This window comes from Falco peregrinus, chromosome Z (genome assembly GCF_023634155.1).
Source record: "Falco peregrinus isolate bFalPer1 chromosome Z, bFalPer1.pri, whole genome shotgun sequence".
Taxonomy (NCBI): domain Eukaryota; kingdom Metazoa; phylum Chordata; class Aves; order Falconiformes; family Falconidae; genus Falco; species Falco peregrinus.
In genome coordinates, this window is record NC_073739.1 from 56,970,246 (window position 1) to 57,092,141 (window position 121,896).

At 41.7% G+C, this 121,896-nt stretch overlaps 1 protein-coding gene across 3 annotated transcripts; it reads left to right on the forward strand.

Moving 5' to 3' along the window:
- Positions 1-43,863: 43,863 nt before the first annotated feature.
- On the forward strand, positions 43,864-118,529 carry MAP1B (microtubule associated protein 1B). Of its 3 annotated transcripts, XM_055791441.1 has the most exons (7): positions 43,864-44,319; positions 49,030-49,131; positions 95,595-95,677; positions 99,679-99,819; positions 104,100-110,652; positions 112,821-113,059; positions 113,784-118,529. In XM_055791441.1, exons 1-7 carry the CDS (start codon positions 43,938-43,940, stop codon positions 113,937-113,939), a joined length of 7,656 nt encoding a protein of 2,551 aa, XP_055647416.1. In that variant the 5' UTR covers positions 43,864-43,937; the 3' UTR covers positions 113,940-118,529. The 3 variants fall into 3 exon arrangements, with proteins under 3 accessions (XP_055647416.1, XP_027652462.2, XP_027652464.2); XM_027796661.2 differs by lacking the exons at positions 43,864-44,319; positions 49,030-49,131 and adding an exon at positions 92,929-93,075; XM_027796663.2 differs by lacking the exons at positions 43,864-44,319; positions 49,030-49,131 and adding an exon at positions 94,980-95,293.
- Positions 118,530-121,896: the final 3,367 nt, after the last annotated feature.

Sequence of the window (121,896 nt, forward strand, 5' to 3'; positions counted from 1 at the left end):
TGGACTGGGAACAGACTCCTTTAGCCCACCAGAAATGCCTCCATTTATCTTCTGTCCTTGTAACTTTGAGATCTAGCAACAGGCAGACATCGGAATATGGGGCTGCCAAGCTGATACACAAAGGTATCTTCTGGCCAAGTTTCTACTGGTGGGTAGGGTTTATCCAGTGTCTGACTAAAAACTGGACTGAAAACTCTGCTGAAGTACTGCTTGGTAGAGATCCAGGATCTCTGTACTTCATAGGTCATTCCAGTCCTCAGACTAAGGCCAGTCCCCTGTGGCTGATTAACAGTAATTTCCCAGGAGTTAAACTATGAAGAATGTTATGAGGGCATACTTAAAAGAAAAACAAACAAATAAACAAAAGTGTTGTGGTTTTTTTTTAAAAAGAAACCAAAACCAGAGAAATACCCACCCCTCAAAAGAGCCCTGCCAGGTTTGGTAGCAGCAGAGTGAGAGCTCCTCTAAGGAGGAGATGAACGTAGGAATACAGGCTTGCTAGGCTTGCATTCTCTGTGCAGCCCAGCTGTTGCCAGCTGCGTGGGGAGGGTTGGTTGGTCTGGTCTGGTCTGAACTCCTTGCCCAGCTCCTGGGACTGCTGCCACCCATCTAGCTGGGGCCAGGAGGGGCAGTTGGTTTTGCCCCCTCTGCCCTCCAGCCCCACAACGTGGGCGTGAAGTGCCCAGCCTGGCCCCAGGCTTCTCCCTTTGCCTGCTGCTTTCTGCACCGGGCGCAGAGGGTGCAGAGGGCTGCCTGCAACTTTTGTTGGAAGTAAAGGCTTGGTAGTGCTGGCAAAGCACTCAAGGCTAGCCTTGAGGCGAGAGGGGCAGCTGGCTCACTGGAAAGTTTCAAGATAGAGAGAGGCTGGGAAAGATGGTGAGAGTACCATCTAAGGATGGGCAAGGATGCTTGAGCCTGTGTGATGGAACAGGAGGGCATGGGGCTGAGAGAGCAGGCTGGGGTGGAGGAAGAGGTTCTTTTGAGCTGGAGGCTGTGCTGAAGGAGTGGAAAACATCCAGAGCATCACATAAAATAATACCACACCTCTGAATATGTAATGCTTGTATTCATGCAAATTCCCAAGAAACACTTGATAGAAAAAGACATTCACTGCAGGAAAAGAGGGAGACTAGGCAGCACGTACTTCAGCCAAAAGTCCTCCATCCTTTCAGTGAGGAGAAATAAAAAATACCCTAGACCTAGTTACTGAGAGTTAAGCATTTGAAGAAAGGGGAAGTTCAATGAGTCTATGCTATCGAATGATTTATATCTTCTCCACTTTGTTGTGGTGAAGATAATAAAATAGAAATAGGTCACTATGGTTTGAAAGTGAATGTCTGCTGGAATATTACATGTGCGGTGTTTTTCTTAATGTATTTACTGAGAACTTGACTAATTAGGTTAGTTTTGCACATATCAGTGCTTTTTGTGAGTTCTTGCCTTTTATTTGAAAGCTCAGTTATCTATAAAGTCAATGCAAACAGCCAAGGCTTTTTCCTCTGTAGATATTTAATTTTGAATTACTGGTTATCAGATTGGGACCTGCTAAACTTTTGTGCATGTGTCTCTTCACCCCTCTTTCTTCTCAATGAGCTGTGGATTGACTGTTTAAATACAGCTATTTCTGTCTTCTTTTTTTTCTTTTTTAACACCTATTCTGCAATCTGAGTTCTTCCACAGTGCTAAGAACTCATGTTGCCGCTAAATGAATCAAACAGTCCAATATGATTGTTCATTTATCACATGTGGAAATGAATTTCCAAATAAAGCCTTGTATATTGTCCTCCATTTAATGGTGAAAAAGCAAAAATTAAGAAATAAGAATAATTTTTAAAACCCCCAAAACTACACAAAACCCCACACAACAAAGCCCAGCTATTTACTGTGGAGTGTTTCCTAAAGGCAGCAAAAAAATACAAATGTCTCACTAAAAAGATACTCCATATTTCAGAGGCAGCATAAAGAACCATTTGATATGGCAGTTTCTATAGTGACTATTTGCTTTCCTTTGGAAGCTTGCTAAGCAGTCAGACAAAACCAGAGTGGCTGGCTGAGGTGTTAGTTATTATTTCCCCCTGCCTCCTCAAAAAAATACTAAATACAGAGATTTTCCACCCTTGAATTGGAAATGCCCCTCCCTGCGAAAGAGCCTTTGTTGCATGATAGAAAGGAGGGGGAGGCTTCAGAAACAGCTCAGCAGTGATATGGAGAGCTGAAAATTAGTTGACTAGCTGAACTGGTTTCTGGCTTCTGATCTGGCATTTGGCTGACTCCAGCAAGACCCTCGGTGGGACCACTGCCCACCAGGCATGCTGTCCCTGTCACTGAGGTATCTTGGCTGTCTCGGCCTTTCTGTCATTGGAAGCAAATAACCAAGCAGAAGAATGTAAAGGACATTAACAGAAGCACAGCATTACACTTGGGCTTCCCAAGAAATCTCTGGCTGGGCTGTGAGGTGACACAGAGCACAGTTACAGACCTTTGGAAAGAGATACATGCTGCTAGTTTCAAGGAAAAAGAAAAGAAAAGCTGCTCTTTTTTTTTTTCCTTTCTTTTTTCTTCTTCCTTGAAGCCCTTTGTTCTCTTCCAGCATCTTTGCCCTACTTTTATTTGATAGGGGTTTAACAGCAACACTTTTTTTTGCTTTGTGGTATGAGCACTTTATGGTAGAGCACTGAGTGAAATCATGTGCTTAATTCCTCCTCTAAGGTTTCAGCTGATCTATATGAATGCCTCGTCGAGCACTAATTCCTAGAGAACAGAGAATCAGAGACAGGCTCAGCAGAAGTTTAAGTTGTTTTTTTACCTCATGGCTGCTCCTACTATATTAGTACCGTCCCCCTTGATGTTGACACTCATCACTGCACGAGCTGCCAGACAATCCCCCCCAGCTGACTGACAAGAAGTGGACATAAAGAATTTTGTTATGGGGAAAAAGACAAAAACCACTCAGTGTCCAAAAAAACATAACTCACCTGACTTGCAGTAACATTGAGTTTAACCTCACCTCTGAAGTAATACTGCTCCAGATATGTCCTGGCTAGTTCTGAGTAAATAATTCAGTGACGCATGATTTATTTGATTTGTACCAGCTCTCCTTCTGCTTACAGAAGGGTGGTAAGACAATCCTGATTTCCTATCCTTGAGTTTCTCAGTAAAATTTCCCCCTTCTTCCTGAACTCTGTATTTATGGCAAACATTTTGCTAAGAGAATTCAGTGCTTAAGACTGGAGGCACATTGACTAGAGCATTAATCACATGGCATTGCTCCATTGTGTTTTGGGTTTCATGGCTTTTCTGGATGGATATAGCTTTGATCAAAAGCTTGGGAGATACTTCTGTTTGGAGAGGGGTGTTTGGGGTATCAAACCTCTGAATTTAAAATTTGCTTTCTCCAGGTAACATAGGAATAAATTGAAATTGCACCAATAATATTGGGAAATGAGCACAAAAGAAGAGTGCATTTCAAGGAATAGTCAGAGAAAGACACACGCATACCTTTGCTAGCAGTACTTTAAAAGATAAGTTGGCACACTGACCATGAACTGTTCTTGTGGTAATTAGTTGTACTGTTGCTGAATGATGGCCTGGTGCTAAAGCTGACTACAATTATGCTGTACCTTTAGAAGGACAACACTGGGTTTGATGTATTAATATTCTAATATAGAGTAAGCCTAAAGCTTTGAAAAGAAAAAAAGGATGATGCAGGGTGGGTTTTTGGCAAGAGAAGCATCATCAAAATTGTTGCTGCTCTTAACATACAATGCACTTATATAAAGATTTAATGTAAAATAGTAGTGTGCTATAAAAGTAGATCTTAACTGCCTTTCAGTTGAAGAGATTGAGTTGTGGGTGAGGTTATGATCTCAGTAACTCATCTCAGTCTGATACACTGTTTTACTCCTGCATCTGTGACAAATCGGGCTGTTCTAGACACACTTCATAAAGAAGCACTATAAATTAACATGGTGTCCACACATAAATACTGAAGAAAAGGTGACAAGCTGTAAAAATGGTGGTTGCAGCAGTGTTCTAGAAATTAGAAAAGCTGATTTTGATATCATATAGGATATATAATAGAATGAGAAAGACTTTCTCTGAGACCTTGAACAGACCCTTGAAGTCTGGTTAACAGGAAGCAATCTGTGGTGCATGATCTGAGCTGCAAAACTCTCACTGATGTAGCAGTCCATAGGGTAGGGCCCAAAGTTAGTCTGGCATATAAGGTGCTTAATACTGGAATGGCTTACTGCCTTCTCAGAGGGGAATATACTTCATGGGTGTGAACAGTCGTGTTCATGGCTGGGATTCTCAGTATTAGAGTTGACCTCATTTTCTCCTGTGAGACCAGAATCAAGGTAATGCAAGCTGGCTTTGAAAATGTAGCTCTACAATGCCATTTTAACATTACTGCTAGCTTCCACTGGTGTGTTTGCAATAGCAACAGAAAATGCCATCCACATAACTTCTGTGACTTCTGTATCGTCATTGTGAATGTGTTTGAAGAATATAAATAAGTAATGTCATACCAAAGTTTGTTGGTTTACTACCTGCCAGGGTTTATTTACAGATTGTAAATAGATACATTGAAAAAGAAGTCAGCCTGTGATTTATTGAAACATTTATCACCTCAGTTGATTTTACTTGAACGCAGATGTTTTTGTGAGATTTACACACAGGCTGGACAGGAGCTTGGAGAGACTTCTTTTTTTTTCAAGATGCACAGGCAGGGCTTTGTGTGAAACAGCATGTTCGTTTCAGAAATCACCTTCCTGATACACATCCAAGCTTCTCAGGAGACAAGAGCAGCAATGGACCTTGCTGCTGTGACTCGTTTGGCTGCTCTGTAACACCATGCTCCCTGTTACACGGGAGCAAGCTGCTGCTTCATCATTTTCTGTGCCTGTAAGGAGCTGGGTTCCTGGCTTGTTTCTTCTCTGGTCTTAGCCCAAGTCCCGCTCACACAGCATAGTGTTCTTCATCCACTGGTGCCTGGGCAAGCAGTGGACCAAGCCAGTTTTCCTCTTGCTGTTTGAGCCTGGCTGTGCTGATGACAAATTCCTCTACACATTTCTGACGCTAGAAGAGAAGTGTCAGTAATTTTAAACCCAAGCATGTACCTAGGCCTAGGGTCTGCTGCATTCCACCGCAGGTAATGCCTCACCCATTATGTTTTCACATCCTTCATGCTTCAGTTTGCATGTACAACTGCTCACTTTCGGTGAAAGCTCACTTGTTTCCATGTTGTCAAACTGAGTTTTGAATTGCTAGCAAGATTTTGTCGTCCACTGAAATTGGAAGAGATAAAAACGGTAACAAGATTTTTCACATTACTAAATGTACCTTTGCAGGTTGCCCTGTGCAAACACATGCTTTCACAAGGAGTAATAATGTTGTAGTGACCTTACAGGCAGGTCAGGTGGGATGCAAAACAGGCAGCGCTTGCTTCAGGCAAGGGCAGGAGAAGGTTGTATATATAATCTTGACTGATGTATATCTGATGGGGGTGGGAGGGAGGAGGGCTCATTAAAAGAGCACTTTCCTGAGCCGCAGGTGAGAGGTGGGGCCCCTCTGAAGTAATTGCTCTGCCATGCTGTACATCAGGAGCAGGAGCATGGAGCCAGAGGGTCACCAAATGATGAAATAAGAGGCAGGAGGCACATTCACTGCTGTGAAATCTCCAACCTCAGTGAAATCCAACTTGTTACAGAGAACAGCCTGAACCAAAATCTGAGATGTGAGTAGTTATGAGTGCAGAGAAAATACGGAACCAAAGGTTGCAACTAGCCCATCAGTGGTAGTGTAGGAAGCAGCATACAGGACCAGCCTGCAGGTACAGATAGCCCAAGATGTCATGCCCCAAAGCTTTCTTTCCTGAAGTATTACAAGAAACTCTGATATTTCCGGTATTAAAGAAATACACAGTATTATAAGAAACACTGTTTGCAATGGCATTTGCATCATTGAAGTGGTTAAAATGCCCTGTCCACAAACCCAGTTAATTTTTAGTGTCAGAAAACTGTTCTGTTCCAAAAAAAGAAAGCAGAATTATTTGTCTTGGATTAGATAAAAAGATGCAGTAGCTGGAAATACCCTGGTATCAAAAGAGGGAGTTCTCAAATTGTTAATGAGACATCATTTGTCTCAGCCCATAACGCTTTCAAAAATTGTTTACACACTGAATTAGTAAGGAAGTTCTATAGCTAACTTTGGCTTTCTGTAGATACTTTTTCTTTCTTAAGAATGAAACAATATTTTTCTGTTTATTATATATTCTGTTAATTATTATAATAAAAATATAATTTAAATAACTTTAAAAATATGAAAGTTACATCTCAGCCCTGGACTTTAAGTAACATTTTAGGCTGAAATGTCAGACTGGACATGCTCCAGGGTGAGCTGCTGCCCCTGAGCCTGCTGGGGCTGAGGGTGGGACTAGAGGATCTCCAGAAGTGCCAGCCAGTCCCCACAATTTTGTAATTCTTTTTTCCCTAATGCCAAAGCTGTTGTTGATTCCACCCACCCTCCCCCCTGAAACAGATAAATTTGATAGGTGCATCAGTCATTTGGGTTTAGTGAGCAATTATCAATTAAACAGAAAATGTAAAGAGGGATAAATAGGATTTTAAACGTAAAAATATAGACGCTAGAATGAAAACCAAGGCTGAACAGCCCACAATGGGCCCAGGTTGGTAAACTGAGGTCAGAACTTCTGTTTAAAAAAAGGCAATGCTCCTGTGTAGAGAGAGGGTGTCCCACTGAGCCCCAGTGGGTTGCTGCAAGCTATCTTTTTTGTTTGTCTCCATCCCGAGCTTTAAGATAGCGATCCAAATGTCCAGTTTGTTCCTTTTCATCAGCTTGCCAGGCACATATGAGGGAAAGCCCTGCCGACAGGTCCAGGCTGGAGGTCCAAGCCAGGTTGACTTTACTGGATGCAGAGGTCCTTCAGCCAGTAAAGGTGCCAGTGGGATGGCTGGGGAAAGAGAAGAGGAGTCTCACCAGGCCATCAGTTATCATTAGTTAATTGTGTCACTGCTCAGCTGCTGCTAATGCTCGCTTAGCACTTGTTGGGACTGCACTATGCCAGACCTTATCCCAGGTAATAAAGGCAAGCAAAAGTGAAATCAGACATTGCTGCTAATTCATCGTTTTCAGTTGTCAAAATAAATGTTCTATTCTTTGTGGGTAGGTGCTGATTACAGGTCTTACAAAGGAATAAATGAAGTAAGATTTCTAAGCAATTATCCTGATTTTTAGAGAGGTGAACGCTCACAGAGCCACTTCTGAAGTCAGTGGGACCAAAAGAACAGGAGTTAAATATGTAACTCTTTTTGTCAATGGCACTGGTAGAATATGAGATCGGTTATTTTCCTTGGGTTAAGACTAAAAGACAAGCAGCTTTGACAGTTTTGGTTAAAATCCTACCCTGAAGCAAAAAAGTAGGGTTCAGACACTTGAATTGCTAAATTCACCCTGACCAATCTCTCTGTAAGGCCACCAGTTCTTTTATAATTTCTCAGTTATCCAGGATACTTTGCCATGTGAGAAATGTCTTTGTATGAATCCTCTGCATAGTGAAAAGCTGCTGAACTATAGTAGCTGCAGTAACTGAAGTGAAACTTCATCTCCACTTGTTGGAAATAGGTCCATGCCCTGGAATAAACACTGTTAGGGATGAAATATCTGTGACCAGCTGTCCCTGGAAAAACAGGCAGCAACAAGTCTAATGCAGCGAAGTGTCTTGCAATGAGATTTTATTGTGACCAGATGTCCATAGTATTGATGCTATAATGAAAAATATGCAAAAAAAATCAAAATGGCACTCTGTTGTTCTTGATGTCTGAAGGATGCTTGCATGAAAAAATATCCTTTGTGGAAATTAAATTAGAAAACACTGACATGCATAATTACATTTTAACACTCAATCCTAATAAAAAAGGGAATGCTACAGGAGATTGGGCAAGTGATTGATGTAGGCCTGACACACCTCAGTTCTGTTAAGACAGTGAGATGACTGGTAAGCATGAAATGCTCTGTCAATGCTATTTGAATTAACTTGCCAACTCCAGCCCTTCTCTTGCTCCTGCAGCTGTGCCAAGTCCAGCAGCCAGTGTGGATGCTGCTGCCATGGGAAGAAGCAACACTCGTGTGTGCTGTGGGGACCTGGTTCGTGACCATTCCTCCTGCACGGCAAGGTGTCCTGCTATCCAGTGAAGTAAAGGGGTGGGGGTGGGGGGAGATGGGACAAGACAGGACCCTTCTTCCATTCCAATAGCAAGGTTTATTGATTCTTGAGAATATTGCATTTTACAGTGATCTGCCTTTTTCAGTTAATGCAACTTGAATCTGAACCTGGAAAATTTATGATGGCTTTCTAGATCAATACAAGCCTGCCCAGAAGCACATTGTTTATGCAGTGACCAAAAAAAGGAGAGAAGACAAGGTCAGGTATTTCAGCTGCAGAGCAAGGAACAATAAATATGCTTTGGAGATGAAGCCTAATTTTACTATGAGGTAATCCAGCTGTTCAAGACTCCAGGAAGAGATCACAAAATATGCCACAAGCTACAAGTAACCTTGCTTAATTGCAAATAAAATTTTTGAGTGAGGACAGCATTGAAATAACACCCTTCAAATAAAACAACCAAACCAAAACAGCAAGTATTTCATCTCTTTTCATGCAGTGCCAGGAACAACCTGCACAGTTTTCTAAGAGAAGACAAGCATTAGCCCTAAGAGCACAGCTGAGTTCTGAGGATGAATTTTCCACATAAACATGCAGTTTACACATTTTAGAAATACTGTCTGCTACTCAGATCTCAATCCTTCTTTGCCAATGGACCAGTCTAAGTGACTTGTCTATATCTCTACCACACTTCCCTTCATCCTTGAGGCTGCATCTCAGGATCTGAGATGTAAGAAGACTACATGTCGCTTTAATGCAAGTTACATCATAATTGTCTATTATACTTTGGGGTGGATTGCTTGGGTTTTGTGTTGTGGTGTTTTGGGTGGGTGGGTGTGGTTTAGATCAGACCGTTGCCACAGATAGCCTGCTGAGACAAATGAGAACGCACATGAACAGCAAGAAGAGCCCCGAGTTCTCCATACATTTTTTTAGTTCAGTAATTTCGTTTCAACAGGTTGCCATATTTCAGCTATAAAAATAAATGCACTGCAATGGGAAATATTGCAGTATAGGAACAGTGACTACATACATGGTATCTCCTACCAGATGGAGTTACCTCAACAACGGTTTGTGATCAGCAAATGGTTGAGCAGTGTTGTCTCTTAATTTTGTTTTTTCATCTTCTTCCTTTCATAGCCATAATGATGGACATCCAAATTTTGAGTATCTCTTATCAAGGGTGTAGAATCACATGACACCCTTTCCCCACTCTTCCCTCTCCCCAACCCAGCTTAACCTTGGTGAATTGGTGTTGCTCTGAGCCTCCAATAACCTCCGGTAAGCATAAATTGCACATATTACTGGGATGCAAATTTAACTGTCAGTTGCACACTTATGTGCCACTGTCAACTTCTTCACTTTGGTTCTTAGGTTTGGTTTGGTTTTTTTTCTCCAGAAACATATCCCAAACATACCTAGCACAAAATCTCAAAGCCCTCCAACTCCAAACCTTCAGGTTCAGTAAGGATGATGTTGTTCTGACCGTTGCCAAGGTCATTAGAATTTGTATGAGTTGTCCATATTTGGCGTATATCTAGCAGGAGAGCCTAAGCACCAGCTCAGTAGCCAGGTAAATATGAGAACCCATGTACCACCATCCTCATTCCCCTTTTTTTCATGTTTTAGCCCTTTGCCACTCTGAAGGCTGTGCCCATTTAGGGGAAGCCATGGTGAGGTTTCTGTTATGCTGCACCCAGAGAAATGAAGATATCCATCTGTGGGCTGTGACTGGGGGCAACTGCAGATGGCCTGGCTGGTACACACTTCCAAAACATTACCAGTGGAGTGGGGGACAGCAAGCAGAAGACTGGCTTAGCCTGTTGTTGCCCTCCACCATTTACTTAATCTCGTGTTGGCTTCTACCTAACCCTGGGAAACTGTGCAGTCCCCTAAATAGTGCTCTCAGGCAGAACTTCCTTAGCGTCAAGTCTGAGTGTAAAGAGATTTTTGTTAAGGGAATATCTGCAGAAACAGCATACCGACACAAGCAGTCTCATACCCATCCCATCCTCTTCCTGGCAAACAAGCTAAGCCCTTCCCTGTGTCCGGGGCACTGGTGCAGAGCTCGCCCTGCTCCACTCTGAACACAAGACACATGCATTTCTTAAACTGAGAGCATCCTTCAGGTTGCTGGGAAAAAATACAGATGTAATATCCTGAGTGGCTGGGGTTTAATGAACTGATGAAATAAAAGCAAAATGGCTTTTTGCCTCTCTTTTGTAACATGCGATGTCCTGGTGCCATGGTCTGGTCCCTGCTGCCAAACACTGCTTAATTCTCGAACTCACTTCGTCCCCGTTCAGCTTCTGAAACGCTTCATGGAAGCACCTAGGACACACTGAGGAGGACTGTGAGTTCCATGAGCAGTAAAGATATGAAGAAAAGAAGAGAAATTCTTTCAAATACTGAAAAGTCAACAAAGAAAGGTGTTAGGGAAGCATCAAGATGTCCATTCCCAACAGGCCTGTTTTTATTTCTGTGAGTATTTGAAATGTGCTTGGCTTTCCAAAGAAAGTGAGGGTCCTCCAGAATAAACTTCTAATCTTGGGCATTTTATGGTTTTCCATCACTGCTTTCCTGATACAGCTGCAGTGGATTGCAAAGCATTTCACAGACACCCAGCCCCTGTGATTTGACCCTTTCTCCTGACAATCTGCAGACAAATGCATTTGTTTTCAGTAAAGGTCAGAAGTTAAAGGGAAGCAGGAGAGCTATAAAATGAAAACTTATGCTATCTGAAGCACTGTGACAGAAACAATATAGAGCAGATATTGGTAATGCAATGTAAACATTGGATGCGAGCCCAGTAGCAAAGCTAGAAAAGCAGCATTTCAGCTAGCAAAACCCTGGAAGAAGAACTGGAATTATGAGAAAGAGTTTTAAGCTCGTCAGTTTTGCCCCAATGGTTTGAAATTGCAGCAGCAGGCATTCTTGTTTAGAAAGGACATCTTTCATCTCTGTGCTGCCACAGACAGTGAAAGGCGTCACACTCTTATTTTTCCATGGCCACTTAGAACAGTGAGGCAAATCAGAAAGGAACATGTAGCAAGGACCTTTGTGAAAGTGAGAGTGGAATGAGATGCGATAATAGGTATTGAGCTGGAAATCAGCTTTCAAGACAACATTTAGAATTTATTTAATGTTTGATCTAGAGCTTATTTGCTCTTCCCTAAAGGTTAGACATTATGTTGTGACTATTTAGACTCAGGTGCAAAAATTTAGTCTAGAACTATTAATTGTCCTTGGTTTATAAAAAAATGTTGGTAAATTTTATCTCTTCTAATGAATGGTAATTATGTCTGCTGTGGTTCAGCTGAGATTAGTAACACTTTGTGCTTTCAGCCAAAATAAATCTGAAATACCTTTACTGTCTTGGTGCTTAAATAACTGCCCAATTTCAGTAGTGTAACTTATTGCTTATATTCTGGATGAAAACAGAGCCTCTCACTCTTCTTATTTTTGCACATTCATGCCTCTGAACAGGAGCTAGTGCGTGGTAAGGGTCAAAATGCCATCAAGATTCAAACTGGTATCTGAGCATTTCTGTATGTGTGCAAAGGCCAGCTAGGAAGTATATAACAATGAACATATGAATTCAAATAAATAAATACCTGCTTGCACACAAAAATACATGCCTATATGTTTCACAGACAGTTTTAGAACCAGGACTTTAAAAACTAGTACTGAAAATAGAACCTTTAAGTAGCCAGAAGTGACAAGAGGCTGGAGACAACTTGATGTGATGACTATAAAGACCTGCAGAGCTGTCATGAAAAAACCTCTATGGTACCAAAATTGACTTGCCTAAGGGTGAGCAATAGCAAAATTACTATGGGTGGTTCAATGGGTAATGAATTTCAAGTTTTTAGTGCTGTGTCAGTTATGGAATACACTATTACATGGCCAAAGGGGGTTGATATGAATAGTGATTAAAACTTATGTCCCTTTAACCAAATTCAGTAGTAGAGATGTAAAGTGCCAAATCTGTCACTGAGTGTTATGCTAATCCCCCATTGACTTTTGTGGCAGTTGCCCTTTCAGGGTGATGGCAAATGGCCAAGGGCTCTGAGGCTGGTGGTGGTGCTCCCAAAAAATAAGAAAATGTCGTTATCAAGACACTTTAGGCATGTTCAGATTCATATTCTGCTGCTATCTGTTAATGGGTCTTTGTGAGGGATACTCTAGTCTAGGAAGTACTTAATCTTCTTTAAGACTCCCCAGCTATGGAAAGTGAGCAAACCTGAGAGATCTCAAAGATTCTGATAGATGACACTAGATATATGGATAGAAAAAGAGCCCAGAACATCAAAAGTTAAGTACAATGCTTTTGAAATGATGCGGAGAGTATCTGAGAAAACTTCAGAGGGCAGGGCAGGCAATAGGACTCAGCTTCTTGTCACTGCATCCAGGCAGCGCGTGAGATCTGCCTGGGCAATGTCCTCTCTGAAGCCCTATGGTATGAATGCCTTTACCTTGGAAAAGGCTGCAGTTACAGTCTGAAGATCCTCTCTTTTCATTAATTTGTTTTTGCAGCTTTCTGTGATGCTGTTTATCTGTTAATTTTGTTTCCTGCAAGTAGGCCCTCCATTGACCTGATTAGCTGATTTTGTAGAGCTCATGTGCTCTTCTCAATGTGGCACACTAGGGTGGAAGGTATCATTTCATTACAGATCCACCATGACTTGCAGTTTCCTGTTATTTTGCATTGCTCCTGAGGGCTGTGTTGCTGATTATTTACATGCCCTCTTATTAGCAAACATCCTCTCATGTTGAGCAAGCAGACATCAGCTTTATTAAACAAACTTTCCCCTAAAAATTTTAGCAATTAGCAAGTCATTAGAAAGCATAGACAGCAAACAGTAAGTTAAGAAGCTCATTTAGCTTTTTTAATAGGAATATTAAAATAATCATTAAGAAATGAGAAGAAATTTGATCAATTTTGAAAGTCCCTGATTCATCACAAATGTTTTTGTGCTCACATTCTCCCTATAATAAGCATGCAAAGAAATAGAATGTGGTTAGACATGACAGTGTAGACAGTATCTAAGGCTGTTAAAAAAAATGCATCTTCAAGTGTTTAGTTAAGAAAGAGAAAAAGGGGAAGAGAGGAAAGTGACATTGAGAGGATATGAAAGACGTATTGAAAAGTAAAAACCAAGCACAGCAAGACAGATGAAAGCAGCAGAAATGGAGAAGGTGGCATTTACAAAACCCAAATCCAAGGCTTTTTCCACGGGCAGATGCCATTTAGGAAGCTGCTACAGCACAGGAGGGCATCCCTACTCTGTCCCAGAGCTGATCTAAGTATTTATACGGAAGCAATGGACTCTGGTCCTCCCTTAAGTGATGGGCAAGGGGACCAGCTCCAAACACTCCCCCGTATCCACAACAGGCCTGTGCAGGTATTGCATCCCACATAGTCTTTCTTGGATCTTGGTATTTTTATCCACCCTCACTTTTAAAGGAGTTTTTTGGGGCATGGAGGATTGCCTTGGGGAAGGAATAGTGTCAGGGGCAGGACATCCTTGATTGTTTGTAGCTGAGAGAAACTGCAAACAGTATGACTGCGTCCTTATGCTTTGTGGGACCCCTATGAAACCAAAAGGGTTCTGTGGAACAGTCAAAAATATAACGGGGCCATTTCTGAATTGTAATAATAAACATATGGGGCCTGAATTACTCAGCTCTATGTTTTTTCCTTCAAAACTCATAGAAAAGCATCGTGTTTGCTCACAAAAATCTTAAAGCTCCGAGAGTGTGAATGGAAAGCTGGGATATCATGTACTCTTGAAGTCAATCCACTTTCATTGCTGATCGGTCCATGCAATTGGAAGCACACTAGGCCTGCCGAGTTGGGTATCTGCAGGGCTAGGAGACCCTAATATGCCTATGAGCCTTCCTGCTCATCCATGTTTCAGAACTTAGAGGATGCTTCTCTGTGCTTGGAAAAGAACAACCTTTATAACAGCTCTGCAGGGGTGATTGAGACGTGTGGGTGGGAGCGGGGGAGCTGGCTCTTCAGGGTAGAAAAAGCCCTTTCCTCTGGAAGAAGCCATGGGTTCAGCTCCTCCAGGGAGAGCACTTTGAGTCCAGGTCCAAAGGTCACAAACAGAAGCTGTATCCGTAAGAGTGAAAATTACATCATCCATTACATTTTTAGCCACTGCCTTATTTTAAGGAGTTACTTGTAAATGAAATTTTAAGAGGGATTAGTCAATATGTTTGTTTCCTTCTGATACAAAGCTGAATAAGCAACTCATACATGAAATACATCAAGACTTGTTAACTTTCCATACATGAAAAATTACACGAAAAGGGAATTTTCCCTACAGACAAGATGTTTAATTATAATAACTAATGTGCCGAAACCTGAATTTGGATTTCTGTTGCTGCTTTTCTCCCATGAATGTCCAGGTATACACTTTGAATATAACTTTGAAAGACTGTTCATCCTGCAGAACTCTAACGTGTACATGCATGTATATAGATAAATGTGTTTGTGTGAGTGTGTGTATTTGTGCATGTGTGCAGAGATAGCACATGCTTGTAGATACACATACTAGTTTCTGTACATAGCATACAGTTACACATGTATTTAAAAAACCACACTGCAAGTGTACAGTGTGTATTTTTAGCATGGCTGAAATGCAGCCATCAAGGTGGGGAGGAAGGAGGGCCGTTAACAAAAAGCACTGTACAGGAAACAGCCGTTTCAGCCAAACACATCAGGCAAATTCTCACTCCTTTGTGAAATCCAATGCTATCTTGAAAATGCAGGTTAGGAGGAGGCAGGTGGTGAGTTAAACTGCACAGCTAACCTACGTGAACACATGCTGAGGTTATCCCTGCTTTATCCTCCTCCTCATGCATCTTTTTCTTTGGGTCATCTAATTGCTTAATTCTGTTACTGGTGGAAAAATATTGGCCTTGAATACTGCATCGTTGATGCTTTTATAGGAGGAGTGATATATTTTTATATAGGACTGAGTCAGAGAAGGACATTTTTGTCAGTCTGAAGTAGTCACTTGTTTCCTGTCAGGTTTCTGCAGCACCCAGCATCAAACTGATCACCCTGGATTTGGACTAGCAGGTAATGGTGTAACAGAAATGAATAATGATAGTAACAATAAAGTATTCCTAAGTGTAGATCACGCAAAACTGAATGATTCAGGGAAAAAAAACAAAAACCAAAAAAGACGGCACAAAACCAAAAAAGATTTTCCAAGGAAAACATACACTTCTAGCCAGGTGGAGAATAAGGGCTTAGGACCTCTGTATGAGTCTGTCTTTGCTCTACATAGCACAATGTGCGTGTTTCTTACATGAAGAAACTGTATCTTCTTTATCCTGGCAGACTTCCTTGAAGACTGAGAAATTAAGATGTTTATGACTTCAGTGTGGCTATGAAAGTGGGGTGAACTTCACTAGGAATTGTTATTGCCAGCTCCTTTGCAGTGTTCTGGGGAATGGATTCTTTGCTGCATCTGAGCATTCCCAGGACATTGGGTAGGCAGCATCCCCAGACACATACACACTAGGCTGGAGGCTGGGCAGGGCCCAGCCTTGTGCCCGCAAAAAAACCAGGAAAGCACTGCCTAGATCCATTACTCAGACTTCAAAACTCATGCTGGCTCCCCAGGTGCACTTCCAGGGAGCCCACAATACACCATGCATCAGGCATCACTTGATACCCAGGCCTGATACTCTATTGTTGCCACTGGTGGAGCTTCAGCAGGAATCATGTGGAAGAGGAAAGGCTATTGTCCAGCCTTGCTGCAGCTGCGGGATTAATGCAAGAGGGATGGGCAGGGGTCTGTACAGCCACTGGGGTATCCCATGCTCCTGGACATGTTTGGGGCCAGTGCGCATGGGTGTGTGGTAACACAGAGCATGTTTCTATACCTCTCCCTCCTCATCCTGTAGAACAAAGGATGAAGCTGACTTCAGGCACATAGCCACTCAGGGTAGGGGAAAAGGGATATCCTTGGAAGGCTGTGGAATAAAATGTAATACAGGAGATCAATATGCAGTGGGAAAAAATGCATATAGGACTGCTATTTTCCTTTAGAACTACACTGCAACTATTACAAGTCAGTATATTACATACAAGAACCAGGCAAATGAGCTCAGTTCTGATTTTTATATATGTACCTTTTTTGTAAATGAGATGGTTCCTGTGCTAGAGAAGCCACTTCGAAGTTAAACTGTATATACAAAGCTGACACGCATTTCATTTTAATATATTATCCATTTCTATATTTACAGTAGCTTCATATTACAGCAGGCAAGATGCTGATCTCATTTCTGCCAGGACAAACCCAGGATAAGTTCCTGTCTTTGATGTCAACACATGGCAATGAGAATCTGTCCTGGCTTCAGCTGGGAGAGAGTTAATTTTCTTCTTAGTAGCTGGTGCAGCGCTGTGTTTTGGATTTGGTGTGAGGACAATGCTGACAGCACACTGATGGTTTCAGTTGTTACTGGGTGATGTTTATACTAAATCAAAACTTTTCAGTTTCATGGGCCCTGCCAGCCAGAGGGCTGGAGGGGCATGGGGAATTTGGAAGGGGCACAGCCAGGACAGGTGACCTGAGCTAGCCACAGAGGTATTCCATATCACATGATGCCGTACTGAGTATATATGCTGGGAGAAGAAGAATGAAGGTGGGGAAATCTGGCATTATGGTGTTTGTCTTCCCAAGTAACCGTTACGTGTGATGGAGCCCGGCTTTCCTGGGGATGGCCGAACACCTGCCTGCCCATGGGAAGTGGTGAGTGAATTCCTTCTTTTGATTTGCTTGTGTGTGTGGCTTTTGCTTTACATATTCTACCTATATTAAAAAATACGTGTTTACTTATTACCTTTTAATAAAATAAGTTTAACTATTAAACTGTCTTATCTCAACCCACGAGTTTTCTCACTTTTACTCTTCTAATCCTCTCCCCCATCCCACTGCGGAGAGAGTGAGTGGCTGCGTGCGATTTGGTTGATGGCCAGGGTTCAACCACAACCAAATCTAACAGTGCAGTGTGCTCATTTATTTCCTAGCTGTCACCTATTGATTGTTGGTTGCATGTTCCTAAAATATTGCTTAACCTTAAGAGCAGCAGGGCCATCCTAGTCAGTCTTACGGCTTTGGGCCCAAGTTTTGCACATGTGTGATGTTGTGTACATACAGCAGTACCTCTGATGGGACACCTGTGTCTATGCAGAGCCACTGTATTGGGTCTGGTTGAGCCCCACAGCAGTGCTGTGCTTTGTATTGGTAGCTAGAAAAGTGGTGATGACACACCAGTGTTTTGGCTGCTGTTGAGCAGTGCTCACACAGCATCAAGGCTGTATCTCCAACCTTCCTCACTAGGAGGCTGGAGGTGGGCAAGATCTTGGGAAGGGACATAGCCCCAGAACAGCTGACCCAAAATGACCAAAGGGATATTCCATACCATACAGCATCTTCTCAGATACAAAAGCTAAGAGAAAGGAGGAAGAAGAGGGACATCCATTTTTTATGATGTTTGTCTTCCATGGCAACTCCATATGCATACCGAAGCCCTGCTTCCTGGGAAGCGGTCAAACATTGCCTGCTGGTGGGAAGTAGAGAACACCTTTCATTTGCCTTTGCTTTCATGCATGCAAATTTTTCTATTACTTTCATTAAACTGCCTTTATCTTGACTGACAAGTTTTTTTCTCTTATTTTCTCCCCACCCTGTTCTGCTGAGGAGGGGAGTGATAGAGCATCTTGGTCGTCACCTGGTGTCCAGCCAAGGTCAACCATCACAACAACCCTGTGAGCTTCTCAGAGGGAGCTGGTTCTGGGTAGCATGTCAGGCTGAGCTGCTCTACACGCACCAGGCTTATTGGCCCTGCTTGCTTCGGGCGATGCAACTAACATCAGAGCAAAAGTTAGGCACTTGCTGTAGGGTAACCCTCAAACTGTAGGGTTGGTGGGTTTTTTTGAGTGGGTGTGAATGAAGATGAGATGGCATGGCATAGAAAAGCCTCCTTAGCAAAGAAGAATAGATTACAGCACAGCAGACAGCTAAATGCAAGTTATCTGGCCTGATGGTTCAAAAGGCCATTCTTGTCTGAAGATCTTAAATTTTGAAAAGCAGGGATCAGTCAGCTCTTCAGAAATCTCTAAGTCACTCCAGAGCCCTTGAGACCCCCTTTTTAAAAATCTTGGCAGATGGGTTTTCTCTGCCCTGATCCTAAACTTTGCTGAACCACTTCTGGCAGCTCACTGTAGCCTCAGCATAGCATCACAAAGTGGAAACTCTGCACTGTTTCTTATTTCATGAATAAGAATTTGACAAGTGATATAAATATTAGGATAAACTCCAGCCCCATCATGATTCCTTCATGAATTTACTGACACAACTGCTACTAAACTTTGACTGTGTGTGCAATTAAATAATGCCTGCTTAAAGGATGGGATTAATAAATTAGTATAGATCAGTGCGATGTCTTTTGAAAGCAGTGCCCAGTCTCACACTGATGTGATGGGCTCTGGACAATAAGACAGTGACAATGTTTTCTCTGACAGAAGAAAGACTGCTCTGTAATTCTGCTCCTGGTGTTTCATATTCTGCTCCTGGCCTTTCATTCTGGTGCATATAAATGCCTGCCAGCCTCCTCCTGCATCTGCTGAAAAGCAAGGATTTTTTAAAATAAATGAATAAATAAAAGATCTGGGCAATATTTTGGAACCCAAACATTTCATTTATCTTCTGTTAGTTCTGCATGGCACAGAAGCTGTAGCTGCTGTGAATCACTGAGTCACTTCTGTGATGTGAAGAATATTTGTCTGTGCTTTGAAAGAAAGTGCCACTCTTTGTAGGTTTTTTTTTCTTTTGCCAGTTGTGGCATTAAAAAAACCTTAGTTTTTTTATCCCCCATGCTTTAAATATGAAAAGTAAACACCATTTATTGGTATAACACAGTATGATTTTCCTTTTTGAATGCCAAAGGATATCTCTTATTTATAGGAAGAACTCTGTATGCATATAATTTTTTCATTATTGCATTCCCAGCATTGCCAGCTGAGGCAGGAATGGAACCCCAGTGAAATGAAGATGTCTGGGTTTTGGCAAATCAGGTGAAAGACTTTGCTACACTGGTACTGAGTAAGGAATCATACCATTGAAGAGTCTGTGTTAATAGGCTACTTTTGAGTGAAGTAAAGTGAAGTCCATAAAATAATGGTTAAAGAAATAAGGAAAAAAGCACAAATAATAAGATCTCATTGTGGTTCAAATTTATCATCAAAAATTAACAAATAGTGAGTCTTCACATGTCTGTGAGCTATTTGTTTTGTGAACTGACAAGCACTACATACACTGATTCCAGTACATATATGCAAGAAAGTAATAAATGGCATGCAAAAATGAAAGTAAAATGACAATGCAAAGGTTGTGATTCTGTCTTAAAAGGAAAGAAAAAAAGGGACCTACAAGGGAAGGAGTACAGAAGTGTTTCTTTCCAGAACCTTAGATAATAAGCTCATGACTGCAGGGTACAAACATGAAAATTGCAAGGAGTGACAACCTGTCATAGTTTAACCCCAGTCGGCAACCAAGCACCATGTTGCTGCTCGCTCAGTCCCACTCACCCAGAGGCGATGGGGAAGAGAATCGAAAAGAATGTAAAACTCAAAGGTTGAGATAAGAACAGTAAGTAAAGCAAAAGCTGCGCACGCAAGCAAAGCAAAACAAGGAATTCACTCACCACTTCCCATGGGCAGGCAGGTGCTCAGCCATCCCCAGGAAAGCCGGGCTCCATCACATGTAACGGTTACTTGGAAAGACAAATGCCACAATGCCAAATTTCCCCACCTTCCTTCTTCCCTCAGTTTATATACTCAGCATGGTGTCATATGGTATGGAATAGCTCCTGGGCTAGCTCAGGTCACCTGTCCTGGCTGTGTCCCCTCCCAGTTTCCCGTGCCCCTCCAGCCCTCTGGCTGGCAGGGCCCAAGAAACCAAAAAATCCTTGACTGAGTATAAACATCACCCAGCAATAACTGAAACCATCAGTGTGCTGTCAACATAGTTCTCATGTCATAACCAAAACACCACACCACGCCAGCTACTAAGATGAAAATTAACTCTATCCCAGCTGAAACCAGGACACATACCACAACCATAAGAAATTCCATCATTAGACTCTTGGGATACTATTAAACCGGTTGAGGACAAGATCAAGATGATCTGGATAGTCATCTTCAAAGTTATTCTGATGACATCCATCCAACAGATCCACCATCACCCAGGCTGCAAATTAAAAGGGAATTGCTGAAAAAAATCTCATGAAATCTTGGACTGTTGGTTTATTTTTTTTTGTTAAAAGCCTATGCTTATACAAATAAATTTTATGTCACTTTATTTTTTTCAAATCTTGAATGCTGTTGTACACACATATCAAGCATACAGACAGCCTTAAAGCATAGTTTAGCTCAGCCATCACCAGCATATCACATTTATTTCTTCATTTCAGTAGAAGAGAGGAAATAATGAATATGATGGGTTTAAGTGAAGGCAAAATGATATCCATGGCATATGCCTCTTGTTTGCTAAATGCAGTCTTGGCAAAATAAGGAATGGAATATTTCTTCTATATTTATATTGCTAATGTAATACAAATTCTATATTCTATTCTGTAAATACATTAGCAACAAAAGGAGGGCCAATGAGAATCTCCATCCTTTATTGGATGTGGGGGGAAACATAGTGACAAAGGAGGAGGCAAAGGCTGAGGTAGTTAATGCTGACTTTGCCTCAGCCTTTAATAGTAAGACCAGTTGATTGTCCTTTGGGGTACTCAGCCCCCTGAGCCAGAAGGCAGGGACAGGGAGCAGAATGAAGCCCCCATAATCCAAGGTAGAATGGTCACTGACCTGCTACAACACTTAAACACACAGAATTCTATGGGGCCAGTGGGATCCACCCAAGGGTACTGAGGGAGCTGGCAGAAGAGCTCATCAAGTCACTCTCCATCATTTATCAACTGTCCTGACTAACCAGGGTGATCCTAGAAGACTGGAGGTTAGCCAGTGTGACACCCATCTAAAAGAAGGGCAGGAAGGAGGATCTGGGGAACTAAAGGCCTGTCAGCCTGACCTTGGTGCTGGAGAAGGTTATGGAGCAGACCATCCCAAGTGCCATGTGTGGGACAACCTGGGGATCAGGCCCAGCCAGCATGGGTTTAGGAAAGCCATGTCCTGTTTGATGAACATGACCTCCTTCTATAACAAGATGACCTGCCTAGCGCATGAGGGAAAGGCTGTGGATGTTGTCTGCCTGGACTTTAGTAAAGCCTTTGACACCATCTCCCACAGCATTCTCCTGGAGAAACTGGCTGCTTGGGGCTTGGATGGGCACATTCTTTGCTGGGTTAAAAGTTGGCTGGCTGGATGAACCCAAAGAGTGGTGGTGAATGGAGTTACATCCAGCTGGTGGTGGGTCACAAGTGGTGTTCCCCAGGGTTCAGGATTAGGCCCAGTTCAGTTTAATATCTTTATCAACGATCTGGATGAAGGCATTGAGAGCACCCTCAGCAACTTTGCAGACGACACCAAACTGGGCAGCAGCGCTGATCTGCGGGAGGGCAGGAGGCTCTGCAGAGGGGTCTGGACATGCCGGACCGATGGGCCGAGGCCAGCTGGATGAGGTTCAAGAAGGCTCCGTGCCGGGTCCTGCACCTGGGTCACACCAGCCCCACACAGCGCTACAGGCTGGGGCAGAGCGGCTGGAAAGGGCCTGGTGGGAAAGGGCCTGGGGGTGCTGGTCGGCAGCCGGCTGGGCATGAGCCAGCAGGGTGCCCAGGTGGCCAAGGAGGCCAGCAGCACCCTGGCTTGTGTCAGGAGCAGTGTGGCCAGCAGGGCAAGGGAAGGGACTGTCCCCCTGCACTGGGCACTGGTGAGGCTGCACCTCGAACCCTGTGTTCAGGTTTGGGCCCCTCACTGCAGGAGGGACGTAGAGGGGCTGCAGCGTGTCCAGGGAAGGGCCACGGGGCTGGGGAAGGGTCTGGAGCACAGGGCTTGCGAGGAGCAGCTGAGGGAACTGGGGCTGTTTTGTCTGGAGAAAAGGAGGCTCAGGGGAAATCTTTCTCTCCACAACTACCTGAAAGGGGGCTGTAGGCAGGTGGGCGTTGGTGTCTTCTCCCAAGTAAGAAGTGATAGGACAAGAGGAGACAGCCTCAAGTTGTGCAAGGGGACGTTTTAATTTGGATATTAGGAAAACTTCCTTCACTAAAAGGATGATCAAGCATTGGAAGAGACTGTCCAGGGAAGTGGTTGGTTCACCATCCCTGGCGATATTTAAAAGACATGTAGATGGGGTGCTTAGGGACATGGTTTAGCGATGGACTTGGCAGTGTTAGGTTAACAGTTGGACTTTATGATCTTAAAGGGCTTTTCCAATCTAAACAATTCTATGATCCTAAGAAGATTCCCAAATAAAATGCAGAGAATTATAAATTTCCAACTCCTTATACAATTTGATGCAACTGAAGTGGAGCAAATTTTGAATCTTCCCAAGTCCAACACTTTGTTAGTCACACATTCAACCCAAGCACTGGAGCATCTTTGCAGTTGTCCTCCATTTGGTATACAAACTCTCTGATGCTTAATCCATAATATAAAAATATATGAAAGTACTTAGTTGCTGAAAAAAAACTGGTCTTCTAACATATTCTCTGTGTCCTTAACTGCCTGCATGGTCAGTGAAGCTCAAGAAGGAAAACCTAACATGCAGTATAGGCAGTCACTGACATACTTCTGCACAACTTATGCCCATGAAGGGACCATCAGTGAACAAGAAGGGAATAGGTTCATGTCAGTGGGGTTTGTGCACCTGCAGTGTTTTGTGAATCTGACTCAACCATGTTCAAGATATGAATAAGAACTTCACACTCCAATAAAAATGTTAAAAGTAAACTTTTTCCCACTGATTCTAAACTTTCATATACTTTTCTTTTATAGTTTTCTATTTCTAAGCATATGTAAAATGTATGAAAAAGACACACTTCATCACCCTCAGTCTTCAGAGAACACTCTACGAAAGCTGGAAAATTTTTAAAATTTGTAACTTAAAAACAGCTCACATCCAAGAAAAATATTGTTTCCAAATATGAAATTAAATCAAACTTCAATTTATAAAATATTGTTTCTATCTTTAGTGCCAAAATTGCCAACATTTTTGTTCATTATTACATCTATATACAGTATTTGGTAACCATAAGCATTATGCTAGTGTTTTATGTATAACATTTACTGACTTGTTTTCCCACCAACTCACTAAACATTCCTTTTTTCAAAAAAGAAACACATTGTCTGAGAAACAAGGTCACTACTTGCTGTAAAATTTCCTCCTCATATGATCAGCCTCTTGAATGTGGACTGTTCTACTTGTATCGCAGCGCATGGGGTAGCAGGTTTCAGCTCAAGGAAGTAAATGGGCAAATAGATTGTGGATGTGTTGCCATGCTCAGAGCATTAGGTAAAGATCTTGTGTGTGAAGTTAAAATGAACGTATTTACTGCACTAGAAATACATTCTGTCCTCTCATGCTAGATCAAGAGATTTTTCAAAATGAGATTTTAAAAGAGAAACTTCTAAATTCATTGGCTTTGTTAGTTTTATGGTTTTTCTTTTTTTAATTTACCTTTTGAATACTCATAGGTCTTGTTCCTAAGCTTTTCTCAAAAAGCATGTAAGCTAGAAATGATTGTTAAATGAAAGCAGAGTCTTAGGTTCACAGGACTGTAGGAGCAGGCACTTGCCTTTACAAGATGCTAAATATTCTAAGAAGGATCATTCCAGCCCCTGCTGGCATGTTTTCCCTCCTTTATTTCAATCCTGCTAAAATGAGCCTGGCTTTCCCTCACTATGTTTTCTGTGCCACCTGAGTACGCCTACTGACTCTAGCCAAGTGTTACACATACAGCTGAACAGGATACAGCCATGGGCTAACCACTTATTACTGCCAAACCATATAATAATCACATTTTACTGTCTTTCTCTGAAACAGGGGCATTATTTTTTTTCTTTCTACCCTGCCACTAATGCTCATAATATGTGCACTAACTTAATTGTATTTGTGACATCATCCATGCTTTCAAACTTGGTTAAAACCTGTCCAGAAGCCTAGAAGTCACAGGGAGGAGGAAGGAGGGAAGCCAACAGACAGACAGTGATCATGCCAGTCACATACGCTTTGAAACCTAGCTGGAAACACAGCTCAAATTCCACAGTTCTCTGCAATTCACTGTAATGCAGAAGGGAATTCATAAGCTGCAATGGTAATTTCAGTCGCCTGGCCGAGCAACAGACCCATTTAGGGTCTTCCACTTGCCTTGGTCAGGTGGATTATAGCAGAGGCACTAGCTGGGGGCAGAAGATAGCATTTGATTCCTTACCTGTGACCATGTAGTCTGTTGCTTTGCTTGTATTGTACTTGGTGTAGCACTTAGTAAAATAACAACCTAGGGGCAAAAAAAGAAGAAAGAAATCAGTCTAACTGTGATCAATAATTAGGCTGCAGTAAGAACAGGTGAGGGCCGCAGGCAGAGAGTTGTGAGCCCATACAGAGGCTGGGGGAGTACAGTGTTGACCTGCCATTTAAACCAATCTTTTGAAAGAAAAAAAATCCAAGAAGAGCTGACATTCAGCTTTGGGAAATAAGGAACCTGCAAAATTTCTGTGTAATGATTAATAAGGAGAGCATCTGAACGTATATTTACATGTCATATAAACCCTCCATCTTAGAGAAATCTTTTGGCAGACTTCATTCATGCAAGTTGCTGACTGCAGTGAAAGGGCGAGTGACACAGGGCATCGTCTCTATAGTAACAACATCACCAGAGGCTTGCAAACTGTGTTTCCAAGAGCAAAGCTGCACAACATAAGTGGAGAAATCACAGCTCTCCTTTTACCAGCTTTGGCTCTGCCCTGAATAGCTATGCTGCCTCTTGCTTCACTGGCAGCTTAGAAGAAACGTAGCCTGTGACTATGCTGCCAGCCCAATGTGGCTTTTCCTTCTTGTTATCAAAATGTTTGGCACAGTGTGTAACACTGGAGAGCACAAACACAGCAAAGCCACTGCTCTAAGTTTTAGTTTGCTATTGTAAGCCCAAGGGAAAGTGCTATCCATGAAGTCTTTCATAAAGCATACATGGGGAATGGAGGGGAAAAAAAAGACAAGGGAAGATTTCCCCACTGTGGTACTTTCCTTGGGGGTGTGATGGGCTCAAAAGCTGGTTTAAAACCGGAGCTCTGCAAGTGGCTGCAGAAGACAAGCACAGTCTTTACAACCAGGCTCTGAAGAAATTTCCAGTTTGATTGCTCAGAAGAAAGTTGCCCTGAAAGGTGCTATACCATCAACAACTGCTGCCAAATGTGCTCCTTCTCTGGAAGTTTCAGGCTTTTAGCTCTAGGACCCCATCCAACTGGAAGGTCAGCAGTGATGATAAAGCAAAGCTCACCATCAGCTAAGCTAGACTGAGAGTAGTCTCTCTGATGTAGGCAATGAAGATTGCTTGTCTCAAACAGTAACACTTCAGATTTCCTTTGTATTGTTCATTTTTATTGCATTTTATCTGGGCCATCGAAATGTGGGATCTTGAGGCTTCTCATGCTTACCTTGCTATGAAAAAAGGTTAGTATTGCATTGCAGCATCAGTCTTGTACAAAACAAGGGGCTATATATTACAATTTTTCCATCCTTTGACTCCTAAAACATGTCAATATTTTCACGTCTTTCTTCTGTAGTGTTTTCAGTCCTCACCCTTTATTAGTCCTAATTCCTATCTGAAGGCAATGCCAGAGGATGGCTGAACTCCCTCGCACAGCACAGGGACTCGTGCCAGAACAGATTGCAAAGAGAGTGATGCAGCACAACTCACCTCCCTCCTTCTCTCCTCAAGATAGAAACTGTGCTTTGGAAAGAACAAGCCTCCTCACTAGGCATGCTCAGAGGCCACCCACCATCTGCTGATTACTGTCAGCATCCCTTTATGGCCTCAAAGGTGAAAAAAGTCAAACTTCACCCTTTTTCTGAGGTGCAATAGAGTGAACCACTGTTTCTGTAGTCTTGAAAAATAGAAATCATTGATGAACTACAGGTTACCGTTGTCTTCCATTCCCTTTTCCTACACTATACTTATCACATGAGGACCAACCTAAAATCCATCTCCATACAAAGATCACACACATACTCTTGTGAAATGAGCTGTAAAGGTGCATTTAGGTAAACCCTAGATTATAATTGAATTCCCAATATCCTGTACTTGTAATGAAAAAAAAACCTGCTGTTACTTACAGATTTTTCTCCTGCAAGAGCCAATTTCTTCAGCCCTTTCTCTTGGATTTTTCAAAAGTAATCATTTTCAATGCTGTTAGTTTAATTCACCATTGGTAAAAAACCCCGAGAAGTGCTACAACAGGGGTAAATTTTATCACCTCCACCAGAGTGTTGAGGGGATCTGAGATTGGACAAGTAGCCCCCAGTTACTCCTGAACATAGTAGAGTGTCAAGCTGACAAAATAAAGTCAAGGGTAAGGCCACCAGTAAATGTGAGAACAGAAATATCACAATCAGAGCAATGCAGAAATCTTGAAAGCCAATTAATTAGCTGAAATTCTGAGGAAAGACTAAAGATTATCAAATTAGAAAAAAAACCCCACCTTTAACATTCTTTTTCTTTCCAGTTTTTTTAACTCAGTGTAGTTTTCTAAAGCAGAGCTTGGCTAAAGGGCTTTTCAAGAAGGCTTATTCAAGGAGCTTATACCTCCCTCATAGTCACTAGCAGACAGAAATATTGCCTGTTTATTTCAACACATCAGAAAAATCAAAGCAATCCTGACATCAGGGTCACCATAAAAAGAGGTTCATCTGGTAATTCAAACTATGTGGGTTTTGACAAAGAACTTTCACAGAGCCTAGTAGTAAAGTTTGTTCCTTGTTTTCTCTATAGCTAGAATAATTCTCGTGGTTTATTGCATGACTTCACTGAAAACAGTTTACCCTCTGATTTTCAGCAATCCCCAGTTGCATTAGAAAACCCAGCCCAACATTGTTGTTATTCCATGAAACCCATTATTAAGGACCTTCACAGCTCGCACATAGTCTGAACGGCTTTCTTTAGATTATTGCAGCAAGCACAGAAAGAATCATTATAACATCTCCTTGATGAAGCACTCAGCTAGTACAATGCACATGACAATATCATCACTCTTGGACTACCTCACATGGAACATCCCCAAGGTGGGATGTGAACCTCACTCTATACCTAAAGAGGCACCAAACAGCTTTGACATTGCATGGCTTCATATGCTGCTAAACAACAATAAAGAATATTCCAGCTGAAGTCACGGATTACCTGCACCCCCCGAAGTGGCTAAGAAGTCTCAACTCTATACACCCCCAAAATAAATAAGTACCTAAAATGCTGAACCCCTTCACTTAGGAATATCTGATCTGTTTGGAGCCTGGTAATCTCCGGTAATGCTCCTGTAGCCTCTTGAATTTTATAGATAACCAAGGGCCAAATTCTGTCAAAATGAACAGGGGAGTGAGAACAGACATAAAGTAAGAAACATACAGCCTTTTTCTTTGTACTGTCCTGGACAATTTCATCCCCCCAAAAGAATGGGTGGTATCTTTAACTCTGATCTCTCATCCTGGATTGTTTCAGTTACAAGGTCTTATTTTTTCCTAATCAAAGCACAGCAACCCCTTTGATGTATCAGCTTTTGGCTAAGAATCAACTTCAGACAAATAACAGCTTTGAGTTTCTGAAACAGTTCTTGCAGGTTTGGGTAAGTACAACGATAGACAAGGATTAGAGTTATCGCCAGGTTTGCTAGTGAAAATAAGGGCAATGCCATGGTGATCAATGGAATTACTTTGCTTCAGATGAAAATAGTTTGGCAGGGACATTGCAAAGGCATATTAACCGAAAATTTTTATCAGATGAATGACCGGAATGATTTCTGTATTGTTTCAAATGCATGTTGCTTCACTTCTATTTTCCAGTGTGACACCCAATATATACCTTTATAATCACTTGCCCAAGCACAGTGTTTGGTAATCAGGACAAATGATAGCCAGAATAGTGATTCAGTAGTCCACCTCTCACTGGAGGCACCTGAAATTGGAAAATACATAGAATGACAGAGTGATAGAATCATAGATTGTTTAGGTTGGAAAAGCCCTTTAAGATCATCAAGTCCAACTGTTAACCTAGCACTGCCAAGGACCACTAAACCATGTCCCTAAGCACCACATCTACATGTCTTTTGAATACCTCCAGGGATGGTGACTCAGCCACTTCACTGGGCAGTCTCTTCTGCGGGTCCAGATATTGAGCCCTGGGGAACACCACTTGTGACCAGCTGACAAGTAGATTGATCTCCATTCACTGCCACTCTTTGGTCCCGGCCATCCAGGCAGTTTTTTCGCACAGCAAAGGGTACCCACATTCAAGCCATGAGCTGCCAATTTCTCCAGGAGAATGCTGTTGGGAATGTATTCAAGTGATTTGATATACATTCTTTCATGGATCTATGGCATACCCATCACTGATCAATTACTTAGTCTGTGTTCTTTAAACCTGAATAACAGATTTACAAGACTCCAAAGACAAAGAAGATTAGAGTATAAAGCAGGGAGACAACAGTGTCGGCAGTGGGTTATGTTAGATGCGTGGTCTTCCCTGCTTTCAGTGTCTGTAACTGAAATACATGTTGGCTTATGAGCAGCAAGGATTATTTTTTTTTTTTAATAGGTGTCTCCACTGAGATTTCTTTGCCTATTGTAAGCCAGTGGGGGAACTCCACTTAAAAATTAGATTATGCTTTAAATACAGATATGAGTCTCTAGCTTCAGGAGCACATCTTTCAAAATCTCTGTTCTCATGCTCCCAGACTTAGACACAGGGCTGACTTGCATCAGTTTATAGTAATATTTTCAGAAAACATGGTCCTTTTTACACTTACATGAAAGCAGAGAAAATCTTCTTGGCATACACGTCTATAGGTGTCCACAGACACACTTGCATGTGCAGACGGTTCACCATTTTCCCCTCCCTGTCCCCGAGGCTCAGAGCATGGGAGCAGGTGTCAAGCTGAGGCTGTAGCCAAGTGGCATCTCTTCACAAAGCTGCCAGCTCCTGCCTCACTGAGGAGTGTGTGCACAGCCCCACAGGATAACAGGATGATCAGCGAGGTTGGACCCATCTGTCACAGGGGTGCCAGGGCTGTAGAGAGCTGGGGACACTGTGCCTGGAACCCAAAACCTTACATAAAGCAGGTGACATATTCCTGGAAAATATATTTGCACTGCTTGGGTGTTTGTGACTATGTCTGAATACAGCCTTATTAGCCTGAGGCTGGATAGGAATTAAACTTTGTATATACAGTCTGAAATTTATTAATGTTGTATTGTGATCTTGGAATATGTAACTATATTAGGGCTAGGCAGCAGGACTCCTAGAATGGAAATAATGGAGAAAAATGATGCAATAAGGATGAAAGACTTTCCTGCAAACTCTTGGGAATTTGTTCACAGAAGAGTTGGTGAACAGCTGATCCAATGGGCTTGGCTTGACCTCCTGCAAAGTTCAGGAAATGGGTAGTGAACTGCAGGGTAAGGAGCAGAAAACTGCCAAGACAAAACTTTGCTATGTAAAGAGGGATTAATTTGCAAGAGTTTTTTGGAAGCTCATTCAGGAATTAGGCAGGTTGTTTAGAGGCTTTCCTCTTCTTTTATATCTTGCTCTGTTCCTATCATCAGGTTGATCGATACATTGCTTTAAGGAAGCTAATATTCAACACTGGACCCAGTCAGGCCTCCTGGGTAAGGATGATCACTGCTTTCATTTAGCACTTAGCATAAAAATGGGAAAAGAACATGATGGGTTTTACGAAGGGATAACATTGTAGGGAGGAGAAGAAGCTGAGTTGCAGCCATTTGCCTAACCATGAACACTGTTAATTTATAAAACACTTCCATTCCAATTCTAGTTACAAATACTTTTAAGGAAAATAAACCCCATTTGTAACTGGTGCATAGAATTTTGTTTTAATGCGTTTACTGAATTTGCATTCTGAAGTGTAGAAAAAGTAGTACAAAGTGATGTTCCAGCAGCACCATTCAAGGCAAAATTGCTTAAAGACTCCTGACTTATTAAGCACAGAAAATCAGTTTCACCTCTAACACCTGATTGGACAGTACCTATAAGTATCCAGATAATGGCATTATTAGGATTTTGTGCTGTGACTCATTGGTTCATTGTACAGATCTGGAGAGAGCTGAAAGCTTAGTAAGGTCCTATCATGCTTTTTTTTTTCATTGGGAAAGTAAAAATGCATGGCACAATCTCCTTCTGTTCTGGAAATGGGCTAACTTTGCTTTTCATGCTCCGAGACAAGGATTTTTAGAAACCCAGCATAATTTACATGCTGCTCAGACATTCACTGTAGGCATTTATATCAGAGACCACAGTTAGAAGGCTTGTCTTTCTCACTTTCTAGTATAGTCAACGTAGTGGAGGGCAGGAGAGCTCTTGCACAGTTCTTTTCAACTCCCTGACCTCCCCAAGTACAAATAAGACTTAAGTAATCTGTCTTGCTACTCTGGTTGTCCTGTGCACCGTAATGATGACAGAGGGGTGGTGCAGATCCCACCTTGAAAGCAGGAAGAACTAAACTGCAGCATACTCAGGTATGCCTGAGGAAAAGATTTTTTATTTAAGATATAAATGCAGTGAGTAATAATTCAGTCATTGTTTGCACATTTGAGTTACCTTCCATTATTTCATTAAATCTCAGTTTCAATACCAGCGAAACTTATTTGATAGAAAACAAACCTTTTATAGAATTAGCTGTATTACAAAATAGCTGCGACCTGTGTGTGCTGCTAGAGAACCAGGTGATATTTGGTGAGAAAAAACCCAAATCAATATTATAGGATGAGTTTACAGGTCAGCATCTACCAATATGACATGGGATGCAGTTGAAAAAAGGCAAAATAAATAAGCTTTCTTTCATGTGAAGTATACATCAGCGTTTCTTCCCTCAGGGCATCCTGGCAGCCAATGAATATTTCAAGAAGCAAAATCAGAGGTTCATCACCAGTCATTTAATTATCATTTTATTTAGATGGTTATGTTCAGATGAAATTCAGCAATGAGACCACTGACCAAGTCACAGTGTTCATTCACTTCAGCTGGGCTTCCTTAACACAGCAATGGTGGACATTCAGTACCTTCTAAGAACCAATGAGTTGTCATCAGCTCATCAGCTCACCGGAAGCTACTTTAGTCTTCATTCAAAATTAGTAACTTAGTCACTTTCTATATACAATACAAATTTTTAACATTACGAGCTTAAATTACCGCAGTTAATTTTTAGGTATTTAATCTAGTGTTCTGAATTAAAAGGTTCAGCATCGTCAGGTTGCACTACAAGGAGCAGAGGAAAAGGGGTGCTCCTGCTGAATGCTGCTCACAGCACCCGTCAGGCTCCTGCTCTGCACTCCATCTTGTCCTCCCCTGACGATACTGGGAGCAGAGATTTCCTTCCTAACCTAGAAACCCAAGTCTGGTATCTTTCTCACATAGCACGATCGTTCCCAATATTCACGGTGCAGTTTTCAAACTTAACTTGTCATGGCTGTTGTTGCAAAATCTTGATGTGATCATTACTCAATGCACATGTGTGCAGAACAGGTAGTAATATACAAGGACAGACCATTATGTTATTAAAGCTGCAGTGAAGACATGAGATCTAGTTATTGTGGTCTGAATTAGAGAAATGCTACAAATATTAACCTGCTTTTATCCTGAAGCTGTAAAATAACCGGGCCTCAATTCTCATCCCATTGTAACAACTGAGATTTTTGCAGCAAATTCATCATGCCCCAGATTAGATCCAGTGTGAGCTAAGGCTTGGAAAGGTGCACAAACAAACTTGAAAATCAGGCAATAATTGATTAAACTGGACATCAGAGGATGAAGTGTCCATATTGAGGATGTCCCATTTTCTGGAAAAGTAACCTTTTAGGACTGGTTAAGACAGTTGAATGCAAAAATCTTTAGTATTTCAAAAAAGAAGACTAGAAGCTATTTAGGTCAATTTACATGTTGTTACAGCCCCTATGAAATGTCAGGCATACATTTAAAAATTGTGGCTTCTGCAAACCTTGTTCTTTACGCATACCCTTTGCTTACCTGAAGATGGTACTTTTTTCTGTCCCTTCCTCCTGAAACACTTGCAGTCAGTCTCATCTTATAATAACACCCACAGCTGTGTTTTGGGGCTCTGCCTGGGGACTAAGGGCCTATTGTTATGCCTTCAGCCATGTGTTTATCCCCACCAGCCTTTAAACCAGCAGCTATATTCACCCCTGATCATTACCACTTAAGTCAACATTGGTCTAGTTTACTAAGCATATGAGCTTTTACCAGGGTGATTAGGATGTGATAACTGCATAACTGCAAATCAGATCATTCCCTGCCACTATCCATGATATGTATAAAAATAACTCTCCCAGGTAATTCAAAGCAGTTGGCTGTGAGCCTAACAACTCACCTAGGCATTCTGGGATTGCATAATAAAATACTACTTGTCATGTATTATTGCTTAATTATTGTTATCAGCTTCCAGAATTTCAGTAAACTGGGCGTACTGCATAATGAGGTGATACTAAGCCAGGAGCACTGTATCACAAGTACAAAGAGCTTCACTACTGTATTGTACTGGGTATATTATTACCCCAACACAGTAAACTTTTCCCTTGCATATTTTTTTCTAGAGGAAAAAACCCCAACAGTTTACAGCAGACTTTTCTTCAGTGTATCTAGATCTGAAATTTTCTGAGAATGATAAACTCTCTGATACAATAAACTCCCTTTGTTAAGATTATCACAGCATACTTAAAATGTATCTGGAAAGTACATTCAGAGACCTCTTAGGTTAGGAGACAGCAAACGGGAAAGCAAATGAGAATGATCATCCCTTCATGTTACCATATCTCACCTTTGCTCATTTGCATAGTGACATCTCCCTGCTTTTTGAATCAATGACATCAAGAACATTAAACGCTTAAGGTAACAAAAAAACCCAAAAAACCCCCCAAAACCCCCCCAACCCAGTAACACTAGCAGAACATCCCTTAAAAGCAAAATATACATGTAAGAAATTGAGCAGAAGAAAAGGAATGTAAAAAAAAAATCCAGAGAAGAAATGCCTCTGGTTTTGCTGTTCTCTAAGAACATACATCTACCATTTCAACTGTGTATTTCAAACATCTTTTCAAAACCAAGGAAATTTGAAGTTTGTAAATGAGAAAACAGCATAATGGTGAAAGGCAAATACAATATTTAATATAAATACATCTATATGACAAACATAAAATACATTGTTTCCCTTGGCAGGTGGGGTCCTCTCAGTCTTTCAGAATTACTGTAACTTACCATCCTCGCTAAAAAAAGATTTTATTAATTTTTACTGCCATCAGCAGTAGAGAACAAATTCAGCTCTTGGAAGATGAGCTGATTTTTGTTGTGGTTTACTTATCATCAAAAGAACTGATAATTAAATTCTTAGTGCAAAACATCACTGTAGATGCATCAACCCAAAATAACCCAACTTGGCTTTCAGTGTTTATTAGATTCTGGTGTATGTTCTCCTTCTCATGCTCAGAAAAAGAATAGCAAAACAAAACCCTAAAAAAAACCCCTTTTAAATGGCATTTTTTTCAGAAGCCACTGGAAAACAACTCTCATGGAATGAGAATTTTAGTGGCTACCCCTGGTTAGACAGCAAGGCAACAAGTTGGAGATAGTTTAGAAGCGCCTGATTAATCCTTGTGCACTTGCTGCTGGTGCAATAGTGGATGGACAGGCCAAGCCACCAGTGGCACAATGCAGAGACAGAGAGGGGCAGGGGTCTGCAAGCAACCTTGAGAAATTTCTCCCTGGTGATGTGGAGTCCAGAGAGATCACAGTGCACTTAGTATGGAAAATGCTTACTCATGAGAGCATCCCATTAGCTTTTGGACTTGGAGCCACAGTATGTTGGCACAGCTTGAAAAGAATTTGAAGAGGAGCATGCTGTATAGCAATCCTGCAACGTGATGCTGTGCCCCTGCTTTGGACAAAAAGACCTGTTGATTACAGCAGGGGTTTTGGTGTGGTCTGTAGGTGCATAGGAATCTTCAGGTGCCTTCCCAGGAACTGTAGAAGGCAGCTCAGAAAATCTAGTATGCTGTCAATGGGTTTAATTTCACATTGTGGTAATCTGCATGTGGTAATCCGTGGGACAGTCCATACATTTGATAAAGGCTGAAACAGGATTAAAATCATAAAGACTTGTTTCACCAGTCTTAAACTCCTGGACGTGGTTGGTGAGTGCAGTCAGTATTGGTCACCTTTCATAAGTGTCCAGAGGAGAAAATGAGAGCTGTTGCCAGGATCCTGAGAGTCAGGAGATGCCAGAGGTATTGACTGCAGGGCCAGTGCTCTGCTCGGTGGGGAATGCAGATGACCGTTGCCACAAGAAATCATTGTTTGTCTGAGGGGCTGAAGTGACTCTTTTGGCCAGTGCTCACCTTGACTTACCCTTTGTGCAATGCCTTGGATTTTGTAGGGTTGAGGCTGAAGGGGAATTGTGTCAGAATCAACCCTCTACCCTTTTTTTCCCCAAATGATGAATTCCCATCCCACATCTGGGACACCGATTCTGCCAATGAGAGTGCATGGGAAGAGAAGGGATCATGTTTAATGTTTGTTTCAATTCCTACTGCATGTGTCTAAACTTCTTCCTACAGCTGCCCATCCTTTACTTATGTAATTACTTTCCAAATTCAAATGACAATGCCACAGCCCTCTTGCTAGTCACCTCTTCCCTCTTCTACCTCCACCCCACCGGCCACAGCCTGAAAGCAGTACTAATAGGTATTATCACAGAAAGTTTTACAGTGTCTGGGGCATCTTTTTCAGACAAAATAAACAAGACTCTTTCTTGATTTCACGTTGTTCTTAGCCAGAAATTTTTCCTTTTAAAAATATTTCATGGTCCTTGATGTTTGCCCCTTTTCTGTGCTGGATGATTAGAGAACATGGGCTTTGCCAATCAGCAATGTCCTTCAGAGTCAGACTGGCATGCTAGCCATCCAACTCAGCTTCCTGAACAGACAATGGCAAAAAATCTTATCACCAATCCTGATCATGCTTAGAGTATAAAAGCAAAATCTACACTTCAGAGAATACTACTGAGAGAGAAAATAGCTCTGTGTCCATTTTGTTATAACTTCACTAATGCCCTTTGTACTTTGTCTCCCAAGCTTTTCTTCTATTCATGACTCATCTCAGTACTTTGCTTTGTAAGGTGGTTTTAGCAGTTTTCTTCTAGATATAGTCTTACTTATCCTTCTACCATGGTCTTTATTTAGTTTTATATCAAAGTGGCCATGGACAGCTGCTTCATACTCCCCACTGAGTTTGTTAATATCAAATGAGATTGAGACACTAATTGAACCCAAGGAAAATGCTGTGGTCAAACTGGAAGCCTGAGCCTACAGCTTTGAGATGTTGAAAAATGAAAAGGTAATCAGGGACTCCTCTGGAGATAAGCATTTCATTGAATGAATCATCGACAATTATTTTAATGATGTTAAAAATACAGTGTGTGAATGCAGGAATATCAATGAACATTTTTATGACCCATAGATCATAAGGAATTGTTTGGGTGCTTTTTCTCAGTGACGACCAAAGCCACTATGACCGAATTTACCCAGCACAAATACTCCAAAGAAAACATACAGTGCTTGTGGTAAGGATGTCCAGGTAAATAACACTGTTACCTCAATCTATTAGTAAACCTATTTCCTACTACAGAGTTGACACATTATGGTTTGCAGAACTCGGATTTTCTCAGTGAAATGTGAAAAACAGCTCTGAACACATGTTGCTAAACTCCAGAGCCTTTGCATAATGCCAAAATGGAGATTATATTCTATCTGTGTAATGTAATCCCATGGCTTTGCTTGGAAAGGATATATTTGTACAAGTCTTTTCACAAAACTGAGTGCTACTTCAGCATACTGTGTGTTATCCCAGAAACAGCAGCATTTCAGTGCTGGAAAAAAATATTCCTGTATGTAAAAAGTTGTAGTTGCAGAATTACTGGGGGGAAAAAGAGGCTTTACATATTATGTATTTGATATATACAAATACATACTATTTTGTCACATATTGACAATGTGCTAGCTGCTATCTCAAAAATGTGTATGCAGGGTGGCCACAGTAAAATATGTCAGATCTGGCTAATACAGATCTTGCCTTCCTTGAGTTTTGAAGACGAAACCATGACCTTTAACATTTGGAATTTGAAAAGTTGTTGGAACTAGCAAAAAAAGAAGTTGGGAAAAAAATACAACCAAAGAAGTTCAAGCTATCTTGGGTGAAACTGCACGGAATATTTGGAAAAGAACATTAAAAATAATACTCTGTTCCTGTATTTTGAAGTTTGCTTGGTCATGGATCTATATTTTTGCATTGGAAATTATACTTTCCAGTAACAGCTCAGCATTGTTGCTCTACTGCCTTTGCAAGCAATGAAGAACAATACTTCTTCATATGTCAGAAATAGGATCATGGCACTCCAGCACCACCCAAAGAAGTTATCACGCAACATGTGGCAAACAGGATACCTGGCAAAAATCAGGACAACTCCTAGAGAGAAATCAGGGTAGACCCTTGTCTGTCCCATGGCATGGTTCCAGCTCCACAAGGACTCTTGGGCACTGCTACGGTGGGACGAGTAGAGACTACCATGAGCACAAGGCAAACGCTGACCCAGATCGCCTGTATATCAGAATGCACAGCAGTGATGGTCTCCTCTCACTCCCAGAACAGAAGCCCTTTAGCAAAATGTGCACCTTGATGCCCTCTCAGGGCAGCCCTGCTGCACACTCTCCACTCAGGCCATTCACTGAATTCTACAGTGTGACCCTTACTCAGCACATCCCATCAACCTACTGCAAAATACTGATGACTAGGAATGATTTATTAAATTAAAGAGCAGATAAAGTAGAAAGAAAGAAAAGATCAGACGAAAACATCCTTAAATCATCTTTGTGTCAGCCTGTTGGAGTGCATGGAGGAGACTGATAAACAGTAGACAGGAATGAAAAGGAAGCCAAACAATAAAAGCCAAAATGAGGTTGCAAAATTGCAGCAATAGTAATGTTGCTATTAAGCCACAATAGAAAGTGCAAGAAGGTGGAAATGAAGCAGATGATCAGTCTTGTAGGTGGTCTGAATGAACAACTCTGGAATTTGTTTTCAGAGATGTAAAATGACATACAACTAAACCTCATACTTTTTGCATAGAACTTGATACTTTTACAGAATAAACAGTAGGAATGGTTTATTCTGTAAGAGTATCAAGTTCTATGCAAAAAGTATGAGGTTTTGTTGTAGATGAAATGGTTAAAAGAACTGGATTACTGTGGCAGTAAGACTAAAGGGTATGAATGACTAAAACCTCTTTAGGCAATATCAGAGTTATAAATTATTCTCATAGAAATAGGCCACATTTCATTGTACCTTACTACACATACTTAGGTGAAATCCAGAATCTCTGAAAGATAACTAGAATGAAAGGCCCCATCAAGACCCGTGCAGGAATGTAGTTTGCATGCATAAAACCTGGGCAAGGGTGCAAAATGATGCACTAGCCTAGCTGCAGCTATGAAATATGTGAAAATGCTGTGGCCTTGAAGATCTGGGGTGTTCGCAGTGCAGTAGGCAGTTCCAGCAGTTTCCCAGTTTTGATGTTCAGAAGCCTGTCAGTGCACTCTACAAAACAATGCTTGCCTGGATTTCTTGCTTCCTATTCTTTGTACAGTAGCAATAAGCCATTTCTGTTGTAATATGCTCAAGAGAACATGAGAATGGACCCTTGGAAAATAATAGTAATCGGTTTTAAATCCTACAGAACTAGCAGAGCTAGGCAACCTCTGCAAAGTATTTTAAGGCCCGTCGTAAAGCTAGATGAGAATATCACATAAAATACCTACTTGTTGTTGGGTTCCCAGAGGCAGCTTTAGATGATTCAGCCCGCAGGGAAAACCAAACCACCCTTTGCTCTAGAGCATCTCCATGTGATTTTGCCACCAGGTAGCTAGGATGGAGCAGCGTGTGACTGAGAGCCTGCTGGTATTTTTCTCCTCTGTGCTTGCAGTGAGTTATGAGACTAACACCTGGCATACAAGACAGCTGATGGTCTTCCAGTGGGGCTGTGGACAGGGTGTGCTGCCAGGGCAGACGTGCTTCAGGCAGCCTGCAACCAGGCTGGGCATAGGTGCCACAGCAGCCACCATCACCTTGCAGAAACTCTCAGCTTCCAGCTGGCCCCCAAATTAAGCAGATGATAGTGCACACATAGTCATCCCAAACCCATGGCTTTATTCACTCCGCTCCTAGTCAACAGGGAGCTCTAAAACTGGCTTAAAAGGAAGCATATGTTGAGCCTCTGGACTGCAGCATTCCTCAGGTTAGTGTGATAGAAGTTAATTTTATCTTACCCCTAAAAGCCAAATATAATTCTGTAACTTGAAGTCCTTCCACAAGAATTAAAAACATGCAGAACCTGCCTCCTGAAACCCAAATTATATCCCTGATCAACAGACTGTTCTTCTCTGTCTTGTTCAGAAGGGTTCAAAATAGCTCCAAAGAAGCTCAAAGCTACTGCCTGATGCCCATTTGCATCGTCTTACCATTGTCTGTGCTGCTGCTGCTGTTTTAATTATATATCCAGCTTTGCAGTACAATAGGTATCATTGCTTTCAACGTTTTTATTATCATTTATTGCTGAATTTTAAGTGTCATCCTATTTAGTAAACAGGATCTAATTACTTAAAACTGCTCTATTTGGTCTCCAACAGTGGAGAAGCAGTATTTTTATTTTCATGCAAAACTATGTGGTTTTTTCATTGCAAATATTGGGGTAAGTTTATTAAAAATCATTAATTTCTAATTTGTCTTTTTTTAATAGTGAAGAAGAAATATTTTACATCAAGTTAAATAAAGTATTTTTCTTTTTTTACTTTAGTTCTTTTTCCACTGAACAAAAAGAGGGAAATTACTCTGATTAAAAAAAAATTTAAAAATTAACTTTTTCCATTGGGAACTAAAGCAAAATGTTACTTGGTGTTATTTTTCTCTCACTTCAAAAGAGAAAGTTGAAAGTGAGAGAAAATGTTATTTTTAGAAGCAATAGTGTTGTTTTCCCGACTTTTTTTTTTTTAGTATTTAACTCCCCCTTTTCTGTAGAGAAAGTGGGAGGAGTAGAAAACAGCTGAAATACCGACCAAAATGGATACTTCACCACAAGCAAATAAAAACTGTCTTTCTTTTGCTGTTTAAAAAGTAATCATTAAAGTTGAAGTAACTGAATTTAGAATACTTGATATTAACATCAGACTAGTAATTTTTATTTTGCATGTAGTTAAGCATAAAGCTTGCCATCTAAAAAAGTAAAGTACTTCCCCTCTTAAACAGTCTCTCCTGGGGTTCAAGTCCTGAGTGTTCACTCAGGTACAGCTCTCCCTGGTGCCCCGACCTTTGCCATAGCATTGCTGCAGGAGAAGCTCCTGCAGCAGTACCAGCCTGAGGACGTAAGGGGTAGGAATGCCACCCTGCCTAAAAAAATGGAGGAAGGCAAGAGGAGTTGTCCTTATGGTCCACACGGCTAGGTTCTTGTAGGGACGTGCAGGGTTCCTGACTAATCATGGCCAGTGACTGTAGGATGGTCCATCTGCTCATCTGGGGTCAAGGCGATGTGCTAACTGTCCCTCTGTGCCTGTGCTGCATCTGTGTGCTCTGCTGAGCTGCCCTAAAGCAGCAATGCATGGAGGAGATGCTGGGAGGTAAAGGCTGGACCATGTGGGGATGGTGGAGCTGCCAACTATGGGAAAATCGGGAGTCTGGGATCACACAGAGGGGAGTGGGTGTACTCAGAGTGACAGTAGGTCACATCAGGAAGGCATCAGGTAAGGTACAAGATGTTATGGGTATTATCTGCTGTAATATTGGTGCCATATTCTTGACTTCATCATGCATCAGGAGACACTTTTTCACTGTGAGGGTGACAGAGCACTGGCACAGCTTGCCCAGAGAGGTGGTGGAGATCCATGGAGATGCTCAAACCCGACAACACAGCTCTCAGCAACCTACTGTAGGTGGCCCTGCTTGAGCAGGGAGATTAGACAAGGTGACCTCCAGAGGTCCCTTCCAACTTCAGCTGTTTGTGATTCTGCCACCTCTGGCATAGGCTGGCAAAGTTTCATCTCTGAAATACATTAGGCCCTACTACCTCTCTTTATGGAAACCCACCCACTTCAGGAACCTGCTTCATAACACGTTGTGCAGTCCTCAGACTGACATTTCTCTCAGTGAAGGCAGCTTTCTGAACCACTTCACTTTCAGTAAAGTTCTTAAATTGGTCTGAAGTAATACACAAGGGTATGTATTTCTTTTATGCTAGGGGTGACATTTGCCTTGGACAAAGAGACAGCCTAAGGGTTTGTGCATCACTGAAACCTCATTTAAAACTTGAAGATAGGACTTGAACGAAACCTAAATATTAGTGAGTAATAAATGGCACACACTACAAGAAGTATGTTCTAGTTTTAGACTTGAAGCACTTTATTTAAAACTGGCTGGTTACTTTAAAAAATACCAGATCTGCAAGAAAAACACAGCTTTACATGTAATGTTTGACTATACTCAATTGGGGGACACCAGTCTGGTACTGAACACACTGAAGGAAAAAAACAAACCACAACAAACAAAAGCCAGACAGCAGCAGGTATCAATCACTGTCTTTTTAAAATAGCAAGACATACTCCATAGTCCACATGAGGTTTGCAGTTTCTTCTGATGAAGTGTCATATCTATGTGATTTAGCTGCAGCTAGGAAGCTGGTATTGCTTTCAAACAGCGACGGTCATATGACACTGAGTCAGCTCTACACAGCACATCTCCACATTTCACCCAGCAGCAGATATGTTGATATGCTCCATATTGCAGAATATAAATGGGTTTCCAGGTAGGGAAAGATGATGACAAACAAAACTACCTGAGTCAGATACCGACAGAGCAAGTCACAGTGTGAACCCCTACCATGCAACGGGGAACCTGCAGTTTCCTCAGAGACACATCCAGGAGGTTAAAGCATCTTTTCTTGTCTAACTTTCATCTCAGATGAAGTGGCACATGCTTGTGAATAGATGAGGGCAGAGGTCTGCACCCCTTGAAGAGTTTAGCACAAGACCATTTTCTCCCAAAGGCACCCTCTTGTCCTTAGGGTTTTAATGTGTGACCCATCTCCCATCACAAGATAGTTTGACTGTAACAGTTCACCTCTTATCATACTGTGTTGTAGTTGCATATTATTCTACAGCACAATATAAAATAGAGGACTACCTCAGCAGGCTATTTCAAATGTATCTGTACTACCTATCTGGTTTTAAGCATTTTCTTCTCTGATACAATACATTCTTTTAACTTCTTACTTTTCAAATTCACAGGCATTCTTCCAGCTATGTATGTCTTCATTTTTTCTCAAAATAAGGAAGTGCTAAAAAGCACATACAATGCATTTTGTGTACTGGTGTGCATTTCTCAGACTAGTGCATTTAACCTGCTGCGCTTGTGAGGCAAGTAATTGTTTGATGTCCAGGGACCACTACCAGTCTGTTCTGCAACCAGTTAGCCCTTTCCATGTTCCAGAAACCAGCTGCTCTTTTTGGCGATTGACATAAAGGCACACCCCAAAGCTATGGACTGCAGTGGTAGAAGCTAGAAGCTGGCTTTCTCCAGTAAGCACCATGTGGCAAGACTTGAGGGTATCTATAATTAGAATAGATTATTAGGGTGGGGGTGATATAGGACATGGCCACAGGGGAGTGGATGTTATTTCTAGGTAGGCATCTATCTTACCCCATGCAAACTGCCAGGATCAGCAAGGAAATGTCAAAGTCACAGCTGGGCTTAGATGAATCGGGCTACCCAAACAGCAACACTCTGTACCTATGAATACCTCACAAACTTTAGAAGAACTGCTGCTAGTTCTTCTGCGCCTATGCCATTGCATTTGGTCTATCAGCAGTGTGAGATCTAGTGAAGTATGAGCACTGTTGCTCTTCACCACTGCGTCATCTCAGTCGCCTGACATGGCTGCAAAAATGCTTGTCTGTACTCTACAACCTTCAGGCTAATGGCAGCTCAGGAAAATAGTCTACTTTGAATGCAACACCCAAATGTATCCCACCATATCAGCCAAGGCTCTCAGCGCTGAATTTATGCAGAGGAACTAGTCACACTAAAACCACTAGGTGCTACACGCAGATACAACCCTATGGACCAGCACCTACAACAGTGTTTCCATCTTTGTGGGTTTGTCTCGGCAAGTAAGACAACTCAGTGACCACCTGAAATACATGTCAACTAGACTGAGTCCAGTGTGCCCTTGAACAAAGTACATATTCTGAGAAAACAGGACTGATGTATCGTTCGTCCAGGCAAGTACACTGTGTTTCTGAGCAGCAGGCAGTGCATTTGAGCAGTCGATACTGGAAGGACCTGCACACAGAGAAGGGTCTTCTCAGTCAGGGTCCAGAGGTTATCTTAAAAACCAGGCTATAAAAGTTCATATTATCTCCTAGGTCACAGTGAGATTTCTCTTACATCACTTGAGCCATATAAACATTTACACTATAGCCATACACAAGCTTAGTGTAAACCAGTGCTTTGCTTCTATCAGTAAAGTGAGAAGAACATCTCAGAGAGGCTGATTTATCTGATTGCTTTATCCTACTTTAGGAGAGGGTAAGACACTTAGAAGGTGACTGAGTTTGTCTCTTGAGTAGGTGTCAGTGAATATCAGGAAGCAGATGTCTAACTTTTAGGTGGAGAGGAATGAAACCTTTGCTTTTGTATCTGTAGGTGTTTTCTGACACCACTGTTCCCTGGGATTGCTTAAGCCTGGTCAAAATTAGTTACTCAAAGCCCTTTGAACTTCTGGAGCCTTAAGAGTATGGATTTCAGCAGCTTGTCCAAACCCAGTGCTTTTTGTATGTTAAGTCATATAACCATGGGCCTTGAATGCACGCAGAAAGGCTATTTCATGGAGTGAACTGCTTTCAAACGAAAAAAGGTAGCAAGACTACTTAGATTGCTCGTTGTGTGCATGTGGGAAGTATGACTCAAATTTTGCTGCAGTGCTACAGCAAGATGCAGGAGATGGGACCCATGCCTTGGACCTGGAACTGCTTTTTCATCTGGTAGTGTCAGGGGTGTAGCTGGAGCCCCGACGCCAGCTTCCCCAGGTGAGCTCCCCAGGTCTGCCGGGGGGCGGCGGGGCATCACCTGCGGCTCCTCACTGCCGTGCTTCAAGGCTGGGACCCCCGGGGGGCCCTGGGGAGCCGAGGCAGCAGGGCCAGGGCCAGAGCCGCGCAGCCCCGGCGGGGTGGCGCCCCGGAAGGCGCACGGGGCGCGGGATGCCCGGGGTGCGCGGGATGCACCGGGGGCGCGGGCTGGGGGGCAGGGCGGCCCGGGGGTTCGAGCCGGGCCCGGGGCGCACCCCTGGGCGTCCCCTCGGGGCGTTGTTCGCCCCCCCGCGTCCTTCCTGCTTCCGGGGGCCGCCGCGGGGAGGATTTGCCGCAGATGACATCAGCTGTGGATGCTGGAAACGCGGCGGCGGCGGCGCGGGGATGCGCCGGCTCCCCCCCTTCCCCCTCCTCCTTGCCAGGACCCTGCCCTGCACCGTCTCCGTATAAAAGCGCCGCCGCCGCCCGCCCGCCGTCACTCCCTGCCCGCCGCCTGCAGAGACAGTGCCGAGTGGCCCTTTCTCCTGCCAGCGCCCCGGAGCCGCGGGGCGGAGGCGATGGCCACCGTCGTGGTGGAAGTGGACTCGGAGCCCTCCTGCAGCATCCCCAACCCCACCTCCCCCTCGCCCAGCCTCTCGCACCGCTTCCTGGACAGCAAGTTTTACCTCCTGGTGGTCATCGGCGAGCTGGTGACCGAGGAGCACCTGCGGCGGGCCATCGCCAACATCGAGCGAGGTGAGGCGGCGGGGAGCGGGCACGCCGCGGGCACCCCCGCCGGCGCCTTCCCCCTCCTCGGACGCGGCGGCGCTCGGCCCCCCACGCCCCCTCCCCGCGGACACACGCCCCGCGCAGGGCACGGGCACACGAGTCGCCAGGTCGCGGTCTCCGGCTCGTTACCCGCCAGGGTCCCGCCGCAGCCCCCCGCCCCATCCTTCCCCGGGAGGGCGCGGGCGCTGCGGAGCGACGGCCGCGGGGCCGGGCCGCGCTGCCGCCGGCGCAGGGAGCCGCAGCGTGCTGGTCACCCGCGGATCCGCCCGGCTGCGAGACCCACGCCCGCCATCGCCGGGGCGGGGGCCGCGGTGGGAGCCCGCCGTGCCGCCCCGCCGCGCCGTCAGCCCGGAGACACCGGCGGGTGGGCGTGGCGCAGTCCGCACTGCGGTCTCTATGGCAGCCCGGAGCGGACAAAGGGCGGCCGCGGCGCCGGCGGCAGGCGGGGATGGGGATGGGCTGGGGCTGCGGGGCGGCTGCTCCCGCAACCCCCGGCCCCCCCGCCAGGCCGAACCGGCGGGGCTCGGGGCGTGTTCCTCCGCGGCGCGGAGCGCAGCCCGCCTTTGTGTCCAACTTCGGGCGGTGAGACTTCTCTCTCGGCTGCAGAGCGGTGCGGGACCCAACCCTTTTGCGCGCATATACGTGTATTTCAATAAAGAAAAACCGCATGGGTAGCACGGCTCGTACCTGCGTGCTCGCTCGCCCTCATCATTGTCCCGCTGCGGGCTGCTTTGGTTCGCTGTTTATTTGTCCTTTTCTTAAAGCGGCGATACGGGCAGGTATCACAAGTGAAATGACAGCGTCGTAAGTTCTCGATGTGTTTTCTGGTACAATAGACCGCAGTGTACGTGCAGAGGAGAGAAAAAGCCCCGTTGCAGTAATAGTGGTGTGAAGCACAAAGAAAATTGTTGCCGGACCATATAGTTTGTTAAACTCAATTGATACCTGTTTTTGTAACATATATTTTTGATCTGGGCTGGTGAAAGCAGAGATTTCAGAAACCTGCCATTGTTAGAGGGGAAGAGACCCTGGAATGGGGAATCGGCAGCAGCCTTGTCATGTAGGTGTGGTTCAGCGGTCCAGCTAGGACTTCGTTTGTCTCTATTGTTGCTTTCTTAGGCATTGTTGCCCTAGTTGGCTGTTTCTCTTGGTTCTTTTTCTTGCCTGTTTGTGGCAAAGGGCAGCCTTATCACAGCTAACCAGCTTCGCCATGACCTGTTCATCTTTATTGCTACCATTGTCTCCTAGGGAGAACTACTGAGGCAGATGCTTTGTCATTCAGAGCCTCTTCAGCATTGCATGTCCCTAATTCTATCTAGGTTTTGGTTGTGTCAGAAGTGAATTGGCTGCATTTTAATTATCTTATTAAAAATTATAAAGCAAATGGATAAAACTTCTGCCTTCAAGACAGCTGATGTCATCCTTCATCTGAAGAAATGCTCCTCAGTCTCTTCTTGAAGCTTCTATTGTACAGTTGCTGCTGCATAGCTCAGTTGCTGCTACCTCCTGCCACTAAGTACAACACCCACTTATAGTTTTGCATATTCAGAGGGATCGCTTTGGCCTTTCTGTTTGTTTTGGATTAGAAGTCACCTTGCTGCTCCTGGTGTCAGATGATCTGCTTGAGATTTTGCCTGCTAGGAAAAAAAAACTTGATCAAATTTTTGAAGTACACAGTTCTGGATAAGTACACTGGGAGTCTGAAGCTCTATTTGCATGAGGCTAATAGGGGCTTCACCAAAGCACTCTCTCTTTTTGCAAAAGGTGTGCTGTAGTCTGGAAAAACCTGCTGCTTTCAACATTTATTCTCAACAGAGCCTTAAATGCATTTTGGGTTCTTGATAACTGCCTCAGTGTCTTTCTGGTACATCTGGTACATCTCCTGAGTAACGTCACTGAAAAGTGTGGATTCATGCGCCAAACTGCAGAGCAACGTGTCAAAGAAAACATCTGCTGATAACACATCAGTGGCGTGATGCTACGCAACCTGGTGGAATGCAGAGTCATTTCTTAATATATCATGAAGAGGGAATGGCGTGGAGAGGTGCATTTTCATTAATTACGTTTGGGATGTGACTTTGCTACAGAGGCAATCCTGCAACCCACTATCCACCAAGAAAGAAGAGGGGATGAAGAAAAAGCTTCAAGATTTTTCCACTGATTCAGCAGATGCTACTGGGTGTGCCCTGCCTGCTGTCTGATTAGTTCTGTGTTACTGGCATTTCACTCTTAAGACTGCATAAAGAAGGAATAGCTCCAGTTCAGCCACGCTGCCAGGAGTTACATCCATGCTGTTAATGATCTACGTCATTGGATTGACCTTGGATTTTAGTTCCAGATTTACCTGTGTTCTACCCAAACCTGATTTGGCTATTTAATGTATTTAATACGTTACGCTACTTCATAATGTACATGCATAATTTTTGCATCCAGACTGCTGAATCATGTAGCTGCAGATTTGCAATATTCTATCCAAATTCCAGCTTCACAGCTTTAGCAGCTTCTGGGGCAGCTGTGTGTATGGGAAGTCTGGGCTTTTTTTTTTTTTTTCTTCTCGGACATTGCCAGGCTCAGGAGTCTTGACTACACATAGTCAGAATCTTAACCCCACAACAAATTTGGATTAATGACAAAACCAGCTAGGGATAATGGACAGACCTGATCACCAGCATTGCTGAATCATAGTCCCTATTGCTTAACTGACCTCCAGAAAGCTTTGGAGTCTCCCCACACAAGTTTTCTGCCAGAGGCCAGCAAACTGTTTATCTTCCAGCTTCTTGAAGTTCAGTGCTCATTCATTCAATGTACTTCATCTTTGTGATCAATGTCAGTTTACTAGTCATAGTTTTCATATGTTCTGTACATATGTCTTATTTTATCATCTTTACTTTCTTGCTCTCAAATATTCCAACACCTGGAAAACATTAAAGCCTGCTGAGCTGTATTTGTCTGCCAAAACTACGCCCCAAAAATGCACCATATGGCCAAGAGATTTTTGGGAAATGAAAATGAGTCTTGTGGAAGAGCCTCTCTGCTGATGCCTCTGAACAACGATGCATCAGTCAGGAAGTGGAGGTGGTGGGTTATAGCTCAGTTATCTTTCTCTTGAGTGGTTATGAAACACACAGAGAATACTGTGTTTCCAAATTTATTTAGAATTTCAAGTGGCAACTACTTAATAGCTGGTAGCATATCCCAATATTAAGCATGCTCCTACTTGGATTGAGATGCTGACAAGGCAAAGCCCTGAATTGTGACTGAAGAGGCTTCAAGCTTTTGAAATGCTTATGTTCATATTTGCATGGAGAACCTACCCAGAGCTGCAATGGGGAGTGGCACTGTGGATCTGGCTTCTTTGCTCTTCCTGCTCTTTTTTCTCCTCATCCTTCACCCCTACAATATGGCTTCTGCCAGCACAAGTCCTGACATTTCTTTTGCCTTGAAAGAGAATGTGGCATGGGAGGTAGCATTGACACTAATGTTCACAGCCTGAAACCCTGATGGAGTTACCAACAGGAGTGTTGATGCTAGTCTCACGGTGAGAGGTTGGCCACACACCTCTTGAGGCATCTCCTCACCAAACCCCAAAGTGATTTAACTGAACAATTTCATGCAGAGGGATGGTCAGGCCCATAGGGAGGGCCGCCAGACACTTCCTCACCTGTAGTCCCTTCTGTGTTTGCCAGCTAACTTGTTTAATGATGCCCCTTTAGGAAGAAAAATCTCTGTGATGTTGGTGTTCAAAATTGCAGCAGTACCTGGACTTACCTGTAGTGCAACTGCCTGCTCATTATTTTCCAAAATTAGAAGATTTTCCAGAACAATCTCAAAATAAGAAAATCATAGAAAAATGTTAAGCATGTTCTCCCATTATTTATTTTTTTCTTTAGCCATCAAAATCTTATGGAAAGAAACTATACATTTGTCTTTTGGCTGCAATGACATTTTTTTTCCTGGTCAGATTTCAATCCTTAAGAATGTATTTTGGAATAATACTACTTTTTTATCGTATGTGTCAAGTCTCGCACTTTCTAAGTAGCTGGGGAAAAACAGTAGGGAGTAGAGATGTGCCGTTTAGTTTTAAAAAGAGAAAAGATCAAGCATAGCATTTTTAAATCTCAAAACTAGAATTTTGATACTTCATAAATAAAAGATCACTTAAATTTTAATTTTAAATATGTGATGCTTCAAAGCTTTTGAATGAAGAAGTCAGCCATTTAATACTTTGAATTCAAATATTAATTTGCAACATGCTAGGTGATGCTGTCTTTTTTTCCTCAGGACAAGTAGGGTCCGGCAATGTGATTAGAGTGTCCTTGACATGACTCACTCTTTAGGTTTTGTAAACCAGTGAATTGCTATTCTAAAGTCAATTCAGGGATATCAGTAGCTTCTTCTAATGTGGCTACTGGGACATGGGACCAGCAGTCCTAAAGCTGGGGCCCTAAAGGATGATCACTTTTTGGAAAGGCAAATTTCCTCTTGCTTGTAACTGATTCCTGTCTAGAGTGCTCCTTTTGAACGCTCAGCACTTAATGGCTGTGTGCCTTGAAGGGAAGAGAGGCTGGATTTGGAATTTAGAAATGTATGCAAATAGCTTGTATGCAAATGGGGAAATAGTTAAAACTTTCAGTGCTCATGTATCAAGCTAGATGTGTTTCATATTTTGAATTTTAGGAATCCGATCATGGGACACAAACCTGATTGAATGCAACTTGGATCAAGAACTGAAACTTTTTGTCTCTCGCCATTCAGCTAGATTCTCTCCTGAAGTTCGAGGTGAGTTTTTTGGAAGTGTTTGACAAAGTTTGAGGGTTTTTTTTTTCTTTTGTTTAAGAGCAGAATTAATAAACATACTCAGGGACTATATGGCCTGCTTTCATTTGTGATTCTTGACAATGAATATTTTTTTCCTTTATTTAAAATATGACTTGAAAAATTACAATTTGTTTTAACTTTCTCACAACTTTAAAATAATCAGCCTTTTAAGTTAGCTTCATATATATCACCATGATTACTTTTGTAGAAGGTGCTAGTTTTAGGGCCACATTAAAGTTAAGTAAAGCTCACTTTTTGACTGAACAGTTCACGTTACGTAGCACCTATGTGGTAGTCCCAGAGACTAAAGCTTATTGTGGTAGGGAGAGCACATACAAAACAAATAACCTGAATGGTTAACTCTGCAGTTCGATAGAGCCGGGAATGGTGTCACGGCTGTTGTGCAAGTGTGGCTTAATCCCTATACTTCTTCCCAGAGGGCTTGGACTTTATTCTTTCTTGGTATGAAAAGTTGAGGGTTGGAGGGTCTACCTTGACTCACAGGAACTGTGTTTGGCTTGTATGAGTAAATTAAAAGTTTGCAGGTCTTGTAAGACTAAACCTCTTGGGCTGCCTTCTCTTCAAGCCTGTCCTTCCTTTGGAGGATTCGTACAATAAAGCAAAACAAAACAAAAGGTCCTATTTTGTGAAGTGTAAAATTTCATTTTCTTCTGGTTGCATGGGAATCAAGTGTTTGGTAAGTTTTCTAACATCTTATTACTGTGCCAAATGCTGAGTAAGCATGGGTGCAATTAATCACCATTTCCATGTGAAAATATATAACATTCTGAAAGGAGTGGAGGTTGCTTTCATTGGTGAGATCATTGTGGCCATGTGCATGTTGACTAGTACAACCTAGGACTGACAAGGGTTATAAATTCCAGCTTCAGGAGCATCTCTTAAGTGTGGTGAAAAAGGGCTATGAAATTTGTGTCATGCTACTAGATCACATTCCTGGGATCAGTTGCTATGCACTGTTGACAAAGACCACCTGATGTCTTGTTAGCATGACAGCATTGACCTGATGGTTTCAAATGATGTACCAAAATGTCTTGTGTAACTAATTATTCTGTAGGTAGGTTATAGCAGTTCTTACTATACTTCCCTGTATCTATAGAGACTAAAACATTGCCAGAATTAAGGAAGAAAAAAAAATATCTATGATTCTTTCACTGGTTTGAAAACCAGCCAAACCAGTACAACAATATTCAGAGTGAAGATTTAGAGTCAAGGCATATAGTTCCAAATTTACATGGAAGCAAACTGAGACCTAGAATACATCTCTTTCATTTCAGTTTAAATGCATGACACCAATTCATTTTCTCAGTGATCCTGGTTGCTTTGGTTTACAGAGAGGGTGTTCTCATAAGTGAAATCAGCAGAATTTATCTTTAAGGGAATGCAAGATGCAGTGCATCCCATTTATAACATGGATGTGTTTACTTTAAAACTTCAGTGAGAAAAAAGATCCTGCACTACTTTAACAAAAATGTTCCAGCATGTCTAATATTTTTTGCTGTTTCATTTAGATGATGCGTCATGATACCATTGCATGAATAAAGCAAATACTCTGCTTTCATATGATAAATAAAATAAGGTTATGCACCCCTTTTCTCAACAGAAGGATTATAGAATCCTCCAAGAATTTTTCTCTAGGAATTGTATTTTTAGTTGATTTTTTTTTCTTGTCTAGACTTGCCTATTTAGTCTGTCGTTTTGTTGAATTACAGCTTAATTGCATGTGACTGGAATTCATCAGCATCTCTATGACAAGCAGTAATGAATGAGTTTTTCACCACTGCTCAAACTTTAAACAATAAACTGCGAAAATCTATGTTGAAAGAGCATTAAGGGAGCTTGAAACTTGAATAAAGGGAACATCCAGGAATAAAGTGAGTCCTCTTGACCAGTTTCTTGTCTAAAATTTTGTGGGGAAGCCCATTGGCACCTCCAGAATCCCACTGCATGGATCAGAGGATCATTAATTTTAGTTTCTCTGGTTCTCTGATGTTGAATCTGCATGAGGCTTCTTAGTATACTCTACTGTTTGGTAGGGAGAAGGGGTTTTTGTTGCCATTTGTTGATAAAATTTTAGAATGTTTGATTTCTGTTACAACACCCAAATGCTGAATTTTGAGTGTTTAACTAGTGAAATGGTCAACGTTCATACTGAAGAGTTGATTGTAAGTACATAGTCCCTTATGATTGCAAACTCAGAAATTTTGTGGAATGTGGGTAACTAGGTGACCTTTTGTCCAAGGAAGGTATTCATCCAGGGTGATGGGGTAGTCTGTGGGCTGTAGTTAAACAGCCTGGTTTTCAGTCCTTTGAGACTGAGCTCTCTGTGTGACTCGCACATAGGGACAGTTTACTCTTGAGGAAGGGTAGAGTCATCTGCACAGCTCCTAGTGTAGCCAGGTCTGACTACTGACTGAAGCCTGTTTGACTATAATGTTTAATTATGGTAATTGCAATGCCAGCTCAGTACATGCTTGTATGCTTCTCAAAGCAGCTTGAGGATATGCACAGCAGCAATGTGAAAGGTAGGACTCTTTCTCAAAAGGAAGCTTGGAGGAAATGGGGCCAGCTCTGTCCCCACGCCATATGCCTGCAATCTCAAAGGAGAGACATGCGAGAGAATATGTCTGTCAAAGCATTCATGTGTTTTCACTTGAGGAATTTGACGTCTAATCCTTCTCCCTGTGTAGTGAATAGCAGTGTACATATTGATACTGCAGGGAGCATGACCAGATCCAACGCTCTTTTTGTGCTCTTTTCAAGGGAATGGATTGTCACAGTGGTATTTGTGCGTGGTATGTTCAGCTGCTGGGCAATTTATGGATGATTTATGATTCCTGAAAAATAGAATTCAGATTGGAAATGCCAGCAGATCTTTTCTGATGCTTGTAAAGAATCTGAGTTAGCAGACTCCCTAATAATACCAATCTCGCAGAGATGTTGTCAGGTGCTGGTGAAAAATGAGTAACAGAGCTTATTGAGTGGTTGCCAAGACAACAGGCAACATGACTTAAAATAGGTGCTCCAGTGGTTGCCTTTGTTTTCTCTGTCATATACTGACAACTTCCATTGTAAGTTAACATCACAAGGACAAAAAAATCAAATAATAAATTGTTAACATGTACATGCTGAAAAAGGAACTGTGTATCTGGTAGTGAGGCAGAGCAAGTGGAAAGTCTTGGAAAGTGCTCTGTGGAAATTGCTGTACCTACCAATCTTCACTTAAGTATAAAAAAAAAGTTGCAGCTTCACAAAAGGGCAATTAATGGGATTTGGGGTGTGGGAGAGTGAAGCCATTGAAGGCCCTTCTGCAAGTGTTTCACTGGGGACATTTGACTGTCCCATTGGTGTGTATTTAAACCCTTGTCTAAATGAAGTCTGTTTTATTGAAATGGCTCTTCAGCAGCTAGTCACTCCTAACCTTCCAAGAAACGCTGCTCAAGCAACACACTGTGGCTACTTTGTCCTGTTAAGAAGAATGTGTACCTGTGGAAGACATGTTCCCTATCTGAGGAGTGCCGGGAGGTCTCCTGTTGCTCCTAAGTCAGCAGACACTTCCTTATCTGTGTCCCAGACTATTTTTGCAAGCCTGCCTGTGGCCACCTCAGCAAAGTGCAAGACATGTTCAGTGTCCCCTTGGCAGCCACCTGCATCAGCAGTTTGCTTGCCTCCTTCAGGCTTACTAAAGGTCATTGTTCTCCAAAACTGTCATTACCCCAAAAAGCCTTAAGAGCTTCCATCTGAAAGCTACCATTTCAAAAGTTACTGTTTGGGACTAGTATCCTGTGGAGAATTTTTAATCTGGAAATTTTAGTCATCAGTGCCCACAGCTCTATGCTTCACCAAAGTGGTCTGTAGTCCCATTGCCTTTGTTAAAGCAGATCTAAACCCAGTTAATATCACACCTAGTAGCTTGCAGTATGAACTCATGGAGTTGCTGATAAAATCCTGAAGAGCATGGGTTTAGTGCTGTTTTACTGAAAACTGCAGTTCATCACAATTTGTCAAGTAAGAGGACACAGGCACTTGAGCAAAACCTATCAATTAAAATGAAAGAAAAAGAGCCAAGAAGTCAAGACCAGATTTCTCAACTCAGAGCAGCATCACTAAGTGCTGAAGAATTAATTTTGCTTAGAATCTTGAGTACCCTGGTATGCACATTTAGGGACTTCCTATAAATATGATTCTTCAGCTATTAGAGACCGTAGTAGCTGGAACAGCTATTGCGTGGAGTCATTTTAGCTTATTATATGTTTGGTGAGGTTAATTTTAGTTGGCTACCAGACTTGTTTTGTGTCTCAAAGTATTTGTGCCTCGGAAGAAAGAAAATGGAGGCAAAATAGGGCTTGAATAGGGAATTGAGCTGACTAGCACGGCTGCAGCTGTGAAGCGTGTCCCTGCAGGGCATTGCTGCCAATGGTCCAGGGCTGCAGTCATGGGGCTGCCCAGCAGTACAAGCAGATCAGCGGTGGGCCTCTCGTCTGCTCATGAGCTTTTCTTTGGGGGAGGTTGCTAGGATTTTGGTGGCTCGGGAGAGGATTACAGTGTAACAGCCTATGTGTTTAGGTACATGAATTGTCGAAGCCTTCCTTTGTTAGTACTGATCAAAATTCCAGAGATGGGCTAATAAGTAACTTTTTTTTTTCCAGTGAATAAATTGTTGCAATTGTGTCAATCATTCTGGCACTAACTTCCATTTCTGCTTTTTTAGGAATGATCTCAAGGAAAATTAGCATAAATTTAAATTGCTGCCAAAACACCAGTACCTGCTGATGCTAAGCTGTTAGCATGAATCAGCAAAATGACAAAGAGGTTATTTTTAAATGCCTTGTATCACAAGTACATACAATGAGTTCAGAGTAGCCCATATTTTATGGGAACAGGCTTTCACCTGTGTGAGGCAGCTAACAGAGTCATGGAATTAAATTAGTTGTGAATAATGACAGAATTTTAACTCCATAATGAAATTTGGATCCCTGTTTCTCTTTATTAGAATTATTATCCAGCATACCTAATGGTATTTTCACAAAGCTTGTTTTCTTAAAGGTTATTTAATAAAAGCTTACAAAATTATGCATGTTCATTTGTCCCTTATGAGACTTCTTAATCTTTCTTTCCTAACATTTTGTCTACATGGGATATCTGAAACTGAAGGTAATATTTTATTTTTGACCCTTGCTCAGTATCATTTACAGATGACCTGTCTCTCATCTCTTCCATCATGGCTTTTTAATAAATGTGTAACTAGAACATCACTGCCACTTTTCATCTAGTTACTGGTTGTCACTAGCAACATTTTTGTCAGATGCCTATTTTTCTTAATTTTGTGAAGACATTTGTTTTTAATTGACTAGATTTTCTATTACTTCCTGGTACAGTGTAGTGGTCACTTGAGAGAGGTATTAAATGTTTGTAATTGTAATCTGAAGGAGAAAAGACTTGATCCAAAGGCCACTGAAATAATTGGATTGGATTTTGGATTAGAGGAATTATTATCTAGTATTTTTAAGGTTGAACAAGAACCAAATTTTCCCATAATGGGGGAGAAAGCGAAGATTTTAAATTCTTTCTTGCCAGATAAAAATGGTGTTTTATTTGCAGTGATCTGCCTACCACTGTACTCAGTAACAGGACTAGACTCAGAGAAGAGGTGAGACACACAGTCCTTGTCTAAACGGAGTGGCACAGGGAGCATGTGCTCATCCCTATTGCTAACTGTAAAATCACAGTTGCCACTGTGGCTGCTGCTGTCAGCCTTGCAACAGTAGGAGGAGGTCCAGCTGTCCTCTACCTTGTAGAGACAAATGCAAACAATGCATTAGTACTGACCACAGATCCAGGTGCTCCTGTCTGTAGACTGCCGGGAGTATCCCATAGTACTTCACAGTCCCTGTGAGCAGGTAGGGAAGATACACACTTTAGTCAGCAATAGTCACAAATAGAAAGCCAGATAGTTCTGTAACAGAGGCCCATGCTTTTGCATCAAACCCCCAGACAATCCCACCAAAAAGACATGATGGTTACTTTTGGCTTGTAGTCACCGATGGTAATCTGTTCCTAAAGTTGAGAAGAAAACCCAGTGCTCCTGATGGCCTGGGTTTGCATGCTGTCTGTGTGTGCAGCATAGACTCACAAATGTAAGGACATGATTCTTCTGGTTCCTGACTTTTCTATACGTTGGAGTTAGTCTGTTTATGATTCAAACTAGTTGCTGATATAAAAAAAAAGTTTTTAAAATTTTGTATTAAAATAACTAATTCAGAAACAAATTTGTATGAATTTCAGTATTACTTTGGTGTTGCAACTTTATGTGTTTTGGTACTTGAGAGCTTGTCTATAGTGGAAGATGAGTCACTGTCCTGTGTCCTTATTTCCCCATCTTCTGCATAGCTGTATGGGGAGATTCTGCCCATCAGAACTCTGGGAAGCTTAGGGATTATTTAAAACAAACAAACCAAAACCCGGGGTTGGGAAAACCACAACAAACCCCTCTTCCATGATAAACCATGTTTTTGGCTTTGTAATCTCTGAGTGATTCTAATGAGCTATTGAAACTTTTACCTGGAAGTTAACTTCCCCCCTGCCAAAAGGCAGCCTTTGGAAGTTGTCCCAGTTTTATGGCAGTTCTGTAGCTCTTCTGGAGAAAAGACTGATCCCAGCTTCAGCTGCCATGTCCTGAGACACAAATCAGCTTTTCTAGGTCCTCTAAGCACTTTACAGTGGATTAAGTTCCCACCCTGTCCCTAAGAGACTAGAAAGAGCAAATGCAAAAAAACTCCTAAGGCAAGGTAAAGATGATTTACTAGATGAAGGAAAGAAGAAAAAAACAACAAGCAGAGTGAAGGAAATTGCTCACCGTCTCACACAGGCAGTCTGAGTGTACTGAGAGAGCTGGCAGAAGAGCTCGCCAAGCCACTCTCCATCATTTATCAACAGTCCTGGCAAACCAGGGAGGTCCCCCTTGACTGGAGGTTAGCCAGTGCAACACCCATCTACAAGAAGACTTGGAAGGTTTAAATATTTTTCAATACTACTTGTTTTTAGTAGATTTAACATTTTCTGGCAACTTCATCAATTTTAATCTTTCTGTCCACTTTTTCAATAATTGCATTACAAATGCCTTCCTTTTTAGATTTCAATCAACTATATATAAAAAAGTTTGAAATGGTCTTTTGTTTCTTTTTTATTGTGTCCTGCAACATACTGGATCAAATTAAAAACATACCACCTTTCAACATAACACATGGAAGACATGGATGTCACTAAAAAAAAAATCTAGATGGAGATGGCGTAATATTTAAGTGGCTCTTTAAAAGTAAGGATGGGTTCCTTTGATCATAGCACTGTCTTAACTGCATAAATAGTTTGGCTGCAGCAACTGTATTCCTGAAGAGTCCCTAGTGGGATTAGTTGCTTTGCACCTAACAACCCTCTATACCTATTAAAGCCTGTAATTACAAGAATAATTACAATTTGTCTTCAGCTTTGGTGGGATGTTGTTGTTGTATGTCAAGTAGGGGATTATTAAGTGGAAGAAGACCTTGCTGACATTCTCATTTTGTGTTGAACAGGAGGACCTCATAGTATTAATCTGTTGGGAGGAGCTGCTGAGTGGGTGAAACCCATTTACTGGGCTCTGCTAATGTGTGTGGGTCCTCCACAACCATTTGTAGACAGTAATCACAGGAAAGAGCAGGTGCAAAGCATTCAGATTTCTTTAAACATACAAACTTACTATTCAGTCCATCAAATAGCGTAATACAATTGTGTTAGAGCTGTACCTACCTAAAAGGGTACAGTTTTAACTTCTGAATTGTTTCATGGCCCGCATGCTCCCTTTGTAATTAAATTGGTTTAAACTGAAAGCAAAATCCAGGCCAAGGATCAGTTTCTTGCAGAGAATCTGGAAGAAATTAGATATTTACTTTATTTTACAGGTCTCTGCTTTTTTTTGTTTCACACACCATGTTATGTATTTGTAGTGTTGATGCTCCCCTAACTTTCAGTTCATTCCTAACCTGAGCCTTTTTCCCTGCTGGTGTAAACAGCTGGGCACCTATGAAATGACCTGTGTTCTCCCATGCTTTTCAGGCCTTCTTAGAGTGCTATGAGAGTCAAATGAGTTTTTAACACAGTGCCTGCTGTTTTCCGGTGGGGGTAGTAGTTAAGTGTGGTGAGTTCAGCACAGGACAATATTCTGGTCCTTGCATGGTAAGGCTTTCTCCCTTCTTGTCTTGACTTGTAGTCACAAAAAAGCAGGGATGCTTTTAAAAAGAATGGGCCACTCTAAAAGATTTCTTTTGCTATTGGAAGTGAAAGTGGTACTGCAAGACAGCCCTGTGTAGAGCTACTCTACCAGCTCCAGATGAGCTGGCACCTCTACCTGGAACAGTGCAGCCCCATGCAGGTGCAGCCGCAGACTTCAGTCCCTAGGAGCAGAATGATCTCAGCAGTGATGGACCTCTCAGAAGACCATTGTGAGGGTCTCGTCACATCAGTATTTAGCTTTGCCACAGTTGGCAGGGCTCTGTCACTGTAACAGCTTTGGTCTTTCTGCAAGGGCAGCTATTGCATGGACAAAGCATAGATTAAAAGCTTTATTGTGTGACACTGATATCCGAAGCTATTTTTCCCAGTTTACCTGATGTATTTTTTTATTTCTTCAGCTTATTTTAAACATTGTATCCTATTCTCTTCTGCTTTCCTAAAATGAGTGAAATGCTGAGTTTTATTATTAGCAGAGGTTTTCAAGACTAGGGAGAAGCTTGTCTTCATTTTACAAGGCAGTCCTGAAGGGCCAAGGGGTCCAGGAAGGCTGGACATTCTTCAAGACAGAAATCTGAAAGGTGCAGGAGCAGACTGTCCTCATGTGCTGGAAGACAAGCAGGTGGGGAAGAAGCTGGTGGGAAGAGAGCTTTGGCTGGCACTCGGGGGGAAAAGGAGAGTTTGCCACCCTTGGAAGATGAGGCAGGCAACTCAGGAGAACTACAATGATGTCGTGAGGTTATGCAGGAAGAAGATTAGAAAGGTGAAATCCCAGCTACAGCTCAGGATGGCCACTGCCATAAAAGATAGCAAAAAAATGTTTTTAGAAATACATTAGAATAAAAAGGAGGGACAAGAGTAATCTTCATCCTTTATTGGATGTGACAAGGAACGCTGCCACAAAGGATGAGGTAAAGGCTGAGATGCTTAATGCTGCCTTTGCCTCAGTCTTTAATAGTGAAACCAGTTACCCTCAGGGTGCTCAGGCCCCTGCTCTGGAGGACAGGGATGAGGAGGAACAGAATGCAGTGCCCACAGCCCAGGAGGAAACAGTTACGGACCTGCTGCTCCACTTGGGCATGCACAAGTCTATGAGGACAGATGGGACCCACCTAAGGGTACTGAGGGAGCTGGCAGAAGAGGTCACCAAGCCACTCTCCATCATTTATCAACTGTCCTGACTTAACCAGGTAGGTCCTAGAAGACTGGAGGTTAGCCAACATGATGCCCATCTACAAGAACAGAAGGAAGGAGGATCTGGGGAACTAAAGGCCTGTCAGCCTGACCTTGGTGATGGGGAAGGTTACAGAGCAGATCATCCCAAGTGCCATCACACAGCGTGTGTGGGACAACCTGGGGATCAGGCCCAGCCAGCATGGGTTTATGAAAGGCAGGTCCTACTTGATGAACCGATCTCTTTTTATGACAAGACGACCTGCCTAGTGGACAAGGGAAAGGCTGTGGATGTTGTCTGCCTGGACTTTAGTAAAGCCTTTGACACCATCTCCCACAGCATTCTCCTGGAGAAACTGGCAGCTTGGGGCTTGGATGGGCACACTCTACACTGGGTTAAAAGCTGGCTGGATGGCTGAGCCCAAATAAAAAATGGAGTTACATCCAGCTGGTGGCTGGTCACAAGTGGTGTTCCCCAGGGTTCAGGCCTGGGCCCAGTTCAGTTTAATATCTTTATCAACGATCTGGATGAAGGCATTGAGAGCACCCTCAGCAACTTTGCAGACGACACCAAGCTGGGCAGCAGCGTTGCTCTGCGGGAGGGCAGGAGGCTCTGCAGAGGGATCTGGACATGCCGGACCGATGGGCCGAGGCCAGCTGGATGAGGTTCAAGAAGGCTCCGTGCCAGGTCCTGCACCTGGGTCACAGCAGCCCCACACAGCGCTACAGGCTGGGGCAGAGCGGCTGGAAAGGGCCTGGTGGGAAAGGGCCTGGGGGTGCTGGTCGGCAGCCGGCTGGGCATGAGCCAGCAGTGTGCCCAGGTGGCCAAGGAGGCCAGCAGCACCCTGGCTTGTGTCAGGAGCAGTGTGGCCAGCAGGGCAAGGGAAGGGACTGTCCCCCTGCACTGGGCACTGGTGAGGCTGCACCTCGAACCCTGTGTTCAGGTTTGGGCCCCTCACTGCAGGAGGGACGTAGAGGGGCTGCAGCGTGTCCAGGGAAGGGCAGCGGGGCTGGGGAAGGGTCTGGAGCACAAGGCTTGCGAGGAGCAGCTGAGGGAACTGGGGCTGTTTTGTCTGGAGAAAAGGAGGCTCAGGGGAAATCTTTCTCTCCACAGCTACCTGAAAGGGGGCTGTAGGCAGGTGGGCGTTGGTGTCTTCTCCCAAGTAAGAAGTGATAGGACAAGAGTAAATGGCCTCAAGTTGTGCCAGGGGAGGTTTTAATTTGGATATTAGGAAAACTTTCTTCACCAAAAGGGTTATCAAGCATTGGAACAGGCTGCCTAGGCAGGTAGTAGAATCACCATCCCTGGCGATACTTAAAAAAATGTGTAGATGTGGTGCTTAGGGTCATGGTTTAGTGGTGGACTTGGCAGTTCTGGGTTAATGGTTGGACGATGATCTTAAAGGTCTTTTCCAGCCTAAATGATTCTATGATCCTGTGATTCATCCTAGATGGCACTTTTTCTTCCCTTCCCCATAATGTTGTTTTTCCTGCAGTCTTCCTGTATGTCACAGTAAGTCACATTAGTGGTAAAATGTGAATGGCATTGTGTCAGTACTGGCACTTCCATGCTTGCTGACTTTCCTGGAGCCTCACTACAGCTATCAGCCAAAGAATGTTTAATTTTTGAAGAGATGAGTTTAGAAAAATCTGTCATCAGGGACGTCTCTGCTCACAAATTGTGTTTTGTAAATTTTCCTTCTTCTGGCTTCCCTTTGCTATTAAATATGTTGGAGGCCACTTGTGACACTTCCAACTTTTTTCTTGGTCTCCCTTTTGAGCAGATTGCTGTCTCTTTGTCAGGGATTATTACCTTAGTCTACACAAAGGTCAAATTTGCTGTAGACCAAAGTCCTTGGTTGAAGCACACCAAATACTACTCCCTGTACTATTCCATGTCTGTGACTTACTTGCAAAGATGGGACACTGTCAGAGAATATTAGGTCAGTACTAGACCAACTGTTTTTCATTCGATAGTCTATATAACCTGTTCGTTGGCTTGATATGACCTGGACACAAGAAAAAAATCTTAACAATAATCATTAGGGAAAAGAAAAAGATAAGATATTTTCAAACCAACAGAGATGTCACTTACGTGGTACTTGCCATAGTTCTACAACAAGAGTTACTGCTTTGTAAGTGGAGTTCACAGGACAGGTATTCTACCCCAAGTTGACTGTTTGCAATTAAATCACAAATCAGCCACCTAAAGCTTGGAATGACAGTTGCTGTAGCTAACAGCATTACAAGAAACAGTGTCACTGCTGAGTTTGATCTTTTTTCAGATTTTAGTGTCAAAGGTTTAGACTCTGAATATTCTTACCAAATATCTAAAGAACTCTTGAGAATAATTTTTGAGATCCTGTGAAGTAAGAAAAAGCATAGGAAAGTATGAGCAATCTCAGCTTTGCAGCTTTATTAGTATTTTCTTATTATCTCTGATGTCTTTTAAATTGTTACTCTTTTCAAACATTACCCTTTTCCTGTACAGAATTAAGTTATAAGGTTCAGCACTTACTCCACCAAAGTTTCTATGTAAAATTCAGCATCATATCATGCAGTTGCAACCACTGGATTTAAAAAAAATTGAAATGAGCAGCTGAAAAAAACAAAAGCCAAACAAACTTAATGACCTACATCATGTTTTCTTAACCTTTCCCTTTTTTGGAAATTGCCTGCCATGGAATTACACTCCCTCGTGCTTTTTTGCCAGTAGATGGCATTCTCAATGGCCATACTCATTGCCGTGCAGTAAATGAGCACATACTGAAGTCAGTATGACTGGTTGTAGGTTTTAGGTTGTAGTACTTAATGTGAGATATATATTTCTGTTTTGCTCAGAGATCTTGCTTGGAGTTTAAATTTCAGACAGTTCGGCTCTGTTGGTTGTGAAGGACTAATCCCTCAATGTGAAATGAGCTCAGCAAACTTCGAGTATCTCATAGTCAACAGAGGAAGAGCTGAGTATAGCTCATGCAGGCTGAGAGCTCTCTCAGTTTGAAGACCACTGATAATCATAATCTGTGAAAATGCTTAACATTGCATTAACTCTGCAGAGCCAGTAGGTAGAAAAGCAAGAATGTTTTACATATTTGTGTAAAAATTAACACATGCTATAGATAGAGCTGATTGAATTAGCCTTACAGATCATGTATTCTCTGTATTTTCAGGATGCCTTTAACAGACCTGAGCTTCCCCTGTTTCAAAGCTGCAGTATATAGCAAGTAGTGCTGCCTCTCTCATGCTGAATTTAGAGCACAGCATGAAATAAAAGACCTGAGACATAAGCAAGTAGACTGACTCACTTGTCAAGTTTAGTATATCTCAGGTTTTTTCCCCTGTCTCAGCCTGTGCAATGACTGTCTGTTAGGAATATAGGAATACAGTACCATGAAGTTTGACAAAGCATTTCAGTATTTTCTGTCTAAAACTACTTGTTCATACAAGTTAAATCCCAGTGTGGCCTTTTGTGTTTCTTAGGGACAGAAAATCATGGCTTTCTAAGTAACCGGAGAACACACGATATATCCTAAATCAAGAGAGTTGAAGTATAGTCCTTAACATTGCCCCTCAACTCCATACAGACTGACTATGGCTGTCACACTCAGATGCTGTGGACAGTCCTTCATCTGGATTATTTAGTTGCAGGGACGTAATGACATTTAATTCTTTTTGTCTTGCTTCATCTTCCCATCGAGGATTGCTCTGCCAAGTGTGCCAGTAGGGAATCTAACATCAGTAGTTTACGCAGTGATCTTCATTAGAATTCAAAATGAGGACACCAACTCTCTTCAAATAAGATACCAGACAGATGTTAGAAAGTAATGTCTAAAAGGACCACTCAACTTGATTTGAAAATAGCCCTAAAGATGAAAAGCTGAGATTAGCCATTTGCCGATTTGTGTAGCTCTTCTAAGATTTCTGAGTTGTATTGAAAGAAGACATGTGAGGACCATTTTATGAAACTAGGGACATCATGCATACATCAGCATGGGCAAAACCTTTTGATGTATGCAAATACAGCTAAATGGACATTCATATACTTTTCAGTGGATTTAATTGCAGGCAAAGTAGCAGGGCTCTGGATGCTCACTGAGAGCAGCTGTCTGTTACCACTTACTAAAATAAACCAACCCAAACAACAAACAAAAATCCAAACCCACCCAAAAACACAGCCAGTGGTTTATCTTAAATTATTACTGCATCACTTTCACAAAGTCTGCTTTTAACAAGTGTAAAGTATGAGTGATTTTACTGAAAACAGAAAGTTCCCTCCAGATCTACCTCATTACATGTTAGGGCAGCACTGGAGTGCTGTTGAAGAATTAAAATTTGTAGATCCTGTCTATAGACAGTTTGAGGGAAATGGTTGTGAGGAGCTGTTGTATGCTTTCTAACAGGGTTCCACACAAAATGAAATACAGCACTGCTGGGTTCCTGTGGCACCTCTTGAACTAAATCCCAGCAATTCTCTTCTACGGTTTCTGTGTGAGTCTGGGCGGTGCTGGAGTTGGCAATGAATCGACTGACTTCCATTAGAGCAGGTGAAATAGTATGCCATCTCTAACGGAGCTCCATGTCAAGTGGGAGTGAAATGCTTTTAAGCACTGCTGTGTGTCTGTGAAATATGTGCTTTCTGATCACTAAAACATTTTTGCCGGTCCTAAATCTAGGAATGATTACAGGGTAAAAGTTAAAATACTATGGGGAGATGAAGTAAATGACATTTTGATTGCCCCCTCGGAGTTTGGCTTAGTGACTGACACAACCTTCAAATCCCCGGGGAAGAGAACTGGCAAGGAGTAGTCTGTTGCCTTTTGTCACCTCTGCTGTACCATCCCCACCTCTGCAGGGCTGCTTATCTCATGGCTGAGGGTTAATTAGAAGACTTTGAGGCTGAAGTTGTGGAAGGGAATTTAAATTGCATTTGTATGGATTACAGTCTGGTGGAGTTCATTAGTATGCAGGCAGAGTTGGTGGGCCTCTCTGCTTCTTTTCCCAGAGCTTGCAATTTCCAGGCATTTCCACACTCTGGCAGATCTGTTGTGCCTTATGGGCTTGGCCTGCATTTTCATATTAGCACAGTTTAATTAGGCAAGAAGAGATTGCTGTGTCTCCAGAATGATCTACAGATATGATTGATCAATATTTATTGCAAAGATTTTTACAAATATATGCTCTGTAGACAGGTTTGCTCATTCAGAGGCCCTAGAGCCATTTAAGAAACAATTAAATCCTCTCTGGTGTGAAGCAGAATATTAAAAAGGATTAACACTGACAGACGTGTATTATCTCTAGTTTCGGCTGCATTCCTATGCCTTGCTATTCTCATCTGATAAATAGGTTTGATAGAGGGAGTTGGGTTCAGGGACTGTTGCCCATCCTTAGCAGCAGTGTAGAGCATAAGGGAGGATATAAAATGGGTCAAGGCATTGGCTAAAAATGATCAAGCCCAAACAAAAATATGTCACTGTAGAGGAATATAAAACCTCTAAAAATGCTGGGAAGAACTTTTGATAGCTTAATTCCATAAAAAAATTATTATGGTTATCCGAATTTGATGTGAAAGGCAACTATGAAGTGGTCCAGTCTCTAAACACTCTTCTGAGTAGTCAGTTTTACAGTGACCATCCAGTAAATGCCACATGAGGAGACCTGGCATGATCAAGTCATTGTTGATCTTTTTTTCCTGGATTTTCTTTTTGTTTTCTAGTTAATCTTAGTATTCTGTGCAAGGAAAGCAGTTTTGCCTTCAGGGAGCATGTTGGAACAATATGCAAAATCTGCTCACTTGTGAGCATTCACAAAGGACCTGAAACAAGCCATAAATCAAAACTTTTCAACAGAAAAAGTCAAGGTGAAAGACTTTGTGATATCAGCTAGTAAGAAGAAACTATATATTTTGTTCAAAACCTAATCATTTCCCTTTCTAAGTTTTGTGCATTTTGATTTATTTACATGGTTGAGTTTGCTACTCATGTTATTGTGCTTATATATGACTTTATTTAATGTATGCTTATAATACTATATATTATAAATACTGCTATTTTAAAATTTGCATTTTCAGCTTAGTGTCTTATGAACTACACAGTAATAACTTTGTAGAAGTGTAACCATCTCAAAAAAAATGCAGTAAGGACCACAATCACCAAGTTAAAAATTATGTTTAAACTGGCAAATACAGCTGATTTGACTAGTTCAGCATAAATGTACTTCCTTTTTCTTTGCTGGAGTCATCAAATATAAACTGAATTTGCACCAAGAAAGGTCTTGTATCCAAAATTCCCCGTTTTGGAAATTATTCAGAATTTTGCTCTTGATCCCAGTGTAGACAGGATCAACCCCAACATTATTTATTATTCCTGTTCTCCATAGGTAAGTACTTTTTTCCTAAGAAAAAATATTTGTGCATTTGCACAACTTACAGGTATCATCAGGCATACGTCAATTGATGAACATCTAGTAAGAGTTCTCCTTTTAGTGTAACTCCCTTGGAAAATTAAGTGTGCCAGATGTAAAATGTATCATGGTTTATAAGGAAAAAAGGAAAATAATGCAACTCTTCCTATCATGTAAGACAATGGAAGCTTCCAATGGAAATTTAATGGCAATTTTTACATTTCTTTGTCAAAAGATTAAAACTCATAGGATTTCTCTTCCAAATAAAGAGAAAATAAATTAAACACTGAGTTGTTTTAATCTTTGGGGGGGGAAATGCAACTATATTGGTATCATGTTCCTTAAGCATCTCCCTGCATTGTTCTTTTCAAGTGATGATGAATCCTAAAAGTGTACTTGAGTTGTGTTCATTTAATACTGGGTGTGTTAAAAGTCTCACCAATGCCGACACTTCGTCATTCTAATGAACTACAATTCATGAGTGTCTAACTACACAGCCTGTGTGCACTCAGCAAGATTTCTAACTGGAGTGCATCACATCTAAATTGACATTTTCTTCATTGAATAGTCTAATTTCACCTGATATTTTGCAAGCCAGGGCACAAACTTTCTGCAGGAAGCATTATCTCTGGTCTCCTTTAGACAAAAGAAGGTGGAAATTTTAAGTTAGTATAAACCTGCTTCTAATTATTTTAATGAAATACTACATCATTTAGCTTTACCTGCTGTAGATCTGAGACACTTCTTTTACTGTTTTAGTAATTTTCTCTATTTGTTATACATGAAAAATGCTTTTGATAACCCATGTTGTTCATACTTGCTAATGAACCAATGCCTACAATGATTGCACTTAAGAACACATCTTCAGAACATACAATGTTAGAGGGTTGCTAATAAGCACAACAGTGGCTGAAGGCATGGATTAATTTAATCAGGGTTGTTTTGCCTGTGCCAAAGTATAGGAGGATGAATGCTGCCACTGGAAGATGCTGGAGCATTTAACCTGTAGCTATGTATTTAGGGAAAAATCAGTTTGGCCACCCTGTTTCAGAAATGTTGGGAATGCAAAATGTTTTCTTCATTATAAAGGCAGTAAGTATTTACTGCTTTGTTCAGATCAGTGTATTATGAAGCAGCATGACACTTTGTACTGTGAATCTTTATATTGCCCAGAGGCATTCACATGAAAATGGCTCATTTAATTTTCACTGGTTTACTTTTCTCATTTAAACAACAATAACAATGTAAAGTTAAGCGTGGAGCTCCAATAGCTTGCAAGGGTCCTTTCCCAATATTCTCAACCTGATTTTGAAAGGTTACTCTTTTAAAATGCAGTCTCAGATTTCAAAGTTCAGTTTTTGTATTTTTTTTTTCTTTATGTAGAAGGCTGAATATTTGTTACTAGTTCTCTTAGTTCAGCCAAAGCAGTGTGCTTGTCACTAAAGGATACAGGCCATTTTTAAAGGCAAAACTTCTGTCAACCCAGCTGTTTGAAAGAAAACGGTAATAAACACAGCTTGCACTACTTCAGTGATTTCCATTGTCAAGAAGAGGGGCCCAGCACAACACTTACATCTGTGTGGTTGGAAACCAGACATGTAAAAGACCTACTTTGTTATTGAGATGGATGTTGCTAATGGAATTGCCTGTGAGAGTGTTGTCTGCCAGATGATGAATAGATCAGCGCTAGCACAGCCTCTCACAGGCTGCAGATACCATCCTCTAAGGCAGAGAGAAGTGATGTGTTAGTGACAGCAGCTCTCAGGGGGGGGGGAGGAATGATAGGGCCTGAGGAATATATCAAGGGGAAGATCAGTGGTAAACAGACAGACTGGATGGCTTGTATTCACCTTCTATGAAATCTCTGGGTGTCCCCCATGGCTATAAAAGAATAAAATGGCAGATATTTACTGTCGTTGTATCATTCACCAATACATGGGCTGAAATAATGTCTTTCAGTTCCTTTAGATTGACTTATGTCCAGTTTTCCTATATTTTCATGTCAAAACTCCATGAAGATTTTTTTTTTTGTGGCAGCTGCTACCAGAAGTCGTGAAGAGAGAGAGGCATTTTTTCTTCCTTTTCTGCCTTTTTGCATGCTTTTTTCAGCAAAATGCCCCCAGTCACCTCCCCATGGGGCAGGGGCTGTGGTCTGCCCAGACCTCTTGTTCTTAGCTCTTCACATGTCTTCTGACAGGCTCAAGCATTTAATGAGAATGGCCACCTACCTAAGATGGGGTTGGCCAAAGACCTCTGTCAGTTTTCACAGCTACCAGCTGCTTTCTTGTTCTCTTAGTGATAAGTACAGATCACAGAAGCCCAAGCTGATGCAGGCATTACAATAAGAGCCAAGTTTGCCCACTGATTTTCTGCATTTTTCTAGTTGAACATTGTTCAGGTAAGGCTGCAAGAAAAGAGATCCAGAATTACTCTGGGTATCATAGAAAAGGTTTTGGATTTGTTTCTTGTCAGCTTTGTTTTGAGATAGGTTTTAAAACAAGACCACCCCAAAGTGCTAGGTTTGGTATGTCCATCCACCCTGCAGCCATCCCTAGAAGAGAACTGGGCTAATGGTGACCAAGAAGAGGAGAAGCAGGTGATGACAGAAACCAGAGGTAAATTTCTTTCCTGAGTATTAAATGAGTGGGCTTTATTCCTTACCAGGCAAACTATTGTGTTGGTTATCTGAAACTGAACATAACTAGTGTTTTCTTCATTTTACCATTATTTGAAAAAGGTATTTAAAAAAAATATGCTGAATCTAGACCTTTCAAAAAACTGTTATTTCCCTTTTATCAGCCCAAGGGAAATACTGCTATTTCCAAAGTAATATAACTTTTTCCTTAGATGCAATACTTATTAACAGCCTATACTGAAATTCAAACCTAGAAATTGGTTTTGTGTTTCTATGAAAAAAAAAATCAGTGCAGTACATACTCTATGTTACATGTGCTCTTCAAATGTCATTTTCAGGTTAATCAGCACTAAAGGAGAATTCTTATAAAGCGTAAGATTTTACTAGGCGAGTAGCTCTTCACCTGTAAGACAACCTGTTCAGACCAGTCATCAGTGTAATAATATTTAAAGGCAGAGGTAATTCACTGCTGTGTTTCTTTACAGTTGGGCACTTTTTTGTTATCCCATTCCTTTGCAAATGAAGAAGACCTGTATTTGTTAACAAAGTAACAAAATGCAGAAATAGGGAGTAAGTCCCCAAGTGGGAGACCATACATGCTACTACTAATCTTGCACAGGGATGCTTACTCTACATAAATAACGAGCAGTTTATATGTGTAAGTATAATTTGCATAAACTTTGTAAAAGCCAAAGTTGACACAAGACACTCTGAAAAATGTTTTTATTATTAGTTTTTCTTTCCTTCCACTTTAATGGAACATTAGAGATGGGAAGCCAAGTCTTCCCTTTGTGCCTCATTTAAACAGATTTCTGTTCTGAATTTCTGTAGAAAGCAAGCTGAGGAAATTGTCATTTGTATCAGAGTAGCTCAGTATAGTCCACATATGATCAAATATGACTGGCCAGTGCTGCTACAAATGGTTCTATCTACAGGTAACTGCTGATGTCACATCAGTTATATGGCCCTTATGGTTGTGTGGACCACAGTCTCGTGCCATGTTAACAGAAATGAAGGCATACAGGGGAGCTCATCCCCCCTGTGGAGCATCCAGGTGTGCCCTTGTTCTGGATGAAGGAGTCAGGGACCCCAAGGGCCTATGGTGTGTGCTTGTCCTGTTGGAAACTCTTGGTACTCCCAGACTGTGTGATCCTTCTGGCAGCTGCCAACCCAGTTCCTCTTCTGTGGAGAAGGATCTCCAGTCTGCAGTGCCCTCTGCCTGTGTTACCCTTCCTCAACATTTCCTTGGACTCCACTTCCTTTGCGGGTTTCCCATCTAGTTAGATTCTAAGCCTGTCAGCATAGGAAATACATAATTTTCATAGAAGAAAAGATGATTGGATTATTATAAAGGCCAGAACTAGATGATTCACAGGAAAATTTTAAGCTGAGGGAGATAATTTTAAATGACAGGTGGGGGTTTTTTTTCTTTATTTGTAGAAGAAACAAAACCAATTTGGGCACTAGAAATGTAACTAAACACCAATCTTTTTGTGACCTTTCATTACTCATTTAAAACCAGTAAAACAGACTTTTATCTTCCCAGGCTTTTTCCTAAGTGGAGCAAATTGCATTAGTTAAAAGTGTAAACCACTCGAAACCAGTAGCTTATGAAAGAAACACTGAAAATTTATTTATTTGTATCTATACTCCTCGACCATACCTCTGATGAGGTTACAACCTTGCTTTAACAGGTATACTACAAAGGGTCTTATACTGTTAGATGAATTCTGAGTAGAAATATATTCAGTCCCAGAAGGAAATGCGTGAAAACAGTTTTTTCTCAGGAAATTACATTATGGTTGTATCTCATTTTGTCAATTTCCTTTGCTAGACCACTTCACATATATTGCCATAGACCAGGTATTGTCTTACACTTCTTCCTACTTCACAAGAAAGTAGAGATGGCAGCTCATGATAGGTCTACATGCAAGTCTTACTAAAATTATTTGACCTATTATTATAAAAGGTGTGGTGATGCAGGTCGAGGCGGACTGAAAAAACAGTATGTCTGCATGGCTGGGTTCAGACAAAATGGCGTTTATTGTTTATACAAGTTATTTATATATCTTAGACAGAACATATGTCAGACCCTGATAGGTTTTTGTGTTCTTCTTCTTGCTTGCTATTTGCTGTTGCTGTAGGTGCCCGTATGCTGCGGTTCTAAGTTCCGGTTCTTCACATCTTGTTTAGATACCTGACAATTTGTGGCTGTCTTAAAGGTACACAACTAAGTCCTTGAAGTCAACTAACTTGTCTGCAGACCTGCTGCAGACCCCAGTAAAAAGGTAGCAAGGATTTTTTAGAAGAATGATGCAGTAATATGATATACATTGAACACAAGATAACACTGCAAGAAAATCAAGCCTTGTTCCAAGAGAACACAGTAAATTCCTGTTATCTTTCCTTGACTAGGGAAGTGCTGAAGCATAAGCCTTAGTTTAAAGCCTTAAGCTGTAATGTTCAAAACCACAAAGGTATGCAAGAAGATCTATTTTCCACACATCTACATGTCTTTTAAATACTGCCAGGGATGGTGATTCTACTACCTGCCTAGGCAGCCTGTTCCAATGCTTGATAACCCTTTTGGTGAAGAAAGTTTTCCTAATATCCAAATTAAAACCTCCCCTGGCACAACTTGAGGCCATTTACTCTTGTCCTATCACTTCTTACTTGGGAGAAGACACCAACGCCCACCTGCCTACAGCCCCCTTTCAGGTAGTTGTGGAGAGAAAGATTTCCCCTGAGCCTCCTTTTCTCCAGACAAAACAGCCCCAGTTCCCTCAGCTGCTCCTCGCAAGCCCTGTGCTCCAGACCCTTCCCCAGCCCCGCTGCCCTTCCCTGGACACGCTGCAGCCCCTCTACGTCCCTCCTGCAGTGAGGGGCCCAAACCTGAACACAGGGTTCGAGGTGCAGCCTCACCAGTGCCCAGTGCAGGGGGACAGTCCCTTCCCTTGCCCTGCTGGCCACACTGCTTCTGACACAAGCCAGGGTGCTGCTGGCCTCCTTGGCCACCTGGGCACCCTGCTGGCTCCTGCCCAGCCGGCTGCCGACCAGCACCCCCAGGCCCTTTCCCACCAGGCCCTTTCCAGCCGCTCTGCCCCAGCCTGTAGCGCTGTGTGGGGCTGGTGTGACCCAGGTGCAGGACCCGGCACGGAGCCTTCTTGAACCTCATCCAGCTGGCCTCGGCCCATCGGTCCGGCATGTCCAGACCCCTCTGCAGAGCCTCCTGCCCTCCCGCAGAGCAACGCTGCTGCCCAGCTTGGTGTCGTCTGCAAAGTTGCTGAGGGTGCTCTCAATGCCTTCATCCAGATCGCTGATAAAGATATTAAACTGAACTGGGCCCAGGCCTGAACCCTGGGGAACACCACTTGTGACCAGCCACCAGCTGGATGTAACTCCATTTTTTATTTTTATTTGGGCTCAGCCATCCAGCCAGCTTTTAACCCAGTGTAGAGTGTGCCCATCCAAGCCCCAAGCAGCCAGTTTCTCCAGGAGAATGCTGTGGGAGATGGTGTCAAAGGCTTTACTAAAGTCCAGGCAGACAACATCCACAGCCTTTCCCTTGTCCACTAGGCAGGTCGTCTTGTCATAAAAAGAGATCGGTTCATCAAGTAGGACCTGCCTTTCATAAACCCATGCTGGCTGGGCCTGATCCCCAGGTTGTCCCACACACGCTGTGTGATGGCACTTGGGATGATCTGCTCTGTAACCTTCCCCATCACCAAGGTCAGGCTGACAGGCCTTTAGTTCCCCAGATCCTCCTTCCTTCTGTTCTTGTAGATGGGCATCATGTTGGCTAACCTCCAGTCTTCTAGGACCTACCTGGTTAAGTCAGGACAGTTGATAAATGATGGAGAGTGGCTTGGTGACCTCTTCTGCCACCTCCCTCAGTACTCTCAGGTGGATCCCACCCAGCCCCATAGAATTGTGTGTGTCTAAGTGCTGCAGCAGGTCACTGACCATTTCCCCTTGGATTAGGGGGTTTCATTCTGCTCACTGTGCATGTCTTCCAGCTCAGGGGGCTGGGCACCCAGACAACAATTGTCTTACTACTAAAGGCTGAGGCAAAGTCAGCATTAAGTACCTCAGCCTTTGCCTCCTCCTTTGTCACTATGTTTCCCCGCACATCCAATAAAGGATAGAGATTCTCTTTAACCCTCCTTTTGTTTGTAATGTATTTGTAGAAACATTTTTTATTGTCTTTAACTGCAGTAGCCAGGTTAAGTTCTAGCTGGGTTTCAGCCCGTCTGATTTTCTCCATGCATAACCTTGCAACATTGCTGCAGTATTCCTGAGTTGCCTGCTCCTTCTTCCAAGGAGCTTCCAAGGTCAAAAACCTTCTGCTTTTTGCCTGAGTTCCATCCAAAGCTCACTGTTCAGCCAGATTGGTCTTCTTCGCCACCAACTTGTCTTCCAGCACAAGGGGACAGCCCGCTCCTGTGCCTTTAAGATCTCCAACTTGAATGTCCAGCCTTCCTGGACCCCTTGGCCCTTCCAAACTGCTTCAGAACAGGGTCTCTGTTGATCTGGCTCCGAAAGAGACCAAAGTCTGCCCTGCAGAAGTCCATGGTAGCTCTTCTGCTGACATCCTTTTTACTTCCCCAAGAAACCAAAATTATTATCTTTTTATGATTGCTGTTCCCAAGACGTCCTCCAACCACCACATCCCCCACCAGCGCTTCCCTGTGTGCAAACAGCAGGCCCAGCGGGACATCTCCCCTGGCTGGCTCACTGACAGCTGTGTCAGCCAGGCATCTGCCGCACACTCAGGAGCCTCCTGGTCTGTGTCCTATCCGCTGTGCTGTATTTCCAGCAGACATCGGTAGGTTGAAGTCCCACACAAGAACAAGGGCTAGTGATCGGGAGACTTCTCCCAGCTGCTTGCAGAATGTTTCAGCTGCCTCTGTCCTGGCTGGGTGGTCTATAACAGACTCTCACCATGATGTCCACCCTGTTGGCCCTTCTGCTGGTCCTTACCCGCAAACAGGCAATCCTACTGTCCCCATCGTTCAGCTTTAGGCACTCAAAACCCTCCCTGACATAGAGAGATACCCCTCTCCTTCCTTGCCTGTCCCTTCTGAGGAGTTTGTAGCCATCCCTTGCAGCACTCTCGTTGTGCAAGTTCATTTTAAAGTAGCTCTGTGTAGGAACTGTTGCCTTTTTTATCTATTGACACTCAAGACATCTGAGAACTGGACTAACTACTATTTGCTAGTAGTGCTTGAGGCAGTGCTGCAAGAAGTTGAGAGATGTCAGAAGACAGCAGTATTTGTCTGTGGGGATGAGGGTGGAAGACTGACCAGACAGTTTGTTTATATTTAGCAAAACCCCTTCTCTGCTCTTGTAAAATATTTATTATGCAGGGGGGGTTGTGTGTCATTTGATAAACTGTATGCTGTACAACAAAAGACAGACATGAATAAAATCAGACATGCTAAGGAGGGTAGGAGAGGAAAGTGAAATAACTTTTCATCTTTCACTTGTCCTGAAGTTGTCACTGGATAAGTATCTGATATGATAAACTACAAGGTACTGTTTCTTTGTGGACTGAAGAAGGGTGGCAATCTGGATGGCGATTTGCACATATACTCAGAGAAATAAGCACCTGTGAGAGTTAAAAGGCAGTGATTTAAAATAGTTAGCACCTTCCCAAGTATATTTCTTAAAGATATGTTTTAAACTTTAAGACACAATAAAAAGCTAATACATGGCATGAATAGATATCAAAGCAAGAGATTGTTTTCTGAAATTTTTAGAACATCTTTAGCATCCCAACAGCTATACTAATGCATGGTTGGATCTACTTCTGAACTTCTTGCTCTAGTGACTCATTCAGTGGACTTACAGATTGGCTGGTTCCTGTCCTTCAAAGACTGAAGCATTTGCTTATATTTTTAGCATAATAATTTTACAGAGATTTTTAAAAATAGCACTTTGAAGTGTGTAGTTTTTTAAACTTTCCCTTTGTCTTCTGATTTGTCTCCTTAGTCTGATCTTGTTGAGAAAAGCTTGAATGAGATGATAAAAAAGGACACACATATCTGCAGATGCTTGGACCTAAAGTAGTAAAATTAGACCAATGCCTTTAATTTAAGTTGTTTTTAAGCAATATACTGAAATACTGACTTTTCTTTATACTGTTTACTTACAGCTCTTAATTCATCTGGTAGATGAACAAGAGCATTTATGCTGCGACCACTGCTGCATGTGTATGTTACGAAATTCTGTTCACAGAAGCTGTTTGGTTATTAAAGACATTCTTGAGTGGAATTTCTTAGGCCTATTGCTAAGTGCATGCTAAACACAGGATAACTGTGAATTCACTGTTGCTATGCCAATTTACATTAGGTGGAATCTGAGCCGGGGGTAATTTCCATGTAACTTGCAGATGGGATATAGAACTGTAAGAAAGAGGATGAATAATGTATGCCTGTGTTCACAGTATTAGACCAAGAACCAGAATTAACTTATTCTTGAAGCCGTGGGAAAATTCACATTGTGGTGCATGGTGAATGTATTAAATCTCTGAAAATCTGTCAGCGTTCGTTTCCTCGGTATTGCTAATTAGCAAGTTTAAATGGTTTTGGCAGTGTGAAAAATATTGTATTTTTATCTTGTAATACGTATTTTCTAGACTGTTTTTTTTTAATTAGTGAGTTTGTCCAGCTCCTACTGAAGTCAGTGGAAAAAGTTATGTTGCCTGAAGACCAGAAGGATCAGCCCTTGATGTTTCTTCTGTTTGCAGCATCTGATAGATGGTGCATGAGAAATATACACAGCTGAATAATCTCTGTACAGAAGAACAGTATCTCATATTTGGTAGTACTTCTATTATGTTTTTTTTACAAATCATGCACAATAGCCATAACTGGAACAAAGCCATTGTGCACAGCAGGTTATAAAATACAAGTACTTCCAAAACGATCATTAAACAACTTTACAAACAGAAATACAAACAGTAAACAGATGTTGCCTTATTTGAAATGAAGCTGTGAAGCAAAATGGGTGATGACTTCATTAACAGCACCCAGAAAATTAATCACAAAAACTAGCAAATATGTTATCCAGGGAGATACTAAGCAGGTAGAAAACAAACTACTGGGTACAAATTCATTTGTGAGACACAAACTATCATGCCAGATGCCAAGAGGTGCTTTGTGGACGGGGCCTTGGTTTTGTATCTAGCTGAGTTACCACAGCCATAGTGGATCCTGATATCAGTGAAGAGATGAGTCCCTGAAGGATCTAGCTATCCTTTGAACATTTCCCATCACGGACTGAAAGGCAGTCTAGTAACCTGGATTCTGCGACTGTTTTGCAAAGATGATTTGTCTAGGCCTACCTCAACTCTTGAAGAGTTAAAAAAAAAGGGAAAGAGAGTCTAGGGAAGGACTAATGCCTAACTGTTCACACTGAGGGTGCACTGAGAAACCCAGAGGTCCATTAAGGAAAAAAGCACTCTTGCTATTAGTGTCCCAGCCATCAGCTTAAGAGGTTGGGTGTCATAGCCACAAGCTCAGTATGGTAATTTCAAATCCTGGTGCTCCCCCACTGTCCCACTCCCCAGGGAATAGGGTTCTTTTTGCCAGAAATGTTCTTTGGTATTTGGAGGCAATGATGTATATCATTTGGAGGTACAGCAGGGCATGGATGACAGTGCCGTTCGAAAGCAGTGGGGAACAAAAGGGGTTAAGTGACACTCAAGACTGTTATGAGGAGTAGGACCAAATGCTGCCTTTACAGCAAGAGTGGCTGGAGTGGTTAGTTTTGGTAAGGATGGGAGAGTATCTTCATTCTGCTCCCTGCAGAAGATGTGCCCACTTGTAGACATGCTAGCACAGTAGGAACACCTTGCGGAAGTGCTGCCATGCCACAATGAAGCATATAAACTGGGGCTGAGTTTAATCATCGTTACAGTCAACATTCATGAAGTTTGCACAATGATGTCACAGCTTCTCTCTGACTCTGCTGCCTTTTTTATTCCCTTCAAGAATCTTGATTTATAACACTGCCTGCAGTTGCTCTGTTGTATCTGACACTAGCATTCAAAGTTCCAAAGTAAGTTTCCAATTATGGATCAGTGTATGTGAGAAATAGCCTAAAGGACATGGGTATAGGGCTGAGCTAGGTATGAATCTGTGAATTACAAATCAAACTTCCAACTAGGAAATGCAGACTTTATAGCATGTGAAACACTGGGGGAAGAAAAAGAGATATTAAGCTTCAATTTCTTTTCTGTTGCACTGTTTTTGGAATCATATTTAATGTGTTTAAGCTGGGCAACAAAAGCGATTACCTATTGAAAACCAGGTTATGACGCGCTGTACAAAAAGTTTCCTTTTTAAATTACAGTTTTTGACACATAAATACTGTTGATCTCACCTGAAGTGGTACTTGGCATTAGGGACTGTGCAATTTTGCCAAGTTTTCCATGTTTCAGTACTTCAGCAGCTGAGTCAGATTAATAAAAGTAATTTGTTCTCTATGCAGAACTTCAATTCATTTTGTAGTTCATTGCTTCCATTGATTCTGTTTGAAATGCAAATAATGGCAGAAATGGTAGGCTAACACTGCAGCTGTGAAATGTGGCACTCCTTCCAAATATAAATGCGGCACACGGGGCCTAACGCCCTCACCCTGCCCCGTCCCCGTGGCCTGGAGGGGTTTTGTCAAGAATAAAGCAAGCAAGTGCTCCCAGGAACTAGAGGAGTAAGCTGGGAGGAGCGCTGGAAGGCAACGCAAAAGTAGAGTTTTGACCTGTGTCACTAAAAATTAAGATTGCAAAGCTGGTCAAAGTTTTTAGCTAAGTATATCTTAATTGAAGATACCCTTTAAATAAAATCCACATTCTGCTAAAATTTCTTTATTTTTCCTTAGATGAATGATTTTTCAGATATAAGCAAAATGTGACAAATCTTATTTTCCTTTTGCTGCCCCTATTGAACATGGTGTAAAAATTCAGTTCCATTTCAAAAATATTACCAGAAAAGTATTGTTTTCCATACCGTGTAAGACTGACATTATCAGGGACATTTGTACCAAGGCTTCCTTTCTCCCAGTCTGTTCAGGGAGTGGGACGAAGGAGGAAGGTCTGCACAGCTGAGGCATGGGCATTTACTCAGGTCATAAAGTAGTAGGAACAGCTGTGGCCTGATCTGCTAATACTGCCCACGCCTACTCCCCTGGGGGACCTGCAGCCAGAGGATGTCCTGGACATCTACATGGCCTCAACGCACCTAATACGTGCTAGGCTTATGGCCAGCATGTGCTGCTCTGGTGTTACTTGTTTATATTGCACATTTGTGTCAGCTCACATACTTCTCACAAGGGTTTTTGCCCCTGGAAATTACAATTAAGACAGAAAGGAGACAAAGGACAAGTGGAGAAAGGTTGAAAGTTTTGTAATTTACTAGCACAAATGTGTTCAATGTTTTGCACTGCTGGTGGTGCAAAGGAAAGGAAATTCCGGGGCGGGGGGGGGGGGGGGGGGTGTGTGGGGTGGGCACCTCAGCCTCATTGTAAGATAAGAGAGCCATACCTTCCCAGGGGATCTGGTTTCTTACCACTTCCCTGTTTGCTTCCAAGTCACCAGGAGCTGCAGGTGCCCAGCACTGCGTTTGGGCAGTGATCCTTGCAAACCACCAGGCTGTATCTGAATGGTGGCAATTCCTCTGACTAGGGAGGTTCAGACCTTGGGTTTGCAAACAGGTAAGAGGCAAATGCTGGAATCAATTTTTTTAGAGCCAGAAGATCTTTCATGATTCAGAAAGGTCTAGTATTTACTGCCATACAAAGTGTGAAGATGTACTGCAATCCATAATTGAAATGAACCTGTCCTTTAATATATCATCTGATGCCAAGATGGGCAGTGATTTTTCTTGGAGATTACAATGACAGAAGGGGTGGTGCTACAGGAACTGTGAATATGTACATGGATGCAGAATAGGATATATGGTAAGTCTGCCAGTGGTGGGGTGATAAGTGCTTACATATTTGGAGTGGATGGGGAAAATGTAGGCACAGATCAACTTTCAGACAAATGAGAATGAAGCACCATCTCATAGGTATGTTAATATATAGGAATGTTAATACATAAAAGTCAAATGGAGGAAAACAACTTCTGATATAGGATGGACCAAACTGTATCAATGTAATTAAAACTTGAAGTCAGACCTACTGATTGTTTTTGTGATCATGAACATGTCCTTCCCCCAAACATCGTCTGCATACAAAACTCATGTGGCTTGAAAACTGTCACATACTCTGAAGATATAAATGAGCCCTTAACACTTTTAAGAACTGTCTGGTCTGCCCTATTTGAATGTTAAAAAGCATTTCTGAGAGTTTCATGCATTAAATGAAATATTACAATGCCAGCTGAATTCTCAGCATCCCAAAGCTGATCATGAAGGTGATTTACAGCATTCAAAGAACAGTGGCATGGGACATTTTATACATAGGTGGAAATAACAGCAACATGCTGTAGCTTGATGATATATCTATAAAGTATAAGTCCACATGTTTTGACCTGTGGTTAAAAGCAGATATGTGCTTATAGTTGCATATCAAGATCTAATATTCAATAACAGCAAGTAGATTAAATCTATACACAATGAAATCTGTGCCAAAGAACTTGTGGTTTTGTTTAATAGGAACCAAGCCAAGGACAGTCTGTAAATAAATGTGCCAGTTTTATTGGGATTCTTTCATTTTGTTGTTGTTGTTGTTGTATTTTGGCACATGACAGAGAAAATATTTCCCTTGGTTGTAACTATCATTATGAGGGTTTTATTGATGAACATATGAAATATTAGTGTCAGGGCCTAATATTCATAGTAGACAATATCTGTGCTTAGAATTTGATTGTACTCTAGCCCATGCTTCTTTGTCTTCTGAATTAAAAAACAAAAGCATATGTACTGTCTCACAATATTTGGGGAAAACAGGGCAAGGAAGACCTGTTAGAAATCTGGGAATTTGCTGAGACCTTCAGGCTTGGAAGTAGGGGGTGCTAGGGAGGAGGCCAGAAGCACTGTTTAGAAATCTAAACCTAACTTATTCCCACGCTGTTGGTGATTACTTAAAGCACTGGAAAGTGTGGCTCTGACCCGACAGGGAAGCAAATTTACCTACCTCAGGAGATCTTTCTCATCACAGCCAAGCCCAGTGCCTATCATCACAGAGGATGGGTCCTGAAACTGGGATGCAATCTCCCAGTGGATTCCTGGTGTGAACTGTCCTGAGGCTGTGACAGGGCCCTCTAACATCTGGGTGCTACATGCTCTCCTTGAGGGTGACCTTGGTTTGTTTCTAAAATCCCCACACCTTGCAGATCAGTAAATGGGTCTTCTGGTTCTCTCCTTTAACTGGGTGTATACAAGCAACTTTAGGATAAGTGCTGAATGTTCCCAGCAGTGCAGTCTCCATGTAAGGGTTTTTCTTTTTGTCTTTCTTAGCTATATGCAAAGAATAAATAACCTCTGTATAAAGATACAATCACATCACTTTGCCTATGACTACTAGCAGTCACAGGCAGTTTTTCCTTAAGCATTCACAGAAAATGAACGAAATTTTGTCCAGTGAGGTATTAAAAATTGAGTAGCAGCATATGGGATTTCACTCACACTGCTAAACTTATGTGGAGAAAGCCACTGTAACTAGCAGCCCTTTTATATTCACTGGGTTTTGGGTTTTTTCCCCAGGTGCTTAAAAATCAGCTATTTCAGTGTTGTGTTATGTCAGTTCTGTTTCAAATGAGGAAGGTACACGCTTGTCAGGACTGGGTGAGGTGTTCCTTGGTCTAGGTAGGACTGTGTAGTAACGGGGGATGTGGGATACGGAGAACATCCTGCAGCACCATGTGGGCTACAAGTTGAATAAGAGAGCCATTTTATGTATCAGCTAAAAACTTAAAACAAAAAAAAACCCAAAAAAACCAAACCTGTGCACTGACTGTTCTTCGAAGAGGAGGTCTCCAGAAACTACTTTTAAGTTAAGCAATGCAGGCAATATAGAATATTCTTTTTCTTAGGAGAACACAGTGAAATCTTGCCCATTGTGCAAAGGTGATGCTGCCTTGCTTTCTGTCATATGTGCAGACCTAGTGCAAACTGTTCACCGTAAGACAGATGTGGCTTGAGGCACATTCAGTCTGAATTTTTAAAGCACTTGACTGTCCTAAAGCTACTTTTGGACTGGACTCTCTTCATTTACACTGTACACATCTGTTCTTAGACAACATACAACATAACACCATCATACCCAAATCAGGAAAATGTTTTTCTCTTTATTTTTCAGAGGTCTTCAAAATACCTTGGAATGGGCCTCCTCTTGTGCATGCCTGTCCAAGGGCACGGTATTAAAACTTATGAATATCCTCAGGGAGGCTTGACTAATGCTATAAAATTCCCACTTTAGCTGCTCTAGATTCTGCAGAATTTTGGGGGGAAAACCCTACAGGAATTTTTGAGACAAGCTAGATCAAAATGAAGGTGTTAGTTATTGATAAATAACTTATACGTATAAAATGCCAACAATGCCATCCTCTATCTACCGCGTTTACCACACTCCCTCATTCTCATCTACGTGAGAGCTGAGATATTTTTCCCCTGTTAGCTGGATTTTCGGTGTATCATCTTCTTTTAAGTCACTACCAAGACCTGTTTTATTTCTGGCTTTTGTGCTCCCCAGCTGTTTTATCTGGGTAAACACAGCATGAAGACAATTTCAACCCTGTGATCCTTGGGGCTACAGGGAAGAGCTTCCAGGCTTGAGGACTCCTGGAACATGTTTCCAGGGCAATCAGTGCACAGAGATAAAAGCAAAGCCTGGAGCCTGCTGGGAAGAGGGGCCAGAGACTTGGAGCCCGAGACTTGGAGCCCATCTTTATAAATGAGAAAGTGGGATGACTCTTTAAATATCTGAACTGTTTTAGAACCCCTGATTTAAACAGAACCTTTACATCTCTAGGATCCACCCAGTATTGCTCAAGAGCTACCACTTCAATAAATTATCAATCATTATGAAATCCACAAATGGTATATGGATACAACACATCTTTAAAATACATGAAATAAAACAATGTACATTTCTTTCCTCAGTGTTTCCATTTTAATTGCAGCCCTCATTTCTCTATGTCCATATCAACACATCAGCTCTATCAATAATATTCTGCCAGCACACCTCTAGATTTCAGTTTTGACACATTTGTAAGTGCATCTTCTCTAACTGAGAAAAGTGTCATCTTGGCAATCCATTGCTGGAGCTACTTGGTGTCAATTGCCAGAAGTAATTAGAAAGATGAAATTTGTTTAAAAAGTTGATGATTACCATTCTTCCTGCTTGTACCCTAAAGCATCACAACTGGATGCAAGCCAGAGGAATTAATTCTAATGCCAAGCCTAGTGTGAATGAGTCTTTTTTTTTAGTTTGATTTTTGTAAATTTCTAGATTTCAGATACAGAAACAGGGGTTGCCAGTGGTAATTTTTTTTTTTTAACAGCATGATGAAACCAGCTTTAATTATTCGGTTGGTGCCTGCAAACAGTTGCTTAGTGTGCCTGCAAACAGTTGCTTAGTGATTGGTGGCCTTTCTGTTCAAATCTGCAGTAAAACTGATTTGTGGGCTAGGTCACTGGCTGTTTTAAGTCAGCATGACTCTGCTGATTTAACTGGTATGCACTAAGTCAATCCAGATAAAAATACCTCTGTATATTTAAGAATAGTATGGATAGCTTCTATATTCAAGACTGCTGACCATTAAAAGAGACATCTCATAGGGTTTTCAGTGTACTAATTTCTCTTTTACAGATGTCTTTATTTTCTCTGATTGCTGTCTTGTGGGGTACTTAAAAACAGCCCTGCAGAGATTTTAGTTTTGGCAAGTACTAGGTGGTCGATCGTATGCTAGCTCAAGAAGACAAGCCTGTGTGAAGTTTGCACTGAAAAGCATCACAGTATATTAATTCCTAACTAAACACCTTTGTATCTGAATCTGTGAATCTTAAAAAAAAAAATATTTAAGGATTTGTGTAGTTAAAAATTAATGAAAAATGCTCTATTGTTTAGTTACATATAATCAAACTGAAAATAAAACCACATGTTGTTCTCAGTGGGGGAGAAAGTGTCAGGAGAATAGATTCGTAACAGCTTACAGATTAATCTCCTAAGAAGAGACTGGTCTGTGCATGTGTTGTGGAAACAGCTTTCTAGTTACAGGGCGCCAGGTGGTCACCTATGGTTAACTGAAGAAGCAAACACTGCCATAAATGCTATTAGTAGCGTGTAATGAGATCAACTCCCCGTAGTACTTGCAGTATCCTTAAGGTTTTTCCCTAAAGCAGCACAGGGCTGATCACCACCTCTTAAACAATGAAGAGTTTAATCTTTCCTTGTTGTATGCACACAACTCATATTGGCATTAATAGTGATTAAGTATGCACCTAAAGGGAGAAATAGACGTAAAAGTTTAAGTAATTGTGGTATGCTAAAGGTTTCCAACTATTTCACAAAGGACCAGGCCAAAATTGTATGACTTCCCACTGGGTGACGTTAAGTATTTTCAGAGACTTGTATTGTTGAGGCCTAAAGCCTGATTAGAGGTTCCAAAACAACCATGGAGATTTAGGAAAAGGTAAGAAGACTTAGATGCAAGATACAGAACCTGAGACAGAAGTCTTACTTAATCGCTTTCCTTTCTATGACAGAGGGAGCTTTTGCTTTCTTTCATTTTAAAGTAACTAGCTGTGATGTTTGCTGAGCACTGCAGTAGACCTCCTGGGAGTCTGGTGGATGTTTATCTAGAGATGGCACAGTTCTCCGCAGCAGTTCTCGCGTATGCAGGAGGAAGCTGTTTCGCTAGGTGCAGACTCTGTGCCCTCCTGTAAAAGCTTGCTGTAGCTGTGTAAGCAGAAAGGATCCTCCCATTATGGTCAGGAACAGAAGTCCTCTGTGTCTCAGCTTAGAGGCCACCTGAACTATTTCTAGGGGCACCTGCTTCTTCCTATGAAGAAGACTGGGAGTACAAAAGGGTATCAGAAATGGTAACTCAAAGACTTGAAGATTAAAACAGGTGTTTTCAGAACTAGATCTGTTCCTCACTTATTTTTCCGTACAGAAGTTGCTGCAGGGACTGTGTACAGGACCAGTAAGGAAAAAACCAATAATCCCAGCTAGACTCTTGACTGGCCTCTGGAGCCTGCCCACTTCGTCCTTTAGAGGGCCAGCTTTTGGTTTCACACTTGCTGGGTCACTGATTTCCGATTTCTAAGACCTTTGCCTTCTTTTAGTGGGTATTTTTCACTTGTATCCTATCGGTGGATATGAGCTATCACTATTTGTTGTTCATACATTGCTTTTTGATATTTCTGTTTACACCACTGGTTAGGGTAATAGCTTTGTTAAATTTTAGAGTTTAGGTGTTAGAAGACCTTGACTTTTCAAGATAGTATGTGGAATATGGTTTTCTGTTTCCTGAAGATACTTCTTGGCTTTTTCCTCCCTCCCTGTTTTTGATGTTCTAATTACAGGATAGCATTGATTTTTTCATTCTTAGAATGTAGTCCAATTGGTTGTACTTAAGCACACCATCAGAAAAGTTAAGACCGAACACTGGAGGGACTACCTTATGGCTTGTTTTAATTCCAGAAATGAAAGCTAGAAGAACGTTCCCTTTGTGCTGAAATACTAGTTGGCAGGCGTGCCTTCTCATTTTCTTCTTTGTAAAACCTCGAATTAGTTAATAGTACTTGCCTGTATACCTGAGATTAGTTAATAGCACTTGCCTGTATGGTACACAGAGGCAATAAATTTCATATTACGTTTGCTATTTGTATAAAACCATCACAGTGGAGAACTGGACCCACCCAGTAGAGAACTGGAGGATGGAACTGTTTTGAGGCTTTCAAGTGACTCTCTCTCTCTTGGCAGAGCAAGACCTCTGCCTTTGGGTAGAACAGTTGCCCTGCTTTTTCAGACCAGGAAAGCCGTTGCTGCTAGAATAAAGCAGTGAATTCACATCCAGAAGTTGATCAGCAACACTGCTTATCATCATGGCTTTTTTCACTGACTATACATAAAGCAAAATAAAAGCTTTGGGCAAATAGTCCTGTGGAGCTGGGAAGCCAGATGGTTGCCAGGGAAAAAGCTTAAACCTGGTTCTCATTAAGGTCTCACAAACAGAGCATCTTGTTAGTAGTTACAAAGGCTTGAGGTTATTCCACAGCTGGTAGATTAGTTGATAGTAACTTTTTTTTATTTGTCATTTAAAATCATTTAACAGAAGGACAAGTTTCTAAAGTACACAAAAGTAAACGCAAGTATTAAAAAATATAACTTTTCCACTGTAATACAGTTATTATGATTGTGTGATTCTTCAGGAAACAGCAATAAAGCTGTGATGTTAATTGTGGAAGAAGAACTTCACAGTTCTTCAAAGAGCATCACTAGGTGAATTATGTTTAAGGAGGTATTTTGGCAAACAACCTCAGATTTTTCTTGTACATAATAAACATTGCAGTACAAGTATCAAGGGCAGGTTATAAACTGTGGGTTTCTTCCCAAGAAAATTTACGATTGCCAGATTGTAGCAAGACTCAACCGTAAATAATTTTCTATACTGCTACTGTTAACAAAGTTAAGTGTCTAATCTGGAGTGCAAGGCTCCCTGCAACAGCCCTTAATACTTGCAAACAGATCTGTCATTCATTATTCATGGACTGCCAAGGCAATGAAATCCTTCTTTGATTTGAACTAAGAGGAAGGACAGAAATTATATTTAAGCTGAGAAACTTTAATAAACACATGTCAAAGAAAATGTGCTTGAGGGAAAGAATGGATTCCCCATGTGTGAAATCCCTATAGGTTGTATTGACTTGTCTGACAGATATGGCAGACGAACTTAAAACTAAGTTGCATATGCAGTAATGACCCCAAGACCAGAAATACCACTCAGAGGATTTTGACTGGAGCTTTGGGTTTGACTTCAGCTGCCATAGTGATGAAAACCCACTAGTAAGTAGGCTGTGGCAATTTGGAAACATTAACAGAGACCTTCTGAAATGATCAAAATTCAGGGACTTCTCCCTGAAAAGAGGGAGTAAAAGACTAAAACTGTATTCACGTAGAGATGTCTACAAAGAGGAATGGCAGACTTCTGAAATTATTTTTTTCTGAAATATTCATTTCAGTATTTATCCCTTTGCTGCACATTTTGCATTGTCATCAGCTTTTCCCTGATGCTGCTGTGCTCCATTTTCCATATCAAGGTGGGAGTTACAGTGAAGTAAAAGAAAGCGTCTGCACAGTGTACTGCAGAGAAAAGGAAAAAACTGAGCAAACTTCCCTTCCCGACCAGTAAGGATGGTGAGGGCAAAATGGTACAGCCAGGCACTGCAGCACAGGAAGGTAACACAGAAGGATGTAAAAAGGAGGTTATAGCAACAGCAACATCTGAAAGGAAGTAAAGTACATTTACAGAGTTTTTTTGGGTTTTTCAAATACAGGAAGGATCTTGGCTACTGGCTTAAAATCCATGAAGGAGAAACACAGTGCTGATGTTCCCTATCTTATTTTCAACAGCAGACATTTATAATCAGAGAACCTTTACTATTCCTCATTGGCTCTGTAGCAATTTTCCTGTGGCGTGCACTTGGCTTTGAGTTAGACACTGTGTTATTTAATGCAGATTGGCACAATCATATTTTGTATAATCTGATGTTTGTTTTCCATAAAAAGCAGCCCATGGAAAAAGTCCCAAGTACTTTTCCTTTGATACACACATTTGCTTAGCATGTTTAACAGCCTAGTAAATGGTTTTGTTTGCAACGTGAATATACTGGGCAGTTCATATAACAAAAGAACACTTAAGCCTCTGACCAGTCCTGTGAATTATGATACATGTGCTGTTCAATAAACAGTGGAGTGTGAGGTAGTGAGCCACAGAGGTATTAAGAAAGAAGTAGTATTTTTTCCAAATAAGATTTTGTTTGGCTATTTGACGGTTAACACCAAGCTGCGATGTGAAGGAGAGACTCCTTTTCTGAATAAATGAGCAAAGTTAAAAGTTTAACATTGTGAAAGTATCACATTGTAAAAGTATCACATTGTGGGGACTACTGCAAATAAATTATAGTGGGAAGTGGTCTGCTCTGCTCAGGATTATTTTAGTTTCTGGGTTCAAAATGTTTTCCAGTGCTAATAGAAGAAATTTCCTTCATTGTAGACAGAGAATGTTGTTTCTGGAAGTGGTCTGATGTTCTGCAGTTCTCGTTCTCTTCCCTGGTTAGTAATACTCCAAGATGCAGGCTCAGATGAGGACTTTCATTGACCTTCAGGACTGATGAGTCAGCTCTGCATCATCACTGCAGTCTCCCAGTCGTGGTGCATGCTGGCTGCCAGTTTCTACACAGAATGGGGGCAATGTGCTATGCAGCTGAAAACTAAAGCTCCAGATCCATGGATAGTTCTGCAGTGTATCGTAGAGCTGCCCTTGCCATTATCTATACATTTAAGATTTAAGTGTAGGAGACATTAATGTGAGACAATGAAGTGATTACAGCCTAAAAATATATGGGACTGACCATACTATACATGCCATTAATTTACTAACTTGCTGTTAACAGCTTTTTAAGATTATTACTTGTAATGAAGATGTGTAACTCAAGACAACTGCTGACAGAAAAGCTCACATTTGCCTACCTGCTTGCCTCAAGTTTATAAAATACAGAAATTGAGAGAGGAAAAGATGAAACTGTTTTGCTTTTGCCTAGATAGTCCTGCATAAATTTTTCATGAATTGCAGTGGGTGTTTTCTGTTGCCATTTGTAGCTAGTTTCAAGGCCTACAGTGATAACATTATTTTTTTAAATAATATAGATATCTTAATAATCAGGCAAGTGGTTTATGGAAGAGTTTCAGCTCTGGGAAGTAGTTAGAAGTGACTTAGGGGTTCATCTAAAAAGCCAGTTGATTATGCATAGCTTTTTAGGTGTTCAGTATTTTCTGATGCACAACACAGTGATGTACCTTGGAGAACCAAAAGGATTTTGTAGCTGCAGCATTCTGGTTGACTTCAGGTTTTTGTTTCTGTATGACCTTGGAAATTGTTTCCTTATCTCTACTTTATGGGGTTAAAATCCTCTCAGATGTGTTCTAAAGATAAAATTCATTGTGAAAATAGTTCAGAGATCACAGTGTCTCTAGAGTTTTAATCTACAAAACCACTATGTGGAAATATTCCTAAAGAACATTAAAATAGGCATTGCAGGAAGCCACTTGAACTGTGAATATTTTGGAGGAAAGAGCCTAAGTTTTGTTTATATGGAGCATTAATAAGTGCTGCATATTGCCTTAAATAATGGAAAAGACTAAAACATTTATCTTAAAAGTCTTTAAGGGCAAAACAAAGAATAAGAAAAAGGTGCATAAGAAGATGTCCGTGTTGATGGGTGCAGTAGTCTTCCAGCTGAAACCTCTCCTTTCAAGGTTGGAGGGGTGATTTCTGACGGAGGTGGTGAATTCAGGTGAACAAATTGTTGGTAAAAACCCGTGTCAGACACCTGGGATGGGATGAGCTTCTCAAAGCCACACTGACTACAGCCATGACATTGAACAAGGCAGTTCTTATGACTAGGGACATTGCATGCCCCCCTGGTAAAAAGCCCTCACTCTTCCATCTTTCTGCCGAGATGTTAAACTGCTCTGCTTTCTAAACACTTTTTTTTTTTTTCTTTCCATAATTACAGATCTTTTCTTGGAGTAGGGTCATCAAGCTGCACTCACCTGTCTGCAAAGCATAATTCCAGCTGTGCCAGTTCAGATTTCTGTCATTCACTTGCCATCCTCTCAGTGAAATTGCAGTGCTGCCAAATAGTGGTGGACAAGGCTTCTGGGATTTGAGCTTTATTCACCATGTGGCTTGTCAATGACACAGGTCAACAAAAGAACAGAAATGGCAGAGTTCAGAGACAGTCAGTGCCTGACCACAGCAACAATTAGGCATCAAATGAGATAGTAAAGACTGCTGTCAGGGGCCCACTATCTTTGCAACTGGTTCAAGATATTGGGTAGTTCTCCCACAAATAGGAAATCTTAGGTATTGGGAATGATTCGTTATCACAGGATGGTTAAGGAATGTTTGGATTCCTAGTCAAAGAAGTATTCCATTCATTAAAGACAGTAACACACTTCAAGAGGCTTAGCTTTTTCCTGTCGGTAGCGAATTTTTATGCTCGATAGCAATAACTTGCAACTGAACATACTGAACAGATTGGTGCTGCTGACTGACTGCTGGATTTATTTTTTCTTAAGCAAAGTCAGGGGTGAACCCATTTATCAGGAGCATTGTATTCCACTACTGTTGCAACTTCAGTATATAAACAGCAGGTGTATTCTTGTCTTTGACTCTGATTTTATTGAGGTCTTCAGCAATCTTAAATTTCACTCCTGTCCACAGTCTTGGTGAAATCGATAATGAAATCCCTGGGGTATTTGGTTCATTTTTTTGTGGCATATCCCCTTTTGGGGAGATAAACCTATTTTAATAGGCATTAAAAATGCAAGATATAAACTTTTATTGTTATTATTCTTTAGACCAATTTGCTTCAACTTTTTCTTCAGACTACTTTTTGTAGTACTACTTTGTTCAGAAGAGATTTTTAATGCTTTAGCAGTCCTTCATAGAGCCCTGAAATTGCAAAACATCAAAACTTATATGAAAAATACTGTTTCTGAAGGTGAAGAATGACACTTGAGGATAATAATTTCCCCCTGACAGTAACAGATGGGAACACAAGGCCAGCAGTTTGGTTCCACTTGAGAAAGGGCTGTATTTTGAGAGCAAATCAGATGTTACATGAAGTTGGCAAACAGTGTAAGAAATCAGTATTTAGTGTGAGAAGTTGATGCAATTAGCCTGTTGATCAACAGGGTGTGTGGAAACATGATTTAATGTCTTGAATTTACTTTAGGAGATTTCAGTGGGAATGGGTCACACAGCAGTGAAGTCCCCTGCAACCTCTGGTAGTTCTTGCAGCAGCTCCTAGCACAGCTCAGTTTACAAGTCTGCAAGTATTAGAGATTCAAGTTTGAGGCAGAAAGTATGAATCCAGCTACAAATATTAGCACAAAGAGGTTGGCTTTCTTTCCCTCACTGCTGTTCAAGAGTCCTGAGCAAGGATTGGTGGACTGGTTTTGTGTACAGTAACTGGAGGCTAAATCTTGCAGTTACTGTTCAGGCTGCATCATCATCTTCGTCTAGCCTTCCACTTTCAAGGCTCTATTATTACCTGGAAGTATAAACCCAAATGAGATCTGACAGATAAGGACTTACCCAAGAACTAAAGTGAAATTATATGCAACTAGCTTTATTCATTAAATAAACGTGAGCTAAAAAATCCTAAAATACAATACACTGCACAACATTGCTTCTCAGGACTTGTAATTAATGAATTGTTGCAAGTCAGGTACAAGTAGGAAAAATGTTTAACTATCACCAGGCTGCAGCTGAACCATATGAAACTTGCATATGAATTCCATTTATGCAGGGAGAGAGAGAGAGGATAAAATGAGATTTGTGCTTCCTTTGGAGTCACAATAGTTTTGTATTCCAGCAGATCAGATGCAAGAAAGATTAACCTAACTTTGTGGAGACAACACATAATCTGCTTTAAAAAGCATGTAACATTAGATATGGATATGAATATGAACTATCCATTGCAGTCAGAGCAGGCAGGTTTACATAATTACAAGGAAAACAGTCACAATCTGTCATCACTGTCACTCTTCCAAAATTTTGTCATCATCAGAGGTCTCAGTAGTGTTAGTAGAGCTGACTTTTTGTTCACAGTTGTCGCACCAACTCGGCATCCTAGCAGGTATGTGGAATTTATTTTCACCTAGAAATGTGTAAAGTACTCCAATATTCATACATATGTAAGAGTTCTTGCTAGAAAAAGTTTCTATAGATTCCTCGTACCCAGCTTAAATTTAAGAAGTCAGCAGAGTTGGTGAATTTATCTTCTGTGACGTAAATGGAGTTGTGCCTATGTTATGCACTCCCCATCAGGTCAGCTAGTTACAAGAGTGACTGATAAGCCTCTGCATCCCCTGGCATCACCTGTAGGGCTTTCAGAGCGTGCCTGGAAGGGGCTTTCTGAAGTCAGCTCTCACAATCTGATACTTAGACATTACACAGACATTTCTCCATCAAGTCTGCAAATCATTTTCTTCTTACTTACAGATACCAGAACTCCAGATTTTTACAACATCAGAGTTTGCTTTGGCAACTTAATGCTGTAGACTTACCTATTTCTCAGCTTGCAGTTTACGTCAGCAGAAAACTTAATGTGCTCTGGTGGCCCAGTCTCAACAGACAAAGTAAAAGGCATGAAGTGCTCCATACCATTATGCAAGATTTCTTCAGATAATTGATAATCTGCTGTAAAAGGAGATCTTGATCCTTTCTCCTTGGTCTGGAATCAGATACTGGTTGCAATGTAGTGCCTCCAGGTTGACAGCAGGGAGGTTTGGGGGCTGGCCACAATTACAGCATTAATTGACACTTTATACCCATTGATTGCTGTGCTGAAAACAAGAAAAAAAACCAGATTTATTCAATTAGTGTAAGGAATAGCAACTGTCAGATGATGAGAACTCTGAATACTCTGTTGATAACATAGAACAGCCATGCTGAACACAAAGTTAACATATCATTTTTGGAGGACAAATTTGAAGGTCCCCACTAGAAAAAGAAGATGAAACAATGAGCCATTTGAAGTTATTTTAAAAGTATGGGTTACTGTTGTCTAGGCAAAAAGTTAATTTTTTTCCAAAGGAATTTATTGCTTTAAATATGTCATGTGCAAAGGATATGATAACCTTCCAATAACCTTCATCAGACATGGCAAATCTGAAACAGATGTAATTGGGATGATTCTTGAACATGAGTAACTGCTGTCCAGCATAGTAACCGACAAGCCCCAGTACTGTCTTTCAGAGTCTTAGCAGCTCAAAGACCATGCTTTGTCGGACCTCTTGTTCAGTGGTGAACACCTTCGTTGTGTTCCTCAGGTTATTTATTACTTCTGGTTTTGCTAAAGGCATATTTTCTTATACCAAATTACTTAAATGTAAAAGAGTGTCTGATGTGCCCATGCATTGACCTTTAGTGCTTGGATGCATAGCAATGGAGTGTAAACCCCCTCCTCTCCTCCCCCACCTGGCCTCCACGCCCCCATATACTCACATATATGAAATACTTGTTAGCAATATTTTTCAGTCAACTAGCTCTTGCTTATATGGGTGTAAAGGCAACAAGGACTTAAAGCTATTAAGATGTTACCCTGTGTGGATATCAATAAACGGGGTGTTGTCCTGAGTAAAAGCTAAAATACACCAAGCCTTTCCTGCCACCTAGTCCCAGAAATGTCAAGGAAAAAAGGTTGCATGTTGCTGCTCCTCAAACACAGTGTTGTCCTGTTGGGAAAATGCCTTTTCTTCAGTGATCGTATTTGTCTGTTAAAGACATTTTCTTAGAGCTGAAGAATGAAATCTAGGAATGGACATTCTATGGTTCATTTTGGAGGATTTTTCTCCCCTCACTGTCCATTTCCTCCGGAAGACAGGGCCAACTGGGGGGTCATGGGCATTGGCTGGCAAGTGCAGAGCAGTGAATGTTTCCAGCTGCAGAGAGTTCACTGTCTAGTCATAGCTTGTGGGAAATTTTGTTAGCAAGCCTTGAAACCTGTGCCATCGCTAATGCCACCCAGCACAGTGACTAGCGTAACACAGCAGTCATGTCTTCTGACAGTGAAATGATAATTTAAAGTTCTGTACAATGAAAAAAACCCACATGTTCTAAGTAGCCAAAGAGCTGTGTTTGAATGCCAGCTCAGGTGTCAAACATCATCTTCAGGGAAACCATATTCTCCCTTTACCCTTTCTGCCAAGAATCATCACAGGAAAAGATTTGCTTGCTTCTGCTGTGTTTATTTTCTGCAGGAATGGCATTGACGGGGAGCAAGTGAGCAATGGTGTCCATCTGGGGTGGTGGGGAGGGCTGATGGGAACCCCTCTTTTGAGTACCATGTTGCCTACAGCATGCACACTCACGGGGGTGGTGCTGCACAGGCATGCCAAGTGAGAAGTGTATCGGTAGTGATCCCTGGTTAAACAACACTTGAAGAAGGGCTTCCTGGCTTCCTTCCTTTCCCATGCCCTTCATATACATTTTGTGTTTGCACAAATTTAATGTAATGACTGTTAAAAGTGGGCCTTATGATCGAGCTGCTTGATTGGTCTGAAGAGGTGAACTGTGTAAATTAGGAAATCTGTTCAGTCACTTCTAGGAAATGTTATTGACACCATCTCCATCTCATCAATCGTACTATAAATGCCATTGGTATTTGGCTGTGTAAGGGAGCAATGGGATCCTATGGCAATAGGAACTGGGATGCTGCATGTGGAAATTGCCCTTTAAGCAAATGTCGCATGCTGTTGACTTCTCCTTTCTGTTCTGGTTCTGAATCAAACTGCTGCCAAGACTCTATTTGTGTCTGGTTTTAATTTGAAGCTTTACTTAATGAAATCAAGGATGAGTCAATAAATTAAAAAAAAAATATATTTATTCCAAACACAATGAATATTTATTTTTTAAAGCCTTTAGATAGGACTTCAACTTGCTTTCCAGAAACTATAAGCAGGTAAAATCTATCCACTCAACCACTTCTGTGCAACCTGGAAGTTTCTTCCTTTCTTCCTCTGACACATCACAGAAATGTTCTGTCAAATGTGTAGAGTAGGGCTGCAAATATCCAGTAGAGTTAATTTAAAGCAGCCTGAGATCTTCTCCGATTCAGTGAGTCTCAGGTTCTCCCACTTCATCAGTAGCTTAGTAAGTGGCAGTCTCTCGCTGGTTTGTGAAACGCTGTTGCTGCTTTCTGTTCCCACACTGTGTTAATTCATTTCTGTTTGATAAAACTGTTCCTGTGGGAGACTTTCCTTCACTCTAGCTGAGCATCTCAAGGTATCAATCTGGCCAATAAGCCTGTGTTTCTCTTACAAAACTGTAAATAGCTTTTTAAAGGACATAATTTTTTATTTTTCAAGCAGTGTTACAGGACCTTCTTACTGATATCAGCAAGCAGACACAAACTTCCCACATTTTACAGTGGGATGGGAGCCCTGGTGGTGACTCACACCCTGCCAGTGCTGGGTCCCCACCCTGTATGATAAGCAGTAACACATGTTGATGCTGAGGAGTTGGAAGGATGAGGCAGTCACGCATGCAGCTCTGAACAGGCACCATGGTGTACATGGTGCAGACCTCTACGCTTGCCTCTGGAAATCAGTCTCAAGCTGCATGACACCATGCAACCACTGGGACCTGTGGTGTCTGGCCCATGGGAGCGCAGGATGTAAGTAACCACCGTTGTCACTGCTGGTCATAGGAGCTGTGACTCCTCATGCCAAATCCCTCCCAGCTACACAGATGCTTGACTCGGAGTAGCTTCAGTTAAGTCCAGAGTGGGTGTTTTGACTCAGGTGGACACTATGCATCATTGTCTAACTTTGCATGTGGCTAAATGCATTTCTTTTCTACCTGTGTTTAAATATGTTAATGCCTAATCATTTGTAAGGCTTATAAATACTTATAAATTCTGGCCTGAACAAAGTGTGTGCTCTGTATCACCAACTATTAAGTGACAAATTTCTGTGGCAACTAAAGGGTGGCAGTTTGTTTACTTAACAACAGTAAAGACAAGATTCAATAAACTGTGCCTAATCTTTAATTTGAAGGAACTCTGCAGAATAACTTAAGTATCAGATCACTGAGCACCTTCTGAAGGTGTCTGTAGTAACACAGCCATCTGGACGTTGAATTGAATATAGCTTTATATATGCATTCCTGTTAGGCAAGTAGAGCTATAAAAATAAATTGAATTACAAAGCATAATACCAGAACGATGCTGCAGAGAGAGTTGCCCTCCTCTCTTTTCGTAATACACAGTCTGTCTCCTCCTTTCAAGGAAACATAGCAAAAAAAGATGTATGTTAAGAAAACTAGGTTTCTTCAAACAAACCAGACCAGTATCCACAAGTCTCTAGGCACTGTCATGCACAGAGAGTAAACTACACCCCCGTCTCACATTTTACATGAGAACACTGAAGTTTTTTCCTTCTTCACTATGTCATTTGATTGTAAGCTCTCAGGCTTATAAATGCAGAGCTTCCCCCGAGCAACAGCGGAGGACAGCAGGTTGGAAGCTCGGTGGGCGAGGAGCAGGCGGGCAGAGGCGGCCAGGCAGGGCGAGGACGAGCAGGAGCAGGAGCAGGGCGGCACCGCTGGCGCAGGCGGGGCGGAGGGGGAAGCTGCCCGCCCCTCCCCCAGGCTGCCCATCCCCCCCCCCCCCGCACGGCTGCCCATCCCCCCAGAAAGCTGCCCACCCTCCCCCCAGGCTGCCCACCCCCCAAGGCTGGCCGCCCTCCCAGGCTGCCCGCCGCAGCCGGGCTCCCTTCGGCGTGTCCCAGCTCGGTTTTTTGCTTCTCTTTACAGGGTAGTTTTTCTGAGCAGGCAAATAGGTGACTTGTCCTGAATCCCTTGTACACCCTTTTAAGCGCAATTAATTATTTTAATGGATTAATATTACACAGAGCGGTTTGCTTGGAAGGGACTGGTCTTCTGGTTTGGTTGGTGGTTTTTTTGGAACTAATTACCAGACTGGATTTCTGAATGACAGTACGGCTGCTAATTAAGCTCACTGCAAGTTCTTACAGAAAGAGACCTTGATAAGAACTTGCTAATTAACATAACAAAAAAAATATGTCAAGAGTCCTGTTGTGTTTCCCTGGCATCCACTCCCAGTCAGATGAAAATCACTATTGAATACAGGTACTGACTCACTAAGCGTGAAGGCCAGTGGTCTGCAAGGCTGCTCCAGACTTGCCCAGACGTTCTTTCAGGATCTGGCTGGTATTTGTATGCCCATTCACTCTGGTTGCCCAACGTTGCTCGCCATGGCTTTTGTAAGCAGGAGGAAGATGAAGCAGGGCAGTGCACGTGGGCGTGTGTCCGACCATCCCCATAGGGAGTTTCTCATAGTGTCATCTGTGACATTAATCAATATTAGCAGAAGGCTGAAAGGGGAGTTTTGGCAGGGTGGGTCCCAGCTTTCGCTCGATTCATCTGGTGGGGCCGGAGACCTGGCTGGTTTGTCTGGTGCTGCCAGGGACTCAGTGTGTGCATGGCGTGCAGCCCAGCGTGGAGCACTCCCATGGTACATGACGTGCCATACGTGGTGGGACAGTGCTGGTGGTGGTAGGCCAGAGGGACACCCCTGAGCTCCTTTGCTTGTCTCACCAATCATGCTTACTAGCCACCAGCATACAGCGCAAGTATTCACTTTTTTCTTGCAGGGAAAGTTTGCAGCCTGTGTTGACTTTCCTGCTGCTGCAGCTAAGCTGCTAATAGTTCTTGGAAGAGGAACTATTAATTTAAAACTACCTGGGCATGTTATAGAAGTGCGTAATCTCAGCTGTATCTGGTGTAGATACATCCATGAAAATACAGGCCCAGATGTTCAGCTGGTGATCGTTAATCCAGTCCCTGATTCACACCAGCTCTGTGAGACCAAGGTGAGTTACATGGACTCCTCTGGCAAAGGGGAAGGAACAGGACCTGGTGCTGTTACCTGTTTGTTTCATTACCTTGAATTTTCCAGAGCAGTGTTTCTGGCCCGCAGGACCACATGCTATGGGTGCTTCTGAAGAGATGAGCAGCATAGCAGTTGCTGTGGCAGATGTGCACTGTGCTGGGTGACCACAGAGCTGTTGCATGGTAGGACGTGCAACAAGCTCATGGAAAGTGTGGTTTTAAACCATACTGATCTAATTTAATTTCTTTCTTTTTTTTTTCTTTTTCTCTCTGTGCTTGCAGGTCAGAAGATTCTCCACCACAGAAGTGATGTCTTGGAAACTGTGGTCCTGATCAATCCCTCAGATGAAGCAGTTAGTACTGAGGTAAATCAGCAACGAATGTGTCATAAAAGCTTCATTAAGCGGAGAGGATGAGAGCAGTGAAGCAGATGTGGTTGAGGTGATAGCTGAACATCAGTTACTGCCTTTGAGCTTAGTGATTGACAAACGCCAACACTGTCTTTCGCAGTCTTGGCAGACTAAAAGCAGGTCCTAACTAAGGGTGAAAAGACATGTTAGGAGCAAATATTGTTAAAAACATCAGGCATACCTTGATTTTCTCCCGGGTTTCCCAGAACCCTAGTAAAACATCAGAGGCATGGGACAGAAACACACCTCTGACGCCAGCACTCCTTTCCTCATAGTGCTCCAGGTTCCTTCTTGATGAAATGGAGGCAATCGTGCTTAAACTGCATCTGCTTTTCTTCTGCTCCACCATTGTTTGGTAGCTCTGGATGCCTATTTTACACATGAAGAAAGTGCCTGAAGGTGCCCTGAGACAAATTTATCTCTTTGAGAGGAATTGTCAGCTTGTGGTGGTGACTCTAGGTTGATCTATCTGGCCTTCAAAAGGCATGTGACATGATCAATGGGCTCTGGAGAGTGTCCCAGCAGAGGACTACCGATTCCTCATGGACTTGCTGGAGCAGCGTCACAGAACTGAGCAAGTAGCTCAAACACAAAATTGCCAAATTTAGCTAGTAAGACTGAAGGTTTAAAAAATAGGGATAATTGCATTACTAGCCTGTGCTGAGAAGCACTGACATAGTACCATTTCTGGTACTATGGGAAGTGAAGTGTATTTTATTATATTCTGAATATATAGTCTGAATAATATATTCAGAATAAATATTCTGGTACTGGGAAGTGAAGTGGCTGTGCTTGCAGTACATAGTGAAACATCTGTTTTGTTGCCAGCCTTGAATGACATTAAACACAAACAGGAGGAAGGACTCTGAAACAAATGACATTTCTGAAGTTGTAGCAGTTTAAGTAAGTCAGTCACTTTAGTTAACAACAGCTCATTCACTAAAAAAAATGTGTGAAAATCTCTTACAAGGCCTTGGAGTTACTTGGTAAGGAAAAGGGACAGCTGGGTAACAGCTCTTAATACGCTCAGGCATTCAGAGCAAAAAGCTGTAATGTGTGTGAGTGTGGAGGGGAGGAAGAGCTGAAGGAACTGCCAAGAGTGTGGAAATGCTGTTTCTGTCGCTGTTGCTTGCCATACCTTTGGTGGATGACCTCATGGAAGAACACGGTCTGGGGCCCGTCGATGACTTCTGAACCCTGGCTTTACTCCTTTGGCTCCGGAAGATGTTTGGCTAGGTTATTGTTAATTTCCTCTTGCTGGATGTGGGACACAATCTTTTCTTCGCTTTCGTCTTGCCAAGCTGGTCACAGCCAGAGGTTACAAGCTGAGATTTACCTTGGCTGGCTAAGCAAGACTGACTGAACAGAAGCCAGAAAAAGACAGTAAGAATGAGGCTGGAGAATTAAACTGGAGGTTGGAATATATGTGATTTACCCATTATGGCAAATAGAATGCTTCTCTTCATGTATCAGGAGATCTTCACGTTGCATCTGGGGAGACCATGACATATATACCATGGAGCTCTGACTTCACCAGTAGAGAAACTTGAATCTCTCTGTTCAGGAAAAACAAAGAAAAATGATGCTTTAAGAAATTCCTGGTAATGCGGCTGGTAGTAGCCACAGAGCAGCATGGTTCTGCCCAAAGCTCCTGTCTTGTTCTGTCAAATGCCAAAACACCTCCCAAAAGAGAGAGGCCTAAAGGGAGTGAGACTGTAGTTTCCCAAAGAAAACAAGTTTCTGAAACCCCCATGAACAGTTACTGCCTTCTTAAGAAGACCGACTCTGTTGCTCCCATCTCCTGCAGCTGTACTTTAAGTCTGAGAAACTGCTGATCGGCTGATGCTTCTGTCTCCATTCACATTCCATCTTTTCTCTGTTTTGACTGAGGCTGCATTTTGCTGTTCACTTCCTTCAGACAGTTTGGAACATCAGACAAGGGTAAACTGGAACACAATCACCACCTTGCAGTATTTCTTCTGAAGTGGTGTGGTCTTGAAGTCAGGAGACAAATTTCTGGTCGTCCTTCAGGAAGCCTTTGTTATACCCAGACACAGAATTTATGTGTCTCTTGGTCTTCTGTGTATAGCATAAATTACATGCTGTAGTCTGCAAGTGTTTGTTTACTTTTTTGCCTGCCATAGTTTGCTAGCTCTGCAGAACATATTTCATCATCAATTAATAGTCACGTATCAGTGATTCACAAGTCAGGGAATAATTCTGCTGTTGGAAGACCTGGTGAGTTTACACATAATTTGGCAGACTGTCCAGCACTGCTGCCAGCAACAAGAAAAAAATATACATGAGGAAGCCAGTTCTTTTATGGTTTTAATACAGCTAGAACAGACAAGATTTGAACACCACACATCAGGACAGTCAGCTGCATTTATCTGTATTTTTGTCTGAAGCAGAAATAGATACACTTGATCCAGCAAGGACATTGCTGAATTTAGAATTATTTAGTGCAATTAGTGACCAGCGAGCATTAGTCCTGTGTTTAATTAAAGGAACTTTTGGCTGCTTAGTATCAGGGTCACTTATTTAATAAAATAACAATGAAAATGTAGAGTTGGGATCTTCTTTCAGGTACATACTTTTCAATGCCTCTTTTCTACTTGTACTGAAAATGCGAGTTATTCACTAGAGATTCAGGTCAAGTCTTCCTGCTCAGCCTCCCTGATGTGTGTGGGAATTACTTAGAGTGACTGATTGCTTAACAATCAATATAAAAATTTGAAAGAATAGCTTGCTAGGAGAGCTGATTATGTCATCTCCATGGAGATGGAGCTTGGATGCAATATCATGTGGAGCTGTTCCAGATGGACTCTGCTCAGTTAGTTTGATACGTGGATAGCCTTGTTCTGGAATCACTATTCTGGTTTAACTGAATTCCTCCTTAAACAGAGGAATTAGTGCACTTGAAATTCATACCTTACCATAGGCTGATGAATTGATTTTTCAGTGTTGGACAAGACTTTTGAAGTATTTGCGAAAAATTTACTCAACTGTACAGAATCTTACACAGGTTTTGTTTAGTTTTGTTCTTAAGTTTAATTCAGCCAACAGGATTATACTGAATACATGGATTTTTCTTAGTATGCAAATAAATCTTCCCCTAGGCGGGGAAACAGGAATTATTAGTAATGTAGTAAGGGTCAAGTAAAGTAAGGAGCATCTACTTGAAAATAGTTAAGAGTTATTTAAAAATGCAGGTTATTTTTCCGTAGCAAGCTCATTTCTGCCATTAGGCATCCACTTAATTTACTACTGTATATTGAAATAGGTCTTGCATTGGCACATTTTAAAAACTTAATGTCCATAGTGACATAATGAGATATCAATAGTGTGTGTGACTGTACCTGAGTGCTTGAAGCTCAAGTTTATCATTATGGTGAAGCAGAATTTTCCCTTGACTTTCTAGATGATTCAGGTTACAGCAGAATGACAGACTAAATATGACACTTCTATGTGTGATTTGTGGCTGTTACTTTTCAATGACTTTTCTCAACTGTACCCTGGGAAAAGAAAAGCAGCCTCCCAAAACCTGAGTCTAACACATGCAGTTGTCCTTCATTTATGTGGGACACAGTCTACCAAGGCTGCCCTAATACAATGCTATTAAAATTCACCAAGGGAATATATTTGTTCATTGAAAATACTATTTTTTCATTCAGATTTTGTTCTGTTCTGCTCCTTGCTCTTTTTTAACGTGTTATTAGCTTAGTTTATTCATCAGACGTTCTCACTAATTGCTTCTTGTCCCTTCTTTTTTCTCTTTTGCACCTTTCTCATTGTCTTTTGTAAACAGCACTGTAATTTGGTAATTTTTCAACAGCCCTGGGAGACTCTGGTGCAAAATATGTTTTAAATTAGGAGACATAAATTGCACATTCTCAGTGGAATATAGAAACACATGGTAACTCCCATTATTGATGTATTTCTCTCCTTCACTCTAGGTGCGCTTAATGATCACAGACGCTGCAAGACACAAGCTCCTTGTACTAACTGGACAGTGCTTTGAAAACACAGGAGAACTCATTCTTCAGTCAGGGTCCTTCTCCTTCCAGAACTTCATTGAGATCTTCACAGATCAAGAGGTATGTTCAGAAAAGTGTCTTCCATATATTGTCATGTGATGGCAGAGGTTTCTAGAAGACTAAGAGTGGCCCAATGTGTTGTCAGAGTTAGCATCGACAGCCTAATGCTGATGCTCTTTACTCTTCATTATAGTCTTTCTTTCAAAACATTTCTCTAATATACTTCAGATTTGATGTAAATTGCTTAATAACAGAATTAATTTTAAATGTGGGGAATTAAACTGTAATTTCCAGAAACAGAAAAATCAAGGAACCTTTTGACAATGGAAGGAGATAGTGCTGTGTTTAAAAGATACATGTTTATCTAAGGTGCACATACAAAGCGGTCAAACTGAACTTGACACCAGATTCTTGGCCGGTGGCACCAAAGTAATAGGTGACATTAAATAAAACAGAGGCTGTCCGTTGGAATAACTGTAGTTTTTTGCACCACTTGCCTGTTTGGCTTCTTTGTAGTAATGTTTAAAATTTGGCCAGTGAAATCTGTAAATCTTGTGATTTTTACATACCAGTAAGATAAGTATGAAGTATACCAGTATTTAATGCCATTTTGTTTCATGACTTGTTATTTTGCTTTCTTGCTTAATGTACTGTGTCTGAAAGTTCCCATAGGGCAGGAACCCATAGTAAACAAGCTGTCATAATTAATTTGGCTGCTGTGTAAAGTATATATTTAAATAAACTGTATGGCTGCATCCCTAGGAATTTAGTTTCCAAAATTAATTAGGAGCATGTCAGTGGAGTGAGATTTGAAAGTTCAGTGCTGAAAAAGCAAAGTTTGCCAGAGCTCCAGTGCTATCTTATTGTATCCATTTGATCCTATTCTCAAAGCCTCTTTGTTCAGCATATGGTTGTAGGTTGGGGAAAGAGCTGGATTCCTGCTCTCTGAAACACGCATAACACCTAAAACTCACTGGCAGTTTGCAGAGTTACTTTTCTATGAAATTGCAAACCCAAGCTCCTTGCGTCTGTGGCCAATTAGTGACACATAATTACTTTATGACTACATACAAAACTAAGGGCAAATCCTGCCATTACTGTTAGGAAGTGAAATCGTTGGCTGGAAAGCAGAAGGCTGTTGGTTGGCCATAGGTTACAGCTGTGGAGGGTTTGCCGCAGTGGAGGGTGCAGGGCATACTGCCGTGGGCTGAGTAAGGCTCACTTGGCTCACCTTTGCAGCTGGCAGCAGGCTCACCGGCCAGCCGGCATGGCTCATAGAAGGTGTTGGCTTCCAGCTTATTATTTCTGAAGCTGTGGACTCTCATGGCTTCTACAAGATTTCACAGAAACAAGGAACGATTGCATTTGCCTGCCATACTGCAGTCTGCATATGCAACATCATTTTTTAAAGGGTCCCATTACCAGGAAATTTTTAGGTGGTCTGCAAAATGTTAGGAGAAAGGGCTAGAAAAATGTGGTTAGTCATTTTCTAAGTAGAGATCAGAAGAATTTCTGTGCTGTCCTGACCCTGGTGGTCTTGGCAGTGTTAGGTTTACAGTTGGACTCAATGATCTTAAGGGTCTTTTCCAACCTAAATGAATCTACGATTCTATAAGCATGTAAGGTTTGATGAGCGCTGTGTAGAGTTGGTGTTTCTGGCCTCTGCCCATTTATACTTCACTGGACCAAACCTCAAATGAGGTCAAGGATTATGCTTACAAATAAGTAAATACCCTTTGGGGGATGGTCTTATGAAGTCTGATTCAGAAATCCATCTCTGGCATGCAGAACCTCGTGCAGGCAATGCCTAGAAGTGGTGTTCTCTACTCCTCCCATGTCAGAAGAATGAAGATGTCCCATTCCACTGCCTCTGCAACAGCAGCTAGCATAGAAAAACCTTTCTTTTTACTTTTGCGGTCCAGGGTAGGAAACAGTCTTGTGTTTTCTCTGAGCAGCCAATTTGCTGTTGACCTTCATGAGCTGCGACACCTTTAAAACGAGGATTCCTCAACAGATGTCTCTCTGTGCTTGAAAAGACGATCAGGCTCACAGATACATGTCTTTGCTCCCAGACTGACTTTGAATCCAGGGAAAAGAAGGAGTGGTTACATCTCTTGCCTTATCAAAGAGCATAAGCAGTAGACCCGTTGATACCCTTGGTGTCATCATTTGAAAAGCAAATCTGTTGAGACCTTTTCTGGGGCATTCCTGAACTTGCTACTCCTAATAGATATGATCTGTGTCTGGTATAATTTTTCTCCAACTTTTCATTGGCCTGCATTACCAGTGGCTTAAACTGTCTGCATTGTGTGTGCCCACTTTTAGGGGAAAAGAATGTTAGAACTTAGGAATACGAAGCAGAAATCCAAATAGTTGCAATATAAACTGGAGAGGACTAACCCCAAACCTTGACCCGGTATATTCACTAGCCCAGTGTATTACCATATGATGTTTTTTATCTAGCCAGAAAATTGGCCCTACATTAGAAACAGTCTGTACTCAAGTTATCTCCTTACGTGTGCAACAGACTTGGATTTATTCATCCAGAGGAAGTAATCTTTTACAATTTTTGTCTGTCCCTAATAAAGCGTTTTCAACCCTGATCAGAGACATAGCATAAGGAGTCCTAAATTCATTTCAGAGCTGTGGTCTCTGCTGCCCTCTTTTCTTATTTCTGCAATAAACAGCAGGAACATTTCTCCTGTTCTCGTCTTTCATTCTTTTCATCCTTTTCTCCTTTTGTTTTGTCTTGCTTTGTTTTTTCCTTTGCTCCTTTTCAAACAAAGCCATGTCTGACAAATGGGTGAGATTTATTTATAGTCCTGTCAAATGGTTTGGATTCGAAGTAAGGCTGACAAAGGAAGATAGAAAGTATTTATTTTCTGCTTTATTTAGGTATTGCTTGGATTATTTTTCTTTGGATAACAGCCACTGCATCTTTGTTGAGTTTTATTTTTGGTAAATGCTGAAAATAAATTAACACCAAGAAAGGAAGTTAGACATACACACATGGAGGCCCAAAGGGATCTAATATGATCAAACATAATTAATTTTTTTATATACTAATTTCTTCTGCTGATTCATCTTGTAGTCCAAGACTTCCCAATTATTCAGCTGTAGCATAATCTGTATCATCTTTATGGAAACTATTCTTACATCTTGAACTGACAATTGAGTCTTTGCAAGGAAAGTTGTGGTATTTTGCACGATGATGAGCTGGCATATTTTGCACTGGTGTTTTATGTCTTAATTACTTCTTCAAGGAAGTAGTTTACATAATTTCGTGGTCTTGTTGTTAAGAACAAATAGAACAGGAAGGGAGTACATTAAACCTAATTGTCAGTAAAACAAAATGTCAAAGTATCTATGGAACTGCCCAAGTTTTAAAATATGTCATAACTTTTCATGTTTGTTTTTCTACTGATCTGGGACCATCAAATACTGTTTTTCAGTTCAGACTGGAACAGAGCAACAGCTCTTCATATGATGGCATAGAACTTATTTTCTGAGCCTTTATTTTAGCAGTTGGTTTTGGTACAAGCATGTTATAAAATACTGTTAAAATTAATGGAGTTGTTCTAGATTTCAACTTCTGTGGTCCATGAGTTTAAAGTCAAAATAATGACAAGATCATTTTTAACCCTAACACTTTTTTTCTGGTTCTTTCTTCAGCCCATAATCTCAGAAATACAAAACTTGTCGCTGTTTGCATTTCTAAAACAATAACTCATTTCTTAGTGTTCTGGAAAACTCTCCTGCAGTCAGTCGTGCTGATGAGGGAGCACTGCTGGCTTTTCAGGAGCCAGCCTTCAGGAAGGACTGCAGTAATAATGGTGTGGTGGAATACATCCCGTGAGAGGAGGGGTGAGGAAGGTGGCTGCCCGTGAGAGGGTGCTGGCCTCCTTTGAGTTGCAGTTACTCTCTGCCTGTTAGGAGGATGTGCTTTGTCCCTTAGATATTTGACTGGCTCTTCTGGATGGACTGTGGCAGCAGGGAGACTCATGAGCCAATGGTAGAGATAGTGGCAGCATTAGCTTCATAGTCCTCATACCCTCTAATTATAAAAGCTTGTACCATCCATCTAGAAAGGGTGGAAGAGAGAAGAGGGAACCTCTGGGTACTGTCGCAATAGAACCAGGAAAATATCCTTCTTTTAAAAAAATACAGTAGTAAACTGATTGTGGTAACAGATTCCTGTAGCTTCTAGGACAGGCAGTCACCAGTGCAGAAGCAAATGAAAATGTTTTATCTGTAATCAGTAAATATTATGGTCTGACCTAAATCATCATTAAAAAATGAATTTACATGCATCTTCTTGTGTTTTTGTTTTACAACCCTAGATTGGTGAATTATTGAGCACCACACACCCTGCCAACAAAGCCAGCCTAACCCTCTTCTGTCCGGAGGAAGGGGACTGGAAAAATTCCAACCTTGACAGACACAACCTTCAAGACTTTATTAACATTAAACTTAACTCAGCTTCCATATTGCCTGAAATGGAAGGACTCTCTGAATTCACAGAGTATCTGTCAGAATCAGTGGAAGTGCCATCACCTTTTGACATTTTGGAACCTCCAATCTCAGGAGGCTTCTTGAAGCTCTCCAAACCCTGCTGTTACATTTTCCCAGGGGGAAGAGGGGACTCTGCATTGTTTGCCGTGAATGGATTCAACATGCTTATTAATGGAGGATCGGAAAGAAAATCCTGCTTTTGGAAGCTTATCCGGCACTTGGACAGGGTAGATTCCATTCTGCTCACTCACATTGGAGATGACAACCTGCCAGGAGTCAATAGCATGCTTCAGCGAAAGATAGCTGAACTAGAAGAGGAACAGTCTCAAGGGTCTACCACCAACAGTGACTGGATGAAGAATCTGATCTCACCTGATTTGGGAGTTGTATTCCTTAATGTACCTGAGAACCTGAAGAACCTGGATCCTAACTTTAGAGTGAAAAGGAGTGTAGAAGAAGCTTGTTTAACTCTCCAGTATTTAAATAAATTGTCTATGAAACCAGAACCTCTTTTCAGAAATGTGGGAAATACCATTGACCCCATTGTTTTATTTGAGAAAATGGGTGTTGGCAAACTTGAGATGTATGTGCTTAATCCTGTCAAAAGCAGCAAAGAGATGCAATATTTTATGCAGCAGTGGAGTGGTACTAACAAAGATAAAGCTGAATTCCTGCTACCAAATGGCCAAGAACTAGACATTCCATTATCCTACTTCACCTCTGTCTCATGCCTGATTGTGTGGCATCCAGCTAATCCTGCAGAAAAAATAATCCGAGTTCTGTTTCCTGGAAACAGCACCCAATATAATATTCTAGAAGGACTAGAAAAACTCAAACACTTAGACTTCCTTAAACAGCCGATGGTTACACAAAAAGACCTAACCGGCAACATCGCTAGTCCAGCTGTGAAACAAGCGAAGCTGAAACAGCGAGCAGATAGCAAGGAGAGTCTCAAGCCTGCTGCAAAGACACCACCAAGCAAGCCTGTCAGAAAAGAATCTAAAGAAGAAACACCAGAGCCTGCAAAGCCCAGTCCGGCACCAGAAAAGCCTCAGAAGCTGGAAAGCAAAGAAAAAGTTACAGTTAAAAAAGAGAAACCAGCAAAAGTGGAGGCTAAACCTACAGTGGTGGAAAAAGATATAACAAGTAAAGAAGAACAAATATTAAAATATGAAATTCCTGAAAAACAAGCTACAGATGTAAAACCAAAAGGATCAAAAGATAAGTCAGTGAAAAAGGAAAGCAAAGCAAAACATGAAGAAAAGAAGGAGGAAAGAGAAAAACCAAAGAAAGATATTTCTAAAAAAGAGGAGAAAACAGCCATCAAAAAAGAGGAAAAACCCAAAAAAGAAGAGATCAAGAAAGAAGTTAAAAAAGAGGTGAAAAAGGAAGAGAAGAAGGAGACTAAGAAGGAAGTAAAGAAAGAAACTCCACCAAAGGAAGCTAAAAAGGAAGCTAAAAAAGAAGAGACAAAGGAAATTAAGAAGGAAGAAAAAGAAGCCAAAAAGGACATCAAAAAGGTTCCTAAAGAAACAAAGAAGACACCTGCTCTTTCCACTGAAGCCAAAAAGCCAGCAGCAAAGCCTAAACCACAAAAGAAAGAGGAACCTGCTAAAAAAGAAGCAGTACCTGCTGGAAAGCCAAAGGAAAAAGGAAAAGTTAAGACTGTGAAGAAGGAGATCAAAGTCAGTGGAGCACAAGCTGCCCTTGCAGCAGTTGGAGTTGCTGCCACAACTGTAGCAGCTGTAGCAGCTGCAGAAATTGCAGCCCATGGGAGCGAACTTGAAGCAGAGAGATCCCTTATGTCTTCACCAGAGGATTTAACAAAGGATTTTGAGGAATTAAAAGCTGAAGAAGTAGAAACAACAGAAGAAACAAAACCTCAGGTTGCACTTATAGAGGATGAACTGAAACTCACTGGCACGGTGCAAAAAGAGGCCCTTGAAGTACAAAGAGAAAAATTAGATGAAGGACCTGCTGAGTCCTCTGATGAAGGCATAACTACCACAGAGGCTGAAGGTGAATGTGAACAGTCACCTGAAGAATTGGAACCTGTGGAAAAGCACAGGGTTGATGACAATGAAAAATTTGAAGATGAGGGAACTGGCTTGGAAGAATCGTCTGAAGCAGGAGATTATGAGGAAAAGGCAGAGACGGAAGAAGCTGAAGAACGAGGTGAAAATGAAGAAAAGACACCACTGGACATCACAAAACCTTATATGGAGGAACCAAGAAAAACTGAAGAGAGCTCAGAAGAAATAATGGCTGAAGCAGATGTTAACATCAAAGGTGAAAAGTATGTTGAAAAGGCAGATTATGAGGCATCAGACGAACGGGCTGAGGAAGACAGGGAAGAAGCAATAGAAAAGGCAGAAATGGAAGAGACTGAAGAAGATGAGGAAGACAAAGCAGAAGACATCAGAGATGAAGAAGAAACTGAAAAAATAGAAGCTGAAGAAGATTATGTGATGGCTGTGGTAGACAAAGCTGCTGAAGCTGGTGAAGTTGAAGATAAATATGGCCTACTTATAATTACACCAACAAAATGCTCAGAGCCTCAGTCTCCAGCAATTGAACCAGCCTCTTCTATCCATGATGAGACATTACCTGGTGGTTCAGAAAGTGAAGCCACTGTTTCTGATGAAGAAAATAGAGAGGATCAGCCTGAGGAATTCACTGCTACTTCAGGTTACACACAGTCTACCATTGAAATATCCAGTGAACCAACTCCAATGGATGAAATGTCGACACCCCGGGATGTCATGAGTGATGAAACTAACAATGAGGAAAGTGAGTCACCCTCTCAAGAGTATGTGAACATTACCAAGTACGAGACATCACTGTACTCTCAAGAGTTTGGCAGGCCTAAACTTTCTCCACTTCCAGATGCTTTTAATGGATTATCTGAAGGATCCAAAACAGAGGCCACAGAAGGTAAAGACTACAATGCCTCAGCTTCCACCATCTCACCACCCTCTTCATTAGAGGAAGACAAATTCTGCAAATCTGTATTCCATGATGTATACCGGCAAAAAGAAAGTGAAGTCCAAGGCACTGCCAAATTAGAAATCAAAGAATCCTATCAAGAAGATGTTGCTGGAAAACGTAGTCCAACCAAGAGTCCAGCTGACAGTTTGTCCCCTCCATCACCTGTTGCCAGAACACCACTGAGTGAACGCAGTGTGAACTTTTCACTCACTCCCAATGAGATCAAGGTCTTGCCTGAGCCTGTCCCTGTTGCTGCGTTGCCTGTTGTACATCAAGAAGTTGCTGAAGAGCACTGTGCAAGCCCTGAAGATAAAACGTTAGAAGTAGCATCTCCCTCACAGTCTGCTGCTGGAAGTGCTGGCCACACACCTTATTATCAGTCTCCCACTGATGAAAAGTCCAGCCAGCTTCCCTCTGAAACCAGTGAAAAGTCAACAGATGCTCCTGTTAGCTTTGAATTCAGTGAAGTCAAAGATAAGTCTGCAAAACCCAGAATAAGCCCTATGGATGAGCCTGTGCCAGATTCAGAATCTCCTATTGAAAAGGTTCTCTCACCTCTACGGAGTCCACCACTGATAGGTTCAGAGACCACTTATGATACATTTTTGAGTGCTGATTTGAAGTCTCCCACCAGAGATTATGGAAGTTCTTCTCAAGGGAAACCTGAAAAAGAAAAATCACCTGTTCAGATGAGCCCAGCTTCTGAAGCTAGCTCTGGGGGCATTTTCCAAGAAAAACAAGATGAAAAAAGCGTGGAGTTTATGGTAATTAAGGATAGCTGCAGCCTAGAGAGGAAAATGGAAGATACAGAACCCAGCAGCTCCCAGTCTTCACTGGTCTTGGATGAGCGGAAGTTAGCAGGTGATCTCTCACCTACTCAAATAGATATCAGTCAATTTGGCTCTTTAAAAGAGGATGCCAAAATGTCAATTTCTGAAGGCACTGTTTCTGACAAGTCTGCAACTCCTGTTGATGAGGTTGTAGCCGAGGACACCTATTCCCATATAGAAGGAGTAGCTTCTGTCTCTACAGCATCTGTTGCTACTAGTTCATTTCCAGAACCAACTACTGATGATGTATCTCCTTCCTTGCATGCTGAGGTTGGATCTCCCCACTCTACTGAAGTTGATGATTCCCTTTCCGTGTCTGTTGTACAGACACCAACAACTTTTCAGGAAACAGAAATGTCTCCATCTAAGGAAGAGTGCCCAAGGCCCATGTCAATTTCTCCACCAGATTTCTCACCTAAAACCGCAAAATCAAGAACACCGGTGCATGATCACAGATCTCCTGAGCAGTCAACTATGTCCGGAGAATTTGGTCAGGAGTCCCCTGAGCAGTCTTTAGCAATGGACTTTAGTAGGCAATCTCCAGAATATCCTACTGTAGGCACTAGTATGCACCATATATCTGAAAATGGCCCAACAGAAGTAGATTATAGCCCTTCAGATATACAGGAGCCTACTTTTGTGCAGAAGATTTCCCCTGTGGAGCAGTCTTCTTACTCTCAGGAGAAAGATATTTCAGAAATTATTTCAGTTTCTCAAATTGAAGCTTCATCCTCAACTTCATCAGCTCATACACCTTCCCAGGTGAGTTCACCACTGCCAGAGGAAACTTTTTCAGGTGCTGTTCCACCCAGAGATATGTCGTTACATTCTTCTTTTACCTCAGAAAAGGTGCAGAGCCTAGGAGAAAAGCTGTCACCAAAGTCTGACCTATCTCCATTTACTCCAAGGGAATCTACTCCTCTGAACTATCCTAGTTTTCCGGATTCATCTCCTGCAATCTCAGAAGTGGTATCAGCTAGTCAAACACCTTTGTGGTCACTACAAGTGTCCTCTGTCAAAGCATTTGGTTACCAGGAACCCGTAACAAAGTACAGTCCAGAAGCTTTACTCAGCCCAGAAAAAGAAGATTCAGAGAAAAGCAGCAGGTCACCAGAAGAACTTAGTTATTCTTATGAGGCTACAGAGAAAACCACTAGGTCACCAGAGGATATTAGCTACTCCTATGAGGCAGCTGGAAAATCTACTAGGTCACCTCAGGCTATGGCTTACTCCTATGAGACAACCAGGAAAACTACTAGGTCACCTGAGGCCACTGATTATTCCTATGACATAATTGCAAAAAATATGAGGTCATCTGAGGCCACAGATTATTCTTATGAGGTGACAGGAAAAACCACCAGGTCACCAGGGGCCATGGATTATTCTTATGAGATGACTGGGAAAACCACCAGGTCACCAGGGGCCACAGATTATTCCTATGAGACAACGGGGAAAACCACCAAATCACCTGAGGCCACAGGTTATTCCTATGAGAGAATTGGGAAAGCTACCAGATCACCCGATACCATGGATTACTCCTATGAGACCACAGGGAAAACGACTAAGTCACCAGAAGCCATTAGCTACTGCTATGAGACAAATGGGAGAGCCACCATGTCACCAGAGGCCATGGTTTATTCCTGTGAGACAACTGGGAAGGCCTCCAGCTCGCCTGAAGCCACAGATTACTCATTTGAGACAACTGGGAGAGCCACCAGGTCACCTGAAGCTGCTAGGTATTCCTATGAAGCAAGCACACATTTCACTCCAGGAAAATCGTTAGCAGAATCCCATCAAGATGTTGACTTATGCCTTGTGTCCTCTTGTGAATATAAACATCCAAAAACTGAACTTTCACCCTCATTTATCAACCCAAACCCCCTCGAGTGGTTTGCAACTGAAGAACAGTCTCAAGATCCAGAGAAACCATTAACTCAGTCTGGGGGAGCTCAGCCACCCTCGGGGGGAAAGCAGCAAGGGCGGCAGTGTGATGAAACCCCTCCCACGTCTGTGAGCGAGTCTGCGCCATCTCAGACAGATTCGGATGTTCCCCCGGAGACCGAGGAATGTCCTTCCATCACTGCAGATGCTAACATTGACTCGGAAGATGAGTCAGAAACCATTCCGACAGACAAGACAATTACCTACAAACACATTGACCCACCACCTGTCCCAATACAAGATCGCAGCCCTTCCCCTAGGCACCCTGATGTTTCCATGGTTGATCCAGAGGCTCTGCCGGTTGATCAGAATTTAGGTAAAGCTTTGAAGAAGGACCTCAAAGAAAAGACAAAGACAAAGAAGCAGGGTACCAAGACCAAGTCATCTTCACCTGTTAAAAAGAGTGATGGTAAATCAAAACAAGTGGCTTCACCAAAGCCAGCTATAAAAGAATCTTTAGACAAAATTTCCAAAACAGCTTCTCCAAAAAAGAAGGAGTCTGTGGAGAAGGCAACCAAAAATATCTCTAGTCCAGAAGTAAAGTCTCGAGCAGAAGAGAAAGATAAGGACACCAAGAATGCGGCAAATACAACATCCAAGTCAGCAAAGACAGCAACTACAGGTAAAAACAGATAGCACTTCCCTAGTGTTGAGATTTTCTTAGTTGTTGCAGTGAAGTTAGTTTGCCTTTTTATCAGCTGAGAATGTGGTTTGTAGCAAATCCCCAAAGTCCAAGTTTTAAATATAAATCCAGCATGTAAAGGCCAATTTAAATGCATGAAACCCACAAATTTAACTTTTTTAATCTGAGAAACTTGATGTGTCAGTTTGCTCAGATAGTACATAAAATATAAATAACTTAATACTAGCTATCTAAGCTGTTAATTAACAAACAGAATTAAAAGTACCACTTTTGCAGGTGAAGTGAAATCAGTAGCAAAGTATACTGCTTTATTCTCTCTAAGAAACAAGTAGGCACAATGCCCTTAACATCATGTGGGATGTAAAGGTATTGTCAGCCACTGGATGCTCTTATTTGCTGGATTAATTTTAAAAGGAGTATTTTAATAAAGTATAGCAGTAATAAGACCGGTTCAAGTGAACTAAGTATGTACATCACATAATCCAGTTAAAGTCTTAAAACCGTCAGTGATGACTAAACGTACAGAAAGTTAATGCCATTTTGAATGACTGTTGTGTATTCTAAGTAGTAATAAAATATGAATTAGATTACCGAAGGAGCCATTGTGTTAATCTCTTGTTTCTAGCAGATCTTGTTAGAGAGTGTCTGGGTGATACTTTGATTTTGCTGTTGTCAGGACTGATGTTCTGTTGAGACCTTTTTGCAAGGAGCAGGTCTAGGATTCAGTACAAACAAAGCAGCATTCAACTGTCTCTAGCTTCCCCATTTCAAGTGGTCCACTGTTCCTTTGCTACACCATCATTTACATATATCTGTTAGTGGCTGCCTTTCAAAGCAGCAGTATAGTTCCTCATGCTGTACATTTCTCCAGCACTTTAGCTCTAGATAAGATTCTTTGTCCTTAAAGCATAACTCTCAGGCAGGGCAGAAGACAAGGATCTATTTGATAATGACATCGAAGTACAAAAGGCAATGTGTGATATTTTATCCAGTGTTGGTATCCACAATTCAGAAAGGTATGTCACAGAGATTTTATGATGATAGATGATAAAAGATTTTGTAACACAACCAATAGTAAAAACTCTGTAATTCAGGAAATCGTATCGTATCACAATGCTTATTTGGCATATTACCCTATGATGAACAGCAGGACATGCTAGACAACTGTAATGGACTTTGCTGGCCTTACAGTATGTGACCCTAAATGGAGTGTATTGCTCTGATAACTGCTTACTAAGCTTTTTCCTCTGTAACAACATGAGAAGGCTAATAGAACATAAATGATCAACATCTGGATAAAATAACTGGTCAAATCCTGATTTTCAGTTCACACTATGATTCAGTGCATAGCAAAGGCTGCTTTTGGGGGGGGGGATAGTGTATTTCATGTGAGTGTTTAAACTTTGAACTTTCTTTCTTTTGACTGAAGCTCTTCTTAGAACAAGTACTACACTATGTACAGCGGCAAAAACACACTTCCCCCTACTTTTTGTGATAAGTGGCTGATTTGCGTACGCAAATAAGGATCCAGCAGGCAAACAAACACTTGTTCTCAGTTCCCTCAAGCAATTGCTTTACAGGTTTCTCTGTCCTCCCAGGTTCCTCTTTGACTCTTTTTGTGTTTACGTGTAGTAGCTTCCTGATGCACCTATAAGACAGTCTGAGCTACTGTGTCATGCTATGTGCTGATACCCCAAATCTCAGGACTGCTTCAAATCTGCATGGCTCCCTGTGCGAACCCCAGGTTTTATAATTTGTGTACCCAAGACTTTCAAAAAGCTGTACTTCTTAAAATAAAACTGGAAAATAATACTACCATTTACTGAATGGCAATTCTGTAATCACAGACCTGCATAGTAATTGTTGTGTAATAGTAGATTACTGGGAAAGGTTCAGTCAGTCTTTTGTTATGTGGTAGTGAGGTTTTTTTGTATTATGTAGTTACAGTTGTTCAGGGTTTTCCTCCCATTACAATCATAATTGAGACACAACAATTAGATGTCATTAGACAACAAAGCATGTCATTAGATGTGGGAGTGTAACGCCATAATAGGACACACCTCATCTCAGCAGTTATAACAGTAATTAATAAATGCATGTTTTTAATCAGCCTGTGATAACAGTCTTTTGTTGTTTGATTTCCAAAGGACCTGGGAATACTAAGGTGGCAAAATCCACAGCAGTGCCTCCAGGACCCCCGGTGTATTTGGATCTGGTGTACATTCCCAACCACAGCAATAGCAAGAACGTTGACGTTGAGTTTTTCAAGAGGGTGCGGTCATCCTACTACGTGGTGAGCGGGAACGATTCTGCAGCTGAGGAGCCAAGCAGGGCTGTTCTGGACTCCCTGCTGGAGGGCAAGGCACAGTGGGAGACTAACATGCAGGTAGGCCCTTTACTAGTATCTCTACCTGCAAATTTAACCTACTCTGGGAAGCCAACTAGGAGAAGTCAGAGTGCCTCTGGAGTGGGTAGCAGCTGCCAGGGAATGGGGTCCCCAGGCTGGGCACCTTGTTTCATTGGTGATGTGAGAGGGCACTTGAGAAAAGCACAAAAATGCACCAGATTCAGCCACTCCCCCATTTCTGGCCCTTCTGACCTGTCCCTGGTGAATAAAACTGAGAGCTGGTTTACAGAGCCATTTAGCTGTTTCATCTTCGTTACTATACCATACGCGATCCAAGTTTGGAAAGACTGCAGTTTGTAAGTTGGAAAGAAAAGTGAATGTTTCGTGGTTTATATGGTAATCACATATGCTTGGAAACGTCATGTGCTTTTCCATCATGATCAATAAGTAAACAAAGTATCTGGGCATAATCTGAAGAGCTACCAGTGCAAACTACAGCCTGCTACTTCTCTGGAAAGCTGCATCTCAGCACCTGACAAAACCAAGGTTTTATTTTATTACACTGATTCTTCGCAGTCATTTTACCTTACCTGCATATTTATTTATTTCCTTTTATCTATCCATTTATTCAAGTATTTATTGCATAAAGACCCACTCTCTCCAAAAGAGAAACATACTTGTTGGCTGGGGCTTCTCACAAAGGTATTTTTCTTATTAGCTCTTTCTGTTGTCCGTTCCTCAGGACTTCTGTTTTGTGTTGCAGGTGACCTTAATCCCAACCCATGACTCAGAAGTGATGAGGGAATGGTACCAAGAGACCCACGAGAAACAGCAGGATCTCAACATCATGGTTTTGGCAAGCAGCAGCACTGTTGTTATGCAAGACGAATCTTTTCCCGCATGCAAGATTGAACTGTAAGAACGAGACCACACACCACAAGATTAAACTTTGTTTCCAGAAATTCTTTGGTTTGAAAACACCTTTTCTAAAAATTCAACCCATGTATTTCAACTGCTGAACTATATACCTGCCAAATGCTATACTGTGTCACAGTGATGCAAGTCACTAATATTTTTCAGTCTTTGCTGATTGCTGAGGGAAATAACAGTATTCCTGTAGTAGGGTTCAAATTACTGCAAAAATACAGATCCAGTTTCCTCTCCGCTGAACATTTGGAAACCATGCACTAGCAACCCCAACTGACTTCTGCCAGGTAGAGGCATTTGCCCTCTAAAGAAACACAAAGAGAGAGAAAGAGAGAGAGGGGTAGGAGGAGAAAGTAATAAATAATTAGATCTGCATTAGTCTTACGGCAATAGATGTATCGCTTACTGCAGTCTGCTTATGCTTTTACATGAAAATAAAGATCTACATTTGTATCAATCTGAGCTATTGCAAGGGGGATTCTTTTTTTACAGAATTAAGTTAGCTGGAAAATAAAAAGAAACGGAACGTGGCTAGGAAGGGATGTACAACCTAAACACTCATCAGCAGTTTTCCACTTTAATTTGAACTCCACACACTGACATACCATAACAATCATAGACCAAATATGCACACAGTCTGCACCCCATCCAGAAGTCTAAAATCTTTCTTTCAACATGTAGAATTGTTGGTCTAAGACATGCTCCCAGTGAAAGTCCACTCGCTCCAGCCAGAACTGACCAGTCCACATGCTTGAACACCCATGTCCACTGTCGATTAACTGAAGCAAAATACCAAAGCAGTCAGGAGTACATACAGTAGACAATTTGCCTTAGAAAGTGACTTGAATGTACAAAGAAACTTGATGCACTTATTTTTTAATGTTGAGACAGCAAATTTATAAAACATCTGTGTAGGATCATAGTTACACCAGTAAAGAAGTGTGAGTGTGCATGTGTGGTATGAGAAACCTATCTGACTGGTCAAACAGCTTGGTGCTATGAATTATGTATGTTAGTTATGTGAACTCTTCATTGATGTACTTGGATAACTCAACTAGGCAAGATGAGCATTTTTCTGAAAGCTTATTTTGTACTGTGGAAACAAGATTGATGTGGTGTCCAGTATCAGAGTTACAAAACTTAGCGAAACGTTCAGAATGATGAAAAAGGTCACCTGTGAGCCTGTACAGTATTCAGCCTTCGTTTGTCTTACCTTGTTTTATTTGTTTAATTTAAGAACAAATATGGGAACAAATGTACAGAAACCTTTTTTTTAGTGCTGTGTGAACTTTTAATAGACAAATTTTTAACAAATGTTTTCATTTACAGGAAAATGCGAACAAAAATTTTCAGGTGAAGGCAATTTTTTTAGTAGTTTTGTAAGATAAATGAATAATGTTGTTTAAGATTCTAGTGAGAATGGATATTGTGGTAAAATTTATTGAAAATAGTCAACTGCCAATACCTTGGGGGGGGGTGGGGTGGGAGGGTGAAAGGGAACCCTGGTACTAAAATTAATCTATTGATGATGACAGGAAATGGGATTTGAAAAGTTGATAGCCTGATACTTACAAGAGTGTAACCTACGTTCTCAACCCTGAGAAGATCCTGAAAAAACATAGAATAAGCAATAAGCTAAAATAAGTCCCTTCCTTTTCCTTTCCCTTTCCCTTTCCCTTTCCCTTTCTTTCTCTTTCCCTTTCTCTCTCCCTTTCCCTCTCCCTTTCTCTCTCCCTTTCTCTCTCCCTTTCCCTTTCCCTTTCCCTTTCCCTTTCCCTTTCCCTTTCCTTTCCTTCCCTTTCCCTTTCCCTTTCCCTTTCCCTTTCCCTTTCCCTTTCCCTTTCCCTTTCCCTTTCCCTTTCCCTTTCCCTTTCCCTTTCCCTTTCCCTTTCCCCTCTTGTTTCTTTGTCTTTTTCTTTTCCTTCCCTTTTCCTTTCCTTGACTCTTCTTTTGCTCTTCCTTTCCTTTCCTACTTCCTCTCCCCCTCAGTTTCTTTCTTTAGACTGCTTGCAGAGGAACAGCATCACTGTTCTGTGATTTAAGTTGGTTTGGGTTTTTTAGCCTTAGAAGTTTTACCCCTATTAAAAACATCTTGTGATATTGTAGAAGGTTTGCAAATCTGTATTTAAAGAAGGCATAAAGGCCTCCAGAATGGGGATATGTGCTGGTCTGTATGATTCACCACTATGGCTGGTGTGAAGTTTCACAATGACTCAGTGACCTCATTTTACTTTCTTTACTTATAATTTATTTCAGTTTTACATTGTTAGGATATTTTTGTTTAATAGGTATATGTTGCACTCCTAATTTTTATGAGGTTTTTTTTTAATACTGCCTTAGGGTCCTTTAAATGTGGGCTCCTGAGGCCCATTTAATGCTGTGAATGATTGTCAGTTCTTGTGAGTTTTGATTTATTTTTAATGTCTCCTCTTTTTAGGTGTTTCTAGCAATGCTGTTTTATTTATTGCTATGCCTTTTAAGTTGGTAAGAATAACTCAGAATGACTATGGCATAAAAGGCATGTGGAAATGTATTGTGAAAACAAGCATGTTTTCTGGGCTTATAATCATTTACTTAAAATTGCTTTTGTAATACATGGTCTACAAAGTTACAGGCAAAATGTCTGGCAGAATAGTTGTACTATTTTTACAATTCTTCCGCTTTGTCTACTTTCTTATATTGGTCAGATTTCAAACTTTTTGGAGTGGAGGGGTACAGATTTTCTGACAATATCTGAAATGGTTTGTATCTGTGCTTCGGTAGAAAATCTGTTGTGCATTGGTCCTGAGACTAATCTCACTTACACCTCTTCCTCCTGTGAATCAGAGGAATTTTACCACAGTCAGGGAAGTTACAGTCATTTGATCCTATTGTACATGAAATTGGAATCAAGCCTTTTGTGTCCCCAAGCAAGTCTGTGATGGCTCAAGCATTTATTTTAATTTTAATAATAATAATAATTATAATTACTAAAATAATATTAATAATTAGATAGCTACAGCTGATCTTAAAATGTACGTTCAGTTTTTTGCTGCTACAAGAATATTAAAACCCCAGTCTGGCTATTTCTGAGGTATTGTAATGCCTGTTCCATCCATTCCCTTTCAAATGGCAACGGTGCCCGGGTGCAACGCAGCGATGAACTCCTCCATTAGCTCCTCTTGCCCTTAATGTCTTTCCTGCCTGTGGAACTAATCTAACTGTGCTAGTCCCAGTACTACACAATTAGTTTAGTGTAACAGTCATCAAAATGTACCATGTACATTAATGATGAGTGCTGTTAATCAGCATAGATTTCTAGGAGCATGGTTTGTTATTGATTAATTACAAAGACTCAATATCTGAGTGTAAAGGACACTCCATTTACATGATGGTATTATTCATGAATAACAGCATCCCCAGTCATGATCTTTATGATATTACTATACTGCTTCATATAATTCAATGAAGAATTAACTTTGGAGATCCCACCGCACTCCTGAACTCGGGCAGGGCCTCTCTTGCATGCCTTTTCAAAGTCCTGTGGTGGGCCCGACTTCATTGACCTCTATTTTCACCCCATCTTTCAGAGAAATCACTTCTGATTTTTTTTTTTAAATTTTTTTTTTTACTTACTTTACATACTGTGGTGAATGGAGATAACTGTGTATATGAACATTGGGGTTTTTTAATTGTCTATGATAGCTTATGCATTTTAGGAATTCTGGTACTCATTTACTAAGATTTAATCAATTTGCTAATTGAATTTTCAATCCCTCCCACCACTAGCAAGTCAGCTCCAAAGAGCACTTACTGTGCATTTGGGACATTTCTATCATATGCTTCTCTTTGTTCATGTCGCCAGAGGTTCTTGCTCAGTAATGATGTTTTGAGAGAAATAGTAATTTTGTTGGACTGGATTTACTAGAAAAGGAAAAAATGTTTACACTTGAAAGAAACTGTAAGCTTTCATCTTTTCACTTACTAATTGAACAAAACACTAGAAGCAACTAGGGGTAAGCATTTCTTAGGATGCAATTATATTATTCACCTGATTTAAAAATGTTTGGTATTTAAAAGAAAAAAAGTCTGTTTGTTGTGACTCTACAAAAAATCTAAAAAAATTAAGTAACTAAATAAAAAAATGACATAAAAATATAGAAAAAAAATTTCAAAAGCAGCTTCTCCACACTAGACTAGCAAGGAGCTCCTCAGATGGCAGGAGCTACCTCTTCAAGACTGGGCTGTGATCACGACTGTAAAAAAGGAAATCTGAAATATGCTTTCACGCATTTGCATGCAGCCATTATCTTCCAACCTATGGAAAGAAAGTCTTGTTGCTGGCTGAGAAGCACCTCACACACCTCCTCTCTCTTGTTCTGAATGGTGTTTGTGTCAGTCTGCAGCTGTGTATGGTATTATGTCTTATAATCCTGCATCACTTCTATTCTATCCAGTCATATCTAATGTAGAAAATTAGTTTCCAGTGAAAGTAATATGTAGTGCTTTTATGATATTTGTGTGCAATATCCCCTCTTCCATTGAGGATATTTGATGTAAAGGAAACAAACTCAGTTCCACAATAAAATACAAAAGTGGTAAAGTGGTGTTGATATGTTTCTTGTCTTTGTGTATGTATGTATTTTTAAGTTTTCCCTTCAGTCATAGTTAGCTACTACATGGTTTTTTTCTCAAAAAAACAATGACTATTTAATGCTAGACAAGAATCAATCTCTGCTTAGAAACTGGAAAGTAAATGCGAAAGATTACTTTTATACCCTGTGGCGTAAAACATTACCATGATGTACCATGACGTGGCTTCTTTTTGTTGTTCTCATTTCTGTATCCCTCAGCCCCATGAGAAAACACCTCATTTTCAGCAAGTACATGTTCAACGGGCTGTGTCAGAGACGATACCCAATGAAGTAACATCAAACTGAGCCCACCCTGGCTTGGAAAGGAGGTCATTTCCAAAGCTGTTGCAGTTTTACAAGAGTGCACAGCTTGTCTCCAGTGGACATGGACCCTTCCTGACTGCCGCCGCCCAGTAATCCCAGTGCCGTTAAAGGGATGTTGTAAGATCAGGCTTTCTGGCTGTGTAGTTTTGCTTGCCACTGTGACGCCTGCTGTGGTGAGGTGCAGCAGCCAATACTGATGTTTTTTAGCTTTAGTTTTTGTCGGGAGACGGTAAAGACATGAAAGCAGGTAGAGGCTGGGACAGCAGGGAACGAGGGGTGCTCGTTCCCAGAAGCAGTGGACCTGCAGGATTTCCTTCACTCTCAGGCAGCATGCTGTCTTTTTTTGTGGGCCATTACCCATCTCCAACATCTAAGTTTTCATTTGTAATTTCTAATGACAATAAGAAATACCATGCTTGGGTTGAATTGGGCTAAGCGTGGCAAAATAGAGGCAAATGAAGACCAGATGAGGAGAGTCAGCTGCTGCAAATCTTATTATAATCCTGCATATGTGTATGTCAAGGGTTTTTGAGCTGTTGTGGTAGAGTAGCCTGATGCCACTTAAAATATATTACAATGATTGCCCAGATCAGGCTTCAACCCGAATCATTCACCTGCAGTCGCAAGGTGAAGTTCTGGATTTGCACTGGTGGGACCACCCACGCTGCCTGTGGGTAGGGGCAGGGCAGCCTGGTCTGTAGTGTTTGGCTTGCTGCTCCCAGATGCCAAATGGAAGCTCCTTTCTTCAACACAGCTGCTGAGGAGGAGAAATTTTCTTTACACTACTGTTGTTAATGAACAAATTCAATCGGCTTGTGAAGTACTTCAGATGGCATGAGAAAACGATAGTCCCTCAGACCTTTTTGGTCTATCTACAAGGGATCTTTCTTGTGGTGTCCTAGACCCGGAGACTGTTTGATACTGATTTCCAGTGTCCTGTGGCTGGGAGGAAATTGTAGCTTTCTGTGGTTCCTAGGATGGGGTGAAAAGATGTGTCCAGAGGTCCCTTGAGTAATACCTATGGTAGCCTCTCATACAGCTGACTCATTCCCAAGCACTGCAGCAAAGCTCCTTGGCTTCCTAGAGGGTGTCTCTGGACATGCAGTACTTCTGCTACATGAGCACTGCCCATGTCCTTCACTGAGCTAACGTTTTTTGGCTACTTGTGGTCCCTACTTTCATCTCCCAAGATATGACCAGTCTACACTACCATGAAGCCCCCAGGACATTGTCCTCTGTTGTGTTCTGTGTGCTTTCTTCAGATTCAGCCCAAAACCACCAGATGCTGAGTGCCCTCTGTTTACCAAGGTGTTTGCTGGTTTTCAACTGCATGCTCGGCATCATTTCCACCAGAAATGAAATACTGAGGAGAACTAAAGAACTAAATCAGCAGGCACTGCAGTCTGCACAAGCTCTGTACGCGGGTTCTCACAGATCCTTACCACTCAATGTCGCTGCTTCTCTGCAGTTCAACAACTCCAGCACTGCTGGCCCCAGTGTGACTAGCTGGCGAGGCAGTGGTGGAGGCTGACTGTGCATCTGCTGCTAGCTTCACTGCCAAAATAATTACATGCCGTGACTTACCCATCATATTGCAGCTCGGGCCATCACCTGTGCTTGTGAATTATACAAAAGGAGATAAGTGAAATGGATGGAAATTATGTCCTAATACAAACAAAGCTAAATATACATATCAATATCTAGATACACTGAGGTTTTACCCCGTACATGTCTTACAGTCCAGAAATTAATTCTGACTGAGCTTTTACAAACTTTATGTTACCTCAGCCCAGCTGTGTTACTGTCTTAGCTTAAAGAGTTAAAGGTAAACTGAGCCACAGAGTCACTTAAATACTTCATATGAACCCCCTGGAGCGCAAATCAGTGTTTCCAGGAACAGTTTATGGTATCCAAAGATGTAATTATAGCAGCAGTTACCATGTGTAAGGACCAGAACAGGCCTGAACGTTTCTTTCCCAATCCATTTAAGGAAGGAACTGTCAGGATTTGCAATATACAAGATATATTGAAGGCTGAATTTTTTCCTGGTAATCTAATGTGCTTGTCAATGGGGCTCTAATGCTATTTCTGTGCCTGGGGCATCTGCAATTTAGAACGGGTTGAGTGGACTTCAGTTTATCAGAAAAGGTTAAGAGCAGCAACAGCGTTAGTACTATGCAACTGCTAGCTGAGTTTGGTGACAACTCTGTGATTACTATAAGAGATATATATATATATATATATTTCCATGGGGAGATTGACCCAGAGTAGATGGCCCCATTTTCTATCACATTTAGTATCTCCAGTTACTCTTGAATAGTTTTGTCACTAATTCTTGACCTACACTTCATTCTCCAGTTTTATTTTGAAAGAGTCAATATCCCAAGTTCAAGTTGTTTGTCATTTATGTCATCAGCAGTTTCTCTTCTACAATCAAAAAGCTTTGTTCTTATCTCAACATTTCCTATCACTAAATTTATGGGAATGTAAATTTAACTTTACTTTCCACAAATGTGTTCAAATACTCACTAGAAATAAATTTTGCAAGGTTCCATTGCAGTTTCCACATAAGCACTCCCAGCAAAACCAGCAGCAGTGCTTGCAGAATCAGATGCTGTTAGGTGGGCCATCTTGCAAAGTCAAGGGTGCAGTTCCCTTCTGTAACTATGACTCCAGCTTCCTGAGGAGGTGGGGCAAGACAGCACACTTGCCAACCTGTGCCCCAGGCTGTCTTCTGCCTGTCTCAGTGGCAGCAACAGCTGCTTAGGTCAGAAAGCCCCTTGCACCAGCCAACATTCATTTGCAGCTGGGGTAGGTCATCCTTCTGGTCCCACAGTTTTAGGGTGACCAGAGTGCCCTGGGACAGAGCAGCCAGCAGCTTGGACAGGCCACTAAAGGAGGGACCAGGTGCTTGAAGCTGTGAGAAGGGGCTCAATACCAGCGCTGTGTGTTGGACACAGCATCTGACCATGTCTGAGAGCATCCCGTAACCTTACCTTGGCAAGGTCAGGT

Coding starts and splice junctions, on each gene's coding strand:
- MAP1B (XM_055791441.1), top strand. CDS start 43,938: ATGCTGGAAACGCGGCGGCGGCGGCGCGGGGATGCGCCGGCTCCCCCC. Junction 99,820..104,099: donor AGATCTTCACAGATCAAGAG/GTATGTTCAGAA, acceptor TTACAACCCTAG/ATTGGTGAATTATTGAGCAC. Junction 113,060..113,783: donor AGTGGGAGACTAACATGCAG/GTAGGCCCTTTA, acceptor TTTGTGTTGCAG/GTGACCTTAATCCCAACCCA.